The sequence below is a fragment of the Cibotium barometz genome, chromosome 52 (genome assembly GCF_041138505.1).
Source record: "Cibotium barometz isolate CiBa-2024 chromosome 52, ASM4113850v1, whole genome shotgun sequence".
NCBI classification, from domain to species: domain Eukaryota; kingdom Viridiplantae; phylum Streptophyta; class Polypodiopsida; order Cyatheales; family Cibotiaceae; genus Cibotium; species Cibotium barometz.
Window position 1 is genome coordinate 5244493 of NC_141097.1, and position 144179 is coordinate 5388671.

The 144179-nt window shown below is 43.5% G+C and overlaps 2 protein-coding genes across 5 annotated transcripts; both read right to left on the minus strand.

Annotated features, from left to right (window-relative positions):
* Window positions 1-5377: 5377 nt before the first annotated feature.
* LOC147608710 (alpha-(1,6)-fucosyltransferase) lies at window positions 5378-65265 on the minus strand. 4 transcript variants are annotated; one of them, XM_086788284.1, is made up of 9 exons: window positions 64876-65264; window positions 42203-42302; window positions 41890-42046; window positions 41507-41756; window positions 41229-41394; window positions 40885-40987; window positions 14871-14999; window positions 6840-7055; window positions 5378-6077 (listed from the first exon to the last, which is right to left on the minus strand). In XM_086788284.1, the coding sequence occupies exons 1-9, from the start codon at window positions 65069-65071 to the stop codon at window positions 5796-5798; spliced, it is 1599 nt and encodes a 532-aa protein (XP_086644410.1). In that variant the 5' UTR covers window positions 65072-65264; the 3' UTR covers window positions 5378-5795. The 4 variants fall into 4 exon arrangements, with proteins under 4 accessions (XP_086644410.1, XP_086644409.1, XP_086644411.1 ...); XM_086788283.1 differs by having other exon boundaries at window positions 41890-42302; XM_086788285.1 differs by having other exon boundaries at window positions 5935-6651; window positions 41890-42302; window positions 64876-65265.
* On the minus strand, window positions 15272-19300 carry LOC147608711 (uncharacterized). The gene is made up of 2 exons (XM_086788273.1): window positions 18460-19300; window positions 15272-15369 (listed from the first exon to the last, which is right to left on the minus strand). The coding sequence occupies exons 1-2, from the start codon at window positions 19298-19300 to the stop codon at window positions 15272-15274; spliced, it is 939 nt and encodes a 312-aa protein (XP_086644399.1).
* Window positions 65266-144179: the final 78914 nt, after the last annotated feature.

Here is a 144179-nt window from a genome sequence, read left to right on the forward strand (position 1 = left end):
AAAAACATTATTTGGTGTCTTTTCCTCTCCTACTAGTGATTACCCACACAACTGAGTTAGGGGAGACAACCTCTATGAAATGAATAGGTGGTTTGGATTTAGAAGGGATCTCTTGGATCATCATAACCCCAAATGTGGTAGCTTGGTTATTTGTGTCCCTTTACAAGAGACACCCAACCAAGTCCTTCAGGCTTAGCTTTGCTGACACTGTGATATAGGTACAATGATTTATTGGATCAAGTTAAAGAAAAAAATTTATTCGACTTTAGTCTTTAAACTTACTAAAATATTTAGCTTCTTTATGTTCCCCTCTTTGACAATATCTATAATGGATGTTCGAACACTCTTATGTTAGTTGTGGCCTTCCAGGCTCTACAAACTAAGCGAGTAGGTTGTACTTCAGGCTTTCTAGCACCTATAAGTTTTGGTTGTATTTTTAGGAAAATTGGCATCATGAGACTTTATATTTGCATTAAAATATTTATATAATTTATCATTATTCTTTTTATGTCATTTGAGTTATAATTTAAATATCCATAGCCCTCATGTGAAGATTCCAAAGTTTTTTTAAGAAGAACACTAAAGTCCAGGGTGATGGAGTGTTACATTAATGGTATCATTTGGCTAATGGTTAAATATGTTAGGATTATAAAGGTAATTGGGATGTTGATTCAATTTGCAAAGTTGCTGATAAATCATGTTGAGGTTTGTTAATGGACCCATCCAAGGAAGAGCTAAGGTATAAAAGCTTGATTTGGACATTGTAGTGGCATGAGGTAATGAAGGCATGGGATGAGTGGCTTGACTCATGTTGTAAGTGTAATTGTATGAGTTCTTGACTTGAGAGGCTTGGGTAATGGATTGACCTACGTCTGGTGGGAGAAACACTCTCACCATCACTTAAATACTAGGGTGCAACCCTTTTAGTAATGTTTCTAAATCTCGAGGAGGATATAAATTTACAATGGCCCCATAAAGGCATATCATATCTTTTAACCGCCATGTTAACAGTTTCATTAAGACATTTTAGGAAATTAGAAATGTTATAGATTAGATTTATTTTTGTGACTACGGGCTTGAATCAAGGCGTATTTGATCAAAGTCAGTGAAAATAGTTAGAGACCTAGAAGGTTTCCTATAATACCAATCATCATCACAACTTTATCCTTAAGAGTGGTGAAACAATATAATATCAAATGTGCATCCTCAACAATCTACAAGACGTGACATACCCTTTTTAATTCATTTATGTGTCCTCAACAAATTCCCATGAAATTATGGCAATGAAACGTTTAATTTAGGCACGTCTAGCTATATTTAGGGGAATTCCTATTGCCGTATTTAATTTGGTGGTCTAGCCATTTTAAGGGTATAACTATTTCCTATAAAGCTAATGGTGGGTTGCTTGTGGATTATAAATTAGAAAATTCATAATCACGTTTAATCTAGTAAGTTGGGGAGAGGGTGGGGATTGAGGAGTGGGCTTAAGGAATGTGCTGTCAGCCTAGAGTTTTTTTCCTCTCTTAGCTTCTCTCTCCACAACCTTAAATTACTGACCTATTGATGGCTATAATTCATCACCGTCTAAACAAAAGAGTGTTCCATTTTGAAGACCCTAGGTTCCTACTACATGACAACTAGGGTGGAGAACCAATGTCAAGCTATCCCACCGAGAATTCCAAATGCTATATAATTTTATGTCCCTGGATGATGGAGCTAAATCAAGGAAGTGAAAACTTTTCTAGCAAGAATGAATGATGTGTCTTATGCAATGACAAGTGCTATGTGATTACGATTGATTATTCAATTTTCCTCCAACATTATCTATAATATATAAAGGATCGTCATCTATAAGGGCACACACGTGTTGAAATAATAGATGGTGGTCCTTTATATCACACATATTGTTCCTTAGGCCATACTTTTTTTTTTCCTCCCCCCTCCCAACCCCCCTTTCTACCCTTTTTATTGCTTTGGTTTTCTTCTCCATCTAGCCCCGGAGTTGGGTGGAGGAGCTCACCGTATATCATGCAAAGAAAGTTTTCACAAAAAAAAAAGTATGGCCTATTTTCACACAAAAAAAGTAATACTTTTTTTTTGTGAAAACTTTCTTTGCATGATATACAGTGAAAAAATATATGGCCTCCTTGGGCCATATACTTTTTTTGTGTTTTGTAGAGCATGCAAAATATGGCGTATTTTGTAGAGCATGCAAAACATGGCCTTTCACCCAAAAAAAAAAAGCTTGAAATGGGCCGCACTAGCGTGGCTTGTTTTTGGGATTTTTTTCATGTGTTTGCTTGATTAATTGTTTGATTGAGGTGTTTTCTAGTCAAGATTGATTCTGCTTGATTAATTGTTTGATTGAGGTGTTTTCTAGTCAAGATTGATTCTTACATTGAAACAAAAAAAAGAAGAAGCCCATGGGCTTTTTTTTTCATGTATTTGCTTGATTAATGTGTTTTCTGGTCAAGATTGATTCTTACATTGAAAAAAAATACCTTTTGGGTATTTTCTTGATTAATGTGTTTTCTGGTCAAGATTGGTTCTTACATTGAAAAAAAATGCCTAGAAACAGGCCATGCCGACGTAGCCTATTTCTGTGTTTTCTGGTCAAGATTGATTCTTACATTGAAAAAAAAAGCCCCGAAACAGGCGCGTGGCCTATTTTCTAGGGATTTTTTCTCATGTGTTTGGGTTGCGTTGAGCTACCCATGATCTTAAGCTTTTGGCTTCAAAAATGGACTGAGGCTTTTTTGTTTTTGTCATGATTATGGTTTCTTAATACCTTGACTAATGGTCATGTGTTTGCACCATTAATCCTTCAAACACATGGAAAAAAATGCCTAGAAACAGGCTGCACGAGTCATTATATCATCTATTTCTGGGGTTTTTTTTCATGTGTTTGAAGGATTAATGGCCATGTTCTTGATTTATGAGATGAAGTTGTTTGTGGGAGAAGTTACTCTTGAATGAGCTTCTTGTCGGTGTTTGAGTTTTTCTTATTGGTGGTGAAGGATATGTCTCTTGGAAGATTTTGCTACATGGCCGCCGATGAGGGTGAGTACCCACTGGTTCGGGAGATTCTTGGGTAGCTTCTAGGGTCATTAGTGTGTACTCCTTGTTGTGTACTCCTTGTGGGAAGAGTTAGTTAGACAAAGAGGGGCCAACTCCCCGTACTCCTTTGGTGCGAACGGACTTGACCATGCCAGCAAAGAGCTTTTGGTGGATAATGAACATGAGTACCCTTGTCTTGGCCACTAAGCTTGTAACTTTGAGTGTGTCAAAGTTTAACCCTTTATTGTTCATGCCCATCGGTCATCATCATCACAAGATCCTTGATTGTTGTGGGGGAGCCCTTCTAGCTATTGAATTTTCTCAAGGAATGGTGATGGGAAGATGAAGAGCATTATGGACGAGGTGGTCCTCATCAAGACTAGCCTCTTTATATGCCACATGTCATGGCATCAAAATGTCACACAAGTTGTTATTGTGATAGGTGTCAATGAAGTGGTTGAGCACATCTAGACTCGAGAGTCATCATAGTGGTTGTGTTTCAAACCTATGTACCATGATTATGTTTTCTTTTAAATATGTAATATTGATGGTCATGTTTTTGCAAGATTTATTCAACACATGAAAAAAAAGACCCAGAAACAAGGATGAATGTGTTGATGAAAGGTCATGTTTGGTGGTGATGCATAGTTGAATGGTTATGTTTGGAAGGATTAATGGTCATGTATTTTTTTGATGCGCAAACAATCCACCACTGGTGACGGGGGAAAGTGTACCAAGAGAGAAAGGGTACAAGAGTTGAAAAGGAAGGGAAGTCTCTTGCAACAGTTAGCTTGGACCAAATTAGTCAAGTGGTGGAGACTAATTTTAAGGGTGTTCAGGATGTTGGAGAGGGGGTTGACAATCAGACAGTGGCTGACTCTTTGCCGGGTAGCTCACATATGGTTGTTGATGATATTATCGTAGGCAGCACTCAAGAAAAGGATGGTAGCACTTTACTAGGTACCTCTCTTAATACGGTGGATGAGTGGACGGGCAAAGAAGCTTTTTTACAAATTGTGCCTTATGTGATGAGATCAAAGGTGCCTCCATTGGAGGACAACAAAGATGAGAATAAGATTTACATTGACAAAGGTGAGGACATCATGCAAAAAAATAGATTGTTTAGTTGTTTTCCAGGTCCTATGATCCTTTTGTGTAGACTTATTCCCTATGCCCGTGTTAAGGGTTTAAGGAAAGATGTTTCTGGTCTAAATACCGCCCTCTCCAAATAGACTTCTCCTTTCAACTAGTCACATACAAAGGGTATGTAAGTTTGAGACCGCCATACAGTAGAAAACTTCCATGGCTGGTGGTGGCCTTGTCCATGCTTCTTACATCAATAGAGCTTGAGAATTATTGGTATAATAAAGCATAAGGTGGGCATCAAAGTGGATGACTACAACACATGGCTTCTCTGTAAGTGCATTGTCACCATATCAGTATCTCACCATGTACTACTGAACAGAAAGATGACACTGGGAGATTTACATCTATAAAAAGTAAAGCAAAGACACTCTCATCAAGGATGAGTCTATTCCAAGATGAACTTCTAATAGTTTTGATACATATTCAGATGCCATGTTGCCTAAAGATGCATAGTTCATATGCACTACGGTGTCTATAGTTGATATACATATACAGGATATGGATGTGACCAAAGGCCCTACGCCCTAGGTAAGCCTGCACAGAGATCAATTTCTTTTGCTCATGACACATGGTGCCATCAATTTGGGAACTCACGTGCACTTCAGATCTCCATAGTAAAATAAAAGTATCATTACAGAGGCTCCACATCAAAGCTGCGAGAGAGAAGGCGTACAAATGAGACAACTGATAGATGTAAATACTCAAGATTGGCGAGATTGAGGAGCACGATGTTCTTTGATGTCCGGCACAGTAGAATTTGAAAACAAAAGTGTGCTGCATTGTTCCTGCAGGAGCTACAGATAGATTCATCAGAGGCTAGAGAAGACGATCAAACCAGAACCAGGCATGTTCACACGCTAGTAGATAGTTAGAAAGAGGTGCCAAAGCGAGACATGGCTCAAGAGATCCCAACTACAGGCAAGCTCTCGGGACCTCCAGATAGCTTGTTGCCTCTAAGAAACTCTGGACCAAAACCCACAAACCAAGGATCTCCAGGACCACATCCACTCAGAGGAGATTTTGAAAGATGAGAATCGCATGCGTCTCTGTAACCCCTTAGCCTTGATAAAAAGCAATTTCACAGCCCTCCAAGGGGAAGCCAATGGAGAGGTCCATTGACGTCTAGCATCCACCATTTGGCATTTGAAACTTCATATGCTCAGTCCACATCAAATTGTCCAACACAAACCCTACTTCTTTTTACTTTGTAACAGTCAAAACTGAACTAAGTACTTTTTACATGCATTAGGGAAGCCCCCAAGACTGCCTCAAAAACAGCTTGCTCTCCTGTGGCAAAATTCTTCATACAAGTAACGAACTGTATGGATCTCTTCTTTTGCACAATATTAAGAATTCTATGGATATATATGTTCACAGTCAACTGCATTTCCACAAAAAGGTTGGGTACTCATGTAGCCTTTTTGTGTTTGTCATCAAGGACAAATGTCCATATCCAAGGAAGGATCTACGGACCTCACTTTAGTACCAAATTGAATTTTTATTTTCATTTTTTTAAATAACAAGAGCTACACCTGTAGTGGCATCAAATGTGGCTTTAAATGAACAAGATTGAAATTAATGGCATGTATTATCTACCAGAATCTGTATTTATTTACACTCAAGTAACCTGCCATTACTCTTCCACCTGTAGTTCGCATTCCATCTATCAAATAACACCATGTGGATCCAAGAGCACCAATATAAAAGTCTGCATCAGCAGATAACAGAAAGTTAACTAGTGGATAGTTGGTGCTGGTCGCTCTTCCAAGGCTGGCTTCATATGCTGGCATGCTCGTGTTTCCAGTCTGACGACTGACATTAGTGTAGTAAATGTCCCACCAGCTCGTGTACAATTTAGATTCCTCAATTACCTCCTGCAGTAAGCCAACACGTAATATCAACTCCAACATGTTATATCGCCTCTAAAGACAACAATACCATTGGAATCTGATTCTTAGAAGTTGTAGGAAAAAATTAAGCGATCAGGATAATTCCTCTATGGTTTAACAGCTATCAGGTATTGAAAGTTCCTTGCATGTGCGCACGTGAGCGCGCACATGCACGCATGGCACATGCACATACACAAGCACATGGCCCTCTTCATCAAAGTGATTCAGATTGCCTCTTAAAGATGAGGCTTCAATTTGCTTGAGCCAATTCACTGGTTTGGATGAAATCATCAACTTTGAAGCATGCCAGTGGAGGGTTATAACCCCTTTTCCTCTTGATTCTAAGAACTTGCATGTGCGCACGTGAGCGCGCACATGCACGCATGGCACATGCACATACACAAGCACATGGCCCTCTTCATCAAAGTGATTCAGATTGCCTCTTAAAGATGAGGCTTCAATTTGCTTGAGCCAATTCACTGGTTTGGATGAAATCATCAACTTTGAAGCATGCCAGTGGAGGGTTATAACCCCTTTTCCTCTTGATTCTAAGAACTTTCTGTCGAGTCGAAGAAAAATGTGTTGCTGAACTACCTGTTAAAAAAGCTCTGTAGACCCTGTACACTACAATTATATGAAGGCAATGAAGACCCCACTAGTAAAAATATAGGCACACTCCACATAAGCTTAATTGAATCAAAGAAAATGATTAGGACCTCAAGTCCCAGCAGATGGTCAAAGCTCAACCTGCATCTCTGTTGAAAGCCATATGCTTCGGGCATGAGGAAATCGATTGCGCAACTGCTGGGCAAGCTTCATGTAGTCCTGGAAACCAACCACCTTCATCTCTCGAGCCTTGTCTCCTTGCCTTACATGAATGCTAACCAAAGGTCGTGGAACCCACGGCTTATGAGTCTTCCACACAAATTGATCAATTTCTGTTTCATTCCTCACCCATGGCACCTGTAATTCCAGGATGAGAAGACAAGGTAGCATCCAAACATTGAACGAAAGGCAACACATGAGAAAAAAAAAATGAATCAGATAGCGAAATAATAACAAATCAAGCATCGGACATTGACACATGAGTAAACCATGTTAAATTTGCAGCAATGTGATGAGCTATGGTGGATCAAATGCACATGATTAGCAAGTAATTAAAAAGTGATTAAGACAAGATTAGTGCACAATTAATCTAATAATATAATGTAGGCGTGGATACTCAAAACTAGCAAATTCTCATTGGGCCAATGCCTCAATTTATAGCTTTTACATCCACAAGGTGCCAAACACCTAATCCCACTGATTTCTCCTTGATTTGTACCACCTCCCCTACATTTGGGGACACCTTTTCCTAGAATCTTTCCACACCCCTATATTCACTCGTGCCCTTGATTCTCTCATTCAGTAAATTCTTCACACCTTTTCATTGCTACCCACTCAATTACGGACTCCCTTTTACGGTCTCTAGCTAAGGGCTTGTTCCCGCACCCATTCACTTGCATATTTTAACAAACCATATTAATAAAAAATTAGATAAATTGTCATTTTACACTTTTTTGGCTACCCATGAGAGAAAGGGTAAGCTCTAACTTGTAAATCAGCTTCAAGGCAAAGCTCAATGGCAAATGCCAATATGTGCTCTGAATCGTGACTACTCCTTATGAGCAGAAAACTGAAGGAAGCCATGGAGGGCCTTGCAAAAGAAGCATCCAAATGTTGTTTCCTTCCTACACCTTTTAGAGGCCTGGTTAAAGTACACATCAATTTCCTGGCAGGGCTTGCTACATCAGCTCAAATCAAGTGCCCAATCATTGGCCATGAGTTTCAATGCTTGGCAACCCATTGGAAGAACGATATGCATTAACAAATGTTGTATGCTGGTTGATCAAGCTGTCAAGCCTACAAGGAGTTTTTGGGCCTATAAAAGTGCCAATTCCCAACACTTTGTAGATGCATTGGGTCAGAGAAGGCATCAAATGACAAAAGGGCAAGAGTGTGCTGTGTATTTGAAGGCATACCACACCATTTAAGATTATAAGTGTACTATGTCACCATTTGGCCGCCCAAGTGGTCTTCCCCTCTTTCGTGCCAAGGTACATGAGGCCAAGGAGCTTCATGTCGCTCGTATTGAGGCAAAGACTCGCGTCACCTATGGGAGGCTAGGCCTCGTGTCACCCGTAGTGTGGCAAGGACATGGAACCCACTGTCGAGGATCCCAGTTTAGGCTTCCCACTAAGCTAGTTCCATACTCATTGCATAATGCATGTGCATGCATCTTTGCTTGCTTGAGACTGATTTCCAATGACTTCTTTTCAATTGACTGCATGCTATGACGTGTCAATTTCACGAGCAAGGGATGCCCACCCGTGAACCATGAGAGTGCCCCATATTTTAACATGGGTTGTGGCATGTGAACAGGTGTTCACTTAAACCTGTGTTTTCTTGTAAAGTAACCTTTATTGTTCACACTTCATTGAAGCCAGGCACCGTCTGGCCAGTCCCTAGGGCCCAAGGGCCAACCTGCTGGCCAGCCCAAGCTATGGACACCTCCCATAGTTGTTTCTCATACCGGTACGAACCCATTCGTACCACACGGTTCGTACGGTACATTTTTTATATCCCCCACCTTAAGAAAAAAATTCCAAATGCTAAAAAGAATATAGAAATCCTACTTAACAAAGATCCTAAATGCCCGCAATACTTTGCAACTTTCGTGTCCACTCAGTATTCCATATAGGGTTGCTGAGAGACCTAAAAAATCTGGCAAGGTAGACTGGTAGTGTACACTTGATGGGTAGGATGAGAGAATCTTGTTACATCACTTGGAGATCCCTGGAATAGGTAAGCTAGGCAGTCAAATCCTCAAGTTATGTACGAGGGAGAAGATTTGGACATGGCCATTTGATCTAGAGAGGAGTGCCTAAACCTATCACCCTAGATGCATTGCTCGCATTTGTGCAAGGACGGTCCCTTAGTCATAAACGCTACACTGGGAGACCTTTGGTATTGCAATACCCATGCAGGTTCTTTTCTAGAGAAAATTGGAAAATCCAACTGGGAGAGACATCTCCATCTCATGCGACCCTCTTTAAAGAGGGGGGCATTTTATAAAGGTGGGGCACTGCCACGTGTCCAAGGGGTCTTCCACCCCCCTCTCCCACGATTGCTTTTCTCTCTCTCTCTCTCTCACATTTGAAGCTGGCACATCCTTTCTTTTCCCCCATCTGCAAGTCAACTATCTGTACCTGCAGTACTTGCTGGAAACCCTTCTGTACCTGCAATACTTGCTGGAAACCCTACTGTACTTGCAGTATCTGCTGGAAACCCTACTGTACAGCCATGTGTACCTGCTGTACTTGTTGGCAACCCTACTGTACCTGTAGAAACCCTATTGTACCTGCAGTACCTGCTGGAAACCTGACTGTACAGCCATCTGTACCTTCTGTACTTGCTGGAACCCTACTGTACCTGTATAAACCCTACTGTACCTGCAATATCTGCTGGAAACCCTACTGTACCTGCAGTACTTGCTGGAAACCCTACTGTACTTGCAGTATCTGCTGGAAACTCTACTGTACAGCCTTATGTACCTACTGTACTTGCTGGAAACCCTACTGTACAGCCTTCTGTACCTGCTGTACTTGCTGAAAACCCTATTGTACAGCCTGTACAGCCTACTGTACCGGCTGCTCTTGCTGAAAAACCCTTCTGTACCTGCTGTGATTACAGTAGTACTTGCTGCACCAGATGTACTTGCTATGAACCGGCTCTGCATGTACCTCGAACTAGTAACTGTTTGTGTACTTGTACCTCTTCGTGTGCATGTACCTGTTTGTGTACTTGCAGCAGGGAGGCTTGAGCCACGGTCTCTGCGAGGGTGTGAGCCAGGCTCTAGTACGAAAGCGCATGTTTGTGAGTGGTGTCGGAACGACAGTTTCGCGTTCACTCCCCAACAGGTGTATGAGACTAGAAGCCAGGCCAGTTTGACTCATTCGACAAGTCCGGCATCGACAAGCGACTCCGACACACTTCTGTTTGGCTAACTTGTCTTCATATTTGCATTGCATTGGCTGATCTACCTGACAAGCCCCTAGAACTTTGTCCAGATTAAAATACTTAAATAATATACTTCAGTATTGAGAGGGGGGTCAGCCTGTTTGCATTAGCCACCGTACTTTGCCAATGGAATTAGCAAGAGAAGAGCCACATCATGGGCTGAGAATTATGCATAATGTGGGGACAGCCAAAGCTGATCATGTATCACCCGCTACTCATGCCACCAAGTATGCCTATGGAGAGTAAAGTTTCATGCAGGGATCCTTTTGTGTATGCTAGGAGGCCACCTTTGTGCAGGTCACCACATGCCTTTGTGCCGCATGTTTCTCGCCATGGTCATGTGCATACACCTACTGCTGCCCCGTTGGATAAGGGAAAGAGGAAATAGATGAGGTGGGTCACCATGCTAAGAGGCTTAAAGAATTCAAGGAAAGTGATCAGTCTGTAAAGTTTAAAACTTATCATGGTGATTATGATGCAAGTAAGGCAATGGCTTTCATAGCCCAGTTTGATATTGCCTTCAGAGATGAGTTCTCCGAGAAATCGTAAGTTCGCCTTGCATGTTTCTGAAGGGCTCGGGCTGCCCATTCGTGGATCACTGAAAAGCTTTCAAGTAGCCCAGTTCAAACATGGGAGGACTTCAAAGAGAGATTCTACGCATAGTTCTTGCCTACCTATGCTTTAGAGAAGATCATGAGCAAGTGGGACAAGATAGAGCAGAAAGATAATGAGTATGTGCAGACATATGTGAACAAATTTTGGAAGATCTATTTGGAGGTCTCCATTTTTGTTCATTGTGAACCTGAGAAGAAGAGGAAGTTCAAATCTGGACTTCAACCAGTTAACAAATCTGGTCTTGATACGCATCACAATGCCACTTTACAGGACTACATAGCAGTTGCTCTTGCCACCAGGCAATTACAACATAAGTTGCAGCGTTCTAGCAAAGGAGACCATGCTTTCAAGGGAAAAGAGAGGGCTAGTCATAACATGCAAAAGCGTGGACGGCATGCAAAACCCTTTGTGAAAGATGTAAACAGTGGAGGGAAGGCTGAAAATATGCAACCCAAGGATGCCTCTCAGAAAAAGCACAAGTTTAGCCTAACTCCCGAGCAAAGGGAGCAATATGCTAAATAGGGGGATGCTTCTCATGTGGCAACCAAGATCACATGTTTCGTGAGTGTCCTAAACGCAAGCATAAGAACAATGAGAAGCAGCAAAAGGCAAACGTGCATGCCATAGTTGCTCTCGTACACCGTACGACACAATCATACCGTACGGTACGGCATGCACGATATCATAAGGACCTCCCTCCCCCCCTTTTTTTGTCCATTGCTGTTTTAACCCCTTTTTTTTAATTTAAAAATGACCGTATTTGGCCGTTTTTGACTATTATGGAGCGAGCTTTCTTTTGGTGTCATTTTAGGCTCAGCAGCCAAGCAGCCAATGATCTGTGGATGTTGACATTTGGTGTGGATACAAAGGATCTGTTCTCTCTATCCTTGTGATCACTGCTCCATATTTGGAGGGTTGAGGTGAGGCACCTTCCTTAGTTAGGGCAACAAGAAGCAAAGGCTTCTCAACTACCTCCCTCTCTCTCTCTCTCTCTTTGCAGACCATTGTGAGAGGAATCCCGAGCCCAATCCAAACATGGTGTATAGGTAGATGAAATGGACACTTCAGCATGGCCAGTACTGAGTACACCTCGGAAAATGCACATGTCAGCTTGTTGTCTTCAGAGAACATAATGCCACTATAAAAAGCAAAAGAAAATCTGCTTGGCTTTAAACTCAAAGTAGAACTGTGAACACATCACATCCAATAACCTCGAACAAATGAACATGGAACATATCCTGTCCATAGTCTCTGCTAACCAATAGTTCTGGAACTCATCCGAACCATGAAGGAAACTTGGTTGATCCTGGAACTCATTCGGACCATCAAGTGAACTTGCCTGTCTTTATACTTGGGGCTCTAATGTCGTAGTAGAGGAACTGTTGTGGGCAATGGATTCCAATGTAGATGTGTGTACCACAGAGAAAGATGTGATAGCCTCGAGAGATGTTGCACAACTCAAATGATATTCACTGTGATAATGAATCCAACCAAATGCATGCTTTTATAGGCACCAAGGCCTTATCTCTTGACCCTAAATAAGAGGGTGTTCACACTACTAAGGACACTTGACCTAGTGTGTCCTTACTGTGTTCACACCACTAAGGACACTTGACCAGACTCCAGACTAAGTCCAAAATACCTAACATTGTCCACTTCATTAGCAACTCTTAAACAATCTTGTTCCTCAATGCATAACTTAGGAAAATTCAAAATTCATCATTGTTCTTGTGGACCACACTGAGTTAGATCCTTTGATCACAGAAGTTCATCAACTTCAAAAAAATTTGTATGGGCAGTGATGTGTGTGAACACACTTAACAACTGGGGCACTTTTTCCCTCACTAGGCAGTTTTTGCCCCAGCATGTGAACACCCTCTTATTTCATATTATTGGGTGTACTTATCACATCGTTCTTGCACCATTCACTATCAAATGCAATCACTATTGTGTTGTGTGCTTCTCTCTCTCTCACCTTATTTGGGATGTATATGGATGAGGTTTCGCGGACTATGTAGAGCAGGAGGGTGACAGAGGAGCACAGCTAGCAGGGACATGGATTCCGCTGTTATTGTATGCTGATGATATTGTGCTGATCTCAGATCCTCCAGAGGGGATGCAACGTCATTTGGATGCATTGCACACGTTTGCACAGGACAGTGGATTGTCTATTAACCTTGGTAAAACCAAGGTGATGGTGTTTAACACCACAGTACAGTGGGTTAGGAGGTCAGCACGCACCTTTACATATGGTCAGGAGACAGTGAAGTATACAGATGCATATACTTACCTTGGTGTGGTTTTTAGTGACCCACTATTTTCCTTGAGGAGACCAGATTGACCAGAGCTTATGCAGCATTGGGGAGACTAGAGAGGATGTGTTCGCAGGTTCAGTTTCAGGAGCCTCGAACAAAGCTCTGGCTCTTTGACACTTTGGTCACTTCAGCCATGCTGTATGGAGTGGAGATATGGGGACCCTCAGTGGATCACCACAACCGAGCTGGTAGCACTGATGGATGGAGACGTATGGAGAGGCCCTTGGTTTCTATGATTTCATGTTGGACAGCTAAGTTGGCTTGGGATGCACTTGCAGCACTCTATCAAGTGTGCAATGAGGCACGTGTGGCCTATTTGAAGACGCAGCTGGACATGTTGCATTTGCATGAGGGAGACTCTATGGATGAGAACTTGATGTAAGTTAAAGACCTTCATGAGCAGCTAGCCAACATTTATGAGATCATAAAGGACAATTCTCTCATCATTTCCATAACCTGACTCGTATCATGGTTTCGCCACCACACTCAAGTTATTGATGAAGACGCATTCTCTTTTGATGAGTTGCTGTCCTTACTCCTGCAAGAGGAGCAATCTAGGGTGAACTGGTCTAGCATGAGGATTGGGGATCAGGCCTTTGCTATACCCAAGGCAAGGGCAAAGGCAAAGCCTCTGGTACTAATGGCTGTAGGTATGTAAACATGCCAAACGTGAAATCTACTCCAAGAAAGCAAGCTCATCTTTCTCTTCCCCATCGAAAAAGCAAGTCAATTAACCGATTGGGACTGCCCCTTAGACTCAAAGCCAAATATCACTAAAAGATCAATCATCCAATATGAAGGCCTCAAAGAGAATCAAAAAAGACTACATTGAGTTTCCATGAGACTAGGTCTAAATCGCAAAGTCAAGCCGGCTTTAAGACATTTACCACAAAGCATTTGTAGACTACTTCCTGCAATGTATTTCAAGATCGAAGCCTGCCACAACTTTGATCAACCCACCGTTCGACCTCAAGGGTTACAAGCTGTGCGGAGATTCAGAAGTAAGGAATTATCTACTCACACCAAAAAAAATGCTCCATAAAGATGGTAACAACAAACCTATGCCACAGTCAACACAAAAGGTACAGGTCATTGCAAAAAGAACACAATATCATCAATAGCATAGTTGATAGCATCAACTAAATGCAACATAAATGCCATGATCACATAAGGCTTTAAAACCCAAAAGCCAATGTTCAAGGCATTACATCCGTAAATAAATTCCATAATAATGTCCTTGGCTAGGTATACCCCATCAAAGGCTGTATAGAAGTTGTCTCACAATTACTTCTTTCCACAAAACTCAACCGGTTTAGTTTCTTTAAACCAATTATGCTCAAGGATCAAGCTACCATGAGATAACTCACCTCTGAAAACATCCAAAAATTTGCCCGCAAACAAGCTCACACTATCCCTCAACTCCTTTAAATCCTCACACATTAAGACTAGGAGTTTTGTGATAGCCCAGTCCATGTTTGAGTTCGCTGAAACCACATCATGCTTTACTTATGAATTGCTTGCTATTTTTTGTATTTTGTGAACAGCATAATTTTACTTTGGAATGCATTCCGCTTATGATGATTGTGACCGCTATAAAAGCCAGAAGCATGACTACTTTTTCGTTTTAGTAGTCATTATCCTTCATAAATCATAAAAGACAATTCTGAGCTTAACAAAAAAACCAGAGTTATCAAAGAAGAAGAGTCAGATCAAATCATATCACGCAAGTGTTGCAGAAAGAAAACACATATATATTTGACATTACAGTAAGCATTTACAGAATTCTAACCTCTGGCCAAGTGAAGGGCAGTGAATCCAGGACCATTTTAGCAGCCTTCACCCCAAATGCATTGTGGCGAGCCACATTGAGTAGCGTGCACGTGTACTCAGTGGGAAATCGCATGAAGTACCGGACTGCCTACACAAGCAATAATAATGGCACGTAAGGCATGTTTTTAAAAAAACGGCATGCTATCTAGATATTTTAAGTCTCATAAACCACCATCTATGTGAAAGCAGGGCATGTATCATTATTTTACTGTTGTTCCCTAATTTAAAGCTAATCCTTAGAGCAGATGTTTTCAAAGAACAGAAAGTTATGGCATAATGTATTATTGTACCAGGAATTCGTATAGATTAGAGAGTATCGTAAGGAAAATGACCACACAAAAAACAATCAGCTAAGTAGTTTCACATTTGTTGCACACCACGCACAATAGAGGATGTATCATGTACCACCCTCCCTGAGGCATCATACACTGGCCATAAAAGGAGGGGCGGTAGACATTCTGAAGAACGAAAAATCAGCAGCAATTTAAATCATGGAAATAAGTGCAAAAAATGGGGCTCAGAGAATGAGCATCATTAAATGCTAGAACAGGTTGCTTTCGAACCCCTTACACAATCTCAGGAACCATCTCCGTCAGGACTCAGAACTGGAGACCCTTTAAAAGGTGATAGGCTTCCTTTCTGGATCTCATCAATTATGGGATCCTCTCACTCAGAACTGCAACTCCCTAAAAGAACCCAAACCGCTTCCCTCAAAAGGATTGGACCACCATCTCATCAATTACGCAGTCTTGTCAGGTCGGCATCAAAAGCACCAGAATTATAGAAATCAATTTGCAATCCTTGGCAACCTCTTATTTAACAACGACACATGAAAGTGTGAGGTATCCTTTCCAGATCAAGTAACCAGAAATTTATTTTAAAAAAAAGACATCCCAACCTTAAACCTAAGAGGTTTCATAATCTAGTTGCACCTTTATGATAGATAAAACATAGGTTATGAACTTCATTCCCTCTGGACAGGTACAGGGTTCAGCCTGCAGCTCCACAAAAAGGTTTTGAGGCACTAGAAAGATTTACAAGAGACGAGACAAAGCTACAATTGTAGACATTATGTGGGAAAACTTGAGCATTCTCGCAGGTTCATAAATGACCTATATTACCTCTGTAACTGAATGAAAAGCTTTTCGTGTGATCTCTTTCCCTTTTCTTCTTTGCCATAAGGGCCCCTCAAATTCCTCCAACGAACCTTGATTGTTGGCACACCCTGCAATGCAGCTAACATTTTTTAAAATTCTGGCGTCTTCTACTGCCTCCCAAAAATCATGCAGGTCAAGGAGACTCGTATATTATATACGACTGGCCCTCACATGTCACCATCATCACTGTTAAAATATATATCCTTATGGATCACCATAAGATCGAAATGGTCCTCTATTTCCAGAGAGTGTCTCCTAGTGTAGCATCCATTCTTGCCGGATGTTTCATGAAACATGTTTCAAAAGCATTTTGTACCTTAAGAAGAAAAAAGGAAGAGAGGAAGGAAAAGTGGGGGGGGGAGGGGGGGGACGTTATGTATCTCAGTTATAGCGAGCAGCTTCTGTTGGAGGTGGCAATTCTCGTAGCTACTCTCGGGTTATCGCATGACTAGAAGTTGTGGTGGATTATCCCATATGCAAGAGCACGGGAAGTCGAAGAGCCATATATAGAGTGTGGTGGCACCTTGTCATAGATATCTCCTCCGGCCGGGTTTTTGGAGGGGAGCAACGGCTGGGAGATGGGAACCCAGCCACTGACGTTGCTCAGTGCCCTAGGGTGGTGTGTGTGTTGCTGCTGCGTGACTTTGACATGGTATCAGAGCTCGGCCTGGTGGTCCTCGGCGGTCTTAACCTCTATTTGATTGAGGTGCTCGAATTGAAGGAGGGTGTTGGAGGTGGCAATTCTCGTAGCTACTCTCAGGTTATCGCATGACTAGAGGTTGTGGTGGATTATCCCATATGCAAGAGCATGGGAAGTCAAAGAGCCATATATAGGGTGTGGTGGCACCTTGTCATAGATATCTCCTCCGGCCAAGTTTTTGGGGGGAGCAACGGTTGGGAGATGGGAGCCCAACCGCCGACGTTGCTGCGTGCTACTGCTACGTGACTCTGATAGCTTCTTCCGGCGGAGGTGGAATCCAGCACCATAATCCCCGAGAGGGCACAGTGGGTGATTATCACGCTTGGGGAGGACCACTTGGGCCTCCTGGCATCGCCTAGAGTTTGGACTAGCCTGGGGAGTCTGAGATTCTCCAGATTGACAAGAGGAGCGCAGGTCCCAACCTCTCCCGTTTGGATTGTTTCTATGTTGATGAGTGAGCCTGTGGACAAAATGGTTTGGGTATTTTGGCTGGCACTTCCTTTTCAAGCCATTCGCCAGTCATACTCTCTCTAGAGGACCCCCTTGGTGACAGGATAGTCAACAGAGCCTCCGCATACCCGAGAGCTTGATCTAAGACCTGGAGATCTGCAAGAGGATTGAGGAGCTATAGGAGAGCTTGGCATTTCGTGAGGGCACAACAACGGTGGCTCTGGATACTGAGCTCAACGAGATCAGCGCCAGGATCTCCGGAGTTTCTTGATGACACTTCTCTTCCGAGGAGATTGTAAAGGCTTTGCATACGCTTCTTATTCCCCTGTTTCTTCGTCACTGTAGGGAGCTCATGGAGGGTGTCTTCCAAGCAGCCTTCAATGAGATCATGATTTCCGGATCTATGCTATAGACGCTAGCGGAGGGCTCACAGTGGTTGCTTACTTTAGGTACGATGCGGTACGGTATGCATACGAGTACATACAGTACGCATTGAGATAAGTACTTTAAGTACGTTCACTTTTTTAAACTAATGTATATATAATAAAATATACAATTGAAATTCAAACATCTATGCTCTATAAATATAAAATGAGCAGCAAGCATACAACGGAGCAGATATTTCAGCTTCCGCATAACTTTAGTATGTGCTGCACTCCACAAAAATTTTTGATTTTTCCTCAAAAGTTGATAAAGAGGATCTGCTACATGTGCATAATGTGGGATCCATATAACATAAAAGACACATGCACCAAGAAATCTCCTCAGCTCTGTAACATTAATGCATATCTCTTTCATTCTTTGTATTGCATCTATCTTGGCTGGACAAGGTCGGCGTCCACTAGTACTACAAAGATGCCCCACTATTAGCACTTCACCAACCCCAAACACTGATTTCAGTCCAGATAAAGTAAGATTCACCTCTTCAAGCCTGGATAGAATCATATCACAATCCTTTATATGATTCGCCACAAACTTGCGGCACCCTTTCGAATCCAAATCCCCATCTTTGTCTTTCTCATCACAGCCCTTTATTGGTACATCATCCAGAAAAGGCATAGTTATTTGTGGTATGAAGTCTCGCAAGACTTTATTCATTTCATTCATCATATGCGCCACTGAGTTGGTGGCTCCCTGTGGTAAGGTACACATCCTTACCAATCCCAAAGGAGTTTTCATTGTGGTCAAGTCCCTGCTTTGTATATCCAGCTGAAACTGATCATATCCCGAATACAGATCACCCATAGAGTATATAGCTTTCCCTGCAAATGCTTCTGCAAACTCGTCCACAATCGGACCTGCTCCCACATTCCTGATTGTGACCTTGTTTACAGGTTGCATGTCTTGAATGAAGCCCAATGCTCCATTTTTCTTTGGCACGGTAAACCATCTGTTGGAGTATGGAGCACATGATGGCTCCAAAATTCCCATCCTGATCTTTTCTTTTAGTAATTCCATCAGCTTTGGCAAGAGAGCCTTTGGTACTGGAATCGGCCGCAGGTTCCAGGGCACATGTGGAACAGTGAAGATCACCATCGGCACTGTTACACTTGGATCAACACAGCCTATCTCATGCGGCTGAAAAGCAAAGGCTTTCCCATGTTTTACAAGCATCTCCTCAAAGCATTCCTTTTCAACTGGCAACAGAAAATCCTTTTCACCAATCTTCAGCTCTTTTAGGGTTTCTTGTGTAAACTTATGCCCAATTTTCTTCGGATCTCTGAGATTCGGTTGCATAGAGGCTTCATCTATCTTCTCCTTGCTTTCTGGTGGCAGGGACAAGGCAATTGGTTTCACCTTCTTTGCAACCGTTTTATACTTTGTATCAACTCGAGCATCTGTCCCACAATACATACCTTTGCATTCCACTTCTTCAAATTCCTTGATTACATCATACATACCCACAGACGATACTTTCACCATCTCATTCCCACCCTGCAAGCATGAACTTCCCATGGCACAAAGCTCACCCATAGTATCCACAAATGACACCTCATCAAGGACACCTGATATAAACTCATCCTTCTCCAAAAGACCACACTGGTCAAAACCTTTTTGTACATTCTGTACATATTGACGCATACCACGCTTCAAATCCTTGCTTTTTACAAAGACCAGTGACCCATAGCTAGAAAATCCCTGAAAATTTGCTGAAAAGTTATTTACATTGATTGAGTCCTGCGAGAACTCATTTTCCCTTGTACCATTGGAATCCCGCTTTACAATGGCACCTGGCCAAAATCTCTCATCTCCCTGTAGTTCATGAATTCTCTGTTTATCTTTGGGAGTGACTGTGCTCGAAGAGACTCACGGTTCCTTTCATGGTTAATACAAACTGTCAAGAACTGAACAGCTTTCTTGCCATCTTTACTCCTTATTCTTGCATATGCCGAGCCATCATCCAAAACCTTTGTTTCCATCCTCACAGCTGTAATGTAGGGTTGCCCAAGGATGAGGGGATACGATGACATCTCCTGAACAAAGAAGTTCTGATCATCTTTCACATCCCCTATAGTTACCCTTACATTTGGACAGGCTGCATAGAGCTCTCCAGATGAGTTATTAGCTGCTTTAATCATCCACCCATGATCTACATCCATTGGCCACTTACATTTGTTGTAGAGATTTTTAGCCATAAGATTTATTTCAGACCCATGATCAATTAGAGCAACATACGGCTCTTCCAAGTCACCTATCTTAACAAGGGTTTCTGTGGTTGCTCTTGCCCAATGGCTCCTGGAATAATGACTCTTTGTAAGAACTTTTTCATCATCCTCATCCACAAAGCGCACTTGTTGTGCCCCTTCAGCAGAGTGATTACATTCCACCACATTCTCTCTCTCTTCCTTTTGTTGTACCTGTACTCCATGAGTCTTAGAAGTGCTTGCCTCCCCTTGTGATGGAATAGATTCAATTATTGACTGCCTTTTCCTTCGTATAATATCAATTATCTCATCATGGAATTCTTTCTTTGCAATCCCCAAGACTTCCCCTAGTGTAAATTCCACCCTATTGTTTAGAATCCTCTCTTCAAGCACCTTTTTGAGGTCTGTTGCGGCTTCAATATCAGATTGAAGCTTGTAGAGTGGACTTTTCCCTTTACCCTTCTCCTTCTCATGCTTCATTTTTGCTGGCACTTCTTCCATTGATACTTCCTGTGGAGGTCTGCTATGCAGTGGAGGCATATGTGATGGTCCAGGATCCTTCTTTTCACTACCACGAGTGACCCTTTTTGATGGCCCTCCTTCCTCATTTTTCCTCTTACGCTTTTCCTCCACCTGTGCCTCATTATTCTGGCATTTTGCAATGTAGGCATGAACAGATAAAGAATCCACAGGCTCTTCCCAGCCAGTCTCAAGACGTATACAGTCACCTGCCTCATGCAAAGCCTGCTTAGACACCTTCTTTGACGCAATTAGTTCCATTGTTGATGGCCAAAAATCTTCATTCTCATAATATTCATCATTCTCAGATTCCTGCTTTGATTGACCAGCCTTTAACCCATAGGTTGCTGCCTCAACCATAGAGATGGCATGGCTAGCAGCCATATCCTCCACCAGCTTTTTCATCCCTCCTTTCCCAAAGTTTGTGCTTAATGGAAGACCAGTCTCTGTAAGGTGGATTTTCCCATCTTTGAAAAACACAAGTTGATTTCTGAGGGCTTCCTTATAGCTAGCACAGTCTTTCTTTGCATGTTCTGGGTCATCACACCATATACATCTGAATGTAAACCCTTCTTTGCTTTGAGGCCTTTGCATAGAAGCCTGCCCTAATGGTAGCCCTTTTTCTTCAATCCTGGACATCTTCAATTTTAGGTCTCGCATGCCCTTAATAAGCTCTTCCATCGGCCCTTCTACCTTTGGAATTGCAGCAGCTGGTTTTGGTAGATTCTCAGGGGTAACAGCAGTTATAGGAGTTGCCGAGCTCATCACCATTTTATCCCTCCTTCGCTGCCGCTTTGCTAGCATGGTGACCGCATCCTCGACATCATTCCAATCACTCTTTAGTCCCTGCTCTGTATCCTTATCCTCAAGGAGAATTTCCAGTTTTTCTTGGAGATCTTTCCCAGCTGCTTGTAAGAAGAGCTCTGTTTTTTCCCTGTCCAAGGTTGTGCGCTCAATCCTTGACAACTGGGCATAGCGCTTCTCAAACTCTCTTAGCAACTCTGTGGCAGAAATTCCCATTTTGGGTTTTGTGACCCATTCCAAGAAAGTTTGTTTGGTCACCCGCTCGGAATCCTCCATGAAATATTCATCCTTTAAAGCAAGCTTGAACTCCTCCCAATTTCTGCCACCATGTGCTGTCTGTAATCCTCTTATGCGCTCTCTTATTTCAGGAACACATACCAGCTCAAAGCTTCGAACCATATCCTCCTCAGTCACCCTGTTTAGCTCCATTTCCTTTGTGTAATTGCGCAGGTACTTTGTGATGTCCTTACCATCAAATTGATCCACCTTTTTCACAATTGACTGCAGTGCTTTGGTCGTGGAAATTTGTCCCCTCTCAGCAGCTTGCTGCTGTTGCATATACATAGTAAACATCTGAAACATTTGCATAACTCCGGGGTCAAAATGAACCCCCTGACCCTCAGGATTCTCAGCCATAGCTTCCCTGTGTATTTCACCACACTCTCACCCCAGCAGTTTCACGTCGGGTTCACCAAAAAGCTGTTGTGACGTGGGCGGTATCGCTGGGAAAGCGCGGGACTTCTGGCTGTGAGAGTAGCTTCCAAAATCCCAGGAAGGAAACAGAATAGATAGCTCCTCAAGAAGCATAAGACATCACCATTTTTGTTGACATATAAAAGTGCCAATTCACTTCAATTCTCGAAGGTTTGAAATTAGTATCATTCTTCCTTTCTCTTCCTTGGTTACAAGTTCATCATCACACATGCACTCCCAAAATCACACACACAATTACCATCATAATCATAACACACATACTAGCAGAGAACAACCGAGCTCCGGATCAAGAGGTAGAAATCAGCTCAACAACAAATGCACAGCCTATTGGAGCATACCCCAAAGAAACACCAACATACTAGATACTGGTAGCTCGAGGCTGGTCATGAGCACCATAGCACGATTGGGAAGGCCACGACTCCTGGATCTTAATGCTTCAATCACAATTAATATTTCGAGGATGCTTGAGCTCTTTGTACACTCTCTGCACTTGTAGAAGACCACCGCCTGCTACAATCGTGTTTGACTCCAGTGTCCTTTTTACAATACTGCGTGCGTCATGCAGTGAGCGTTCCATCTCATCCAGCAAATAGTCATTAGCACCACGAAGGATATTCCAAATAGACAGACAAAGCAGCCTCCACAGCACCACCGCCTCTCTGGTCCTCCCCCCCCGCAGTATTACCAGCCCCCTCCCCCCCCCCCGGCGACTTTCACGTGCCCAGCGGCCGCTTCCCTTCCCGCACCCCCCCCCCCCCCCCCGCGGCTCTTCAAAAACCAGGTCGCCCGCTTGTCTTTCACGCCTACTTGCTTCACCCCACAGCCCTCCAAGAACCAGGTCGCAACCTCTTTTTACCAGCCTTGCGCCTCTGGTTGTCAACCTCGCTTCTCACCAGCCCGGCCCTTCCTCGCCTCTGCACTCTGCCTTGTAGACGACCCCCCCCTTCTCACAAACCGCAGGATCTCTGCTGAATCCCCCCCGCGATGCCTAGCACAAGGCGGCCACTTTTTCTTCTTCGCCAGCTCCCTCGCCAACTTCTAGAGCTCTGCGCTGGTAGCAAAAAAGGCTTCCATGTGGCCATTCCCAAGTTGGCCACTTGTATTATTATTTTTAAAGCTCAATGATGGTCACACTAAGAGGGCTAGCTGCTCCTTTTACTTCGGGTTAACACGCGGCGCCCATAAGTGCCAGAGCTTCATAGCAGACTCCACACTCCATGCCAGACAGCTTCTCTCATTCGCTGCAACCAGCGCCAACTTTGCTTTAAACCCAATTTGGCATCCTTTATTCACGACCTCGCCATCTTTGGCAAAAGCATGTAATCATGACCACGACCATTATATACCATAAAAGTTTTCTGCCTCGAATAAGTGTTAATATCAACTCAATCATGATAGGCACGGCTTATGAGCATTTCACCATCTCAAAGACCAGTAAAAGCAGTCAAACCCACAAGCATCCAAACCTATGTACAAAGGCACAGGGACTTCTGCTAGCCCCCAAGGTTCACCATAAGCATAAAAACTCCACGATTCACACCACACTCATGTACTGAGGCTTCGAGACCTGGCTCAGCTTCAGCTCGTCTTATTGAACCTCATTTACAATATGAACATACGTACATGGGCATCATATAATGACTCAAGTCATGGCACTTAATCCCATGCATCTGAATTTGTATTTAATGGCCTCACATGCATGGTTTCACACCATAGACGTGCCATGGCACGACAACGTTCTTTGCAGGCTTCAGGAATTCTACTGTGATGGCTGAGTTCCCAGCCTTATATTGTAATGAAAGCTCTTATAATCAATTAAAGAAATACCGCAACGGGCGCCACTGCGATTTGGGGCCAATCGGTGTCCGTGTACTGTTTGCAGGAGCACTCTAGCTCCCCCTGTTTGTTTTCCTTTTCTAGGTCCTCAATGGTGTTGAAGTGTTTTATGTGCGAGTGTTTGTTTCACCGCCTGTCAAGGCCGGTTACAAGGTTCCGTTGCCGGGATACATCGTCGCCTTTCTCAAGGAGGCGAGCCCGTGGTTGTCACATCAAAAGCTTCAACATGAGGAAAGTGAAAAGGAAGTGCAGGACACAGTACAGGATTTTGTGTCTTTGCCTATATGAGGTGAAGAGTAAGAGCTGAAGATGAAGCTCAGGAGAAAAGACACCAAGGACAAGAAGTAGTCGGCCAGGAACAAGAAGCAGTTAAAGTGTTATGGTGCAGGAGATGCGTTGAAGGCTATGGCTTTCGACAGTTTGTCACCGGTGGTATCTTCATAGAGGCTTCATGGGTTCGGAAGACAGTTTCTTTCTATGTTTAGTAGTGGTGATCTACTATGCTTCATCGAGGACTTGTGCTTATCACTTGGGTGGAGTGCAAGCAGGTTTTGGGTGCCTGAGGATGTATCAGATGAGGCTCAGATGGAAGTGGAGGAACTTGACGAGGTTCTTATTCCTGAGCATATACTGGCACATAAGGAAAGAAAGGTACAGGGTAAGGTTCCCGTCGCTATCCTGTGAAGTTCAAGAGCTGTTCACTGATGGATACAAAGTGGATGGAGGAGGTTCACTGATGGATGCGAAGTGGATGGAGGAGGGTGACTTAGCAGATTCACCTCAGGAGTTGCAGCTTTATCTTGATGCCTATGAGTTAGAGTCGACTCTTGTTACGGCTCATTCAGGTTCAGCAGAGCATAGGTCTGGAGCATTGCCTGATGCTCAAGAGGGGGATAGCACCTCCGCTCCCTTGTTACAGACAGGCTCAGTTGTCATCTAGGAGTCGCTTGGTGACATCTTTGTATTCACCCGAAGGTACTGAGGCTGACAGTACATCTGCTTATGGGACTTCTATGATATTGTGTTCTAGACACATGTGATGATGGTTGAGTATGGTTCACAATCGCGCGCACCTTGAACTCTAACTGCAACTATGGATAATCTCTATGGAGGGCATAAGTCTGGCGAGCAGTCCTAGAGTTGGTTTGGTTCATGGAAATATGGATCGAATTCTGTTTGTGCATGTATGCATACACTTTTTGAGGTAGAGGTATTTTTGTATTCTGGTGCCATTGGATCCTGGTATCATTGAGAATACATTGGGAAATACTCTGCATTGTGTCGTGTGCTGCATGTATGTTGGTATGATACATCAAGTGCTTTATTATGTTCATGGATTCACCACTGGGTGTGACTCCTGCGGGATGGCCATGAAACATATGTGGGAAAGTGCTTAGTGGATGTAGTGTTTGGATGCATTGAGTGCTTGCATATGCTCATGTTGTACCATCAGTCGTGGGTCCTGCGGGATGCCCATGGACGTAAGGCTTGCGAGCAGCCCTTAGACTGTTACTTTGGAGTAGGTAGAGCATTTTGAGGAGCATATTGTTTGCGAATGCATATGTGTGTCATGCATATGTGTGCCATATGTAGAATGATGCATGGTTTTATTTTTGGCTAACACAGTTAACGTGTTTCCATTTGATTCTAGACTTTTGCTGTAGGTTCTAAAGGAGCAAGCAAGAGGTGTTTGTCACTTTGGCGTGACAGTGTGGCTTATTGTGCAGGATGATTGTTTTTATCACCCAGATGCATTGGAAGGCCATTGTTTTTGTCATATGGGGTGTCTTTGCTCATAAGATGTTTTACTGTGCCATTGAGTGCAATCGAGGACGCTTGCCATTTTTCAAGAGGGGGGTATGTTACGACCCTGTGTTTTCCTCTGGACAGTATGCAGGTGTGCACGGGGACATGGTGGACAGTGTGAATGGCATCAGGTTGGAGTCAAAAAGGGAGCCCATGTGTGGACAACCCCAAGTGTGAAGGGGGGCAAAGAGATTTTAACTTAAAAGGTTTTAAAAACCTTTAAAATCATTTTTAATGCCTTTTATGAAAGAAAACGTGGCCCATATGCTATTTTGGGGCCACGTGTGCTTTTTGGGAAAAAGAGGGGCTGGCAGGCAGAAAGGGGCGCCTATCTCTAGATGTGTGTGTGCTTTTTCGCTGAGGAGGGCTGTTCGGCAGTGTACACAGGAGTACATGTTGAGCTCTTTCTCTCTCCCAGGTGTCTGTGTAGGGCAGGGCAGGAGACAGAGGCATGCTGAACTGCAGGTACAAGTCGGCTGCGTGGAGGATGCACGTGGGCTGAACTGCAGGTACAAGTCGGCTGCGTGGAGGATGCACGTGGATGGACTGCAGAGTGTACATGCGCAGCTTAATACCTCCTTATGCATGCTTTTTGGAGAGTGAAGGCTGGCTGCTGTGCTGCGCTACAGGACAGAATACAGGCCTCTTTTCTCTCTCTCTCTCTCTTGACAAACAGGTGGCTGCAGGCAGCGCTGGTCAGAGCAGCGCATGGTTTTCTCCTGTGCACAGAGACGGATGCTGGATAGATGAGCACACGTGGGCTGGTTCTCTTTCTCAAGGACCGTAGGCTCTACAGGCTCTTGATGGTTGCAGAAGGGAAAGTGTTAGGTGGCTGCTGGACTGGCTGCAGGTGGACTGAATAGCCACTGCAGGTATGGGTGTCAGCACGTCATGTTCTCTCTCTTTCCCTTGGCAAACGAGCAGATGCAGGCGGTGCGGGACAGACAATGTGTGCTCTTCTCCTGAGTGGAAAGGGGCTGGCTTCTCTTGACATAAAGGTGGACAGGGGCTGGTTTTTCATGAACATAGACATCATGTCGATGGCGTTCAACTGATGGAACTTTCAGTTTCTCTTTGCTTTGCGTTCGGGACTGTTTTGAAACTGTTTATGGGCTGTTTTTGTTTGGCTGCAAATTCAGCTATGTGCTTGGGATTCTGGCTACAAGTACAGATCTTTTGGTTATGTTTCTTGGCATGGGAGAGATGCAAGCTCGCATGGTTGCGTGCTCATGGAGCAGATTGTTTTCTTCCTGCTAGAAAGGAACAGTGGGACCTACAGTTATGGGCATCTCTATGTTGCCAGATGTATCATGAGGGAACAGGTAACTAGATGTATGGAAACAGGACAGAAGTTTCAAAGGGAAACAGGCCTAAGGGTTTCATGTGGAAACAGGTCGTAGGTTTCTCGAGGAAGTATGTATTTGGGTTTCTCCAGGAGATAGGTCACATGCAGGCAGAAGATACAAGAATGGACACATGTTTGGTACAGCCCATAGTTGCCAGGCGTTTCAGAAACGGCAGGTATGAAACGGGTTTCATACGTTTTGAAACGTTTCATAAAAGGTAAGAAACAGGTACAAAAAGGTTTCATACAAAATAGAAAAAACATGTATATTTTTTTACTTGAAATATACAAAAGAAAAAACTATTGACATAACTTATAAGAGACCACATTGAATTCATTTCAATAAAAACAAAATACATGTAAGATATGATGATATCACAAATCACGTGGGTGATCACTGATGACTAAACAGAAAGCAAAAGGATCACCACGTGGGTGATGAGTCATGACTCAAAATCCAAGATCAAAATAAATAAAATGATACTGACAGCTGCTAGCTACTATCTGCATCCTCATGCTCATCCTCATCCTCATCTGCATCTTCTGCCTCTGCAGCCTCACTCTCAAGGTCACTGCCGGTAGCCGAGTCCTCAAATGCCTCATCCTCTAGAGGTGCAGGTGCACCACTAGTACTAGCCTCTCGAGAAGATCGTGTAGTGCGAGCCGGAGCCATGATCTCCTCACAGAGCATAGAATAGATGTCTCTCTCCTCCTGAGGAATGTCGGGAATCTCCTTGCACTTCATGATATCAATCTTATCTGGATTCACTTGGCGAGGCTCAATGGGATGACCCTTTTGTTCTAGCAATCGGAGATTGCAATGACAAAAGACAAGCCTCTCCAATTGTGCTGAGGAGAGTCTATTTCTCTTTTTCGTGTGAAAAAGAGTCCATGTACTCCAGTTTCTCTCACAAGGCCCTGAACTGCAATCCTGGGAGAGAACTCTCAATGCAATCCGTCTCTACATTGTACAAAAAAGAATGTTAAGTTAGAGTCAAAAAGAGAGTAGCATTTGAATGTAGATTTTGAAAGAGTAGGACTCAGGAGACAAAGATACAAGATTCAAGAATCAAGAAACCTTACCAAGTTGGGTGTCCCAATACCGTATTTCTCCCACCAAGACACTGGCTCCAACTGTGTCTCCCTGAGCAATGCAGTAGCTCGCCCAAACATATGGCTACCGTTGCGGTAAATGAGAAGCTCATCCTCGAGCTTTCTCGTAAGCTGTATATCACCTCCCACTCCCACCAACTTGGTAATGTACTCAACCCATCTTGACTCTAGCTCCTCATTGAGGTATTGCTCCTCATTCCTCCAAAGGGAATGCAAAATATGCATGATGTATGAAAGGAAACGTTTTTAAGGTTTTTAAAATATGCATGATGTATGAAACGCGTTTCATACAGGACGAAACGTTTCGAAACGTTTCGTACGTTTCGAACCTGTACGAAACGCGTTTCTATGCAACTGTGGTACAGCCTTGCTACTGATTGGGCAGGGGACAGGGAATCCATGACAGAGATGGATAGTACCCTTGGAAGGTAGAGAGGGTTTGTACAGGTGTGTCGACTGTATGGTATGCTGTGCTGTGATACTCTTTGGAGAGACAGTTTGGGAGTCTATGTTGTGATGCAGGAGCACTGGATGTGTCAGGGTGTGATGCTGTTCATAGTGTGAGAGGCTATGGATGGTTGTGGGGCAGCCTTCATCATGGGAGAAAGCTTCTGTATGCAGACTCAATGTGAGAGAGTCTTTCGATGTGAACATTGGCTGGACTTGTTTGTGGATGCCGAGTGGACAAGAAGCCAGATGTAGGTTCTTTGCAGGCTTCAGGGGTTCTACTGTGACGGCAGAGTTCCCAGCCTTATATTGTAATCAAAGCTCTTATAATCAATTAAAGAAATACCGCAAGGGGCGCCACTGCGATTTGGGGCCAATCGGTGTCCTGTGTACTGTTTGCAGGAGCACTCTAGCTCCCCCTGTTTGTTTTCCTTTTCTAGGTCCTCAATGGTGTTGAAGTGTTTTATGTGCGAGTGTTTGTTTCACCGCCCGTCAAGGCCGGTTTACACCCGCCAACATGTTTCCTCGAAACAAAATGCCACCACGAACAGCAAGAAACTTTGCTTGGTTACGAATTCCCACACAAATGTGCAGTGCACTCCAAGATTAGATGATGAGCTGCTAGACACACTGCGCCCATAATCCCCAACAGTGGACGGAAAACACATCATGTCCCGAAAGCCTCGAACAATGAACTCGGAACAGATCCAGTTCATAATCTCTGCTACACAAAAGATAACCATGTCCTGCCAGATGTCTAATGCTTGGAACTCCGAATCACGGTCTCCATGCACCAATAAGTGGAGCTGTAATCAGCCCCCTCTCTCGCCCACAAGCCTCCTTTGGCAAGAAACACATAGGGGGAATTGCATGTATACTAGAGAAGTATACCATCTGGGTCCTCCTGAGCCGTAAGCGCCTTGGGAGCCCTAGAAGTGGTACTAGAAGAATCTGTATCACTGTCGTGTGTCGTGTCTTTGCCCTTTCTCTGAGATGAAGACTTGCCCTTGGTCTTGTCGTTGTTCTTGGACAAACAATCCTTGGACAGATGTCCTCTCTTCCCACAAGAGAAGCAACGACTCCGACCTTCTTTTGAACTGTGGAAAGTGCCTGGTCAGAACTGTTGAGAGACACCTTCAACTTACCCTTAGAAACGAGGACGGACTCTTCCTCCAAGAGTAGGGAGCTAAGATCATCAAAATCCAACTCAGTGGATATGACCTGGCACCTCAAAGATCGAGAAATCACATCATGGTCCGGGGGAAGCTTGGTGAGGATAAGTGCAGCCAACTGAGCAAAGGACAAAGCAGTACCCATTGCCAGTAAACTAACTGGTCATGGATAACCTTGGCCTTCATGAGAAACGACTGCATGGAACTGCCTGCTGTTAACAAACCGTAGAGTTTCCCTTGCAAGGTAACTGCCCTCATCGACGAATCCTGAGCAAAGAGATCCTCCAATTTAGACGATACCATATAAGCACTGGTGCGAGTTTGCACGGCCAGTGAGACCTTCTCTGTGATGATTCGCACAAGCACTGAATGCAACTTCGAGTCCCAATTCTCCTAGTCTCGTAATTCTGCAACAAATTCATCCTCTTGATCCTGAGTCCACCTCCTAGAGTTCTGAGGCCGCTCAGGCTTCCTCTCAATGCCCTGAACAATATCCTACAAGCCCTTGTGGATGAACCAAATCCGCATTTGAAGCTTCCAATGGGCATAGTTGGGTCCTTTCAACTTGTCATCCTTGTTCGTACAGGGGGGGAGCCATATCCACAGCAACAAAGAAAACAAATCTCATCTCTCCAAGACTCCTCTCAAGTGCTTTCCAAGGAAGCGAGGCTCCAGAATCAATCAGCCCCCTCTCAAATAATCTGAGAGGAACAAAGGCTAGACAGCAGCAAAACAATCCTAGAAACCACCGCGAACCTCCTACCGAAAGGGTAGGGACTCGTGGAGGAAGAAGAAAATGTACAGCCACTTGTTTGGCAACACCACATGTAAGAAGCTCACCACAACTGATGCTGAAAACAGAAAACGCAGGCAATAACTCCTCAACCTGCCTCTGAAGAGCAAAACGCAGCCTGTAGGGCTGGCCGACAGCAGCAAGAGGGCTCGCTGGACCAGAAAATGCAGCCACTGTATATGCTGATCTGCAACCGGAGAAGCTATGGAAGCAAAATGCACAGCAGAATAGAAGACGACGAGCGAACAGCCTGAACCTAAGCAAATGATACCATGTTGGAGAATGCACAAGCGGAAGCATAAATTGAACAAGAGAGAGTAGAGAGAGCTTGTGGACAAGATCACCTTTTATATTAGCATGAAGGCTCTACAATGGCAATTGGCCAGCAAGAGATGTTGAGCTTGTGCAAAGGAATGGATAAGAAAGTGAGAAATGGGAGGCCTCCTTACATAGTGAGGATGTGCACCTGGCCGACTGCTCTAGAACAGACCGACCAGCTCACAACTCATGAAATAAGGAAAAAATACATTAGATGTCCAATAAATAGGCTCTGCCCAAATACACTAAGATGCATTGATTCGAACAAAGTATACACCCTGGAGCCTTTAGAGTGAAAGGACGACTCTGCTAAGCTGACAAGTAAGGGAAGTGGTCATGAGAGCTCGAGTGACTTGTCTATCAATGCCCTTGAGCTCTTTGTGAAGCTGTGTGTATATCTCCTCCTGTTCATCACGTACTTCCATCGCTCTCCTCGGCATGCTTCTGACTGTGACAATCAAGCTCCTCAACATCTACATACCATGTATTCACTAGTCAGTTATTAGTGACTAGTCACTTTAAACTTTTTTTAAGTACAGGTACGGAAAGCATGGTACCGGTACGGTACGTATTGAAAGTACCAAATGGATGAGTATGATTATGGAATGCTCTGCCTGCACTCCAGTTCTTGGCGGTCCCTAGTTCCCAAGACCGTGATGGATCTTAACCTCCAATTCTTAACAGAGGTAAGGACCCACAGCCCTAGTCCAGCCTTCGAGGACCGATTCGCGGCTAGCCTCTTCCGATCTTTTGGAGAGTGGCTCACCTTCAGATGGCTCCCACCAGAGGCTCAAGGGAGAAGCCTAGGCAGACATCAGCTCCTCCATCCCTCCTGAGTGGCTCGTACTGGTCCAAGATCTGCCTCCCCCTGAGTGGAAAGGGGTTTTTACCAAACATGATATCCCAGATGGAGGCACCCTCATGACTTTCTCTATAGGGCCATAGGGCAGATTGAGTCGATCCCCCCCCCCCTCAACAGAGGACCTCAGCAGCAGCACTTTAGAGTGATTGAGTTTCATAACCACAGATGACACGTAGACCCACCTCCAGCCAAAGTGGCCATAGAGAGATCTTGGAGATTTTGGTTATGGGAGGACCGACCAGTGATGCGTGTACAGTGAGATCCTTGTGAGAGGTAGTGGCACAATCCCTTCACCCTCAAGGATGCCCCCAACATCCCTTTCTTTGAGTACACAGTCTGTCTAAGCCACAGGATTGAGATGCCAGAGCATGATAGTACACCAGCGGCAATGCCACACTAGCAGACAAGGGCATCCCCACACACTTCCTCCACAATTTTTGGAAGTGGCTGTGGGACAACTTCCCGCCACGGAAGATTCACTTTCCTATGGCAAATAGCACAGAGGACCTTGGCAGTGGACACCTGGCTAGCAATTGGAGGTTGGGCGGCTCTCTGTTCTAGATGTGGACACCCATCTGGAGACACAACAACATTACATTGCCTTTGGGATTGTCCCAAGGCACACAGGTTTGGTTGTGGATCCTTCGCATTTTCACCATGGACCAAGCACCAACCTGCACCACCACCAAGAGGCAGTAGCCTGGTCTTGTGAGACAGCACCAGCCCTAGCATATGAGGAGAATCGAGATAGAACAAGTCCTCGCCCTTCTTCTCTCTCATCACAGTATCATGACAACCCTGTTATCAGCAGCCTAAGTTGGGAGGAGGCCCACAAGCCCTATCAGAGGTGGGAGATCATCAATAGTATAGCAGCATGGCACATTTGGCGTGCTCGTTGCACCGAGGCCATAGAGGACACTTACCAAGCCACCCATTGAGTCCATCAAGACCACATGGGCAGACATCATACACACCCTCCATGGCCAGTGGGAGAAGCTTCGAGGCAGCTCTAATCACATGCAGAAGTGCCAAGAGGCTTTTTTGAGGATTTGGAGCAGCGGTTTTCTCCTCATGGTCAAAGACAGCAAGGTCACTTCACATTACACGCCACACGTTTGCCTGTTCCCCCCTCCCCACCATTGTATGAGATAGCCTTCTTCGCGAGCGGAGGAAGAGCCCCACTCTATCCCCTATTGTTTTTCTTGTCTCCCATGATTGAGATCGGTCATGTACTTAGTCAATTCAGCTGCATTTTTGGTAACTAATGGAAGGATCTTGTTTTTTTTTTTTTTTTTGGGGGGGGGGGGGGGAGACTCTCAATCACACCACCTCACATAGTATCTCCATCTATGTGCAGCAGGTGCACAAAGATCATCTCAACCCCTAATAATAGGTGCATCAACCTTTGCACCATCAACTGGCTTCCATGTGACCCAATCAATGGGCAAGAGTTCTCAAACACTTCAAATCCAAGGGACACCATTGGAAAATCATGTTTTCTTAACTCAAAAAGAAACAGAGGATTAGAAACTACTAAGGTAACCGTTAGACAATCGTTGCAGTGCTTCTACTATCTTGGGTCGCACAAGGTGACAGACTGCCCGAATTGGAGTACTTCAATACTTGCAATTGTTGATACCTTACAACTCCTATGCAAATGATATGCAATCAATCACATGTTCATAGACTGCCCAAGGAGCATTGCTTTAATGCAAAAGCAACCTTGTAGTACTCAACACTTACATTGATCTTAGCTCTTTTCTACACGCTGCAGCTTTGACACAACTGGGAGAGATTCGCGAGCAGGAGCAACGGCTGAGACGCAGCCTTGCTTCGCTACAGCGCCTTCAGGAGCAGCAGCCTGCATGTGAGTGGGTGGCGTCCCAGCTGAGCCAGGCATGCCAGGAGGTTAGAGAGGTAGAGGAGCAGAGACATGAGTTTTACTATCGTCGTCAGGCCTCTCAGTGGACGCAGCTTGGTGATAGAGTGACTGGAGAGTTTTTTGAGATCACTGGACCCCGTCATGCGCGAGCAGGAGTCCGCCAGCTTGGTAGACCGGATGGATCGGTAGCTACTGAGCTCGGGGAGATCAGAGCCATTGCTACTGCATTTTATAGTGCCGGCTGCACCCATAGTGAACCATACAGTTCCATACTGCCATGTGTATCTCTGTCAATTGCCTGGTCTGTGTCCCATAGGCCCCAAACCGCTAATCCATGGGCCGGCCATCAATGATGACCCGACCATCTCGATAGAAGGCCTTCTTGCCTTCTCTCCTCGCGTGTAAGACTCGTGGCATGCAAGTTCTCCTATGCTCAAGCTGCATCCTCGTGAGATCATCATCCAAGAAAATAGGAGCTCCCTCTAAACCTCGTAGTATGACCCTCTTCCTCATGAAGGTGACCCTCTCCGTCTCTCCTGCAAACTGTAGGATGAGGGCTCGCTTGCGTGTTAAGTCTTTCCCGACTCTCCATGCTTTGGTGAAGGGGAGAGGGTGCTCTTCCTTGTAGCCGAGCTTCATGCATAGAAGCTGTCCATCTTTCTCGGGAGTGGAGTAGGGTGTCTCGGCTATACCTGTGACTCGAATGTTGAGGCGGCGGGCATGCCTCATCTTCTCCTCCTCAATGGTGGTGTGAATGATTTGGTGTTCTTCCCTTTGAGTCTCCTCCCTCACTTCTTTACGGATGTTCTTCTTCACCACCTCAACCCATCCTGACTGCTTGGCTTCGAGCTTTCCCTCCATGTCCTTTGTGATCTCCTTGGAGATCTCTTCTTTGATGGCCGTGAGAGTGTTGTCATTGATCTCCCCTTCTTCCTTCTCAGCATTCTTGATGGCTACCATTTCCACTTTCAATGCACTCACCTCCTCCTTGAGTGCCGTGTTCTCTTGTTCGAGGTTCGTGACCCGTGCTTCGAGAGCTATGATGTGCCGATGTAGTTTGTTTTCCACCTCATTGAGGTTGGAATCGGATGTCTTCTTGTTCTCCTTGATTAGTGCCTTCATTGCCATCTCGAGGGCCTCGAGTTTCTCTTGGAGACTCGGGGCCATGATCCATCCCTCCAGGTCACTCTGCAGTCCTTCCCACAGGCAGGGAGGAGAGAGAGAGAGAGAGAGAGAGAGAGAGAGTTATGTTGCTGCCTTGGGGGCCTGAGCAAGGGTGGGTGGGGAAAAGGGAGGCAAAATAGCGAACTGGCAGGCACAGGCGAACTGGGGGGCACAGGCGAACTGGCGGAAAGGGGTAAGCAGAGGCAAAATGGCGAACTGGGGCGAACTGGCGGAAAGGGGGGCACAGAGTGTCCACCTTGTCATCAAGTTTAGCAAGAGGGGATGTCACATGAATGCCCGTGCCATGGCATAAACCTCAACATGAACAGTATATTCCTTGTTTAGGACAGCAACAGTTGTTGTTTCTCGTACCGGTACGAATGGGTTCGTACCGTATGAGTCCCCCCCCCCAAAAAAAAAAAAAAGAAATCCCAAATGCTTTAAAAAAATATATAGAAACCCTGCTTAACGAAGATCCCAAATGCTCGCAATACTTCGCAACTTTCATGTCCACTCAGTATTTCATATGGGGTTGTTGAGAGACCTAAAAAATCTGACGAGGTAGACTGGTAGTGTACACTTGATTGGTAGGATGAGAGAATCTTGCTACATCACTTGGAGATCCCTGGTATAGGTAGGCTAGACAGTTAAGATTCTAAAGTTATGTACGAGGGAGAAGATTTGGACATGGCCATTTTGATCTAGAGAGGAGTCCCTAAACCTATCACCCTAGATGCACTGCTCGTATTTGTGCAAGGACGGTCCCTTAGTCATAAACGCTACACTGGGAGACCTTTGGTATTGCATTACCCATCCAGGTTCTTTTTTGGAGACAATCGGGAGATCCAACTGGGAGAGACACATATCCATGTTCTGGTTCCTCAAGCACTGTAGACTCCTGCCCTCCCAACCTTCCCTCACATTCAAGCTTGAAGCTCCATAGGTTGTAAGTGTAAAAAATAAAAACTGTATTTTATCGTGCGGTATCCGAAAATTTCATATCGTACCAAAAATTCCCGTACGGTATCGTATTTTCGTACCGTGACAGCTATGGACGGCAATTAAGGCATTAGTAAAGCTAGGACATGGTCTTTGAGCCAATCGGCAACATCAGGGGGGCATTGTCGGTAGCATGGACAACACGTGTGAACCCAATCAACATTTAATGCTGATTATCTTCACGTCGTGGTCAGAGGTAACAAGCCGACAGCTGCTTCACTTGGCCAACCAGCTCTACCTAGTCATATATAAGCATACGCCATCATTTGTATTCATGAATCACCTTTTTGAAGAAATTATAATTCAGTAGAAGCGTGTAGAAGGCCAGAGGTCACCCCTACGGAATAGACCAGACATTCATGTCACCTTTTTGTACTATAACACAAATAAAACTCCGACACCAACTCTCTCTCTCTTTCCCTCTCTCTCTCTCTCTCTCTCTCTCTCTCTCTCTCTCTCTCTCTCCTCTCCTCGGTCTTAATCATTTTCATTCAGCATCTTGTTCTTAATTAGGCTTAGGGTTGTGGATTAAGCAGTAAAGCTTCCATGCATGCAAAAACGGAAGTAGTCCCCTTCAAATTAAGTGCATCCGCTATTGATACAACTTATATGGGATGTACTCAATCATGCACCGAATACGTGGAAGATCTCGCTCCAGTGGGCTTGGCGATCACTGCACTATGCACTTGACATGGTTTGCAACCATTTAAATGCCTAATGATACGTACGAACGGTGAATTTTCACCCATTAAAATTTGTTTTCGATGTTTGAGGACTTGACTCATAGCTAAGAGTTCTATGCCATACATTGAGTAATTCCGCTCAGTATCATTCAACTTGCAACTCATGTAAGGATGTCCTTGTTACAAAATCGCGCCAACAGCATGGTTACTTGCATTGGTGGCTACCCCAAATATATCATCCCAGGAGCTAACTTCAAACAAGGCGCCTCAACGAGGGCCCTCTTGAGTTCTTGGAAGGCCTTCAGGACAGATTTGCACCTTCTACCTTTGGGTCTTGACACCTTTCACAAGTCCATAAGGGTTGTTGATGTGTCAACAAACTTGTTTATGTGGGATTGGTAAGCTACACATATCCCAAAGAAGGATCGCACATCAAATGTTGTGACCAACACCTCCCAATTGAGCACTTTAAAACCTTTGCGAGGTCCAAGCAAATGCCCTTAGCGCTAGTGATGTATCCCAAGTAATGCACCTCCAACAAAAAGAAGTCAACTTCTTTTCATTTATATAGAGCTCATTCTGCTCCAAGCGAGATGCATAACTCATTCAACATTCAAAAAAATGAAGACACAATGATCAATCAGATCTCGAAAAATGTGCATCATCATATGGTTGAACGTTAACGTGGCTAGAGTGTCGGTCAAACCAAAAGGCATGACCACAAACTCGTAGTGAGTCTTTTCTGTATGAAAAACCACCTTTTGAATCTCCTTAGAGGCAATCCATACCTAATGGTACCCACTCTTAAGATCTATCTTTAAAAATATTTTGGCCTCATTCAAACGCTCAAGAATATACTCAATGCACGACATAGGAAAGCAGCTATTGACAGTCTACTTGTTCAATGACTAATAGTTGACGACCCATCCTTCTTTAAGATGAAAAGGGTCGGAGTTGCAAATGGTGAAACACTTGGTCGGATAAACCTTGTCTATCGCAACTCATCTAACTCACGATCCAGTTCTTCCCCCCTTAGACTTGCTAAGGCGATAAGGGAACTTTCTCGAAGGCTTCAAGCCAGGGAGGTGCTCAATGTGATGATCCTCCAAACACGATGATGGTAACTGAGGTGGTGAGCTCTCAATCATGAGTAGCTTGTGGAACTTGGCATAGAGTGCCTTGTACCTTTCCGAAGCGCTAGCCTCCTCTGCTATAGCCTGGAACCCACACGGCACCCTTCCTAATCTCTCGCTTCGCCTAAATGTGGAAAATGAGAGGAAAGTTAGAAACATTTGTATCTCCTTTCAAAACGAAAGGATGGGAGACATTGCACATGATACAGAACTCATTAGTGGTCAAGTCTCATCTTGGTTGGAACCTATGGAACCATTTCATGTCTAAAATCACGTCTGCACCTACAAGACGGGCAACCATGAAGTCCCACACGAACTCAACTTGTTGTATGATGACCTTTGCACTCCGGACCACCTCGAACTTGGCTGGGTACTCATGCCTTCTCCAAACCTAGCTACCTGACAATCAATGGAAGTTAAGGGGAAATGGGCATGGTGAGCAGCATGCTCTGTAATGACATCCTCTGTGCTTCCACTATCGAACAAGACAATGACACGCAAACCCATAACACTTAAAAAGCTCTCTGGGTTCAAACTTCGATAACACCCCCTCCAGCTAGGTTTCCAACTCCTTGTAGATGATCATGCCAACAATGGAAGTGGGGTAGTCTGAATGCTGGGGTGGCCACCACCGAAGTTGTGCTAGCTGCAGGAGTGCCATGGGTCTTCCTAGGATGCTAGTTCTTGGAACGTCCACAAAGTGGCAAAGAAACATATAGTCTCTTTGCAATACTATGCAACCTCTGGTGGTGGAGAGAACTTCCCACTAATTACGCCCTGGCTGACTTTTTGATCTGGGCAAACTGAGCCCCTTTGGACTTGACACCACTGGTGTCAGATAATTGGGCTAAGGTTTGGAAAGACACTTTCCCTTGGTTCTTGTTACCCTCCTCGTGGATTTTGTTGTTCCAAAGTGGGTTGGGCTTGGTGTTTTAGTTTTGGGCTTGCTAGTGTTGCTTCTATGTATCAAACGAGGAACTGAGATTCACAATCTCGTTCTAATGATTGTATCTACGTTTTTTCAGACCCCCACCTCTTCTCCTCCATTGCTAACAAGCCTTAGATTCCAACTAACCTCAAAATAAACATTGTAACCTTGCTTGTGATTGCCAAAAAGAAGAAAGTGAGCAAAAAATATATAAGAAACAAATGTAATCACTCGCAAAGATCCCCCACTCCGTTTAGATACCCCTCTTATCACTCACTGCTTTATTTACTAACCAACCTTTCCCATTCTGAAGGAACAAAGAACATTGACACTTCAGTCAAAGTTGTAAGGAACAACAACATAGCTTCTCTATTCTTCCCTCTCAGTCACAAGGATGTGATCGATAACCGGATCAACATCCGACCGTGTGTGTGTGGGGGGGGGGGGGGGGAAGAGGGAATGTTATATACCTAGATGAATCCAAGAACATGCCCAAATTCACCTTTTAGGAACGTGCATGTTATATACTCATGGTAGTCAACCCACAAGACTATATAACAATCAACTCCATTATGCATAGTATGGACTAGATACTACGACATCCCCACTAACGTCATCAGTGCCCAATAGTGGATGTAGAACTTTGTATCCACACACACACACACATAAGAGCATATATTCACACAAAGCCCTTCGTACTGAGTTTCTGTCAAACCTCTGAAGATGCAGGGCAAACTAAGCCATAATGAAGCCTAGCACTAAGAGAAGCAGCAAATAGAAAGAATTAGTATAGCAAATAAGTAGTTGATAGGGTAAATGCACCGGTAAAGATAGAAAGAATAAGCACAATATCAACTGGCCGCAACTCGGACGAAAACTTCACAATGTGAAATCTGCATGTCCGCTAATACGGCTTAATTATATACCTAGATGAATCCAGGAACATGCCCAAATTCACCTTTTAGGAACGTGCATGTTGTATACTCATGGTAGTCAACCCACAAGACTATTTAACTATCAACTCCATTATGCATAGTATGGACTAGATACTATGACATCCAGGAACATGCCCAAATTCACCTTTTAGGAACGTGCATGTTGTATACTCATGGTAGTCAACCCACAAGACTATTTAACTATCAACTCCATTATGCATAGTATGGACTAGATACTATGACATCCCCACTAACGTCATCAGTGCCCAATAGTGGGTGTAGAACTCTGTATCAAGATATGCTCTCACACACGCACTCCACACACACACACACACACATAAGAGCATATATTCACACAAAGCCCTTCGTACTGAGTTTCTGTCAAACCTCCGGAGATGTAGGACAGACCCAGCCATAATGAAGCCTAGCACTAAGAGAAGTAGTAAATAGAAAGAATTAGTACAACAAATAAGTAGTTGATAGGGCAAATACACCGCTAAAGATAGAAAGAATAAGCACAATATCAATTGGCTCCGCAACTCAGACAAAAACTTCACAATGTAAAATCTACATGTCCGCTAATACGTCTTAATTATATACCTAGATGAATCCAGGAACATGTTAATCCATTTATGGGTTAACAACAACCACAACATCAACAACCAAAGACGCACACACCAAAAGAATGTACAATCAAGCCATGAAGCAATGGTGTCCATACCAACGTCCGTAATGGTCCGAGGGAATACTTATGGTGATCCTTGAGCAGTAAGCTAGGATGAACTCTCTAACAAAGTACTTCATGGATGTATTATGAGATTAAGCATTGTATAAGCAATAGGCCACTTATGAACCATGGGCACCCATCCGGTCACACTTTAAGTGTGTGTGAACAAATAAGGCCTTGTATATAAGGCAACTTTTCTCATAATCTCCCATTATTGGGCAATTGAGTCTTACTAATCATCTTTCATTGCATGCTAGTGAGCTTGTGTGAGAGAGTGTGTGAGATGAGAGGAGAGACAAGAACCCGTAGCCAACGCAACGGCGTGACAACGCTCAACAATATTTGGAGTAGAGGTAGAGCTCTACACCTATACAACATCCTCTATCCTTGCTTCTATAAGTAGTTGTTACCCCAGATAATCATAAAGGTGTGACAACGTCGACAATATTTGGAGTAGAGGTAGAGTGATTCCCTTATCTCTAAGCCTATACAACATCCTCTATCCTTGCTTCTATAAGTAGTTGTTACCCCAGATAATCATAAAACTAATGATAAGACTAAGGGTGTCATAGCATGTAGATCACCCCGCTATGCATGCTGAAACTGATGGTATGATGCTTCTCATGAAGTCAACTCTGCATGCTTTAATTTGGAAACAAACCTAAATTTTCCAGTATTCATACATCTCTTTATTTTTCATACACGCAAAGGCACACAAGCAGGCGCATGCACGATGAGGTGTCTTCTTTTATATATCAAGGAAAAAACCATTTACCTAAAGCATGGCAAACATTTTGATTACAAAAAGGAGAAATTAATTTTGACTAAAGTGTGAAACTACCTGTGCCCTCCACCAACGCCGATCTGATGCCTTATGATAGATGAGCAATTTCCCATTTATTTGAGTTGTTGGCTGCATGCGTTCCCAAGGTTTCCCCCACTGCCTACAGACAATAACCCAATGCTTGGCCATGCAATCAACCTCACCAAGCAATCGTAGCAATATTAAGGAGTAAATTCCAATTAATACGTCAATTTCACAAGAAGCAGGGAGAACCAGGGTGTTGATCACCCATTTACTTGAGGATAATAGGAGTTCAAAAAATGAGTCAAGATATCTCCGTTACAAGCTGCAAACTGATGACAAAGATACAAAGTCAGAAGTTGACAGAAAGATTGGATTACCTTGGCGTTTTTCCAGCCCAAATTTGCCTTGATGTATAATTGTTTTTACCAGTAATTAAACCCTGCTCCCATGCACTGGACTGAGAGGCTAGCAGAAGAGCATGATTTCTGCACTCCTTTGACGTTTCACTAAGGAAGTAACAAGACCAGTGTGCATGGTCACTGCCTACACAGCATTCATGTTCTAAGTTTTCTGAACCGCATTCACACACACACACACACACATATATATGCAAATAATGTTTCTATGAACATGGTTTGAATGCAAGGCGAAGTACCTAAACACTCTTTATGATCTGCACGGTTGAAGTAGTTGCTTACAAGAATTCTCTGCTCATTCAATGCAATTGCAAGCATGCCAGCCATGGAAGCAATCTGAGCCCCCATCCCGAACCCCAGATCAGTTTCCCAGTCTGCCAAAAGGAAGCGCAAACTTGAATCTTGGCAGTTTTTTGGGTGTTGATGCTGCCAAATGTCTGCCTGCACTCTCCTAGTGAATGGCAGGTTATCTTCATCAGCTCCTTCCACCTGGCTCAGAGAAACCATCAGCACAAGCTTATATATAAAAAGTACCTTTCACTGCAACTGCTAGCTTGATTAACAAGATTGGAGTCCCAAAAGAGGGCTTGTACAAGACTCCATTTCAAGCAAAAGACCTTACCCAAGGAGGATAAAAGGTTCGCGTTGTGTGGTTTTTGTTGAGAATCATGTCCCCTTCCATGAAAGCATCACCACGTATGTCCATCCGGAGCCCCAATCCCTGCCCTTTCCAGAGTGTCCAAAGTGGCCAGGTTTTGTTTTCATCCCAAACATCCAATCTGTTATTAATAATGGAATGCTCCTTACAATTTTCAAGGTGAGGCGCTCTAGGTACTTCTGATGGTAAAATACTAGAACTTTTCAACAGGGCATCATCAGAACTTCTCAAAGAAAGAGTGCTTGAAGCTTCCCACAAAGCAAGCAAAAGTGCTAACCGCTTGTGCTCAAAGTTGGGTTCAACATCCTTTCTTTGGTTAACATTGGCAAGGGGCCTATCACTGCCATTGAATTCGGACATTGGCTGTATGCTATTTCCTGCACACAATTTTATGAGGTTCATTCCATATTAGCCTCACAATATGGAAAATACAGTAAGTGAACTCTGACTTTGATGGTGGTAAAACATAATCTCGGTGGTTTCGTGTGAAGGTATGACCGCAGACACAACTTGAAGCTTTGCCATTAAATAAACACGAGGAGTAGTACGCCAAATGATGGAGTGAGTGGGAAGAGAAGGAAACGTTGAGAGAGATAAAGAAAGGAGTTGTATAAACATTTGCAGTGATCCAAAGAAGTACATAATGTATAGTACAACTGTGGTGGAAGATGCCTTATACCTCTGTATTATGGAGTGTCACATGTATCACCCATGTGAGTGCCACATGGACGTCGACATGCTTCCTACTTGCAGCCACCTTCTAGGTAAAATGCAGGGCAGAGTATGGCCTAATTTGGGCCATTTTGGCAACCCAATAGGTCCCCGGAGGTGCCCAAGACATGGACCAATAGTCGGGCACAATTTGAACACAAGAAAAGACCATTTAGATTACTTTCTGGGGTCATGAAATCCTTAGCCGGCCTGATTCTTGAGCATTCCGCTACAGAGGTTCCCAAGCGAAGAGGAAGGGCTAGAGAACCAAGACCAAGGGAAACAACAACCAAGGCACCACAGAAGCTATGAAGCACCAAGACTATGCAGCCCTCGCCTGCAATAGGCATAGTCGGCACCCTTCTTCATTTCTCATTTCGCCTGCACATGGGGGGAAATGAGAGGAAATTAAGGAATGCATGGTTCCTCTTTCAAGGATATTGACTTGGAAACCATAAAAAATCATCAAAACTGTCATAAAAGTGTTCATATTACACCTAAAACTTGTTCCAACCATTGGTACATATCCTGGGCACATATAGAGCTGTGAAAACTGCTCCAAACTGCCCGTATACTACCTTTAACTTTGCCCTTTGTTGGAATTATCTGAGCCTCAGTGGTGTGAAAGGTCTCTGGTGTGAACACATTAGGTATGAACCACCTCTATCTAAGGGTCAAAGATAAGGCCTAGGTGCCTATTAAAAGTATGTACTTGGGGTCCTTTATTCTCACAATGAGTACCCTTCAAGATGTGCAATCTCTCTCTCTCTTTTTTTTTTCGTGAAATGGTGTTTTATATTATATGTAAAAATGTACATCAGCCACATGGCTCACACAGAACCTATGGCCCCAAAAAAAACCCAAACAAAAGATCCTCTAAAGGATCATGACCATGCAAACCTGTACACTAATAAGAAAGCCTCCTAGCCAAATAAGCATCCCAGATAAAAGCATCAAAGATGAGCGAGCCGAGCTGCCGTAGACCATAATGCAATAACATCTGCATCCAGTAGCTGAGCTGAGAGAAGAGAAGAAAACTGCCAAAGCCGCAAACCGTGGATACGTAGAATGTGCCCATGTATTCCAGACGAGGAATCAAAGATGAACCCATTCCGTGTAGTCCAAATATGCCAAAGTCCTGTCCATCTAAGGAAATGGAATATCACAAGGTGACTGTCCGAAGTCATGACTTGAGGACAAATCCCAAATATCCACTGATGAGCCGAAACAGTAGACCTCTCTACTGCCTCCCAAACGTGAGAGACAAAAGACCAAATCTGACAGGCCACTGGACAACTCATGAACAGATGCATAACTGTTTCAGTGCATGTCGTGCAGAAGAAGCAAGAGACCAGTGTAATTTTACGACAGTTGAGCTGATCCCGTGTAGGTAATCCTCCCACCAACATCCTCCAAATGAAAACCTTAGCTTGGTAAGGGAGTTTAGACTGCCAACCACGCATAAGAGTTTTCTGCCACCATGATTTAGACTTGTGCAATCCCCACACCTTATTGGCCTTGGCTGAAACCCAATCTTTCTCTGATACGAGACCTGGTTAGCTGAAAGTGATATCAAGTCACCAGATTTACATAGTGCCCAATCAAGCCAAGGCTGATCTGCAGATGGCCGAGGCAATGGAGTAAAAGGCTCAACTGCATGCATGATGTCAACCCATAGTGGCTGAAATGTCCGAGGAACCCTAAAGTGCTGCCGAATACGACGAAACGAATATGGCCTGTCACGACCAGGTATCACAGCATCTCGGATTCTAACCAAGCCTAACCTGACCATGCGGTTGAGTCGTATGCATGAAGCATCTCTGTCTGGCCAAACAAAGACACGCGACTCCACAAATGTTTTGAACTGCAAAGAGTTCAAAAGTAGTCTTTCATGACCAAGATCCCACCGAGCCAATAGTAGAACTTCATGTCAAGAAAGGAGAATATGAGATAAAATGTGAGATGAGCAAATACAGACAGGATGAGCCGCATTCACAATGTCCCACCATGAAGCCTGCACACGTGTCCGTCCATGTGACAATCCCTCCAACTCAATCAAGTCACGAGCCATGAATACCCAAGGCTGCTCTTGCAAACACATATCCTGAAAAAGCGCCCACCTACGCGCCACCATATGCAAGCGGACATCCCGTAAAGCAGCCCCACCCATTCTTTTGGGCATCGTAATGTGATTCCAAGCTATCCATGTTTGACCCATAATATTTCCTTGCCTCTTTCACAGCATAAACCGAATGGGAGCAACCAAACGGAGAAGAGATTTGTGCGTCCAAGGTAGCAAAGGCAAAAAATAAGAAATCGTACTAAGCATAATAACCTGAGCTACCTTAACCCTCACGTACATAGGCCACCCTTGAGCTTTCCAATACACAAATTTATCCGAGATCCAAGCAGAAATCCAAGCAAGAAGCGCTTGGGGGTCCACATCCACACCCACCGGATACCCAAGATGACGAACAATGTCTCCTGTATGCACCACACGGCCTTGCCACCCTAATGCCTCAAGATCAAATTCCGTGCATACAATGAGAGCTGATCTTGTTGAATTTATTTTCAGCCCAGAAGCCAATGCAAAATTATTCCAAGCTTCCATTGCTCGATCTATATTGGCTTTTTCGGCCCTGAGAAACATAAAAGTGTCATCCGCAAGGGCTTGAGCAACCAATTGCTTGCCATGAGGGAGATGCAAACCAACCACTTCACCATGCGATGCCATAGCATCTAGGCGAGATAACATAGGATGAGTGGCAATGGCAAAGAAAAGAGGGCTAAGAGGACAGCCCTGCCGGAGAGAATGGGTGAGAGAAATACCATCCGAAAGTCGTCCATTGAGCATAATCCGCGTGATAGAGCCAGAGCCAAGTAAATGCACCAAATTAGCCATTTTGGGACCAAAGCCCATGGCTGTCATTAACTGAGAAAGGAAAGACCAGCTGACACGATCAAAAGCTTTTTCAAGATCCAACTGCACCATCACAATCTCTTACTTCTTTGCCTTGGCATAATCCACTCCAATTAGAACATTAAGAATATTATGCAAAATATTCCTGCCATGCACAAATCCATATTGATATGGATGAATAAGAGTAGGCAGCACCTTCTGCAAGCAATTAGCAAAAATCTTTGTAAAGATTTTATACATAATACCCATAAGTGAGATCGGGCGCCATTGAGCCAAAGAAATAGACGAAGAGACTTTGGGCAACAAACGAAGTATGCCCAACTTCCAATCGGCAGGCATATATCCCTCATCTCAACCCCTTTGACAAATAAGCGTCAAAGGCTCTGCAAGCTGATCAGCATATTTTCGAAAAAACTCATTTGTCAAACCATCCCAACCAGGGCTCTTTCCCATGGAAAGTTTGGAGAGAACAGCTTTCACTTCTCCTTGAGTAACAGGAGCATCAAGCTGAACCGCCACATCAGGGTCAACTTGATATCGTGCTTCAGCAAACAATGACTCCCTTGCAGCCAGGACAGCCGGCGAGACATCCTCTCGAGGGGCAAGCAAATCTTCATAAAACCTTATGCAATGCTGAATAACCTCAGAAGGTTGAGTAACAAGGTTGCCTTGGGCCCTAGATGTGCAGGAGCTTCGGAGTCAGTTTACCATTGTTGAAGGCACTCAAGGGTTAGGGTTAGGGTTTACACACGTTCAAGCAAGCAAGCGTGGAAACCAAGATGAGAGAACACGACTTCCAATATGCTTCAATGAATGAAAATCAAGTACAATAGCCACATGATAGTGACCCTAAAGGATAAGTGTTCACATGTCCGGCCATAAATGTGCCGGGTGGACCAAAACACTTATAAACTGCATATAAGTGAAACTGAACTAAACTGGGGGAAAAAACCTCCACTAACTGAAGTAAAAAGTGCCCCAGTAACCTACTGATGATCACTAGCACTCCTCTGGGTGCATACACAGCATAAAACCCGACAAACCCCCCTGGAGTGATATGTGATCACTGTACATCATCCACCAAAAGGAAACAAATTCAAAGCATTGCGGAATGCTTCAAATTTCGGACGGGGGAATGCCTTGGTGAAGATGTCTGCCACATTCTGATCTGTAGGACAGTAGATCAGACTGATATCTCCTGCCTGGAGTCTCTCCCGAACAAAATGATAGTGAATCTCAATGTGTTTCGTGCGAGCATGAAACATAGGATTCCTGGCCACAGCAATGGCACTCTGACTATCAGTATAGATAGGTGTAGGCTCCTCCACTGAAATATCCATATCAGTCATAAGACGACGCAGCCAAACACACTCAACAGTAGTAGTGTAGGCTGCTCTGTACTCTGCCTCACAAGACGAAGTGGCCACTGTGGTCTGTTTCTTGCTTAGCCAAGAAATGCATGAAGCGCCAAGGAAGAAACAATTTCCACTAGTGGAATGTCTGGTATCAAAGTCACCAGCCCAATCTGAATCACTGTAAGCATGTAACTGCATGTCACTCCCCTCAGGATAAAGCAACCCAAGAGACAAGGTACCCTACAAATAACGGAATACACGCTTCACAGCTTGCCAATGTGACAACCGTGGGCTGTGCATGAATCTGCTCAACTGAGAGACTGCATACTGAATGTCTGGCCTTGTATTACACAAGTAAATGAGGCACCCAACAGCCTGAGCATATGTAGTGGCATCAAAAGAAACACTGTCATCTTGTAGTGACAGTTTCATCCCAGGCTCCATAGGAGTACTAATAGGCTTGCAATCCTGAAATTTAAACTTCTCTAGAAGTTTAGCAACATAGCGTGATTGCAACAACCCAATGCCTCTGTTATCCTGCACAAACTGTATGCCCAAATAGTAATGTACAAGGCCCAAGTCAGACATGTCAAATGTCTGTTGCAGTATCTCTTTAAAAGCTGCAATTTTGTCATCATTTGATCCCATGAGCAAGAGATCATCCACATAAAGACTGATGACCAGCAGATCTGTCTCTTCTTTCTTCACATACAAAGTGGCCTCTGATGGACTGTTCACAAATCCCTGAGTGAGTAGAAAAGCATCTATTTTTGCATACCAAGCTCGTGGAGCTTGTTTCAAACCATACAAGGCCTTTTTCAGCCTGCAAACTTTCCCCTCATGACCATGTTCTGCAAATCCCATGGGCTGAAATACATAAACTTCCTCCTCGAGGTCCCCATGTAGGAATGCAGTCTTTATGTCCAACTGGTGAACAACCCAACCACGATGTGCAGCCAATGCAATGACACACCTAAGTGTCGACATACGGGATGTAGGAGCAAATGTCTCCTGATAATCAATGCCCTTCTTCTGTGCATAGCCCTTTGCAACTAGACGGGCTTTGTACCTGTCAATGGATCCATCTGCATGTCTTTTCAACTTATAGACCCATTTAGTACCAATGGCTTTCTTGCCTTTGGGCAGATCAACCAAATCCCATGTTTGATTCTTTTTAATTGAATCAATCTCATCCTGCATGGCTTTGTTCCAATGCACATTATCTCGTGCATCCACAAATGAATCAGGCTCATCATCATCCTGTAAACTGGCTGCCATAACCAGATTCAAATCCATGATGTGTGCATGCTCATTGGTCCTTGTCTCCCTACGAGTACGACCAGCAAGAGGACCCTCTAAATGGCTGTCCTGTAATGTCCTCAAATACCATCTAGGTATATGTCTGACCTGTGGTGCCTGCTGTCCCATATTTGGTTCAGCTTCTGGCTCATTTGGCTGCTGAATTTCTGCACCACCTACATCATTTGCTGGCTGTCCAGTACCCTCATGAGTTGGATCACCAACTGTGGAATGAAACTCCATGGGTAGTAGACCTTCAAACACATCATTTTCAGCCTGATTTGCCTCATAACCAGCCATGGATAATTCTGATTTTTCATCAAAAATCACATCCCGACTGATGAATATCTTCCTGGATAGTGGGTCATATAACCTGTAGCCCTTGCTCTCACGGCTATACCCAACAAAAATGCATTTTGTGGCTTTATCATCAAGCTTCCTCCTCAACTCTTTGGGTATGTGTGCATATGCAAGACACCCAAAGATACGAAAATGCGATACAGAAGGCTTGCGGCCATGCCAAGCCTCAAAAGGAGTAATAGAAACCAATGCCTTTGTGGGACATCGATTCAAAATATGACAAGCACACATTACTGCTTCCACCCAAAAGATATGTGGTAGTCTTTTTGCCTTTAGCATACATCTGGCCATCTCCATGAGTGACCGATTTTTCCTTTCTGCAACCCCATTCTGCTGTGGAGTGTAAGGAGTAGTATACTGATGTTTTATACCTCTACTCCCAAGAAAGGAATTCAGCACATGTGACATATATTCCCCCCCTCGGTCAGAACGGAGAGTCTTCACCTTGCATCCTGACTCTGTCTCAGCAAGTGCTACAAAGGCCAAAAATGCATCATATACCTGTGATTTCTGTGTCAAAGGATAGACCCAGCATATACGAGAGAAGTCATCAATAAATGTTGCAAAATAGAAGCAACCACCTAATGACTTCGTCTGCATGGGACCACAAAGATCACTATGTATAAGTTGCAACTTTGCAGTTGCTCTTAGAGCCTGATCACGTGGGAAGGAAAACCTGTGCATTTTTCCCAAAATACATCCTTCACAAATGTGATCTGGAGGCTTCTCCATGAGAGGTAGATCTGTAAACATATTATGTCGCTGCATAAGCATAAGACTACCAAAATTTACATGCCCCATGCGAGCATGCCATAACTCCGCATCAACCATAGCTGGAGTAAGAGTGAATGCATGATAAGCAGACTGATCCACTGGCTGAAATGCATCCAACTCATAAAGTCCATGACATAATGTACCAGTAAGCATCAAGGTCAAGGCATTTGCTTTGTCTCTGACCATGCATTTATCATCATCAAAGTAGACCTGCATTCCACAATGTGCTAAAGAAGAAATGGACAACAAATTCTTCTTTATCCCTGGTACATATAAGGCATCTGTAAGGCGGAGAATGGAGCCATCAATGGCTGTAAGCTGAATCTCCCCAATGCCACAAACTGGATATGAAGCATTGTTGGCACACTGAACAGTTTTGCCAACAGGGGCAGGGCCAACATGACTAAACAAATCCCTGCGAGATGTGATATGCTTTGAGGCACCACTATCAAAATACCAAGTACATGCATGCTCTGTCAAACTGAGTGCCTGTGAAGACCAAGAGGCATCATAGCTGCATGTATAAAAACAGTAATCCCTGTCCTCAACAAAAGAAGCAGTCTCTGGAGGAGCTTTAGAAGTATCATTAACTGACATCCCAGCTTCCTTTGCCTTCTCTTTGGCAATCCTCTTCCTACATTCCGTGATGTAGTGACCTGGCTTCTTACAGTAATGACATTTGCCTTTCTTCTTGGGCTGTCCATCACCTTTCTTGGTATCCTGTGAAGAACCACCATCACCTGAATTTTGATTTGCACTCTTTGGCTGAGTTTTTCCTTTCCCCTTTTGACCTGTAGTAAATGCTTGTTCAGCATTTGTGTTCATATTCATATTCTTCCTCATTTGCTCCTCTTGTAGTAAGAGAGCAACAAGTTCCTGATACTTGAGGGGTTCAACAGCATTCCTCATGCTGAGGTTCAAAGAGGTATGGAAAGCCAAGTAAGATCTTGGCAAAGAGTGCAAGATGGTGGACACAAGCTGTGTCTCAGGAATAATCTCATCCACATTGATGAGTTGCTCTCTCAAATCCTGCAGCTTGTTTAAGTGGCTAGACATATCATCTCCTTCATTCATTTTTTGATTTTCAAGCTCTCTTTTCAAAAATGAGATCCTAGCCTCATTACGAGCAGCATACATCTACTCCAAAGTCACCCATGCATTCTGTGAAGAGCCAGCTGAACGAATATGAGGTATAATGGACCACTGTACTGACAATGCAATGAGTGACAAAGCTTGTGCATCCCTGGCATCCCATGTCTTTTGAGCATTTGTTCTCTGAACAGGCAATGGCTGTCCTGGAGCCTGTACCTGTTGTCCTCGTCCACGAGCACCCCCTTGGGGAGGAGTCTCTGGAGCCAATGGACCTGGACGTGGTTCATCACCACTAACAAAATCCCAAAGACCTTTTGCCACAAGCACATTTTTCAGCATAAAACTCCACAAGGAGTAGTTCGTGCCATCCAATTTGTCTTCCTTAGACAAATATGTGAATACATCACTTTGCTGTTGATTTGCCATTATGCTTTACGCACAATGTTGTACCTGTTTACCAAAAAACCCAATAGCAAAAACCCTGATAACAACTGTACTCCACTGAATACAGTTCACCCAAATCTGCCTGCACTCTCAATCCTCTGAATGTGCAGCTCAATGCACCAATGACTGAGTAGAGCAGCAAATGGCGTACACAATGCCAAAATGCCCCAAAAATGCCCAAATTTGCTGCACCCAAACTGTGCAAAAAACCTGTATAGTTCTTTGCTAGAAAATCTGCCTGTTGTGCCTGTATATTTTTCACAGAGAAAATAAAAATGCCCAAAAACTGTATTTTAATGCTTACCACCGAATGACTGTGTAGGTTGTGTTATTTCTGCAGGTACTGTTGACTGTACTATGCTTGTACAGTCTACTGGTTCTGTACGGAAGCCAGGTACGAAAGCATACAGACGTATCTCTGCAGGTACAGTCGCCAGGTACGCAGCACTGAATGCTGCACTGAAGGTACAGTCGCCAGATACAGAAAGTGTGAGCAGGTACACGTCAGGATGGCTGCGCTTGACTGTACGGGCAGGTACAGTCACTGAAGGCAATGCAGGCGGCACACAGATGTACGGGCTGAAGGCCGACTGAAGGCGACCAGGCACGGGCAAGTGGCGCAGACTGGCTGGTACACGAGCGCAGAGGTTGTAGGCGGCGTGCTGTACCCGACTGAAGGCGACGTGCAGGAGTTGTAGGCGGCGTACTGTACCCGACTGAAGGCTACGTGCAGGAGTTGTAGGCGGCGTACTGTACCCGACTGAAGGCTACATGCAGTAGTTGTAGGCGGCGTACAGTACTGAATGTACGGGCAGCTAGCGCACACTTACAGCTGAAGACGGCGCTGGCTGGGTGTACGGGCTGGAGATGCTGAAGCCTGCGCCTGACTGGATGTACGTATGCTGTACGGGCAGCAGCAACAAGTGTACGGGCAGAGCAATGCAGAGCTTCAATGCTCTGATACCAATTGAAGGCACTCAAGGGTTAGGGTTAGGGTTTACACAGGTTCAAGCAAGCAAGCGTGGAAACCAAGATGAGAGAACACGACTTCCAATATGCTTCAATGAATGAAAATCAAGTACAATAGCCACATGATAGTGACCCTAAAGGATAAGTGTTCACATGTCCGGCCATAAATGTGCCGGGTGGACCAAAACACTTATAAACTGCATATAAGTGAAACTGAACTAAACTGGGGGAAAAAACCTCCACTAACTGAAGTAAAAAGTGCCCCAGTAACCTACTGATGATCACTAGCACTCCTCTGGGTGCATACACAACATAAAACCCAACAATTGTTTATGGGAATGCAGGGAAGCACAGAGGGTTTGGTCTATGTTTTTGATGCAAACCATAAAGGCGTATCATCCCAAACAATCTGTATCACTAGAAATCTTCCATGAACATCTTGAATCACAAGAGAAGGCTGAAATTACGAACAGCAAACATAACACCTGACTGCGAAGCAGGATGTCTGGGAGAAAACATGAAACCCCTTATATACATAGGCTTTGCCAGCCAACTTATGCTGCTTATGTTCAACTGCACACAAAACATCCCAACCATGACAAAAAGTTGTACGCCAAAGCCTGAACTGCTTTTGGCACGAAGAAATACCCTTTACATTCCATTGTACAATTTTCATAAGCCTTCCCAGAAAAGGAATCAACAAGGCTGTGTACTAGGCCCAGGACAATCTGCCAAATCACGAACCTTTTGAAGCATTGCATTTTTAGACATAGTATTTGTGATCTCAGACTGCCCTTGGAGTTCCCGAGCACGTGCCGAAGGGTAATGACCATCCCATGGCGAGATGACCTCACCCTTCGAACCAAACACAAGAGGCAATTGTTGTTGTGCTTCTTTTGTTAGGCGACTTCTAATAGGATAGCGTTCTACTCTATCCACCCCAAGAGCACCTGTACCCTGAGAAAGTTGGCCTCCCGGCCTCTCAATCCTGGTCTGTTGCTAGGCACCTGAACCCAAAGGGCGACGAGTATATGTATGTAAGGGCCCCTGATGAGTACGCAAAGGCCCCCGCCAAACAGCATCTGAGAAATCCCCCCGCGGGGCAACAAATCGTATCTTTTTACCACGTACTTCCACCCATGGCTGCTCAACTTCATTCTGAACATCCACATGTACATCCATGTGCTGGGCATCATGTAAAGGAGCATCATGCTCATCTTCCACGGGCAACTGCCCATCAACGATATCCTTGGTAGCAACAACTTGTTCTTTCTTAGGACATTCGGAGACAAAGTGGCCCATCTCACCACATTTGAAACAGTGGCCAGTAAATGTATCCCACCTCAATTCATACATTAAAGGTTGCAGCCCAGCCATATTGACACGCAAATGTGTCGGCCTAGGTCTCCCAGTATCCCACAACATGCATAGACGATTTCGGTTTCTAGATGTCATTCGAGGCACCACCAAGACATCACCAATATCTCGCATGAGACCTGGTAAAACACGCCAAAACATTGGTGGGAATTGTTTCACTTCAACCCAAACTGGGCAAGCCTGGCGCAACATATCTTGGTACTCTGCCATAGGCTTCCACGGAACCACATGAACCAACCGCCCATCCAAAAAGAGTGGCACCTGCTCCAAGACTGCCCTACCGGCTTCCGAAGTGCGAAAAAGTATTTCATAAAAGCCTCTCGGACCATCATAAATCTCCTCAAGTGCCTCAGGCGACACCAAGCGGCCCAACCATGCTCTAAGACGAGGCAACAACGGAATACGCCCAGTAAAGAAGAAGATAGCAGCACGATCATGAAAATCTGCTAGCTGTTGTAGCAACAAAGGAGTCTCCATGCATACATCAGCCACACCACCATTATCTACTGTAGCCATTTGCACGCTATTTGCCTTCACATATTCTTGCAGAAGCTCACCAGTGATTTGTAGCAAACGTCCAAACTCCGGAGAAGGTACCTGAGAACTTTCCTCTGCATTCTCTCCAACATTCACCGGAGTGTAGCTTGCATCAACATCAAGCCTTTGACGTTTTTGTTGCTCCGAGGCATCTGAAGCATAACCCACATCCTTCTCGATCATCTCCTCAATAAGATCCATGTTAAGGCTATTGGCAGCCATGCCACCAACAGCAGCAGCCGGGTCATCCAAATCCATGTACAAAAGCAAAGAAAACCCGTTCTCTCAAACCCTAATTCAGCACCTGAAACCCTAATTCAGCACCTGCAAACCCTAATTCAGCAGCTGCAAACCCTAAATCAGTAGCTGCAAACCCTAAATTAGCACCTGCGCAGCCAATTGAGGAACGCTTCCCAAACGTAATCGTAAAGAATCGCTCGCTGAAGCTTCGCTCCCGCCCCCCCCTGGTCGCGCTTGACTGCACGCCCTCCCCCCTCTCCCGCCATTGCGCCTGCTCACCCCCCCCTCCCCCCCCCCTGCACTCGCATCTGCCCCCCTCCCCCGCCTGGCTGTCCAGCGTGCCCCAGCGCTGCAACGCCCTGCTGCTCCTCCTCTCCTTCGCATTTTTCTTCAGCGCCCCGCCCCCCCCCCTTTTTTTCGCCGCCGTCGCCTTATCTTCCCCCCCGCCCCCTCTTGCGCGCTGTTTCTGCCTCCCCCCTTGGGGTTTTGTTCTCTTCGCCGCCTTACCTCCCCCCCCTTTTTTTCTGATTTTGCCGTCCCCTGGGCTTTTCCCTTTTTTCGTTTTTTGCCTTCAGCCCTCCCCCTCCGCCCTTGTGTGCAGCTCGGCTCTTGCAGGACTCTCCGCTTCGCTCCGCCTTCGACTTAGCTTCAGACTCTAATGGAGGCTCCTCCCGTCCCACCTAGTGGCAGACTTAGCACGCGACCCTAGATATGTATGCATACACGAGGTTGCTCTGTCTGAGCGAGAGGCAGTCGCCATGGGACACAGCCACTGGTGCCTGATCCGTGATTCTTGCAGCACACCGGGTGGGCAGATTCGTAGCCGCTCGGATGGGGACTATTCTCCATCCAAGCCGCTTGCGAAGGCCCGCCGTACGGCTGAGACAGCATCCACCTCAGCAGGTCATCCATGAGGATCATCTCATGGAATGTACAGGGCCTCGGCGGAGCACATTACATACGCTATCGTGGTTGCTTGAGGCAGGAGCTGCAGAGATGCCTGGTTGGTGTCAGTATTGATATTTTGATGATGCAGGAGCACCACTTGGGTGAGAGCAGGTTCCGGAGATATGGTTCGGTGATGCCTGGTAGATGGGACACCTTTTGGTCTGCAGGGTTCGGCCCTTTGGGTGGACAGGGAGGAGTATGCATGGTCATTGCAGATGTATGGCGGCAGGCCATTGTGGATCGAGGGATCATTGTGCCTGGTAGAGCACAGTATGTCATTCTGAGGATGCATGATGAGCTCTTGGGCGTGCTTAACGTCTATGCGCCCAACCATGCTAGTGCCAGAGCAGAGTTCTGGACCCAGGTTACGGATGCATTGCCAGAGGCCGCACATTGGTGTGTCGGGGGAGACTTCAACATGCTTGAGGACCCGGCCGATAGGGTGGGAGGCAGTCATGTTACAGTGCACGGCACGGAGCTTGCAGATTGGGAGCGATTTTGCATGTCACTGAGGATCACTGATGCATGGCAGCATGGGGCCTTCTCCCGCTCTCAGGACAATCTTAGTTTCTCTCGGTCGGATCGCCGGCAGGGAGGGACTAATCTATCACGGATTGATCGCTTTTATGTGGGCGACTGGTTAGTAGAGCGAGGGGGCTCCGTTGGCATTCTCGCTGGCACCTCATTTTCAGACCATGCACCAGTTATTTTGACACTTGAGGAGAGGACACGGGAGCCCAACCTGCAGTTGAGGATCCCAGAGAGGGTACTTACAGATCCTAGTCTCGCTGAGGACATTGAGAGGATCTGGCATGATAGCCAGTGCTCTGACCAGGATGCAGCAGGCCAGTGTGCCCAGGGACTCATCGAGCTTAGCTCTTTTCTGCACGCGGCAGCTTTGACACGACTGAGAGAGACTCGCGACGAGCGGGAGCATCGGCTGAGACGCAGCCTTGCTTCGCTCCAGCGCCTTCAGGAGCAGCAGCCTGCATGTGAGTGGGTGGCGTCCCAGCTGAGCCAGGCACGCCAGGAGGTTAGAGAGGCAGAGGAGCAGAGACATGAGTTTTACTATCGCCGCCAGGCCTCTCAGTGGACGCAGCTTGGTGATAGAGTGACTGGGGAGTTTTTCGAGATCACTGGACCCCGCCATGCTCGAGCAGGAGTCCGCCGTCAGCTTGGGAGGCCGGACGGATCGGTAGCTACTGAGCCCGGGGAGTTCAGAGCCATTGCCACTGGGTTCTATAGAGACCTGCTTTCAGCGGAGCCAGCCACTGAGGCTCGGGATGCTTGCAGACAGACTGTGTGGGCCCATGTGCAGAGGAGGGTCACAGATCGTATGCGTACAGTTCTGGGTGAGCCTCTTTCAGAGGTTGAGCTTGCTGAGGCCTTGAGGGTCCTGCCGCGCCATAGTTGCCCAGGGGAGGACGGATTGACGCTTGCCTTTTTTATGCGCTATTGGGACCTTTTGGGGCCAGGCCTCCGCAGGGGCTTTCGGTATGTTTTGGACACTGGGGTGATGCCGCAGAGCTTTTCAGAGGGCTTGATCTTTCTTATCCCCAAGGGGGAGGGAGTATCAGATGATATTCGGCATTGGAGACCTATTACGATCCTCAATACTATCTACAAGGTCTTAGCAAAGGCCTTGAGTTTGAGGATCCAGCCCTTCCTGGGGGAGTTGATTCATGCTACCCAGACAGGATTCGTCAAGGAGCGTAGTATCCTTGACAACATTTTCACCTTCTGGGAGGCGACGGCCCGAGCTAGATTTCTTGGAGAGGACTTGGTCGTGATGCTTCTCGATTTTGAGAAGGCATACGATAGAGTCAATTGGGGTTTCTTAGAGGGCACTATGCTTCGCCTGGGCTTTGAGCCAGGTTGGATTAGAGGGGTGGCGGCTCTGTATTCCACAGCTCGTAGCCACGTGTTGATTGCAGGAGGACGGGGGCCGAGTTTTGAGCTGAACAGATCAGTCCGACAGGGATGTCCTCTCGCCCCGTTTCTATTTCTCCTCTTTGCTGAGGCTATGAGCATGTATTTGACGGCAGAGGAGGTTGGTTTGAGAGGACTCCAGCTTCCAGTCCGGGGGGGAGGACCTGCTCGATGCTGAGTTTGCTGACGACACAGGCTTATTTTTGCATGGCCATGAGGCCAATCTTCTTCAAGCAGAGCAGTCGCTCCAGGTTTTTAGTGCAGCTTCGGGAGCATTGATCAATTGGCGCAAGACAGTGGCCTTTTGGATCAGTAGCGCTCCCACTCCGGCATGGAGCCCAGACCCCGGTTTTAGATGGATTCCTCCTGGCACAGCAGTGCGATATTTGGGATGCCAGATTGGACTAGATTTGTCACCTGAGCAGCAGATTGCCCCGCTTCTTCTGAGCATTCGGAAGAAGCTTTTGTATTGGAGTACAACTCGGCTATCCTTGGCTCTGGGAGGGTGGTGGTGGCAAATCAGGTGCTTTTAGCGACCATGTGGTACATTACGTCTTGCTGGATCTTCTCGAGTTCTTGCATCAGCCAGGTACAAAGGCTGATCAGGAACTTTCTTTGGTCCGGGCGGGACGGTCAGCCAGCTCGGGCAAAGGTTGCTTGGACAGTTATTACACTTCCGCTGGCCCAGGGAGGCTTGGGCATTGTAGATCCAGTCAATCAGAGTAGAGCCTTATTGGGGAAGCTTATTGTTCGGGGGCTGCTTCCAGGCGCTGAGCCTTGGAAAGAGCTTCTCTTACACGGCTGCAGGCTCGGGCTCCCCCAGCAGGGGGCACTTGGGCACCAGAGATTCGATGGATCTTCATAGAGATGAGGAGGACAGGCCTCAGTAGAGGATGGGAGGACTCCCCCTGCCTATTGTATGATTTAGCCCCTCAGTTCTTTGTACTGATGCTTGTACTTTTCAGCACCTAGGGAGAGTCTCCCAGGCTGCCTTGCTTTGTCCACTGCTCTGTTTTTCTTGCGAGCAGGAGAGGATCTTTTGTAGCCCTATGGGCGTCTTTATATAACTAATGAAAGGATCTTTTCTCGGGGAAAAAAAATTTTTTTTGAGGAACGCTTCCCACAGACCCTCTCTCTCTCTCTCTCTCTCTCTCTCTCTCTCTCTCTCTCTCTCTCTCACACACACACACACACACTCAGAAAGGGATGTACAGAGGAGAAACGAAAGGAAGAAGAAGACGGGAAATGCTGTAGATCATCGGGGTCGCAGGACAGAGGATGCAGGTGCACAATAGGTCGCACATCTAACGGACAAGTTGCAACTCGACAGGTCGTAGGTCGCAAGTCATAGGCGTGCAGGTCACACAGGTGCACACAGGCGCATAGGCGAAGGTCACACAGGTAGCAGCTCGTAGAGGCACACACAGGCGAAGGTCGCATAAAAACCCGAAAACTTTCTCTTCTCCAGCAAAAGTGAGGACTCTCCTCTAACCCAGAGAAGGTACCTGAGAACTTTCCTCTGCAATCTCTCTCTCTCTCTCTCTCTCTCTCTCTCTCTCTCTCTCTCACACACACACACACTCCACTATGATGATATTTCATCCTCCATAGCTCAATGTGTGATCCTGTGGGGTGGATGCCAACATCGTATCAAAGCTTGGATTGCCATCACCATCATCATAGCATGTTTTCTACACATGAAGCGTTGTGTTTTGATGCTATAACCATCATCAACATCGTCTGCGTTTTCATCTTGGTGGCTCTGCCCTCATCTTGTATCTCATAGTAGAGGCATCTACCATCCTCAGTGCAAGCTCTGACAACAATCAGGATCTCCAACTGTGTAAAGGCTCCCATCCACCGTGGGGCCGCTGGCTCAAAAGGCGTGAACCACTGCTCAGTGAGAGCCTCCTGAATGTCATCCCTCATAATTAGCCCCTCTCTGAAATGACTCAGCCTCTCCGCCTGGATCTCCTCCGGGAGACTGCAAAAGGCCTGCCAATCTCCAAAACTGCGTGCTGGGCCTGCCGCCAATGGTCCCCAGGCTAGACCAGGCTGAGAACCCAGCATATGACCCTACTCTATGTGTACCGCGGGGCACCAGATGAGCGGCTGTCTGGCCCGCTCCTCCTCACAAGTGGGAGGTCTCTGAGAAAGCCCCGGTCTCAGCAACTCCCAAGCTCGCAGGATACTCAAGGCAAATCTGTCCTCCCATCCTCTACTGAGGCCTGTCCTCCTCATCTTTGTGAAGATCCACCATATCTCTGGTGCCCAAGTGCCCCCTGCTAGGCCTGCCAATCTCCAAAACTGCGTGCTGGGCCTGCCGCCAATGGTCCCCAGGCTAGACCAGGCCGAGAACCCAGCATATGACCCTGCTCTGTGTGTACCGCGGGGCACCAGATGAGCGGCTGTCTGGCCCGCTCCTCCTCACAAGTGGGAGGTCTCTGAGAAAGCCCCGGTCTCAGCAACTCCCAAGCTCGCAGGATACTCAAGGCAAATCTGTCCTCCCATCCTCTACTGAGGCCTGTCCTCCTCATCTTTGTGAAGATCCACCATATCTCTGGTGCCCAGGCTCCAAGTGCCCCCTACTGGGGGAGCTCTAGCCTGCAACCGCTGAAAAAGAAGCTCCTTCCAGGGCTTAGCGCCTGGAAGCAGCCCCCGAACAATAAGCTTCCCCAACAAGGCTCTACTCTGATCAGCTGGATCTATAATGCCCAAGCCCCCCTTGGCTAGCGGAAGAGTAATAACTGCCCAAGCAACCTTAGCCCGGGCTGGCTGACCATCCCGCCCAGACCAAAGAAAGTTCCTGATCAGCCTCTGTACCTGGCTGATGCAAGAGCTCGAGAAAATCCAACAAGACGTGATATACCACATAGTCGCTAAAAGCACCTGATTTGTCACCACCACCCTCCCAGCAAAGAAAAGCCGAGCTGTACTCCAATATAAAAGCTTCTTCCGAATGCTCAGAAGAAGCGGGGCGATCTGCTGCTCAGGTGACAAATCAAGTCCAATCTGGCATCCCAGATACCGCACTGCTGTGCCAGGAGGAATCCATCTAAAACCCGGGTCTGGCTCCATGCCGGAGCGGGGACGCTACTGATCCAAAAAGCCAGTGTCTTGCGCCAATTGATCAATGCTCCCGAAGCCACACCAAAAACCTGTAGAGATTGCTCTGCCCTCTGTAGATTGGCCTCCTGGCCATGCAAAAACAATCCCGTGTCATCAGCAAACTCAGAATCAAGCACGTCCTTACCCCGGACTGGTAGCTGGAGTCCTCTCAAACCAACCTCCTCTGCTGTCAGATACATGCTCATAGCCTTTGCAAAGAAAAGAAAAAGGAACGGAGCGAGAGGGCATCCCTGACGGACTGATCTGGTCAGCTCAAAACTCGGCCCCCGTCCTCCTGCCATCAACACCTGGCTACGAGCTGTGGGATATAGAGCCGCCACCCCTCGAATCCAGTCTAGCTCAAAACCCAAGCGAAGCATAGTGCCCTCCAGCAAAACCCAGTCGACTCTATCGTATGTCTTCTCAAAATCAAGAAGCATAATGACCAAGTCCTCGTCGAGAAATCTAGCTCGGGCCGTCACCTCCCAAAAGGTGAAAATGTTGTCAAGGATACTGCGCTCCTTGACAAATCCTGTCTGGGTAGCATGAATCGAATCCCCAAGGAAGGGCTGGATCCTCAAACTCAAGGCCTTGGCTAGGACCTTGTAGACAGTATTGAGGATCGTAATAGGCCTCCACTGCCGAATATCATCTTACACTCCCTCCCCCTTTGGGATAAGAAAGATCAAGCCCTCTGAAAAACTCTGTGGCATCACCCCAGTGTCCAAAACATGCTGAAAACCCCTGCGGAGGCCTGGCCCCAAAAGGTCCCAATAGCGCATAAAAAAGGCAGGCGTCAATCCATCCTCCCCCAGGCAACTATGACGCGGGAGGGCCCTCAAAGCCTCACCAAGCTCATCCTCTGAAAGGGGCTCACCTAAAGCTGTGCGCATACGATTTGTGACCCTCCTCTGGACATGGGCCCACACAGTCTGTCTGCAAGCATCACGTGCCTCCGTGGTTGGCTCCGCTGAAAGCAGGTCTCTGTAGAACTCAGTGGCAATAGCTCTAATCTCCTCGGGCTCAGTGGCTAACGATCCGTCCTACCTCCTGAGTTGGCGTACTCCTGCTCGAGCATGGCGGGGTCCGGTGATCTCAAAAAACCCCCCAGTCACTCTATCACCAAGCTGAGTTTACTGAGAGGCCTGGCGATGATAGTAAAACTCGTGTCTTTGCTCCTCTGCCTCTCTAACCTCCGCCTCAGTTGGGACGCCACCCACTCACATGTAGGTTGCTGCTCCTGAAGGCGCTGGAGCGAAGCAAGGCTACGTCTCAAGCGACGCTCCCGCTCTCGTGTCTCTCCCAGCCGTGTCAAGGCTTTAGCGTGCAAAAACGAGCTGAGCTCGATGAGCCCCTGGGCACACTGGCCTGCTGCATCCAGGTCAGAGCTCTGGCTATCCTGCCATATCCTCTCAATGTCCTCAAAAAGACTCGGGTCTGTAAGTATCCGCTCTGGGATCCTCAACTGCAAGCTGGTCTCCCGTGTCCTCTCCTCAAGAGTCAAAATAACTGGCGCATGGTCTGAGAAAGAGGTGCCAGCGAGAATGCCAACGGAGCCACCATGCTCCCCGAACCTGTCGCCCACATAGAAGCGATCAATCCGTGATAGATTAGTCCCTCCCTGCCAGCGATCCGACCGAGAAAAACTAAGATTGTCCTGAGAACAGGAGAAAGCCTCATGCTGCCATGCATCAGTGATCCGCAGTGTCATACAAAATCGCTCCCAAGCTCCAAGCTCCGTGCCGTGCACTGTAACATGACTGCCTCCCACACCCTATCGGCCGGGTCCTCAAGCATGTTGAAGTCTCCCCCAACACACCAATGTGCGGCCTCGGGCAATGCATCTATAACAAGGGTCCAAAACTCTGCTCTGGCACTAGCATGATTGGGCGCATAGACATTGAGCACACCAATGTGCTCATCATGCATCCTCAGAATAACATACTGCGCTCTACCAGGCACAGTGACCCCGCGATCCACAATGGCCTGCCGCCATGCATCCGCAATGACCATACATACTCCTCCCTACCCACCCAAGGGGCCAAAACCTGCAGACCAAAAAGTATCCCATCTACCAGGCATCACCAAACCATATCTCCGAATCCTGCTCACTCAAATGGTGCTCCTGCATCATCAGAATATCAATACTGCCCCCAACCAGGCATCTCTGAAGCTCCTGCCTCAAGCAACCACGATAACGTACATAGTGTGCACCGCCAAGGCCCTGTACATTCCATGAGATGATCCTCATGGATGACCTGCTGAGGTGGAGGCTATCTCAGCCATACGACGGGCCTTCGCAAGCGGCTTGGATGGGGAGTAATCCCCATCCGAGCGATTACGAATCTGCCCACCCAGTGTGCTACAAGAGTCTCAGACCAAGCACCAGTGGCTATGTCCCATAGCGACTGCCTCCTGCTCGGAGAAAGAATCCTCATGTATGCATACATAGCCAGGGTCTCACGCTAGGTCTGCCACTATGCGAACCACGAAGTGTCGATTCCCGGAGGCATCCGCACTCCCGGTATCAAAGAAATGTACCAACTCCCAGAGTCGGCCTACCATGTCTGTAATCTCCAAGTCGCTCACATGGTAAGAAAACTCAACTGCCTGTGTCTGCAAAATACTAAGAGCAAGATCCAGAGTCCACTCCCGGTCGCGAGTGCCGCAAAGAGGGAAGGAGAAGGCCACCGCTGAATCAAGTGTCTCCTCCCCTCGGGCCGGAAATATCACCACATGAACTCTGATAGGTGCTGGCTCATGGGGGCCCTCCGCTCCAAATAGACGTGTAAAGTAGTTGACGAAAGCCTCCGAGCGCTGTCTAGTGTCGAGACTACTCAACCGACTGCGGATAGAGGATATCCGTGAAGCACGAATTAGCATGGTAGGTCTCCTCTGCGGTACACGAGCAAGGTCAGTGCGCTCGCCGGACTGCAGGTGAGCGCCAGGACACTGCCAATGCCTCCCGGGGAGCTGAGACGAGCGGAGGGGGAGGAGGGGGGGGAGAAGGGGGTGGGGAAGGAGACGCTGAAAATGCAGAAGCGGGAACGGGAGGAGGCGAGGGTGGGAGCGAGGCGAGAGGGGGGGACGGAGGAGGGGGTGGTGGAGGTGGAGGTGGAGGTGGAGGTGGAGGTGGAGGTGGAGGTGAAGGGGGGGACGCTGGCATCTCCTGATCCTCAGTCTGCGCTGGGGTCTCCTCCTGGAGGGGAACAAAGCTGTTCCTCACTGGAACCCAATGATGCTGAGGCCGTGTCTGCTGCTACGTCGGTCTCTAGGCATGCTCCTGTGGCTGTCTCCCTCTACGGCGCCCCTGTCCAGGCTGCCAATCAGAGGTCTCTGTGGCTGAGCGAGTGTCCCAGAGGCTGCCTGCCGAGCCGCATCTGTGGACGGGCCATCGGAGGTCTGCTGTTGCGGTGAAGGTCGGGGTCTCCTGCGAGGGCAGCAGGCCTTGGCCAGATGGCCAAACTGCCAGCATATATAAAACACTGGTTCGGGAGCCCCAAAAACTCCACTCTCTGATCGATCCACCCCCCCTATCCTAGGTAACTGAATGACCTTCGGAAGGGAGGAGATGTCAGGAACCAAAACTCTGATCGAAGGAAGGCCAGCTGCTCTAGCCACCACTGAAGCTGCTGTGGAGCCAGTCTCAAGCACCGAGCCCACCAATGATCCTATCCTGGAAAGGAGCGGAAGGTACTCGCAGCGAAGTCCAGGAAAGCAAACTGTGACATGGAATAGGCGCTCTCCCTGCTCGGCCGCCGCCGCTGCTAGGTCGAAACCATGCTGCCAATGTCTGAAGAAGGCCCGAGCGCCCCTGATGTCAAGGGGACTCGTGGCTAGGACCTGGGCCACGCTCTGGGCTGTCTCGAACTCAATCTAGTAGTGTCCGCGGCCCAGTAATAACTGAACGTCCAAGATCTTGCCCACATCTGCAAGAAGGCGGGCCTGGAGAAGATCCCGGATCTCTCCTCTGCTGGGGCGGGTGGCAACTATACGGCAGATGGTGGAATGTACCTGGAGGCGTTCCACCTCTGCGGCGAGGCTTACTTCCTCTTCTGGCGAAAGAGACCTGATGGGGGTATCCTCAGGGGCGGGCGAGGGGCTGCGGAAGAGTCCCTCTGAGGTGAGGCAGGAGGGGCCTCCATCAGAGGAAGCTGAGTCGAGGGCGAAGCGGAGACGGAGGGTCCGGGGGTCCTGCAAGAACCAAGCTGCACGAAAACGGGGGGAAGCGCGGAGCGGGGAGGGAAAGACCAAGAGCGAGGGGGGGAGGGGCGGATGACAGAGGAGAGAAAAAGAGGGGGGTGGGGGGGGAGGCGAGGGGAGGGGAGGCGAGGGGAAGCGGGGAGGGAGCGGGCAGCGGGCAGCAGGAAGGGCGCGATAGGGGGCGGGAAGGGCGCGAAAGGGGGGGGGGGGGAGAAGGGCGCGAAAGGGGGGCGGGGGTAGGCGGGCGCGGATGCTCAAGTTGCTCAACCATGGCTACTCATAATGAGGGCCGTACAAACTTGAGCTAGCCGATACCTGGACTTCGGGTTCTTGGCATTCCTGACGGTATTCGGCTAGGCCCATGTTTCCCACTCAGCACTTGATTCATCTTCAATATGACAACAAGGAGACAACATCGGAGTAAGACTAGCACACCCACACTCGAGTATCAACATTCACAGGTTTCTGGTCATGCATTTCTTCCTCAATATCGTCTGCTGCAACACAACATTGATGAAGCATTGGATTCCCTGTAGAATAACCTTTACTGGCAAAGGCGGTGGAAGACATCCTGCAAGCGGAAGGACCTTAACAAGACTCTATCCTTGCATGATCCTTCTGATCAACTGAAAACTTACAGAGATGGACAATGTAAGGAGGAGATGCATATGAGATGGATGTTACCTGTGCGGAGGTGTGTAGCTTGTTGCTGGAGGGGCTTGCAGTTGTCCACGCCATTCCAGATTCGATCAAATGGAGTGATGAGTGTGGGAGTGTTGGCAGAGAGGAAGAGGTAGGTGATGCACATGCCCAGCAAGGCCCCCACCACAGCTCCTTTCCACTGAGCGAAAACGATCTTTCCTGCCACAGCCTTCATCATTTTACTGCTACTGAGAAAGTTAGAGAAGCCATCTGGTTGGAAGCTTCATCCTCGCTTTCCATCATAATTGATGCCCTGCATTCCTCAGAAACGGGAGCACAACTAGGCACTTCGAACTCTCCCCTGAGCGAGTATATGGTTGAGCTGCTGTGAGAGGTGAAAGAGTCTACAGATCTTTGGTTTTTATTGGCACAGCCTAAGTGGTGTTTTTTAAGTTCATATCAGTCTCTCTCTCTCTCTATCTATATTTTTTTTAAATTATTTTTTTGCAATCTTGTATTGCTTTTGTTGCTTGCCAAGAGAATGAAATTTCACCCCACATTCCTCCATAGAGAAGTTTCTTATTTCTCATCTCATATTTTGTTACTAAATAGCAATCCTCTCTCTCTCTCTCTCTCTCTCTCTCTCTCTCTCTCTCTCTCTCTCTCTCTCTTTCTAATCTTGTATTGCTTTTGTATTCTCCCATAGAGACGACATTGTTTGGATTTTTTGTTGTGAAAGATAGAGGAGCCAAGTTAGTGACACCTAATGAAGAAAATGGATATTTTGCGGCATAGAAAGTTGGATTCACCACCAATTTCAACCTTGAGGAGATAGTATCGTAGTATTTTCTTACATAGTATCATAGCTCCAACTTAATAAAAGACTTATTGTCTAGCAGTACATTAAGAGAGATGGTTTCTTCTTCAAGACCTTGACTACCACCATTCGAAGCTAATGGAAAGCTCAATGACACCAGCTACCCTTCCTAGAAGTTCAAGCTTAAGGGTATTGTCTCCTCATATGAGATGGTTTCCTCTTCAAGACCTTGACTGCCACCATTCGAAGCTAATGGAAAGAAGAGTCAAGAAATCCAAACACCCCTCATGGAATCAAACATTGCAACTCTTTTCAAGCTCCTCACCTTATTCCTTTCTCCTTTATATGAGGCCTTTTCAAATGGCAAGGGGGAAGGAGGATCACATTAACATATCTATCTCAAGGAATGAAAAACTCAAAATAGCATAAAGAAGAGTGCAAGGGAAACGATGGAGTTGTTGCTCGCTAGAACCAAAGATCTTTGTGAATAAGTGGTTCCAATTGCCATGAATTTGGCTTCTCCAAACCTGGCTTATTGTTATCTGAAGATATTGCCAATCAAATACAAAAGCTTTGCCACATCTTTGAATCACAATATTATGCAAACTTTAAGGAATTCAACTCTCTACTTGGAGATGAGAAAATGTAGCTATAAAGTTGCAATGGTGACTATGCCTTCTCCATTAACACTAGTAAGAAAGAAGGATAACGATCCGACTAAAAAAATTTATAAGCAAAAGATAAGTAAATGTTTCTACTATTACAAAAGGCCACATAATGATAAAGAATGCTAGAAATGGCAATTTGAAAACTAAAGAAGAGCCAAGAAATTGAGTATTATCGCAAGCCTCCACCCTCTTCAAGCTGCTTACCTCTTTCCAAGCTCCTTTTACATAAGGCTTTTTATTTTGGGAGTGGGTTGGAGGGGGAGGGAGGGAGGGAGGGGGAGGAGGTAGGCTTACATTATATATGTGCAATATAGCAGATTAGTGTATGGAGGGAGGGAGGGAGGGAGGGGGAGGAGGCAGGCTTACATTATATATGTGCAATATAGCAGATTAGTGTATGGAGGTTTTTTTTTTTAGAGACCTACATGTCATATACATGCACAAGAGGGCATCAAACAAATAATTATATATATGTAATTAGCACATTAGTGTATGGAGGGGTTTTTTTTTATTGAGAGACCTACATGTTATATACATGCACAAGAGGGCATCAAACAAAGAATTATATAATTAAGGGGGGGGTTATTCAAAATCCAAACATGTATACTTACAAACTGTGTTAAAAAAGTAAATTTCGAAATACAAGGGTATTTTAGGTATATCGATATATATAGTGGCCCCTCCAAGGCATCTTTCTATACAATATACATAAAAAAGCTATATTTTTGCAACCATTCGCTCTTTAGGCCCTCAATGATCATAATTTAGGCAACTAGCATATATTTAAGGTGTGAGAATATTAACCAAAATTCTAAAGAATATTCCTTTTTCAAAATAACAGCAAATTTTTAAACTTTTGCCACACAAAAATCATTGCCAGGAATGTTAATTTGAGTTATCTATTGACGTTAAAGAAGTTTAAAAATGAAACAACAAATGTAGCAATGTAACGTGATGTATGGATCATCAACAATGGAGCCTCTAGGCACATTGTCAATTGTAAGAATTAAAAACAAGATTGCATGTACGCATTTTAGTGAGGTTCACTAGAAATTTTTCATATGAGTCACTTGATCAACCTATAACTTATGCTTTACTTAACATATTTCAATAAAATTTTAAACTAATCTACATGTTCCAAGCTATAATTTGAGAATAAAGTTTTATAAATTTCCCCGTGCTATTTCATCATTGAGCTTATGCAAATGAAAATTTCGTAGTGAAGAAGCGAGCTTGAAGGCCTCAAGGGACTCAAGTTTGAAGCATTGGTATTATGACAGTTGTGATCTATTGCTTATCCTTTAGGTGAATGTGTAGAGTTCCCTCTTGGAGGTGTGGTAGCCCATAACATTTTTGGCGATGCTACCGGGGAAACACCTTTGTTTCTTCCATCCTCTTGGAGTTTTAGCTTCCATTTCATAGGATTCATTATTGCCCTTGCATTCTAGTGGTGCATTGTGTGGAAAATGAGTGGTAGGAAGAAATCGTGAGAAATTAGTTGTGATGTTGTGTATATTTGTGTTGGAGTCGTTTTAGGATAGAGCTTGATTGTTGTTAATTTTGATATTTGCATCATTGAAGGCACCAACATGAATGAGCAGGTTGGTGTTTGGTTTTTCTTCTTTTTTAAAAATTCATAAAAATCACAAAAAATAAGGAACCATTAACTGTGCCAAGAACTTGTATTCCATTCCTTAGGAGTGGCACAATCGATTTGGTATCAATTAGATAAGTATTAGACACCCAAAATCACAACTTTTGACGTAGGAAGTTTCACATAAAACTATAGAAAAACGTTCACACCGTGAAACCTTTTCTGCAACTTCACGCTGCGAATCGCTCACGAAATCAATGCCGCAATTAACGTCGAAAATCATGGGATTGCCTTGCCAAAAATAGACAACCTTATCTTGACACCTCTGACACTGCAAAGTCTGCCAAAAATTTTGAGCACGTGAAAGTTCAGCAAAGCATTACGACGTAAAACCTTCTGAAGTTGTTCACGGTGTGAAACCCTTTCTTGTTCACGACGTGAAACCTTCTTTACATATTCACAGGTTGGCCAAATCCAACGATTAGTCAGACCAAGCCCACAAGGGTCAGTAAAGGAGGGAAGCCTATATCAAAAAGAGGGGATCTAACCCGAAAGGCAAAATTTTTTGAGCACGTGAAAGTGCAGAATAACGTTCATGTCGTGAACCATTCTCTGCAATTTCACGTCTTCTAAAACAGAGCGATAGAATCGGAAGCAAAATCAAATTGGGTTGACAAATAGCTTATCAAATCGTACATACATGCACTTAAGATCTGGAAAACTCATCGGAGATGATCTTATGCCTGACGATAGTGTATCGAATCACCAAGGATCTTCCTATCAAAGAAGTTTGGGATCAGGACATTCCGCAAGCACACACCTGAATGTTTTAAGAAACCTGGCCACGAAGAGTCCATGGAAGAAGGGCTAAGATACACTGGGTTTGGGAAAGAGGAGAAACCACCCTCCCCAACCAGGTCCAGTGGTATCATTGATATCGCCTGGTGATTTTTTGGTCTCCAAACCAGTCATGAACAAAGAAGCGTAATTTGCAGGCATGGGTCCATCAGCGAAGACTTGGTCCATGACAAGAAGTGCCCATCCAAACGTAGAATTCTAGGTTGTCGAATACCGGCACCCTCGAATAAGACAGGACATAGAAAGTGCGGCCACGACGGGTCAAATATTCTTCCCCCCACCACCGAGGAAGTAGAGTTAGATCTCAAAGGAAGTGATGTGGAATGACAATTACGAGAATTGAGCTTAAGGAAACAAGAGTTCGATACTCGAAGGACGAGAGCTGAGCCAAAGGAAACAGGAAGTTTTAACCCACTCCAGTCATGAGGGAAGGAACTAGAAATAGTTATGGGTAGAAGTGAGGGAGAAATTTCAAACTTGGAATGCATAAACGAGGAATCCAGAACGGAGGAAGGGTTTATAACCATAGAAGAGGAAGGTAACCTAGCAACCATGGTGGCGAGTGAAGTAGAGGACCTGCTGTACACCAAAAAGGATATTGAGAAGATGATCAATCACCCTATGTTCCTACAAGACATGGAACTCCTGGTTTTGCAAAGACGTACGGAGGCGACTAATGGGGAGTCACTCCAAGGTACAACGACTGGACCATCCCATGGACTAGAATTACCTAGAAGAGCCAATATAGGAAGGGGACGAGGTCTAGGAAGGGAGGGAGTAATTCCTCAAAGACCTAGGATGGATCCAACCATGGACCTTAATGCAGCCACAAGGACAAACCTACTAAATATGGCGGTAGAGACGGGGGATGGTTAGAGAACTAGGCACTGCTCTAGAATCCCGACCCTCCCAGATGAAACCACATATCATTTCCAAACTTGTCTAAATTTTCTCTGGGGACGGGGATCCTATCCAACATGTACAGATTTTTGAATCCACATGTGAAACCTGTGGGCTAGTCAGTGATGTGACAATGATACATGCCTTCTCATTGACCTTGGGGAAGGAAAAGCTCATCAGTGGTTCCGAACCCTTAAGCCTGAGGATAAGGTTAACTTCACAAGGCTAAAGAATGTTTTTGTGCCCAGTTTTATCCGAAGTGGTGACAGATGGAGCCCTGTGGCACAGTTACATAGTATCAAACAAAAGGAAGACGAGTCGATGAGAGACTATGTGTCTCGTCTTAAACACTTATATTCGAGGTGCAAACTTCAGGAAAGGTTAACTGATGATCAATTGTTGCCTTGCTTCCGGAGAGGGGTTAGAGACCACAAAATGCATGATTACCTAGTACTAGCCCGACCTGCTACTCTTGATGCATGTTGCAAACTAGCAATCGAATATGAAGATAATATGTTGGAATTGCCGCAAGTGGAAGATGTTAAACCATCTTCAGCAAAACTACGACTTCGCGTGTCTTGAGCCACCAAGAAATTGAAACTTGAAGCAAGCAAGTCGAAAACATGACGGTGGATGAGATTAGTAATGCCATATTAGAGAAATTGAAAGTCAAAGAGGGAAGAGAAACATCTAGGCATGGGCATAATCACCTTTACCCCCGCAAGGAATTGGTGTGGTGCTCTATGTACGTATTAAATCACACTACCACCGAGTGTCCACAGTTAAGAGCAAGGCCATTACTCTATTGTGCTCACTGTGTAAAATTAGGAAACCATGACACTTCAATGTGTAGATATCCAAGATTTCAAAATGTTGCATAGCTACCAGTACTTTTAAGCCCCATTGGCTTTACCAGCGCCACCTGTAGAGATCATTGCTACTGCTGGACAACCCAACTTCTTACTTACCTAGGGGGATGTTACGTACAAGACGCTTCACCTTTGCCCTCACCACCAGTTCTACCACCACAACCACCACAGGCTCTTCGATCAATCAAGTATTGATCGAAGAGCCATCAGAAGATGTTGACATGGTGCAGGAAGTAGAACTTAGCGGGGAGTACTACGAGGAAACGGCTAAGGTTACACACCAAAATATTACGTCCTATAGAATAACACGCCAGTACTTGTGTTTCAAACCACGGTACAATGGAAGGTCAAGGACATGAACTCGAATCTGAGAAGAGGACTGCTACAATGCTTTGGCTGCGGAGGGCCGCATCGAGTCGCTGAGTCCCCAAACAAGAATATGGGTCATACACACCAACCACCACAAGTGGTGGCTTCTCCCAAAAACCACATGCCAGTACTCACCTGTACTAAATGTGGAATTGAACATTTGATCAAGGATTGTCCATACCATGCAAGTGGCTCTACTTCTACTGCCAAAATCAGGCCACCATCCGGACCATTAGTGTACAGTCTGGGAATATCACACCACTCAATGTCCTAACAAGAGCTTAAGCTTAATTAGGAGACAAGGGAAGGAATCGAGCGGATGTGACTATTTCCAGAACTAGCCGCCACAGGAGAAGAGTGAAAAAAGTGGGTAAGGATGACACAAGGGTCACAAAGACGGATCCAAAGAGGATACAATCAACATCGGATCCACCCAATCAAAGGAAGAGGGGTGTCAAGGGATCAATCATAGAGGATTAGACCAGGAAGAGCAAAGAGAGCAACCAACAACTCCTAAGGGGGTCGGTGAATACCCCAATGCCGAACGAGGAAATAAGAAAGCTCAAAGATGCCAGGGCCTTAGTCGAAGAATGCCAACGACTTCATGAAGGAAAGCTGAGGGCCAATTGGGTAAGGAATACAGTTTATCCACGAAACGAGCCAACCTGGGATAGGGAATTGAATGTGCCAACCCCAATCCCGGAAGAAACAGAAGAGGATTCCCAAGCAAACACACTGTCAAGAATGTTTGAGGAAAAGGGGTTGGGGGAGTCCATCCATTCCTTTCCCGTGGAGGAATACGAGATACATACATGGGAAGAATCTTCTATCTCCAAAGAACCCAGAGACATAGGAAGTCTCGCGGCTGTGCTGTCCACACCTGTACAAATGCCATTGGGGAAATTGTTACACACAATTCACCAACCCTATGGACAGATGTGAAGGCAGACTAAAGCTAGCTGATACTATAGATGAGGCTCTGCCACCTCTGGCAGAAAGGACCTTGAGGCATACAAGGAAAACCCGAGTCGTTATTAAGATACTAGTTAATCAACTGGGATGCTACTACGAAAGAGACGACACAAATGCTACAATTCTGATTCATCATAATGGGTACCAGGCATTGGCTATCCTGGATGGTGGGGCAGGGGTTAGCATCATCACAAAACGTTGCTTGGAAAACTAGGGGAAACCCGAGCTAAAAAGAAGTAGATCTAATCATTAAAATGGCTGATAGAACATCTTCGAGGCCCATTGGGCTTCTGGAGAATGTTAAATTCAGACTCTTTACGTTTCACTATCATCATACATTCGTGGTCATGGACTTCTTGCACCAACCTGATTCATATGACATAATATTAGGGAGACCCTTCATGAGGGAATCCAAATTGGTGCATGATTGGGCCTTGGATCATGTGTATGTATGTAGGGATTCACAAATCTTAAAGATTGATCTAAGAACATGGAAAGCACACCCCATGGAGGGGCAGTTGTTTGGTAACGATTCAGTCACAAAACGGAACAGACCACCTCTATACAGGTATGCCAACCCTTGGCAGGGGGAGATCCCAACAAGCAAGAAGAAGAAATGAAAATGTATGCGTCACTTCCTCCTCTGGACTTCAGTGCATGTGTTGGCCACCATTGATGTGATACAGCCTAGGGAAACCCAGTATTTGGAATCTGGAACTGTCCCCACACTACCTCCATCTGCATGGTTAATTGGCAAACCATTGATGAGGAATCAGAAGAGGAGACATCAAGTACAGAAGGTACCATAGCACGAAGCCGTACCAGTGCTCAACGCCTCTCAGACGGTGGGCGAAAACAGAAACAGTATATAGGCCGACGGAATGCCCTATTATGGAGGAAACCCATGGATGCTCAGTGGGGCTGAGGTACCTTGAGGCCAGTAAGGTACACGATGCGTTCTCAAAGGATTGGGGCAAGGAGTTGAGTAAGATATCGTTGGAGGGAAGGCACAAAGAGAAATTCGTCCTTCAAGAGTCAGAAACACCCAAGCTTACAAAAGCGGGGCATCGAAAACACAATAAAGTCCTGACAGAGGCAGAATAGGAGGTTAGAAAGATCATGGATAAAGCCAAAAGTGAAAATGAGGACAAACCAGACTTTCTCTCAGTACCTGACCACTTCAAAACCTATACTGTTGGCAAATGGAAGGTGGTCCGACTGACAACTACAAGGGTGAAAGTGGATGGGCTATCCACATTATACGATGGCCGACAGAAGTCAAGGAAGTGGATATTGTGGGACCAGGGGAAGAAGCTCGACCCGTATACATTGCTAAAGACTTGACTTTGGCTGAAGAAGATGAGCTCATTGCTCTCCTTAAGGAATTTAAGGATTGTTTTGCCTAGAATTACAAAGAGATGAAGGACATACGATTCCAATCATGGAAGGGTCGAGACCAACCAGGTAGAAACCATACTAGATGAATCCTAAGTATGCACCAATTGTAAAGGAGGAAATTGACAAGCTCATTGCTACGGATTTCATCTATGAAATCGAACATACGGATTGGTTGTCACCAATCGTTGATAGTGTCAAAAAAGAATGGAAAGCTTAGGGTACGTGTTGATCTTAAAAAGGTTAATGCAGCCTAGTAGGAAAGACAATTATCCATTGCCTTATATAGAACATGTTTTGGAAGAGTGGCTGTTGGGAGAGAAGCTTATAGCTTCTTGGATGGATTCTCTGGTTACAATCAGGTGTCCATAACACTAGAGGACCAGCACAAGACAGTTTTCAATACAATGTGGGGGACATTTGCATACAAGGTTATGCCGTTCGGCCTCACAAACGCCCCAGCAACCTTTCAACGGTTGATGTGCACAGCCTTCAAGGACTACTTATTACAAAAGTGGTTGGGAGGTATTCATTGTTTGAGACGATCTGTGTGCACACTCTCAATGGGTAGACCATCTGGCCTGCTTGAGAAAAGTATTCGAGCAATGTCGATTATATCATATATCCTGAACCCCTTGAAGTGTCCGTTTTAGGTCAAGCATGGTGTGATATCGGGACACATTGTCTCAAAGAATGGTATATCCAATGGACGATAGCAAGGTCAAGCTGATATTGGAGCTGCCACCACCTACCAACTACAAGGGTGTGCAAATATTTATGGGCCATATGGGGTACTATCGCCGCTTCATATTTTTTTATGCAGAAATAGCCAGACACTTGTACAAGCTCCTCATTGTCTTTGAGTGGACCAAGGAGTGCAAGAAGCATATGATCGACTGAAGCATGCCAATTCTACAACCCCCCAATTAGGATCTCATATTTCACGTGCATATTGATGCATCAAATTTTGCTATTGGTTGCATACTAGCCCAACCTGGTGAGTTCAAATTGGACTATCCTGTCTGCTTTGCTAGTCGTCACAGCTGAATGATGTAGAGGTGAATTACACCACCATAGAGAGAGAAGGATTGGCCATGGTTTACGCCATCAAGAAATATCGACATTACCTCTTGGCCAACAAATTGTGTTGGAATTCGACTTTACAGTCACTGCCGGTAAGGAAGGGAACATAGTATGTGTTAGCCGACCACATGTCAAGAATTCCAAATGGGAAACCAGCAACTAGTGTTGATGATGATCTCCCTAGTGCTTGTTTATTCAAGTTGGACATGGTACCCGAATGGAGTGAAGAAATCTCAAAGTATCTAGCTTATGGTTTTCCGTAGGAAATACCTTTGAATAAAGATAAAATGCGGCGGCTTATCAAGCTTGCTGCACCTTATTAACTGATTGTGGGAGAACTATACAAGCTAGGAAAAGATAATGTGCTCAGAAGATGCATTAGAGAAGATGAGTTCGTCTCACCATATTGGAAGAAGCTCGTTTAGGGATAGCAAGCGGGCATTTTGTTGGAGAAATCATAGCTCGAAAGGTGCTTCAAGTAGGACTATGGTCGCCTATGTTATTCGGAGGCACCATAAAATTTGTCAAAAGATGTGAAGAATGTCAACACTTTGCTATTCCACAACAAAAGGACAAGATGCCGCTCACCCCTATTACTATGAGACAACTGTTCGAAAAATGGGGGATAGATTTTGTGGGACCAATTAGTCGAGCGGCACATCCATCCCAAGCCCAATATGTGATCGTGTCCACCGAATATTTCACAAAATGGGCAGAAGCTAGAGCCTTAAGGAGAGCTGATGCACGAACAACTGTAAAATTTTTATATGAGCCAATCATCTCGAGGTTCGGCTGCCCATTAGAATTGGTTAGTGATCGCGGCTCACATTTTATCAATGAGGTGATTGATCATTTATTTGTGGGATTCTTAGTGATCCATCGAAAATCATCACCCCAATGGTCAAGCATGATCAAGCTTGATTAGACTAGACTAATAGCATCACCCCAATGGTCAAGCTTGATTAGACTAGACTAATAGCATCACATGGACTCATGGTTGAAAAATTACGTAGGAAACATTGGTTCAACAAAAACCTTAAGCAAAAAGAACTTGAAATGGGGGACCTTGTCCTCATGTATGGTGTCAAAAGCACCAGGAAAAAGAAACTTAAATACCGAGGCCTGGGACCATTCTGAGTATCGAAAATCACACCTGAAGGGTCTATTCGAATTGAGATAATTGACGGCATCCAAATGGAGGGTTATGTCAATGGAAGTAAATTAAAAAAATACTTTGGACCACTGACCCAAGAGATTCTCTTGCAAGAACATCTCTTGAAACAACAGAAATAGCTTGCAAAAGAAAACATAGAGTAAGCACAAGAAGAGGCTAAGGCTAGAGAGGCCAAAGCCAAACAATTACTGCACAAAAGACTGATACATGTCAACATGGCTTCTGTGACCCTTTTGGACGAAGGGGAACTAAACGTTGAGCCAGCATGACTCAAGGTGGGACTTACTATAGCTAATGGCCATGCAACAAGCATTGCATTAATAGATACGAGGTCAAAGTCATAACTTGATCTCACATGAAACCTGGGTAGCATTAGATAAACCACACCTTGAACCCATTGATGCGCAAGTTCGTAGCATTCACTTGATAACCACAAAAGCCGAGGGATTTTTAAATGTTAACATTTTCATCAAAAATAATTCCTTGGTCAGGAAGGTGTTTATTATGCCTGCAGGTTCCATGGAAGAAGAGATGATTTTAGGACGATCCTAAATCTGTGCCAGTAAATGCAATATCTAATGGGAAGAAAGAACAACATTGCTAAGCACAGGCGAGAAAGTCCTATCCACACCCTTATGGAACTTGATAAACAGAGGGAAGCACATCATGACTGATGAACAAACAACGAGTGCAATGGCAACACCTTAGAGGACAGAACCAGCAACCGTTCCGTGAAGCTTACCAACACATTACCCTACATCTAAGGGTACACAAAAGTGGGTGCCCAAGAATCAACTTACAAATCAACCAAACAAGATGGACACCATGAATGATATAAAGGACCCAAGAAGAACTTGCAAACAATTTAAAAGTCAGACCTTGTTGACTCGAACCGATTGGCAGGACTCCAAGCACTCTAAGAAACCTCAAGGATTCGATAAGCAATGGGTTCAAAAGGATTTACTGCGAGCACAAGGATACTATCAAGGCAATACGGCAATATGGGTACCCAAACCCCACTCAGTGGCTAATACCACAAACAGATCAAATCATCAAAAAGAGGGTCGTAAGAGCATGCAACATCAACTCCTCACTCAAGCAAGAACCACACTAACCCTTGTGTGGAGGAAAAAGAAAACTCAGCCAAATGGGTTGGGAATTGCCAAAGCAACGAAAGTACCCACTTTGGCTGCAAGACTGAACAAGGAACCTAAAAATAAAAACAAAGAAGTTCAACAAGGAGATGTAGATAGAAAGCCTCCACAATCAGGCACAGTGATAACATTATTCAATTGGGTGGAAGGCACAATAAAAAACTCCCACATGGAACTAAAATGATTGCATCGACAAATGCCCAAAAGTGCCTAGGTGACCCCTGGTTCTCATGGCAATAAAATAAAAAGGTGTCCAATGATCGCACAAAGGGTACGAAGTAAGCAAGGGATCATTCACTCATCATGTGCATGATTGACTTCTTGACATTCGATCTTATGCATTCAACATGAAAGTGTAGAAATTTGTTCATGCCGTGAACCTTTTTCTGACTTTTCACGCCGTGAAGAAAATTTCAAGTTCCACGTGAAACTGCAGAAAAACGTTCACGCCATGAAACGGTAAATTTTCACGAGCCAATCACACAGCACCACGTGGCATTATTCATTAAGGTAGCCGCCTTGTTCGATGGCTACATTATAAAATCGATTTTCTTTCTTCTTTTCGTCATTTTGCATCGTGTGCGTTTGCGAATCGCTTCAACTTGCATCTCCCGAGCTTGTTTTCTCCTTACAAACTTCTCGACTATTCCCTTCGAGGTGGATCCTCTTCCTTTCTTTTCCTTTTCCTTTTTGCCTTGTTTGCAAATCGTGACATTTTGGGAATAACCAAGTTAAAAAGTTAACACACATGACTTTTGCCCTTTACGTATGTATGATTCAATAAAGATTAATCATTCAATATGCATCAAACAATCTAACTGAATGATTAAAAATACAACCTGTGTTTTCACGAAAAACTGGGTTTTTTCACGAAACCTATGTTTTCACGAAATCTGGTTTTTCACAAAACCTGTGTTTTCACGAAAACTGGTTTTTCACAAAACCTGTGTTTTCACATACTCACCCTTTCCTTGGCTAAACCCTTTCATGGGGCTAGACCCTTTCACGGACTAACCTTTTCACGGCCTGATCCTTTCACGGCCAGACCCTTTCACGGTCTCACCTTTTCACGGCCTGATCCTGGCCTGATCCTTTCATGGCCAGACCCTTTCACGGGCTCACCTTTCACGGACTAACCCTTTCATAGCCAAACCTTTTCACGGCCTCACCCTTTCACGGACTAACCCTTTCACGGCCTCACCCTTTCATGGCCTCACCTTTTCCTGGCCTCACCTTTTCCTGGCCTGCGCATTCACGTACTCACTCCTACCTTGCCATGAACTAACTATTAACACACCAGAGGATTGCTCCTACACTAAAGACATCTTCAATTAAACTAACCAATTCCCCATAATATATATATATATATATATATATATATAAGAAGAAAAAAGAAAAAAAAAGAAGGAGATATCAACCCCACCAGTCATTCGACTGATCCTATGTGCCTACACAGATGTCAGCCTCGGAGTCCAAAGCCCATGAGAACCCAGTTACAACTCAAGCCAGTAGTGCTACTGGATCCCTAGCTAGCCAAAGAAGACGGGGAACACAACGACCGAAGCTAAACTTCTTGGGTCCTTATGCCCAACCTTTCTATGGGACCATCATTATAGCAAGGAAGCTCATACAGCCTATGTAAAGGTAGCCCTCCAGTACCACAGCTCGAAATGTCTACAAATACTGGAAGAGGCTGAAGTTAAAGTAAAACTAGACAAAGTCGATCTTGGAAAGATGGCGCAGATACTCCCCCTCGTAGTATCAACACATAACTCTGCTCGAAGTAAAGACCTACGACAAGGGGACCAAAAGAGGACAGATTACCAAGGCAGATGGCCCTACAAAAGAACTCATCACAGAGGACCTAATTAGGGAGGCTCTACAACTTCCAGCCACAATCAATCAGGGTCCACCAACACATCATTGACAAGATAGCCCTCCAGTACCACAGCTCGGAATGTCTACAAATACTGGAAGAGGCTGAAGTTAAAGTAAAACTAGACAAAGTTGGTCTTGGAAAGATAGCCAGTACCACAGCTCGGAATGTCTACAAATACTGGAAGAGGCTGAAGTTAAAGTAAAACTAGACAAAGTTGGTCTTGGAAAGATGGCACAGATACTCCCCCCGCAGTATCGACACATAACTCTGCTCAGAGTACCTAAAGACCTACGACAAGGGGACCAAAAGAGGACGGATCACCAAGGCAGATGGCCCTACAGAAGAACTCCTCATCACAGAGGACCTAATTAGTGAGGCTCTGCAACTTCCAGCCACAATCAATCAGGGTCCACCAACACATCATTGACAAGATGCCTTTAGAGGCCATGCTCAAGAAGAATTCATACAATTTGAATGGTGCCGAGTACAAGAATATCCAAGATGAGGCTACATAGAAGGCTTGCAGGGCCATGTCTTTGATGATGCAAATAAAGCCAGTAGATAGATACAACAGAGTCGGTCTCAACAAAATTGCAAAAGTACATGAAGAGAAGAAGAAGATTGGGCATACTGTCTACATAAGGAGATGGAGAACTACTTGAAAGCCCACCCATACCTTCTCACACAGGTTCTCAATCACGTCGAAAGACCTATCAAGGAGCCTGAACCAGAGGAACATATGCAGTTGGCACTACTACTAGACTAGCCCAAGTTAACAGAGCTGAAGATGTGCACGAAGGGCAATCCATCTTGATGGAGACCAAGGATATAATAAAGCAAATGAAGAAAAATCGCAAGAAGAGAACATATAAGAAGATGAGGGGAGTGCTTACCGATGCTGCTGCTGCTGAGTCACAAAGACTAGAGGAAGAAGTGGCCACAGAAATCCGCACTTACGGTCCTGGGGGGAGGGGAAGAGTATAGAAAATTTCCCTGATTGGAGGCTCATATCTCCTAAACCATAAGGCTGATGAACGCATTCTAGTGCTCATCAGAAATCCTGCATCGAGCTCTTCAAAATTGGTCTTGAGCGTCCAATGGCAAAATCCATCTTTTTGGCCTTTGACTAGTAGCCTTAAAATTCAACCTAGAAATCGAGGCAAAAAATGGGCCTAAGCATTAAAAATGGCCCGAAAAGACAGTGTACCATATTCAGGCTACTTTTTGAGTGTCTAAATGACAAAATCACGAAAAAGTCAGAGAGACAAAGTTATAGTACTCCAAAAATACAAATCTCTTATACATTTTTCGAAATTCCTTTTGGGACACATTCAAAAACAGGCTACAAAATAGAAAAAAGCTTTCTGATTTTTTTTCCATCTTGAGACAATGATGGAAAATAGGTTTTGAGACCTCCTCTTTCATCTGGGATGCTAATAGTATGCACTTTTCCAAAAAAGTTTATCCTAAGGGCGTTTACATGCGCTTTTGAGATCTCGACTTTCATCTGGGACACCAGTGGCACGCACTTTTTTTCAGAAAAATATATCTGAGGTCATTCACGTGTAAATTAAAGCAAACGGATGCTCGTTTGACCTAGAGAAAGATGCATTAGGCCTCCTGAGGTTGGGCTATAAGACAACCTAAAAAGCCAAAAAAAAACACGTGCTTGCTCATTAAGGAGATTTTGACAACAATAGAGAGATTATATGGGCCAACACCCAAACTGAACACCCAATGACAACAATAGAGAGATTATATGGGCCAACACCCAATGGCTGAAATCTTCGAGCCATTGAGATCCATGCCTCAAATACACCTCCCAATACCATTTGCCATGCTGACAACAAGCGTGTCATCGGGATTTGCATCCCTAGTCACATCAATCCCTCTGGGATTTGGTCCCTTACCTACTGTAGTCCTAAACCTTTAGAAATGCTAGATACCAACCCTTTGCAACCCTTAAATGCTAGATACCAACCCTTTGCAACACTTAAATGCTAGATACCAACCCTTTGCAACACTTAAATACCCAAACCTTGGACATATTGACTAATCTAGGAAGGGGGGTTGCCCAAGGATTAAATGAGGTCCTAACCACATTAACACCCACACACAGCCTCAGTGACTCATCCAAGAATGTGGCGTACAAATTTTTAAAATTATGGGCAAGTATGATGGAACGACTAATCCTGTTCAATTCATGCAAATGTGTGGACAAAGATGTGAAGCATTTGGAAATCCAAATTGCCCCACCAAGGTACATGCATTGAACCTTTGCTTAGTGGGAAAGGCTAGTCGATGGTGCATCACATTGATGCCTGCGATTAAGACAAACTTTAGGACTTTGAAAACAGCCTTTATCTCCATGACTTTTGAAGGCAAGGTGATTGATGGAGTGTAGCAAGAGAACTCTATTTGATTGAGCGAAAACAAAACAAAACCATTAGAGATTTTATTCTTCGGATAAAGATCTTGGACTCACGATGTGAGCCATGGAAGAAACTAAACAATGGGCATAAAGAACAATAGCTTACACAACTTGATCATTGTATCCAATCCGGAAACATTCGATCAATGTTGTAAATAAGTAATATGTTTAGATGACAACATGATGGAGGATGATCATAATATGAGATGTTCCTCATATCACCCTAGTGAAGCAAAGGCTAAAGAAAATTTGATCTCGGAATTGTCATTCCTTGAATTCTACACAGCCTTGCTTCAAATCCTTGAACCAAACTATCAGAGAGAGGATGAGCTCCCTCAAAACCAAACATCCTTAATGCCTCTCAAAGTGATGAGTGAAATACCTTATGTTTATTGCCATAACTACGTGCATCCCAATCCCCAATGTGCGTACCCTAGGCCTATCTTTATGTACTACATACATTACAAAACCTTTGGTCATGACAAACCCCAATGTCCCTATTCACCTACAATTGCCTCAAAACCTCAATCTCCCATGTCCCAAACAAACACAGTTCAAAGGGTAGAAACTGCTCAGGAAGCAGTTAAGCAAACACTTCAATGCTTCTATTGTCATGGATCATACAAAGTGGTAGACTACACAGTTTGGAATACTTCTATGCCCATAATCACTGACACTTTGCAACCCATATGTGAACGATGTGACATCGATCACATATTCCAAGATTGCTCAAAACGAGTTACTTTAATGTAACCTGTCTTGCAAAATACAACTCTTAATATCTAGAGTGTGCAAAATGGGTAATTGTCCACGGTACCCTTGAATGTGCTTACACGCTTGCAAGCCAAGGCATGAGAAGGAGTTAAAATGAATGCAAAAGAACACACTTTGAAATGGGTAGAAGAGCATGTTTTAAAACAGAAACTAAAAGAGAATGCAAAACCTTCTAAACCCAAGAAAAACAAGGGCCAACAAATTGTAGAAACCAAGTTGAAATAAAGGATAGGGGAAAGGAGCCTGTGGAGGACCTAACCCCAAAAGAGCTAAAAGCTACACATGACGCAGATGCATCCACCTCAAAATCTATCCCTCAAATCACAAAATCCACATGTGCGACACATGATACAAAAGCCTAAAAGAAAGTTTGCTCTCATCACATGGGCAAACATAATGGAAACCTAATGATCCAAGGAAAGCTAGAAGATGAAACAAGTTCTAGTACGTCACTTAGTAAGGATGAAACAAGTTCTGACTCGTCAATTAGTGCACCTCCCAATACAATAAAGAAACTAGAACTCGCCTAACCACTCCAAATTGAAAATCATGATCACATGACATATGAGGAATGCAAAAAGCAAGCTCAAGAGAGAATGCTTATCATTATTGAGTGTCATACAGGATCCCTTGTTGTGATTGAACCTTATAATGTTCAAGTGATTGTGAACACTTATGGCCATGTCTATAAGTAAAAATCTCTCACAATACAAAAGACTCTACCATTGTGCAATAGAGTCTTGATCTTGCTAAATCCTCTTGCTAATCTCTCTATAATCCATAATAGTGTGTGTGTGTGAGTGAAGAGGAGGTAAGAGGAGGGACGAGTACACGTAGTGCAACGCCGCAATGTGACTCAAGTGAGAGGAGGGACAAATACATGTAGTGCAATGTGGCGGTGTGACAACGCTCATGGGAGGCGTGGTGGAATTGCTTCTTAGGAGTTGTGGAGCTTAGAGACCTCAAGGGTTACGAGCTCGACCATTAGAAAGATCCCCATGATAGTTGCGGTTCACCAGGTAATCATTTTGTTGGATGTGTTTCAAAGGGGGTCTAGGTGAGCCATAACATTAGTTCAACAAAGTGCCTGCCTCCTCTGGTGTGCCATGGGTGGTGGTTGATCTTTCCTAGTGGGCAAATAAGTGATCCAATGTTGATTCACCATATAGATTTTGGCTGTGTCGAAGGGTGTATCGAGGTGCTTACGAAAGTTGCCTTGGAAAGCCATTGTCTTCATTGGCTTCTTCCTAAGTAGTTGGTGGTGGTGCCTTATTGAGGTCCTAGCCCCTCATGGAATGATTTGAGGGTGGGCGGCTTGTGGATGTGGTTATTGAGATAGTTGAGTTGGGGGAAGAAGTTATGGGCTTTGGACATGAACTATGAATGAACTAGGGGCTCCTAATGGAGGATGGTGCAGATAGATTGATAACAACTATATACATTAAGTCTATAGAATTTCCTTATTTGACATTAAGCACATGTAAGGCTGTTTTATATGTTCCAGTGCCATCTTAAAAAAGATAAGTGCCCATTCACATGGGTAAGATGGAAAAATGCCTTATGATAGGTCAGGCAAAGGAAACCATGTTAACTTATGGAGTGGTTAACATACCCCCCTTCCTAATGGTGACCTTGTCCCTATGTCACACCAAAGTCATTGGTGAAGTTGCCGAGAAGTGGATGGTGTGGATGGTCTAAGATAAGCCATGAAGTTGGCAGATGAGGTTAAGCGGTTAGTTCAGGATTGATATCAGGGTTTGGGCAGCCGTGATGGTAATAGGTAGCTTTGTCGAGGTAGCATAGGAAGTGATAAGTGATGTAGAGGTGCTTTATGTTGGGCCTTCGATAGTTGTGGAAGTGGTGTGGATCTGTCAAGATGAGGTAGCTAAGAGAGGCTGTCTGCACCTTGAGTTGAGGGAATGAGTGCTAGGACCATCGTGGAATGATTAGCATGGGTAGATGGAGGCTCGGGACAACTTGGCATGATTAGACATTATGCCCATATGGGGCTGTGCTTGATGAATACATTGACGAGGGTGAGGTTTTGTTGGTGGTGAATTGAAGAAGGTGTGCCTGTGAGGTGCATAGTTCTCCAAACAAGGACTTCTCTAACTCAACCACTTTCTTTGCCTCTCTTTGCTACTTTCTTTAACTCTCTTTGCTGCTTTCTTTGACATTTACTTGATTGCCCTTTTCTTGGGGAGTCAAGATTATGAGAGTGTTTGAGGCATGGAAGCGAATTTGTGCATGGTGGTACCCACAATTGCAGGGGAGCTAGGCAGCTTCTCTGGCTTAATGGACTTGGTGTTGTCGAGCATGCAGGCTGGGGAGGCAGAGTGGATGGAATGGGTGGGATGGTCAATGATGAGAGGCATGGAGGAAGGGGATTGTAAGAAGGTCCACGTGGTGATGGGTCATACCATGGGCCAAGCTTGTGCCCACCATGGTCCACCCTATCCAGAGAAGGTCTATGTGGTGATGGGTCATATCATGGGCTAGGCTTGTGCCTGCCATGGTCCCCCCATCCAAAGATGGGATGGCTATTGGTGATGACGCTCAACATAGATTTGTGAAAAAAATAGTACCTATGTGTTTATTACATGCAAAGCAGCTCGCGGATATTGTAGGTGACATGCATGGGCATTGGGCAAAAAGGTGGGCCCGTGTAGAAGCTTCTTCCAGTGAAAACTCTAGTAAGAGTACATACTACATGGGAAAGTACTCTCCTATTATACCATATAATAGTCGATCCATTGAACCCGAGTACATGAGTGCTATAACTATGCCATAACTCTAGTACACCAAAGTGGCTGTCACAAAGCTTCTAAACCACTAGCGGCATATCACTCATAATCTCACCAGCCACACCAGTGGCGTAAGTGTAGAAGTTATCACCTAGCGGGTCATTAATGTCAAAAACACTAGTTGAGCTCGATATCTCAACATTATTGGCGTTGCTAACCTAACAACTCGATTTTTCTCTTCCATGACCACATTTATCATAAGCACATCACTCAAGATCTAGATTGCCTCTTTGTCTACCACTCTTTTTTCCTCCTCTATCTTCCGAATCTAGTTTCTTGAGATGCTCTTCTAGGATAAGTCTATGGTGATATGGGTTCAGCCATACCCATTGACTAGCTTTGGCAGTCTTTCGCCATCCAGACTTGCTAATTCAAACGACCCTATACCCAGCTTCTTGAATATTTTGTATGGTCCTACTCATCTTATTTTAAGATTTCTTGGGATCTCATTTAAAGAGTTCTTAGGTGTGATCTCGTCTCATTTTAAGCATTTTTAATTTGGTCCCATCTTGGAATTTAACACCATCACCTTATCTCCTTCCTCAAAGATTTTTAACTTTAAGTTCATATCTACGTGAAGCTTCTTTCTCTTTTGAAGCACTTCAATTGTTCATGCATTGAAAATCCTCCTTTCATCAAGCTAGGAGATGCTCTCTCCTATGCTTCTCATATTCTTTTAGAGGCCCAGTGTCACCCAAGACTGGCCATACAGCTAGGTGGTCTTTCTAGGGGAAGGCGAGTAGGTTTCATTGTTGTTTCTATCTAAGCCGCATCATGAAGGTTGATTGTATGTATGGCCTCTTTGGTTCCTTCCCTATTTTCAATTACGAGCCTCTCGTTTCTCCTCCTTTTTCTTGTAAATTTGATAAAGCATGTCTTGGGTGAGGGGTCCATAGTAGCATTCATCTTGCTACCATAGAAGTATCCTTCCATTTCAGCCCCATCCAGGGTCTTTATTTTTATTCCACCTTAAGGAGTAATTTTGGTGGCTTGATAGGGGCCTTGGCCTCTATACTGGAGTTTTTGTTTAGTGTCGTTGACATTGTACATAAGTAGCATGTCTCCTACCTTTATGCACTTATCCTTGAGTTGGTCGTCAAACCACTACTTTTGCACCATAGTTTTTTAAACATTAATTCATATATAGATCACAATATTTGATTGCTTAGTTTCTCTACGGCAACTAAACTCTCTATGAGAGATTTCCCTAGAGGTTATGCCTTGCTATAATTTGAAGGCTTGGAACTGTTCTAGAGGCAGAGGCAGAGGCTTCAAAACTAGCTCTTTTTATGGATCTAAACCTATATCTTGCAAGTTTTATGTGACCCCCATTTGTATAATGAAAGAACACATTCTTCTCAAAATGAAAGAACACATTCTCCTCAAAATGAGATGGATCATGGCCACTAATTATGTGGTTAGCTGGTGGCAAAGAAGAACATCGACACACTCGATCCCTCCCATGAAATGCTTACCATACCCTTGGTGAATGAGGATATCTCAAACCCTTCACCATCCCAATCCTCGTCATCTAACTACACACCATCATCTCAGATAACTCCTCACACTCCTCTCACCTCAACACTTCAACCACCCCCCTCCAACCATAGTGGAGATGCAAAACCTTGTCAAGCTAGAGATGAAGATCACTCCCCAACAAACATCAACCTAGGACAAGGTAGGTTTTATGCTAAAGTAAAGACCTAGCATAACCACAATTCAGTCCGAAACCCACCTATAAGGATAAATCTACCAAGTGGGACCCACAAGCAAAAGGATGGTAGTCTCAACATCACCCTTATTGGATCCCAGTCAAGTTGCTAGAAGCTAAAGTCTTCCAGAGGGAAACCCCTTTGTTTGGGTTCCAAAAACCTCATCATTTCCACCACACTTTGATGAATCCCAAAAAAGATACTAGAAGCTCAAGGTTGCTACAAAGGGAACCACTACATTTGGGTTCTAAAGTCAAAGAAAATCGTGGCTTAGGTCTCTACAAACACACTGTCAAACATCAAATCTAAGTTGGTGTTGAGAACCAAAGTAGAAGGGGAGTTGTGGTTATACCCTTGACTCACGTGCGACCACCACACCAACGAAGTGATCGGAAGAACCCGTGGATGTTTCACCAAGTCCATGTTTGGTGGGTCACACGCTACATGGAAAGAATCAAAGAAAGCAAAAAAGTAAGAGTCAAAGAAAGCAATGTGTTGGAGTTTTCAAACAGAATGGGCACACCTTTATCCCATGTCCATGAATGTAACACCTATAATATAAACACAAGCTTTGGATTTAGTAGACACATCTAGTAGGAATAGGCACCAAAAACCTCAAGCACCTACATTAAGCCTCATCACCAATAGCATCAGCCATCTGGGTATATTTTTGGATAGGGAGACCATGCAAACTTGGCCAAGGGTAGGAACCTTTCGTGGCCTCTTCTTCAAACACACCAATTCTTTCTCCAAATGGCCCATATCCCCAATCGTCTCAATAATGCTAAATCACCCAAGCAAGAGAGGCCACCAAGCTCCATTGAAGCTATGGACAAAGTTTGCTACCATGCAACAACATATCATGATCTTGACTCCCCACCAAGAAAAGGGATATCGAGTAAATGTCAAGGAAAGTAATAAAAAGAGTGGAAGAAAGTAATTTATTTAGAGAAATCCTTGAGTTGGGAGGAGTACACACACGGTCCACCTTGAGTTGGGAGGAGTACACACACGGTCCACCTTTTGCCCATTGCCCATGCACGACACATGTTCCACCTTCCACCCATCGCCCATAAATCCTTGAGTTGGGAGGAGTACACACACGGTCCACCTTTTGCCCATTGCCCATGCACGACACATGTTCCACCTTCCACCCATCGCCCATAAATGACACTTGCATATTTCACTATGGGTGTCCTTTTTTTCACATCTTCCACCTCACGACATGCATAGCCATATGCACCTCCAACTAACCCTATCAATGCCAACCCTCTAGCTACATCTCTAAATGGGGGGGACCATGGGATAACCCATCGCTTGGCGAACCATTAACGTACCACCTTCAACAAGAGCTTCAATATATGCAACCTCTGCTTTGCCTCTAATTAAACACAACCACACCTCACCTTGGCTGATTCATTAGCCATATGAAGAAGCCAATCTCTTAGCATCACACTATGACATCTAGGAAATCTCTTGTCACGTCGAGAAGGTATGGGCAACCATCTATGTTGAGATATTGAGCTCAACTAATAGTGTTGCGGACCCGCCTAGGTGATAGATTCCACACTTATGCCACTAGTATGGTTAGTGAGATTATGAGTGATATATTGCCAATGGTTTACAGGTATGTGACAACCACTAGAGTTATGGCACTAGCTTATTTAGCCAGGTTCACACAATAGATGACCTTTTTATGTTACAATATGAGAGTACTTTTCGTTTTATAATATGTACTCTTATTCCTTAATGTTATGGCTATAGAGAAGAGAAGAGAATATAATAAAATTCAACCATCCGTCTCTCTTGTGTGCATGTCTACTCTTATGTGTGTGTGTGTGTTTGCTTATAAAAGGAGCTTAAGCTCATCCTCTCCCCCACATTCTTCTCTCATTTGGTATCGTGTTGGTTTGTGAAAAGAGCTCAAGGGGTAAGCAAAGGAAGTAGTACACACATAAGGGTAACTTCATCTCTTTTCCTTTGATTTGGAAGCAAATATCTACAGGTAGCTACTGCTAGGCAAAAGTAGCAAGTAGGCACAATAGTAAGGTGCACTATCACATCTTGAGGTGCTCTTTGTGGTGAAGCATAGAGAAATTATATTGTGCGAGTGATGCTTATAAGATCTCGATGAACTCAAAATTTGGATTTGCGGCCATTTTGGGCCCCGTTTTGGCTTATAAGTTTTCCCCATACACACTGTAAAAGTGTCAATTTCGATTATGTATGCCCATTTTTTGGTTCGCTGTAAAGTGGCAGGAAAAATTTGGTTACATGATAATTTATGCAGAGAATCTGAAATTTGCAAGTTATTAGTGGATATATGTTTGTGTTACTATATAACTTGTTATACAATTATAATATAATAGGTTTGCAGCAGTATTGTTGTGTTACTATATAACTTGTTATACAATTATAATATAATAGGTTTGCAGTATTACTGTGTTAGAGATTGCAAGTATACTTGTTAGTCTGTTCCACATTTAGATATCAGTTGACATACCAAAACAATATGTATTCTTTTATGATTATCATATAATCTTTTCTAATTATTAGCATATAGCACAGAGTGCAAGCTCATAATGTAATGATTGATCAACAGTAGACTAAGAGAGATTTTTTATAGTAATACACAAATATAGAGATGTGTTATACGGTCACTATTTATCTTTTAAATGTTAAGTATGTATTGATATATGTTTATGTTATCACTTAATTGTAATGTATTAACACGTTAAACTGTATGTGTTGGTTATTCGACAACACTTTTAGTGATCCTGTTACATTCGATTCTCCTGTGATTCTTTTGGATTTACTTTAAAATGTTGTTCCATTATCATGGACTTATTATTGGTTGAGGGATTGCCTCTAGCCAAGCATGCAATCGTCAAAGGTCTTTTCGACACCGAAAACATTGAATTAATTCACGATAATGTGGTCCTTGCTATTGATACCCCTCTAGTTTAGATTTGGGTTTTATCTATCGATGCCTATGCTTTATCATATATGCATTCTAGTTTCGTTAACTTATCCGCTATTCAATTAGCTAGTCATAGGGGTATTGTCAACTATATACTATCTATTTTTCTAATGGGTCAGGTTATTATTCATGTCGGTATCATTCCTCGTCCCATGTGGTTTGAGGATTTCCATTCAATGTTATTACTATAAGGCTCCGAGGGCAGTAGAAGTCGAAATGCCCGGTTTGGCAATGCCATCAAGTGGAGCTACAACAAAATCAGGCAAAGGGGGGTCTCCCTCAAAGGCCTTGGCAATAATTAATATAGTCCAGATTAAGCTGTTATTACTGAAAGTTCACCAATAGGCTATATTGGTGGTCACATGATCTCAAGGGCCCATAATGGAAAAAGGGAGTCAGGAAGTGCTAAGGACAAAGGAGAAGCCCGTGGATTGGGTGGAATAGTGGCATGTCCACCGGGATCAGGTTGATAAGTTAGTGCAAGAAGTATAGGGGCAGTTCGGAACGATATGTAGACCATACATAGCATATATAGTCCATTGAGAGCACATACAAACTAGATAGATCACATGTAGAGAACCATGCAAAGCATACAAATCACATATAGTCCTTACACACACTATGTATGGGAGAACACGCCGACCATAAAAACTATATAGAGTACATACATATCATATAAAGTATATACGATCCATATACAACACATGGACTATACAAAGTACATGTAGACCATACATAGCACATAAAACCATATACAACACATGGACTATACAAAGTACATATAGACCATACATAGCACACAAAACCATACACAACATATAAAAATGATACGGAGCACATACAATCCATGCTTATCACATGTCCATAGAGAGCATGGAGAAGAAGATGAAAAAAATGTAGAAGGAAGGTGGACCAAAAAAACAGAGAAAACCAAAATTAAATGTCCTAACCAAAATTGATTTTTTCGAGATTTGGAGATGCCTTTGTCCATAGTCTTTATGTTTCTTTGATTGACAGAAAAGGTGTTATAAGTAGGAGGTTCCTTGAGAGCAAGCTTGATCTGGGCCATGTTTTGGTGAACTTGAGTGCTATGATAGATTCCTCTTTAGAGCATCTTGTGATTCCTTTGAGTGAACACAAAGACATTGACGGGAGTATCCACCAATACATTTTGGATCTAGCATCTCCTATGTTGTTTCCTCGGTACCATTTGCAAGATAAGGACACTCCCAACATTTCAAAGAAAGTTTCTGAGCATATAACAGTAGGGAATCTTACATTAGAAGACGATTTAAAGTATCAAACACCAGTGGAAAATGGTGAAGCATACACTCCTAGAATCAATATTGACTTTGGCCTAGATGATGATTACATTGAGATGGATGAAGAGGTGCCTTTAAGACCTCATGAATGCCCTCCTATAAATTATTATCCTCCTTCAAGCTTCATTCCTATTGCTAGAAAGATGAGCCCATCGACAGTCATTAGAAAGCTCATTGGGCTGATTCAAAGGGTAGAAGAAGTCAATGAGCTACCAAGAAAGTACAATGGTGACTGTATCTATCAGTTTCCACTAACTTTTGGGATGCTTGCCAATAAGTCAGACATGGAGCATGGGTATGATGGACACATATGGACAAGGCCATTTTTGTCTCATCACAACATTGATGTGATTGTTAGAGTTACATATAGTGCAGGTATATTTGAATGTCACAATCAGTTACATCCTCATTTCATGAACAGTCGAACCAAAAACAAGGCTTTCTTCAAAGGTCTCATTAAAAAAAATGTGATGTGGGGCTCATTGGCCATTGCTAGAGTTGACACGTTTTTTGTCAAAAAGTTATCGTTTGCATAGGAACCTACTCAAGTTTGCATATTATATATTTTCGCAGGACAATACACATACAAGGCTAATAATACATGTTGAAACACATCTACACGATGTTCAAGTTGGCACATTAAGAAAATGTATTCAAAAAGTAAAGAACCTTGTTGAGGATGGTGTTAAAGCAAAGAGAGGAGCACATCTACGCAAAATTGAGATGTTAATTGCCAAAAATGTAATTGACGACATTGTTATGAAGGGTGGTCAAAAGAAGGAGGAACTCTTTAGAAATAAAGAGTTATCAAACTTTCTTGATGAGCTATGCCCCTTAAGTGCAAACAAAAAGTTTTGGAAAAGTTCTTATCTTCTATTTCTTTATGGACCCATATCAAAGAACCCTTGATTAATTGCATGGTTGGATTTATAGTTTAGAGAGGAGGTCAATAAAGCAAGGCAGTTTTCATTGCTGTAGGATCCAGGCTTGATGCTATTTTTGGAGTTAAAGAAGAATTATATGCATGATTTTTTTCATTGTAGTTGCTTTCCTGGGCAAGGATTTTTGAGGATGATAGATGCTTTGGTTTTCAAAATGTCTCGGTATCTGGTATTGACTTGGTGCCACAAATGAATCAAGATGGAAGTGCCGATCTTAACACGCGCCAAAGATGTTTCGAGTTTTCAAAAGTGGAACCAAGTTGAGGGAATAACCAGGAGAATGTGTATCTATCTATTCCAAGCATTCAAGCTTCATTAGTTCTAGGGGTGGTGGAAAGAATTTTTTAGTGCTCCACGTCTAACACAGGAATGTGGAAAACATTCTTTTATTGTGTTAGGTGCATTCTTTTATTGTGTTAGGTGCTGACAAAAAAACGGTTTTAAATATTTTAAGACAAGGTGATGGTTTTTTTTTAATATTTCATGAAGATAAGAGTTTCTCCACGTTTTAGGTGGGTTTGTACACAGAGGTCCCACCACCGGTGAATATCATTCGTAGATTTCATGTCACTCAATCTATGTGTCTATTATTATATTATTATTGAAACAGCCCTCTTTTGAGTCCAGAATTTTCCTAATGCTATCAAACACATCTGACAGGTTATGCTTCAACTTTTGAATCTCTTGCCACAGAGCATCTGGGGATTCCCCCTATTTATAATGCTGCACCAAGGCCACTTTGACGTCTTCATAAGCATGAGCCTGATTTACCTGAGCTCTCCATGTCGGCAACCACCTTTAGGCATCTCCCTTTAATAACATTGACAACAATCTTAACTTATTCTCATCTCTATCGTTCCCAAAGGTAAATGCTGCTAACTCCATCCCCGCCATAAAAATTCATCTAGATCCTCTCTAGCATGTCCATGGAACACCGGATATGTCATCATGGCTGTCATCTGCTCTATTGACAACTCTCAGACCTACAAACAGATTGAAAGGGTGCTCCAAAGCCCTCCTCAGTGGGGGCACCAAAACAATGATGTATTGGGGACACCTGCCTCTATAGCCTGTCTGAAGCACACCATCGTGAGGAGGGAACTACCACCTAGAACCACAACCCAACACAAACACCAAAAGAAGGCACAAGTACACTTAGTTGACGTCCCCTGGTCTCTAGCTGACACAGGAGAACATATGAGCACTGCACCTTCGAAACTTCTCAAATTGTATAGCTACTTCTTTCAGATGTCCTCCCAGGTCAACTAATATCTCTAATTGCCCTGATCTTCCCTTATAACCCTTCAACCAACCTCAGCTGACTAACTGACCACAAATACTCTTAGCTGCCACACAGACAGATCACATGTTGACTATAAACCTACTTCCAAACGTTGACGCTCACCTCCTTCCAAAATGTGTCCTCCAGGATCCTCTATTTTCCTCTAGCATTAGATAACCTTATATCCATGTCCCTAAGACTTTCTTGTACTCCTTGTTGACACACAAAAACCTCCCTTCTGACACCCTTTCGATTAAATTGGCTAAGACAGACCCAGCTATCTGAAACAATCTTGACTGACCCAATTGTCTAAACTGAAGTAAAATTCTTCACTCATGGGTCCTTTGACCTTCCTCAACTCTCAAGTTGCTCCAATCTTCAAGATATATCACACTAAAGACTCACTGTCATCATTGACTCCGACAGACTATATTCTGAGTGTTCTGTGATTACCTAGACCCAGCCGACCCAACTGGAACAGAAATTCTTTACTCTGTGTCCACTGACCCTCAATCTCTCAAAAACACTCAAACCCACCAGGACTTAACTCCCTACACTCACAGCTGACAATTGCTCACAATCCTCTAACTCAGGAATACCTTCTCCTTTAATTCTGCATGATTGCTGACTAAAGTTGGATTTGCATGAGATACATCATCATCTTCTCATCAATCAAACTATGAATGTCTTGCAAGCATTCCTCAGGAAAAGCATCACTATTCTTCACAACATGTAGGTTCTAAACATTCCCCAAATATTCTGCATCATACACGCGATAACTTTGATCCAATTCATCAAATCCATCTAGGTAAATACCCATATATCCCACATTCAAGGGTTCATCAACATTAGCACAGCAGCATCCCAAACATCATCAGAGATCTGCCCATTCAGACCACACCTCCAAGAACCTTGAGTACCAAAATTCCATCAAAAGCATCTTCAAAAACAAGGTGATTACCAAAAGCATCATTCAGCTTATCTCGATCACCTTCAGCATCTTCAACATCCACGGAATCTCTTGTCGTCTCTAGTACACACTGAGATGTTTGCTTCATAATACCATTTTCCTCCAAACCCCTTCTTGAAAACATATGACTAGCATCCTTCAAAACTGTTGATAGTTTTTTGTGTCGAAAGAAAATTCCCAATAGATATGTCCACCCCACCCCAAGAAAATGAAATAAATAATTCATATATGGTTAGAAACCTTAGGAAAAGATGACTGTTGTGTGGCCACTTTCTTCCAAAATGTGTTTTCGGTTCTTTGTGAAGTTGTGAATACAAGGTTTTGTTAAGATAATTTTGTGGAAGTCCCTTGGTTTTGTGGTGCTTTTCTCTTTTCTATTCTATCCCCAAATGTCAGGGGTGTTGAGATTGGCTCAGTTATATACATACACAAGGTAGTTTGATTGTGTTGGATTGATGAAATCTTATGCTTTAGATTAAGCTGTGTTGTTTTGATGGAGTTTGATGAGTAGAAACATCTGTGAGTGAAGAGCTGACTTGTGTTAAGTCAGCTCTATGTCAGTTAGCTTGTGTTTGAGTCAGCAGGTTTTGACAGGTGTGTGTCAGGATTAGTTAGTTGAGGCTGTTGAAGTATTGTTCCGGTCCTATTTAACACTTATGAGGTCTAGGCTGATAATCAAAACCAGTCAGAGGGCTGTCTAAAAGGATTGGGTAGCGGAGGACTGTTTACAGTCATCAGAAGGAAATCAGCCACCAGGATTAGTTGAGGCCCAATAGAGGTCAATCGTGGGAGTTCAGGAGTGGTTTTGGTCTCTTTATATTGAAGAGGAAAGTTTTGAGTGAGGTATGAGGAATGGAATGAATGCTTGTTGGAAGTTGATAGGAGGGAAGGGATTGAAAGGATGATGGACAATAAGTTTCTATGGATGATGGACAATAAGTTTCTATGGATGATGTAGCTATTTGGTAGGGACAAGACTAAGGGGGTATTGGCAGATTGTTTGCAAATTTTTGATCCAGGTGGGCGGATCAATTCAGTTAGAAGACTATGGAGGATGGTGATGTGCCTGTTTGATCTAGGTGGAGAATCAATTAGTAGGAGCTTAAGTTAGGTGCAGTGCTTGAAATAAATTGTTGCCAGAACATCTGGTTGAGCATAAATGCTCTAACCAGGGGGGTTCTACAAATTATGATAGGTTTTTTTGTGTCCAAGAGATGAGCCCCATGGATGTGCCTACCTCAAACCGCCGAAAAAAGAAATAGCCCGTAGATGTATGGTTTGAAACCTTAGGAAAAGGGGGCTTTTGCATGGCTACTTGCTAAAATGAATTAGTCGTTTGTCACCCCAACCATAAGAAGAAATAACACTTGTTTGCAGTAGAGGAGGGGAGATTGCGAAGACAAGGGCAAGAGTTGCAGGAAGCGGTGGAGAGAAGATTGGAATTGGAGAGCTTGGTGTGGTAGAAATGAGAGATTCGAAAGAGAGTTGGGAAGAGAGTTGTGAAGAAACAAAGAGACGCTTGGGTGAAGGAGTTCGGTGGAAGTTTGTTTTGATTTTTTGTTTGAGAAGAAGATGACGCGGTTTTTGTTTGAGTAGACTTGAGTCTGCCCAGAGAAAAGGTTACAAAGGACATAGGATCTTGTAGGATGGTTGGTTCCCTAGGATTTCTGAATAGAAACTCTATTGGAACTTGGACCAGCCTAAGGCTTTTTTCAATGATGCTCTACAATGTTTGATGGTAGAAGCGTGCATGTTGAAGCTACAACTCTTTTGTTGTTATTGGTATTTATGGAGCGAAAAATACAGATTTGAAAGAGGTTTTGTTGGGATAATCTTGTGTGGAGGTCCCTTGGATTTATGGTGTTCTCTTTTTTTTGTAAGTTAATTCCCACGTCTCATGGATGTTGTATGAATTCTGTCAGTAGTCAGAAGTCAGATGGGTTTGTGGTCTGAATGATGGTCCAGGGTTAGTTGTGTGTCAGTTGTTGTCAGTTAAGTGTCTATAAGGGTTGATCCTTATGTGATTTGAGTTTTTTTAGAGGCTAAGAGTGTTAGCTGACATAGAGGAGAGGAAGCCTGAGTCGGCGACCAAGTCGGTTTAGTCAGAATAGAAAGATTTGAGTCAGATGTGTGTCAGCATGAAATTTTGAGTGTGATATCCCCCCTAAGAGATTAGTGTTGCGTGAGGATCTTGGAGTGTCAGAGGACACATGGGAGAAAGATTTTGATTTAGTGGAGGTAGCTAGAGCAGCCGATTCTGTGTCAAACTGCTGAGGCAATTTTCAAATAGGTTCAGTCAGACAAGTGTCAACAGAAGGTCAGCAGAGGGTCAGCACAGTATCTTGTAAGCTTCTGGAGTTAAGAGTTTTACATTAGCTGATGTTGGAGGAACTCTAAGGAAGCCTAGAGGACTCATTTCTAAGTGGAGTCATTAGCCATGATTCGGAATACAGTCAACATCTGATATGTTTATGTCAGCTGAGAGTATTTTTGGTCAGTTGGTAGTTAGGTGAGGTCGACTGAAGGGTTATAAGGGAAGATCAGGGTCATTGGAGGTCAGAGCTGACTTGAGAGGACGTTTGGAAGAGTCAGCTATACTGTTTGAGGAGTTTGAAGAGTTTTTTGGTATCCATTTATGCCAGCTAAAGCTTAGGGACATCAGTTGAGTGTACTGGTGCCTTCATTTGGTGTTTGTGTTGGGTTGTGGTGCTAGGTGGTAGTTCCCTCCTCACAGTGGTGTGTTTCAGGATGGGCTATAGAGGTAGGTCTCCCCGACACATCAATGCCAACTTAGTTATTGTCCACTGGGTAGCCACACACTCCTCTCTCACACACCTAATTACACAAGAATAAGATAGAGCAGAGAAGTTAGAGCAAGACTGCATTGTGTTCTAGAATGAGATAAATTGACTTTATACAAGGTCATAAGTGTTCACACACACTTTTGGTTGACCGGGTGTCCAAGGCTCATAAGTGGGCTGTTGCTCTTGAAGCAGAAATCACCATAAGAATTCCATCACAAACCATTACGAGTGCCCTTCCAAGTTGTAGATTTGGACACCATTTCTTCATAGCAACTTAATCATGTATCCTTTTAGTGTGTCCATGTTTTCTCTTTGACGTAGAATATTAGTGGCAACATCTATTAATCCTAGAAGGAGTTAACATTGTTGCTCTTATAGCTTGATTTTACATCCTTTTAGTGTGTCAGTCTTTGCTCTTTGATCTAGATTACGATGTGAACTGACTTCTGCGGTTTCACAGCATGAACTGTCAGTGAGACGGATCTAATTCACGAACCAAGGATCATCAGGTAAATTTAGGAAAGTGCCTCTATTATGCAAATTAAAGCCAACCAACTCAGATCAAGACAACGTGGACCTAAAATTCGAAGTGACTTTTGAGCACGTGAAAGTGTAGAAAATAGTTCACAACATGAACCATTTACGGATTCACGATGTGAACCATTCCTTGCTATCTCACAGCGTGAACTGCTATCTATAGTCTCACGGCCTAAAAATTTAGATCGACAGAACCCTATGAAAATTCATTTGAGGTAGTGATTTAACCTATCAAATCATATTCTCATGCACTTGAGGTTTGGTAAACTCATTGGAGATAACCTTACTGATGATAGTGCATCAAACCACCCAGGATCTTCCTATCAAAAGAGTGTTGGTTCAGGGCCACTTTGCGAGTACTCAATTGAGTGTTTTGGATCAAAGAAATATAACCACCATTGATACAAGTAGTGAAGAGTCCATGGAAGAAGGGCTACAATTCTCTGGGATTGGAGAGGAAGAAAAACCATCTTCCCCTACGAGACCTAGTGGAATCTTTGACATAGCTAGGGGATTTTTTGGTCTCCAAACCAGCAACAATGATGAAGCATAATTTACGGGTACGAGCTCGTCAACCAGTGCCCAAACAAGCTCCAAGACCAGAAGTACCAACCTAACCTTCGAGTTCTAGGCTGTCTAACACTATGAGGATCAGTGGAATTCCCAGAGTGAGTAGAGACAAGGAAAGTGCGCGGTCAAGTCTTCTTCCCAACCTTAGACGAAGTAGAATTAGACTTGAAGAGGGCTGAAGTAGGGTGACAACTGCAAGTATTGAGCTTAAGGAAACAAGAGCTTGATACTTGAAGAGAACAAAGGATGAACAAAAGGAAATGGAAAATGTAAATCCATTTCAATCACGTGGTAAGGAACAAGAAATGTTTAGGAATGCCACTGATGGTATGGAACTGGGTATGACTGAGGGAGAAATCCCAAATATAGAACCCATTAATTAAGAGCCAAGACTAGAGGAAGGATTTAATGCCCAAGATGAAGGGAACAATTTACCCAGGGAAACTGTTGAAGTTGAGAACCGCCTGTACACAAAGGAAGACATAGAGAAAATGATCAATCACCCCATGTTCTTGCAGGACATGGAGCTCTTAATTCAATAACGACGACGGGCGGAGGTTGCTAATAATGAGCCAGGCCATGATGAGTTGGCAGGACCAACCCATAGACCCGAAATGTCTAGAAGAGGCAATGCAAGAAGAGGACGAGGTCTAGGTAGGGGGAGTAGCTCCTCGAAGACCAATGGCAGATCCGAATGTAGATATTAACGCAACCACAAGGGCAGATTTGCTTAATATGGCCGTGGAGATGGGCCAAGGAATGGTTATGGAATTAGGCACTACTCTAGAATCCAGACCATCCCAAATGAAGCCACCCATCATTTCCAACGTTATACAAAAGTTATCAGGGGATGGGGACCCGATCATCCCCCCAACATGTTGAGATCTTTGAATCCACATGCGAAACTTGTGGGCCAGTGAGTGATGTGACCATGATTCATGCATTTTCACTGACCTTAGATGGAAAGGGTCATCAATGGATTCAAACCCTAAAGCCAGAAGACAAGATCAACTTCACTTGGCTCAAGAATATGTTCGTGCCAAGCTTTGCCCAAAGTGGTGACAAATGGAGTCCTGTGGCCGTCTAGTTGTGGCATAGTTGCATAATATCAAACGAAAAGAAAATGATTCTATGTGAGACTATGTATCCTAGCTCAAGCACTTGAATTCAAATGAGTCTATGTGAGACTATGTAAGCTACGGGAGAGGCTAACTTGCCCTGCTTCCAGAGAGGAGTTTGAGATCATAAAATTCATGATTATCTAGTATTAGCCCAATTGGCTACTCTGGATGCATGCTGTAAGTTGGCAATCCAATATGAAGATAGTATGCTTGAATTGCCACAACTTGAAGATGTCAAGGCAGCTTCTGCAGAGCAGCAACATCTCGAGTCTCGAGTCACCAAGACACATGAACCCAGAGCAAACAAATTAGAAACATGACTATGGACAAACTCAGTAATGTAATACTGGACAAAATTAAAGTCAAGGATGGAAGAGAAATATCAGGGCATGGGCATGCTCATCTCTACCCCCTCAGAGAGATATGATATGGTGTTCTATATGTAGAATGAATCACACCACTACCAAATGCCCTCAATTTAAGAGTAAGGCCGCTACTATATTGTGCTCATTGTGTGAAATTAGGGAGCCATGACATTTCCATGTGTAGGTATCCGAAAATCAACCAAGTGTTGATTGAGGAGCCATCAGATGATGAGGGTGAGATGGTGCTTGAGGTAGAAATCAATAGTGAGTACTATGAGGAGGCCACAGAGATTGTGCCAGAAATTTTTGTCTTACAAAATAACACCAGTACCAGTGTTCCAATCCATGGTATAGTGGAAAGGTAAAGATAAACTCAAATATTAGAAGGGGACCACTATAATGTTTTGGTTGTGGTGGACCTCATCGAATAGCAGACTGTCTTAACAAGAATGTGGTTCATGCACATCAAACTCAGCCAATGGCAGCACTGCCTAATGACATGCCAGTACTTACTTGTACTAAGTGTGGGGTTGATAATTTGATCAAAGACTTCCCATATTGCGCTAGTGGTTTTGCCTCGACTTCTAAAAATACCTTCCTAAGAAACTGCAAGAATACCCCAACCTAAGAGAGGAGATCTTGAGATTGAGTGAAGCACATGACTTGATATAGCGAACCTAATAGAAATAAGAGGGACCCATGGGATAAATCATGATGTTTCCACAGAAGATTCCTACACCAAAACCTCTAGATCCAATCCTAGAAGTATATCATGCAGGTAGTGTCTCGAGCCACAAATCAGAAAAGACCAACTATCACTTTAGGACAAAAAATGAAAAATAGGGAAGCACTAAAAGAACTTAGAACTAAGGAAGAAACCTATAATAAGCCTTTAGATCTTGAAAACACAAGAAACCTAAGAGTGCTACATGACCATATCCTGAAATTTCTTCAAGGAACAAGAGATCCATAAGAGGTAGCACTTGAAGAATCCATGCTAGGAAAAAACACATGGAAATGAGTCAGAGTGGTGTGGATGTCATGATCGTAGGCCATGTCTTTGTACATGGGTTTAGAGGAGGAGTCAATGATTATAGCTAACATACCTTCAATAAAGCCAGAACTTAAATAAGAAATGGGGGCCTTGAGATTAATCCTCTTAATTGAATACTTCAAAAAGTAAATCGGAAGCCTAGAATGAACTTCATTGATGGATAAAAAATCAACTCAAGTTATTAGGAGAGGTGAGTGAGACTGACCAGGGAAATGAGGAAACCCCACTAAAAGTATATAAATATGTGCATGTCAGCATAGTGGGTAAACACTTTGAAGGTGATGGCATGAATGTGCATGTCAGCATAGTGGGTAAATACTTCGAAGGGTGATGGCATAAATGCCATCGTACCAAATTAGAGGGTGTGATCACAATTGCAATCCTAGATTATGGGGGAGAAAGAGTGGTATAGCCACTAAAGACAAGGGAGAAAGCCCCTAAAACCTTCAAAAATTATTCTCAAATTATCCTAGATTATGGGGGAGAAAGAGTGAGATAGCCACTAAAGATGAGGGAGCAAGCCCCTAAAACCTTCAAAAATTAGTCTCAAATTACCCGATGACAATTTAGGAACACTATTAACCCATTCTTAGGGGGGTTAACAAGATCTACCAATATTATCTTACATCAAGGAGTCAAGGTAGATACACCAAAAGGTTATACATTCAAGATATAAAGCAATGGTGTCCAAATCTATAATTTGGATGGCGCCCCGTAATGGTGTGACGGAGTATTTATGGTAATTCCTGCTTCAAGAGCATGTGGTAGCATGTAGGATGAAGTACCAAACAAGTGATGTACTTCATGGATATATTATGAGAGTAGTCATAATATGAGTGCCTCTTATGAGCCTAGAGTGCCCAGCCAACCACAGTTTAAGTGAGTGTGAACACTTATGGCCATGTATATAAGTGAATATCTCTCATAATACTTCCTTGTCCACAAAATGCGTGGACAACCAATCTTGCAATAGTTCTGTAGTCACCAACCGGCCAAACTCATCTGGCAAAGAAGGCACATCTTGTGTTGGTGGGTCTTCATGAACTAGCCTTTTCCTAGAGCTTTGGGGGCACTTTGGTGCTTTTGGATCCTTCTAGTTGAGAGACATCCACCACATCATGTTGTGTATGAGCCTTCTTAGAACGCATTTTAGGAGCCATCTTCTACCCTCATGTAAAGTCTAAACTAAAGGCACAACACTTGTTAGGTTCTTAAAAGAAAAAACACCATGATGGTCAAAAAAATAAATACAAAGGAAGGGAGAGAGAGAGAGAGAGAGAGAGAGAGAGAGAGAGAGAGAGAGAGAGAGAGAGAGAGAGAGAGAGAGAGAGAGAGAGAGCTTGGCAAGGGGGAGGGTTTGGAAAGGAGGCTACAATGGAATGTAGTTTGTAGTGGGTTTGCTCTATATTTATAAAGAATAATAAAGATTAATAAATAATAATAAATAATGATTAAAATCCCTAATTTAAAAGTAATAAGGATTAATAAAAATTAATTATGATTAAAAACCCTAATCATCTAACTCACTTGCGGGCTTCTCATGCTCATGGCTCGCATGGTGGCATCATTAGGAGGACTCCACTTCCACGATTGCTTTTGTGGACTCTCTCTCTCTCTCTCTCTCTCTCTCTCTCTCTCTCTTGTGCGTGCATGCGTGCGTGCGTGAGAGAGAGAATTGCTTTTTGATAAATAGTTAATAAATAGTTAAATTGCATGGCTTTTTTTAATTGGTAATTAAACTGCATACTTATGTTGCTTGATCCTTATACCATCTCCTACGAGGGGCTTGCTCCTATCCAAGTGTGTACAGCACGCTAACTCGCCAAGTGGCTGGAGCAAAAGCCTAAGGGCTGGCGATGGTGCACAAGCTCTTCAAGGAAGCTAGCCTCAAATACTTCATGAAAGCCAAGATCCAATGGTGGATGCACTACCTCATGAGAACTAATATCCCCTCGTGAGCTTTGAGGGGGACTTCATCGGTGCTGATATCGTAGTGTTGGCTGCATGAGAAAGCATGCTGACATGGTAGAAGCTGACATTATTATTATTATGCATGCTAACATTACTATTATTATGACATGGCAGTTTATGGGCCACGTCAGCATATGCATAATAATAGAGCATCTAGTCCAGGTGGAGGGGAGATGGCCGAAGTTCAACCAAGATCCAATCGCAAAGGCCCTGTGGGCTGTAAGCTAAAGGAAGAGTTCATGCTGCCTGCCTTGAACACACCATGTGGCTAGAGGGCAAGGTGACCAAGGGATTCAAAACTATGGTCTATCTAAGTTTGTCCTTGTTTGAGTTTGGCTGCTTCTACAAGAAATCCAACTATAAAGAATGCGAAGCCCAGAGGGCAGCCGCTACAAACATGTACTCAAAGTCGATGCCAATAACTCTAGCATGCATCTGTCTAAAGATCTCCAACGGCCCATGGCCCACCAAGAACCGGTGTGCATCTCCAAAGGTGAAAGACTAGTACGTTGTGTAATGACCAACCAAGCTATCTTGGCCCTCGTGTAGGCCTCCCATCTCCTCTCAACCAAATGACCAACCAAGCTATCTTGGCCCTCGTGTAGGCCTCCCATCTCCTCTCAACCAAATGAAGTTTTGGATGAGACACCTAACTTGGCTTACGCAAGATCTAGAAAAGGCCTAGCATGAAGTAATATACCACATGGTAACCTACCAAAACCAATGATAAGCAAGTTGTACTCCAATACAAAGCTTCCTCCTCATGCTCACCTTGCTTTTGCCACATCAGATTGCCGATGCTCGGCAATCTGACGTGGCAGAAGCAAGATGAATATTTTCTCACATCAATTGCACTCACAGCCCTCTCCACGTCATTTGTCGTCCCAGCTTGTAGTGCCACATCAGATTGTCGACCGTTGGCAATCTTACGTGGCATATACATACTACACAAAAGGCATATACTCATTATCGATGCTACCTCCTAAACTCATAAACACCAGTGCTTCCTCATAAGCTTCTTCCAAGAAGAGTACCAAACCTCAGCTCCCTCAGAGTAGGTAACTCCACCACAAAAATCATTGTCCAAATTTTTGTAAGTCATTAAACGATGGGTGAAAAAATAGATGCTTGTAGCTCAAGGCTACTACAAGGGTGGAAATCTAATTTGGCTACCTTGATAACCATGCTACATACTCAAACACTTAACACAAATCTCAAAAGTCTAGTAAGGAGAATATCTAACAACCACTTCAATGTAGACCCACAAGATCCCTCTACCAACTCAAACATTGTTGTAGATGGCTAGCCATGTTGTGAGACTAGTCCTTGGTAGCAAATTTTTTTCATTTTATTTCATCTACTACCAGATTTTGTAACACAACTTCATAACTTTTATCTCCTATAGATTTATGGCCTTCTGAAGACATTTAATAGAAATCTCTCTCTGTCTCTCTCTCTCTCTCATGATAGACCAAGCGTAGAGGATCATTTGATTTGCTCAGATTCACCTCCTTTCTGTGTGTGTTCCTCTATAGAGGACCAAAATTGGCATAGACATAGGTCAATGCAAGTGACTACTCTATGCTCTCACGATATGATCTCTCTCTCTCTCTCTCTCATGAGATGTGGTAGCAAGATCAGGTGTTAGAGAGAGGGGGAAAGAGAGACAGAGAGAGAAATATATATTATCCTTACAATTCTTTATACGAGTCTTTATTCGTTTATTTTTTAGGGTACAGCAAGCCCATAGGATCATTTGACCCACACCTTTTTTGACCCTTGCTTGCTATGTCCACCATTGATGATGGTTAAGAGATGGTAAGGGGTACGAGCGTTAGCTAGGGTCCGTAGTATGAGGAATATTCCTTAGAATATTTTCTCGGATACTAGGTCCATCATGCCATCCAGAGTCTGTCTAGATTGCCATCTAAGCTCTACAAGATAATCTCTTAGCCATATATTCACAGCTTATAGGGAAAGTAATTAGATAAATTAAATACCCGTCTACCTCAATAAGGTAATGAGCTAGATAATGAACTGAAACCCAAGCAATACGACACATACGGGTTGAGGTGGTGGGAGCTTGGGCGGCCTTTCCTTTGAGTAAACATCATTGTTTAGGCTTACCCTTGATTTTGGCTTGATTCTTTAAGGAGATGTGTAGCCCTCAAGGAAGAGGCTTGGCCACCAAGAGAAGAGGGTAATCTTCAAGAGAAGAAGAGGTTTAGTGAAGTACCAAAGCTTCACAATAGAGAGGCAAGGAAGAGGGATGAACGAATTTCACTAAAATGAAAATTAAACTAGCATAGAAATACAATAAGATGAAAAAACAAAGGAATGGGGTTCTATTTATAGGAGAGGGAGTTTCGTGAGATGGGATAAACCCGTGAAGGTTAGTTCTGTGAGTTGGAATTTCTTGAGTTGGAATTCTGTGAGTTTGTAGATTTTTGGCTCTAGCTGTGAACTTGCAGGTTCTTGCCTTTAGCTATGAACTTGCAGGTTTTTGGCCATGACTTATTTAGATTTAATTTTTGCTAAATTTGATAAATGCATGATTTTATCGAACCGCAAAGCGGGGTTTGTGCAAGGATGATAATCCAAGGGTAATCAATGATTACAATTTTTATAATTTGAACACATGACATTGTTCAACAATCAAGGACATTGTTTGACAAAGGCATTCAGATATTACAATCCCTCTCTATTGTCCCACTCTATCTCTCTCTCACTCCCTAATTTACACTCTCCCTCTCCCCCTCTCTCCAACATCTCTCTATACACCACCTCTCTCTCCCCCTCACTTATTCTTCCACACCCTTAGAACAAAATGTTAGTACAACATCCTTGCAACAAAAAAGTGGACAAATGGACAAATAAATTAGTGAAGAAAGTGTAGCATTATATTCCATCCATTAATCATGCATAATGTTTAAAGTGTTGCAATCCCTTCCATCCATATTAATAAAAAGTCATGTCATTACATACAAAAAAGGCCTTCATGCCCTAAGTGGACAAGGACATTAGCCATTGAAGTTTTGGAATCCCTTTGCATTCATATTGTTCACAAGCCAAGTTCAAAAAACCAAAAAAAGGTCAGCCTAATACAAATGTTTGTACTTGCTTACACTCTAGGCCAACTCCGGGTATGTCTTGTGTCTATCTAGAGCCTGAGCGACATCTCTTTCAATCAACATGGTTGATGAATAAACATATTCTCATTTTGGCTGAGGCCAAGAACCCTCAGGTACACAAAATATAGATACTTACATGCAAGATATGGCTTCCTCTTTTCAATCCTTTCCATGAAATCTAGACAAGTGCATGTTGGATGGCCTTTGATATGTATATCATAAACACCAACTTCTATGCCTTCCCCAAAAGTTTCTACAATGAAAACCTCATGTTGTTTAGACTCAATCACCATTTCTTCTATTACCCTTGCTTTCATTTCGAAGCTCTTTTAATTCTTGTTGGCTGCTTGCTCTGAGATGTTAGTCATGTATCTCATGCGTCGCCCCTCTCGAGATGTAACATTTGTTGCTGTTGTTTCCTCCTTTTCGAATCTCCTGGATCACTCCTTGTATTGTAGAGGAGGATATCTTTTCTTCCACTTTCTTCATTTGCAAATTGAAACCTGCAAAAGAAGCAATGCATCAACCTCATCTTTTGAGAGTTTGGTACCCCCTCTGCCACAAGCCAAACTGAAGGGACTTTGTGTGGAGGAAAAAAGCATTGGACTCTATGATCCAAGTGCAAGTCTTTTCCTTGATTTGACCATGTGACTTACGGGTTTGGTCATATCAGTTTGGTTAGTTAAGGCTCTTGACTACGTTAGAATAAAAATATCCTGGAGGAATCGGCCATGTCTGTTGGGCGAGGGAAGTTTTTCCGGGTTCGTTTTGGAAGAACCGAGGGATTAGTCTCTTATTCGGATATCCGTGGGCGAGGCCCCAAGTGAGAGGTTCTGCCCTATGCAAGAAGTGCTACTTCCGCTACTACTAGCACCCCTAGAACTCGTTGTGCGGAGGGGGCAGGGATCTTTCAGCTCTGGTATCAGAGCAAACTGGCTAAAGTGGAACAACCGACGAGAAGCCAAAAATGTCAAAAATTTATGAAGTACCAGTAAAAGATTGTATAATTGTGTGATGAAATTCATACAAATTGATATTCAGAATGAAGATTCATAAATTAGAAATTGGGTCTTTAGATGGAAGTACCGCAATTGTATGGAATCCCTGACTTGCTTGAGTGGCCTAGATATGATGGTATTTACCTTATAGCTCCAAGGACCGTGACTACCCGTATATACCGTGGGTATATCTGCAGCTCTTTACTGACAATATATATGAGTAAATCTAAGACCTTGAAGTTATAAGAAAAAATGCTATATCCAAAGGATAAATTCGAATGCTAGTTGATATGATTTTAGAGTTCTGGTTGAGAATTGATGAGTTGATTTGGATTCTGATTGAAAGATGATGATTCTTGAATTCTGGTTGAAGGAAGACAAGTTGAACAAAGCCACAATGAGGATGAATGGGACGAATCCCAGTGATGATGTTAGTAACTGGAATGACGATTATGACTTCAACAAATCACTATGAGATTAGTAGATTGTGCTGACAGATTGCTGCTATTAACCTTTGACCCAGTGGATCTAATTAAGGGATGACAAATTGAGAACCCACATAACTGAAATTCTTTGGAGGAATGTTCAGATGAAATTTTCGGTCTGATGGACCATTATTGCGTTAAGGGTATGAATGATATGTTCTGAATGAATTGTTCTCTGATAATGAGTTCTGTATGTTCTTCTTCTAGAAGGGATCTTTATCCGAGGATTCTACATGGGTTGACCAGACTATAAGGAACCCCAGAATCAGTTGGATCTTAAGGTGAAAGAGTTTATCCTCATGCTCCTGCTGCGAGATGAGGACATCTCGCGTTTTTTAAGTGGGGTAGGATGTAAGATTCCTCCCTCCAGCTTTTGGGTGCAAGAACCTCCCCTTCTGTTCTTGAAATTATTCCCCTCTCTGAAATAGGAGAAAGATCTTGTTTTATCCTCTTTTGACCTAGAGAGAGAAAATGTCTAGAGAGAGATAATCTAAAATTGAGATATCTTTGGATATAAAAATCCTCCTAGTGTCTAAAATGGATTCCCTTGAAACAAAAGTTCAAAATGAACTTTCCAATGTGTATTAGGAATTAATTGAAAATGGTATAAGGGACCTTAGCCTAAGGGTCTATATTTTTCAGAAATTTTTGGATTATGGTCCAATTAAGGTTCCAATGGGCCAATTGGATTAATCCAAGTGTTGGGATGAGATAAATCCAAAGAATAAAAGAAAATACCCAAAAATGAGTAAATGCTCACATAAGATGAAGAGTTGACTGAGTAGGTTTATTAGTTAAAAATTATGAGATATTACTAAAAAATGAGATATTTTAGAATAATGATGCATTTTTGACACCTTGGTAGGGGGACTCTTGAGGTAGGCACCTTTTTCACGTGTGGAAGGATTTTTAATTCAAAAAAATTGTGATATTTTTATCTCTCCTCTCTCCTGGATAAAACCAAATAAAAAAGGGAGCCAAACTGGTCCAAATCTTATCCAAATTGAGTCAAACTGAACCTGGAAAATTCTAGAACCCAATTGGACTTGGTTAGTGGCCTCTCTCACCTATAAATAGACCCTAAGTCTTTTGTAAAAAAATATTGGAGCTATACCATGCTAGTATTATATTAAAATAATCATATTTTTTATTATCCCTTAAATTTTTCTCTCTCTTGGGAGCTTGGAGCTCTCTCTCTCTACAACAACTCTTGGAGTTGCTCTTCTCCTCTTGGTGGACCAATTGATTGGTCGGGGGCTTCACTGCTAATAGAGAATTAAGCCAAACTTGGAGGTAAATTTATTTTTTATGGTTTTTTCCAATTTATATCAATGACTTTCTTCTTCTCAACCCCTCTCAAGCTTGAGAAGCTTTCTAAATAATTGTTTTAATTCAAATCAAGCATTCCCTTAAAGTCTTAATGCTTAATTAAGAGAAAGTTAATCTTTATGCTTATTTGTAATGCTTTCTTTAAGTAAAGCTCTCTCTGTAAAAGAACAGCCATCTTTATGGCTAAATCCTTTGAAAAAGGATGCTTCTCAATGATAGTCTCTTAATTCAAAGTTAAACTCTAGGCTTGATAAGCTAGAGATTAAGAAAATAGTATTTTTATGATTTTGTGTTAACAAAATAATGGTTATTTCTTTTAGATTATTTATAAGTAGTTAAAAACTACTTTGATTGATTCTAAATGAGAAATATATTATCCTATCAATTTGGGAAAAGAGAAATAATGGAATTAGCTTAAGCTAATGGGATAATCATAATTAAGTTTATGATTATGATTAAAATTATGATTTAAATTCATAATTTGATTTTAAGCATAAAAGAGGAACTAATATCATATTTCCATTACAAGTTTTTATTCTTTAGAAAATTTTGAGAATTATCAGTAATAGCAGAGTGAAGCTATGGTAAAATTTTTAAAAAATAATACATATCTTATTTTTATGCATAATGCTAAAAGAGGACTTCCTACCATATTCTAGGATTGGACATCCTATGCAAAAAGAATGATTTTCATCATATTCATGAGAAATTATTATTATTTAATTATGCTTAATTATTTGATTAAGAGAAAAGAGCAATTTTTGATAAATTTATTTTTATCCAAAAAGAGGAATTCCCATGACATTTGAGAATCAAGTATTTAAATGGTAAAAGAGGAATTTTTGGTAAATTTATTTTATGCAAAAAGAGGAATTCCCATGATAATAAAAGAGAAATTTTTGGCATGATTCAAATTATGAGTATTTATCTGAATGAGATGTGATGTGGATAGATGTGGACGTGATGTAATGTGGATGGAATGAATGAGATGTGATGTGGATAGATGTGGACGTGATGTAATGTGGATGGAATGAATGAGATGTGATGTGGATAGATGTGGACGTGATGTAATGTGGATGGAATGAATGTGATGTGATATGGATGCAATGAATATGATGGATGTGAATGGCGAATCCCATTTATAGTCACAGAGGTGTCGGCCTTGGGGGTACCAACGAACCAAAATAAACGGATCATCTTCAACTTTTCAATCCAACGAATCCGCTTTAGGTCGGTGGTAAGGTTCCCAATTCGATCTACTCGGATGATAAAGAAATATCTCGGCCCACGACTCCAAAAATCTCTACCCCATCCTCTTTCAATACGAGAGAAATGAGGGAGGGACATCTTCTCTAGTATCTACACCATGGTGTCACGGAACTCGAAATTTGAGGAGTGACTAGCAGTCTCGAAGATGCATTGGAAAACTAGAAACTTTGAGTAGGCATCTTCCTCTTCCTACAATCATTCAAACATCAATTCAACTTGTTTGTTTTAGTAGGATGTTTTTATTAATTAGCATTATGTTAGGTAAAACATTCATTACAAAAGAGTCCTTAAATGGCAATTCCTAGGAGCTAAGATCGGCTCTAATACCAATTATAAGGTTTTCCCCTTCTAAAATAGGAGCAACACTTAAGATAGTCCACTAAGTCTTAACTTGGAGAAAATTTCCTATTTATCAACACCTTGACCATGTAGAGATTCAAGGATATGATTCAGACCTAGTCCTATCCCGCAGGGGAAACATGATCTTCTAAAAGTCAAATCACCCATAGGGTAATTTATCATAAATTGGGCAACTACTAGACTTGATTTCTAGAGGCAACGCTTTTTTCCTCATCCACGCAAGGCACAGCCCGCTGACCTAGTCTTCTAGAATAGAGTTGCCCAAGGACCTAATTATCTAGCGTAGGGCTTTCACTTAATTTGTTGGAAAGCTACCTGACTAATTGGGTCCACCCATCCGTAGGATGGTGCCATCGGGGCATTCCATCCTCCCACTTTCCACGCATCAATTTGTTTTCTAATTAATCCTACCACACTGTTTGACATAAATAAACATGTTCCTTAATTAAGGCCCTTTTCACAAGGTTTGTTAAAACAGTCTTTTTACACAATACAATCATGCCAAAGACAAGATATATATATAAAAAGTTTATACATGAATCAATTCCATACAAGCCAAATCGGCTCTCTTATTCTTTTCCTTTATTCTGCCGATGATCTAGAATTCGGCCTTCCACAGCCTCTACATGCTGCCTCTACATGCTGGGCAAAACCCTACGGGACCATACACCTCATCTCGTCGGCCGCCGCCGTCGCGCTGTGGCGAGGACTCAAGCCGGCCTGTCGCCCTCTCACGTTCCATCGCTCGATCCTCCCGCCCCTCAGAGGGATGTCTGTACACTAGGGTTGGCTTATTTACCGCACTAGCTTGGGCCCTCAGAACTAGGCAGCATCATAACCTCTCGCCTCAATCGGCAAACCTTATTCTCCCAATGGTATGAGGGATACCTTGGGCCATTCCCGGGCTTTACTACGACGCCGCCTGGCTACACAAGCACGGAACAGAGTTAGCGTTGAAGCCAAGAAAAATTTACACTCTTTAAAGATAACAATTTCAATGCAATTTATTGAATACAGCATCACACAATTCGTAACTTCATACAATTTTATGTCATTATTTTAAAAGAAAAAGATACACATTTATTAGTACTAATATATAAAAAAACTCTTCTTTAAAATATAACCAAGCTAACCTGGCCACCATTTCCTTGAGGAGCTTGAAAAGGGAGGATTGGGAGCTGCATCGGGAGCATCTTCCCTAATCTCGTTGTTGCGCGCTCCTCTCGAGGTAATATTCTGACGTTTTTGGGATGGGGCCATGTTGGATGTCGACTTGTAGGGCTCGCTGCCATGGTCGAAATGCTTCAGTCGGATCTCAATTCTGAGATCGTTTGCTCATCGTATGAGCAAAAGACTATAGCGCATGAACCCTTTCTTAAGGCAAAAACCTCTTATTAAAATCTACGCAAAGGGGGGGGGGATTGTGAGATGTCCTTAAGACAAAAAATGTTTTGCTAAAGGGGAGAAGGGTTGAGGGCTACTCTAAGTCTCTACACACCGCCCGGGGGGGGGGGGGGGGGGAAAGAGTTAAGGACACTGTCTCCTAGCAAGAGGGGGGTGGAGGAAAATTGCCTTATCTGAAAAGAGGCAAATGATGGGGTGTGAGAGGGGTGGTTGTACTACAGCAAGTACATTGCACAAGGATAGACGGCGGTACGAACGGCGGTACAACAGGGCATACGTTTCACAGAAATGCGTGTTGCCTGTGGAGCACCCCAGGGGTTTATATAACTATGGGATATGGGTACGGGCGCTGCACAAAGCAATAACGAAAGGACGGTGTACCATCAAAGGCTATGGATCAGTGGCCTGCATGGGTCTAGGGGAAAGGTACGGTGTCGGTTATCAGGGAAAGGAGTGGTATGCATGTACCTTATTTGGTCTGGGGTAGCATGGGTGTCCACGTAGCTGTACGTGTGGACCACACAGTGGGCGGTCGTCCTTTGGTTCTTGTGTGGCCATCGTACGAGCACCCTGGTAAGTGTGTACGGTTCAAATTTTGGGGCAGGGTCCTCGCCTCGATTTGCGTGCTGGACCGCCCCGGGGGGCGAAACTTTTTTTTGTCCGGGAGATTCTCCTGGTCGCTGGGGTTCAAACCATTCATCAATCGGACGCCTGATCGTGCATTTATTAAGGTTTAAAGGTCGTCGCTTTTTAACTAAAATGACTGAAATTTACATATAAGCTTGATCCGGTGTCCGTTTTGGATGCTATAAAATCCTATACTAGGTAAAATCACGCGCAGATTCCAAATTTGGGCTCTGAATTTGAAGATTCTAAGTAGAAATGACTCAAATAATAAAATCATTGATTTTTATACCATAAAAACTCATAAATTTATCTATTACATGGATATTTCTTTATTAGTGAAGATGGGTATGTAACACTCTAGGCTCCTTCGCAGGTTACCTAGAGCTTCACTCATAGACCGTTTCCTTGGTCCCTCATCCACCGTACCGGAAGCTCACCATTTAAATCGAACCAAGGCTAGTCAAGACCTCGGCCGACCTTGCTTCGTGAGACGTCCTTTGTTTACTCTCCGTCTCAGCTCTGTTGCAACGTTATCACTTAGGTCTCCACAACCTCATTCACAAGATGGTCAAAATGTGAGGAGAAGGTTCAAAGGTTGAGAAGGATGCTGAAGTCTGGATTGAGGCGATGGACGATTATTTCTCTGCCGCCAGTACTGGAGTAGCAAATCAGTCTATGCTTGCATGGTTTCACCTTATCGAAGATGCTAAACTCTGGTGGAAACAGTGGTGCCGTGATAAGGAAGTCACCGAGCATTCTCAAACGTGGGAAGACATCAAGCAGGCAGTGAAGGAAAGATATCTTTCCCCATCCCATGAATCCATAAAGATGAATGAGTTTTTTAGTCTTAGGCAGTGCAGCTTAACTCTTGAGGACTACTATTCCAAATTTATCACTCTTCTGAAGTATACCCCAGCTATGACTACTTCCCAGCAAGTGGCTTGTTTTTGCCAAGGGTTAAATGAACCCTTAGACTCCCGCCTTGAAGCAATGAGGCCAAGCACATTATAGGATGCTCTCATACGAGAAAAGCCCCTTGTGAAAGAAATGAAAACTGACAAATCTAAGCATTAAAAGAGATCTTACCCTGAGGCAAATCCTAAAGATCAACCCTACAAGAAACCCCAACAGAATTTCCCCTACTACAATAGAGGGCGACAAGGCAACTCTTTTGTCCCCCGCTCGTATGTTGCTTCTTCCAAAGAAGGTCCTCTGTGTTTTGAGTGCAATGAGCTGGGACACTTTAGAGCCAACTGGCCCAAGATGGCAACACTTTAGAGCCAACTGTCCCCAAGGTAGCAGAGGAAATCAAGGTCGTGGAACCCCTATCCACCAAGGTGCAAGAGGCGGTGGGCGTGGCTGAGGCCGTGGAGGAGCAGTTGCTAGGACCACCTGTATTATAAGTGAAGAACCGACCTTGGAAATGGCTGAAGAAGAGCGTGCCACCGTCCATGCGGCAGTAGAACACCAAGGTCCGAATAAACAATTTGGTGTAATCCAAACCCCAACCACTCATCACGGTAAGCCATTTCGGCTTTTGATTGATTGTGGCAGTACCCATTCATTTCTTTCTCCTAGGTGTTTGCAAAAATTAAACTTGAGTCAAAAAACAGCTAGAAGAATGACTGTAGAGTTAGCCAGTGGGAAAGAAGTATCTCGCCACTCTATAGGAAACCTTGATTTTGAGCTGGGTAATGAGCAAACTCATGGCCACTTTAGAGTCTTGCCATTAGGAATTTATGATGGAATCCTTGGGATGGATTGGTTAATTGCAAACAAAGCTAGCATTCATTGTTAACCAGGGGAGTATCACTTTTAAAAATGAGCATGGCCAAGTAATATCTGTTCAGGGGATAACAGGAAAACCTAAATCTAGGGGAGTATCACTTTTGAAAATGAGCATGGCCAAGTAATATCTGTTCAGGGGATAACATGAAAACCCAAATCTAGGGTAGTCAAGGTAAAACATCTTCTCAAGGAACACGCAAGGGTCAGCAAGTTTTCTTAGTCAAGCTCAACAAAGCCATTGAATCTAGTATGGAGACAGAACCCTCTTGTGGCTCCAAGAATTCTCTGACATCTTCCCTGACGAGCTTACAGGGCTACCGCCTCCTCGAGAAGTTGATCATGAAATTGAGGTGATCCCTGGAGCTCAACCCATCTCAAAAACGCCCTATAAAATGTCCCTTCCTGAAGCCATTGAACTTAAAGAGCAACTTTCCCAGCTCAATGAGCAAGGATTCGTATGCCCCAATAGCTCTCCTTGGGGGGCACCTGTTCTTTTCCAAAAAAAGAAGGACGGAACTCTCCGTCTCTACATAGATTATCGAGGGCTAAATCAAGTCACTGTCAAGAATAAGTATCCTATCCCTCTCGCATCGACGAACTTCTTGACAGGCTTCATGGGGCCAAAGTCTTCTCAAAAATAGATTTGAGGTCTGGTTACTATCAGATCAAAGTCAAGGAAGCAGATATGCCCAAGACAGCCTTTAATACCCGTTATGGCCACTATGAGTTTACTGTAATGTCATTCGGGTTAACCAATGCTCCTGCAACCTTCAACTGCCTAATGCAAGATATATTCCGTCCTTACTTGGATAAATTTGTGCTTGTTTTCTTTGATGACATCTTAATCTACTCCAAATCAATGGAAGAGCATGAGGAGCATGTGCGTAGAGTTCTACAATTGTTGCACAAACACAAACTCTATGCCAAGAAGAGCAAATGTACCTTCTTTACTCATCATATTGAGTATCTTGGATTCATCGTCTCCAAAGATGGCATTTCAATAGACCCCGCCAAGGTCAAGGATATTCTGGAGTGGCCACCCCCTAAATCAGTTCGTGAAATTCGTGGGTTTTTGGGAATCATGGGATGGTATAGGATTTTTATCAAAGATTATGCCTTGGTAGCTGCACCTTTGACAGATCTTCTTAAGAAGGATTGCAAAATAGTGTGGCTACCAATCCATCAAAACAGTTTTGATCAGCTCAAGGTCATTATTACTTTTGTCCCAGTCCTGAAACTTCTTGATTTCGCCAAGGAATTTGAAGTGGTTACTGATGCTAGTAGTCTGCACTTGGTGGTGAAGAAGAAGACCAGTCGCTTATACTTCCCGCAAGCTGAAGCAAATTATGCCATCCATGATTTGGAGCTCTTAGCAGTTGTTCATTGCCTCAAATTATGGAGACATTATCTCTTGGGGGGTAAATTCTAGCTTGTAACTGACCACAAAAGTCTAAAGTGGATCTTCACCCAGCCTAACCTCATGCGGCAAAGGAGATGGATTGAAATTCTACAAGAATATGACTTCGACATCAAATTCCGCCCTGGGAAAGATAATGTGGTAGCAGATGCACTTAGCCGTAAATCTTTCTTGAGTGCGTTAAATAATCCCATACTGGTCAAGGTGGAAGAAGTCTCATCTCATGATCCAGATTATCAGAGGATGATGAAGTTAGTAGAAGAAGGGAGAAATTCAGAGAAAGAGAAGAATCTAATCAAGGGATACTCCACTCATGAAGGAAGCCTCTACTTCAATCACATGCTATGTATCCCTAAGGATCCTGCTTTAAAGAAACTAATCCTCCATGAAGCTCATGATAGTCCTGCTCTGCTGCTGCTGCAGGACACCCAGGCTATGCAAAAACATTAAATGCCATAAGAAGGAGCTTTCATTGGGCAGGCTTGAAAAATGATGTCCTTCGGTACTTGAAGCAATGTCTCTCATGCCAAAGGATCAAAGATGAAAGGGTCAAGATGCCTGGAAAGCTTCAACCCTTGGATATTCCCCAAATGAAGTGGGAGTGCATTAGTATGGATTTTGTCACAAGTCTCCCCACTGTTCAAGGAGGATATGACTCCATTATGGTAGTAGTGGACTTACTTACCAAAGTAGCTCACCTTATACCAGCGAAGAAGACCTTCAAAGCTTCTAATGTTGCTCGAATATTCATCAAGGAAGTCCTCAAACTTCATGGTCTCCCAAAAAGGATAGTAAGTGATCAGGATTCTGACTTCACTTCAAAGTTCTGGCAGTCCTTATTTCAAGCCCTGGGAACTCAACTTTGCTTTAGCACAGCTTATCATCTAGAGACCGATGGCTAGACTGAGAGAGTCAATCAAGTAATTGAAGACATTCTTAGAGCATATTGTGGACGGGAACCAAGAAGGTGGATTCAATACCTTCCTCTGGTAGAATTTGCCTACAATGCATCTTATCATCAGAGCATAAGAATGTCACCATTCTCAAAGCACTCTATGGGCAAGAATGCTTGTCTCCTCTAAATTTCTCTGATCCGACCATAAGAGTTGAGGCATCCAGGAAAATGCTCGAAGAGATGGAGGAACAAACCAAGGCAATCCAAAAGGATATTAAAGCTGCCCAAGATCGACAAGAGCATTATGCTGACACCAAGAGGTCTGAAAGGATCTTCAAGGAAGGAGACATAATTCTTCTACAAGTGCGACCCAAACGAAGTTCTCTATCACTTGGGAAATATAAGAAACTCAGCCCTAGGTATTGTGGTCCCTATACAGTTATCAAGTGTCTAGGTAAAAGTGCCTATACAGTTATCAAGTGTCTAGGTAAAAGTGCCTATAAACTCCAACTCCCAGCCCATATTAAAGTCCACAATGTATTTCATGTAAGTTTGTTAATGTACCCAGTCTCGATCATATTCTTGATGAGATGAACAAGTTGTAATCCCTACTCAAGGAGTCCTTGAATTACAGCCCAATAGCATCATAGATTCTAGGAAAAGGCAACTCCGAAATAGAACTCTTGTAGAACATCTAGTACAGTGGAAAGATTACCCTGAAGAGGATGCAACTTGGGAAGATGAAGCTACACTCTTAAAGGATTATCCCCAATGCATAACGAGATGAGGACATCTTGATTTCTTTAAGGGGGGAAGGATGTAACATACCCATCTTAATAAAGAAATGTCCATGTAATAGATAAATTTATGAGTTTTAATGGTATAAAAATCAATGATTTTATTTTTTGAGTCATTTCTACTTAGAATCTTTAAATTTTGAGCCCAAATTTGGAATCTGCGCGCGATTTTACCCTAATATAGGATTTTATAGCATCCAAAATGGACACTGGATCAAGCTTATACGTAAATTTCAGTCATTTTAGTTAAAAAGCGACGACCTTTAAACCTTAATAAATGCACAATCGGGTGTTCGATTGACGAACGGTCTGAACCCCAGTGACCAGGAGAACCTCCTGGATAAAAAAAAATTTACGTCCCGCGGGGCAGTCCGGCACGTAAATCGAGGTAAGCGCTCCAAATTTGGGGACCCCGTCTTAAAATTTGGACCGTACACACTTACCAGGGTGCCCGTATGATGGCCGCACAAGAACCAAAGGACGGCCGCCCACTGTGTGGTCCACACGTACAGCTACGTGGACACCCATGCTGCCCCAGACCAGATAAGGTACATGCGTACCACTCCTTTCCCTGATAACCGACACCGTACCTTTTCCCTAGACCCATGCAGGCCACTGATCCATAGCCTTTGATGGTACACCGTCCTTTTGTCCTTGCTTTGCGCAACGCCTGTACCCATACCCCACAGCTGTACCCATACCCCACAGCTATATAAACCCCTGGGGTGCTCCACAGGCAACACGCATTTTTGCGCAGCGTATGCCCTATTGTACCGCCGTCTGTCCTTGTGCAGTGTACTTGCTATAGTACAGCCACCCCTCTCACACCCCCTCATTTGCCTCTTTTTAGATAAGGCAATTTTCCTCCACCCCCCTCTTGCTCTAGGAGGCAGTGTCCTTAACTCTTCTCCCCCCCTGTGTGTAGAGACTTACAGTAGCCCTCAGCCCTTCTCCCCTTTCGCAAAACATTTTTTGTCTTAAGGACATCTCACAATCCCCCCCCATTTGCGTAGACTTTAATAAGAGGTTTTTGCCTTAAGAAAGGATTCATGCGCTATAGTCTTTTGCTCATACGGTGAGCAAGCGATCTCAGAATTGAGATCCGACTGAAGCGTTTCGACCGCGGCAGCGAGCCCTACAAGTCGACGTCCAAGATGGCCCCATCCTGGAAACGTCAGAATATTGCCTCGAGAGGAGCGCACAATAACGAGATTAGGGAAGATGCTCCCGCTCCAACCCTCCCTTTTCAAGCTCCTCAAGGAAATGGTGGCCAGGTTAGCTTGGTTATATTTTAAAGAAGAGTTTTTTTATATTAGTGCTAATAAATGTGTATCTTTTTCTTTTAAAATAATGACATGAAATTGTATGAAGTTACGAATTGTGTGATGTTGTATTCAATAAATTGCATTGAAATTGTTATCTTTAAAGAGTGCAAGTTTTTCCTGGCTTCAACGCTAACTCCGTTCCGTGCTTGTGTAGCCGGGCGACATCGTTAGCAAAGCCCGGGAATGGCCCAAGGTATCCCTCATACCATTGGGAGAATAAGGTTCACTGATTGAGGCGAGAGGTTATGATGCTGCCTAGTCCTGAGGGCCCAGGCTAGTGCAGTAAATAAGCCCACCCTAGTGTGCAGACATCCCTCTGAGGGGCGGGCGGATCGAGCGATGGAGCCTGAGAGGGCGACAGGCCAGCTTGAGTCCTCGCCCCACGATAAGGTGTATGGTCCCGTAGGATTTTGCCTAGCATGTAGAGACTGGAAGGACGAATTCTAGATCATCGGCAGAATAAAGGAAAAGAATAAGAGAGCCGGTTTGGCTTGTATAGAATTGATTCATGTATAAGCTTTTTATATATATATCTTGTCTTTGGCATGATTGTATTGTGTAAAAAGGCTGTTTTAACAAACCTTGTGAAAAGGGCCTTAATTAAGGAACATGTTTATTTATGTCAAACGGTGTGGTAGGATTAATTAGAAAACAAATTGATGCGTGAGTAGGGTGGAAAGTGGGAGGATGGAATGCGCCGATGGCACCATCCTACAGACGGGTGGACTCGATTAGTCGGGTAGCTTTCCAACAAGCGCCGGCTAGGGGACTTGGGAACTCTTTTTCCTGGTTAACTAAATTTCTAAATGGATCCTATCACTACAGTGGTTGGGTGGTTGGCTAACCCATGGGATTGGATGGGGTTAGGCTGGACTGATGGATCCCTAAAATGAGACTCAATTCTGTTAAGTTACGATAGTTGAAGTAAATCCCGGATAACCCTTGTTCTATGGAAAAGAATCAACGGCTATGCCTCTTGATGAGGAAAAAAGCGTTGGACTCTATGATCCAAGTGCAAGTCTTTTCCTTGATCTAACCATGTGACTTATGGGTTCGATCGGATCAGTTTGGTTAGTTAAGGCTCTTGACTACATTAGAATAAAAATATCCTGGAGGAATCGCCTATGTCTGCTGGGTGAGGGAAGTTTTTTCAGGGACTAAGGGATTAGTCTCTTGTCCGGATATCCGTGGTGGGCAAGGCCCCGAGTGAGAGGTTCTGCCCTGTGCAAGAAGTGCTACTTCCGTTGCTAGCATCCCCAGAATTCGTTGCGCGGAGGGGACAGGGATCTTTCACTTACGTCTTGTTGACTCTCGATCACCAATTAAAGGAGTTGGTGCCTTGTACATAGGAGTACCTGCAGTGCTACTTTTCATGGTCTGTATGACCTATGCTAGACTAGGAGTGGTAGAATTTTCCCTTTTAACAAGCTTCTCAAGACTAGACATTGCTCCAAAGTGTTTGGCAAGGTTGTAAGAATTCTGTTTTGTACTTTGCAAGAGGGCATTGGCCATGTCTATAACACAAGCATCATATAATGCTATTCTTTACTTGGAACCCTCCTTGACTAGCCAACTTCCATGCTTGGATTCTTATAAGTTTGAGCATGGTGTGCATGCTTGATCCACTACTCTTCTCTACCTGCACAAATAAGCCAATGACAATAATTTCTCTACAGGTTATGTTTCCAAAAACCCAAACTTAACAAGAGATGGGGGTGGTAGTCATACAGAAATCATTATATTTTCCCAATGGGCAATACGAGTTTCCCACCAACTAAACCATACGTCCATAGCAGGTATGTCTCGATCACTCACATTGCCACTTTGCCACCATTTTCAGATGACATGAGCTTGTGCTTGTGCTACTATTTTTGTCGTTGTCGTTCGCCATTGCTCACACATGTTCTTGTGTACACCTTGGACTACTTTCACGACATACTTTGTGGTATGAAGGTTGAGGCTTTATGCCGAGTGGAACAAGCATGAACAGTCTCGACCCTTCATCTCTAGCCCTTATGGCATTCCAATTTGCTTGGGCCTCATCTGCCACATGAACCCAAAAAAATCGGCCTCCTCAAATCCATGTGTCACCATGACATTATTTAAGCATTATCAAAATAAGACTTGGGAGGTCTTGTCTTCCTCTTTCATTTAACATGTAGCTACTGTAAGAAGCTCCTACAAGCTACCACACAAAAACAACAAAAAATGTGATGACATGATGTACATTTTAATGCTATTATAGTGTTTTCATAAATGAATTCCTTGCTACCTTGGATCATACACATCGCATGCCATTGTCACTCAATATAAAATGCAATGTGTGTGGTCAAATTGTATCCAAGCTGTCCTTAGATCACCATTGCTAGAATGCCTCATTCTATTTACAAGATCAACACCTGATGTAGGTCCCTTTGTTGACATCTTGAAGATAAAACATCGATCAGATTCACTCCTCCCTTGGCTTGGAAATCTACTTCCATGAAAGAAATAATGGGTGCAATCCCTCTTCAATTGTAATAAATCATCATAGCCAAAAGACCCAATTGGAGGACCCTTACATGCTTGCAATATTGACCTGCGAAACCTGCAATATACAAGTGGTTAAATAAGCTCAAACCACCTCTTCAAGTAATTCTCAATGCATACTTACTTATTATTTTCAACTAGAGGTCCAAGCTCCTCCAACACATCACTGAACTCCTTTTCTCCAAGCTTCTCTACATGGCCCCCTTCCCTTACCAATGATGTCAGAACCAATTCTTTGGCTACACACATTTGCACCCTTCTTGGACCGGTATTCCTATAAACACCAACCACTTTTTCCACCATTTCTCTTGTATTGTCTAATAATTTCTTCAATGTTCCTGCCTGCACAGTGTGTGAATGATTGCCCACATGTATCATTAACCGAGTGAGGGTCTCATCACTAGGCATGACATAATACACATAACAACCACATGATCCCTTGCATGTAGCTGGCTTCTTGTAATAGTGGCAAATGATCTTTCCATTATGTATGGCTGGGGGGCCCACTATGCAAGTCCTCTTCATGCATCCTTTGAAACAACTATCATTGCTAATGCTAGTGTTTAAATACCAGGGACAAGTTGTATTTGGGCATTATGTCGATACAATGGCTAATCCTGCACACTCATTTGAAGTGGTTGGCTTTGTCCAAATATGACCATCTAACTTGCGGTCCATCCCTGCCATTGTTGAACCAGATCCCTTTATGTTTGGATACTCGAATATCACATCTCCATCATAAAACCTTGGAAGCTCTTCAACTTGTACAACTCATTGAATTCACCACACAAGCTTTGTCAAAGTGTTGTCCTTCTTCTTTTATAAGCAAGAAATCCATGGTACTCTTACTATTGTGATGAGAAAGTGATCCCGTCTGAGGAACCTCTGTTTGTAAGGGAACTACATAAACAAACTATGAGGGACCTTTAAGATCCACAAACACCCGACTATACATGGGTGTATGACATTCTGAAGTGAATGTCACCTCATACAAGAGGGAAAGTGACCCCTCAAGGATATAGAGATCATTACCCTCCATATCTTGATGTGGAATAAGGCTCACATGCTTTTCCTCATCTTCTCTATGAATGATGGCATCTAAGGACTTGAACTCCTTGGGATAAGATTTTTTAATCAAAAAGTCTTTGCTAACAATACCTTTTCCATTGCACAATGGAACACACATGTCAGCATCAGTAAGCTAGGGGAATAGTAGCTTGGCCTCCATGAAGAGAGAGAGAGAGAGAGAGAGAGAGAGAGAGAGAGAGAGAGAGAGAGAGAGAGAGCATGGGAGGGCAAGGGGGAGAGAGAGAGAGAGAGAGGGAGAGAGAGAGAGAGAGAGAGAGAGAGAGAGAGAGAGGATGGGAGGGCAAGGGAGAGATAATCCAAGAAACTTAAATATTTAAATTAAAAAATTTAGGGTTAGTTTTAGGTTTAGGGTTATGATTAGCGACTAAAATGTGCTTAAATATATAATTAATAAATTAATTATTAGGTGGCACAAAAAATAATTGCATCGTTATGTATTTATACAACCTACACTTCTTATCTCATGGCACATCACTTCAATAATCCAGTATGAATGTAGACACCCATATGTCTTTGTGAGGAAACACATCCAAATTAGGAAGGCCTTGTTGAACAACAATGGGAAAATTAGAGTATTGGTCATCTCTTAGAGTTCTTCCAGTAGTTGCCATTAGGTGAAACACTCTAGACCTTTACCTTTGTCTTGAGACATAGCTCCTTCTCCTCAAGTGTTTAGCTAGATTGGTCCATTCAAATCTGTGTGGATCAATGCCTACACTATCTCTAACATGATCCATTTATTTCTTTCTATTTATAGATGACTATACAAAGTAAACCAGCCACTTATGTTATCATTAGAACATACTCCAAGGTTGGATATTGTCTAACCTTGAATGCATTTATGAAGGACTAGTCTCATGACATGGCTAGCCATCTACAACACGAAAGGGGGGGAGGGTAAGGATAAAATGATTCTATGTATTTAATGTATCTCATGAGTATAAGAAATTAAGAGGCATACACTAGTAAGTAAGAAGACAAAATTGATCAAGTTAAATGATCCTCTACACCACTTAGTGTATCCCAAGTAATAGCGACATAAATGATCAATGCCCGCCTCTCAGCATATATCTCACTTTGATGTATAATGCATATTTGTTAGGCTCCCCATTATGAGGAGTAGCCATGGTCATATGTCTTTAGTGGGAACCCTGGCTTACATGCCCCCCATCAAGAAGATACCATCCATGGCCAGGGAAGGTAGAGAATTATCCTAAGATTAACCATGGAAGCAATGTAGAACTCCCTAATATTGCCAAGAGTCAACCATGCTTGGGTCAAGCATAATGCAACAGAGGTAGAGCAAATAGCCATGTCTAGCTTGATAGAGATAACCAAGCCCCATTGGATAGATGTCAAACTTATGTATCTTGTCACATTGGTAAGGCCATCTATACGTACTTTTCTTTTTACAAAATAAATTCATTTACTCAAGTGGACACATGAGAGTTTTTAAAGCTATAAAGAGCAAGATGTTGATAGCTATACAAAATTTTATAGATCTCATCTACAGAGTTAGAAAAGCTGATAACATTGGGAGGACAATGCTTGGGTGGAGGTCTCTTGTTCACATGGATTATATATTCAAGACTTGAATCACTCTAGTACTGCCAAGACCAATGGAAGAGACCTGTAGAGGGCAGACTTCTACTTAGACCCCATACAACATAAAGGAAACATAGTCTATAACTCACCAACATGTAGAAAAGCCTCAAGCACAAGAGGATGTACAAACCACTACTGAGAAATCTATAGAAAACTAAAGGCCACATATGAAGAAGTTTAAATTAAGAGGCATTGACTTGGTAATGACCTCCAAGTCAGACACAAACATGGAAAGAACACCTTCTCTACAACCTATTTCAACCCCACAAGGAAGGGCAAGGGTAAATAAATTGATGGTGGTTAGTCTATCAGCACCAACTAGACCATTACCATAGGACAAGGACTGAAGGGGAACACAGTGCAAGGGCCAAGTAATGCCAAAAGAATGCCTTTAGTACCATAATTGATGAACCATGATTGTCCCTAAATGCAGGTTTCCAAGTGGATGGCAAGATATGTGAGTGCTAGCAGGGCTACCTCAAAGAAACAAAGCCTAACTACTACCCCACTAGACAATCGGACATCCAAGTTAGATATATAGAGTTGATCCAACATTTTGCTACATCTCTCATAGTAGTTACACACAATTCAAGCACAAAAATCTATAGAGAATGCTCAACAAATCCCCATCTTTGCATGAACAGATCAAATGAAGGGAAGCACAGATATTTTACACTTTAAGGTCCAAGGATGCATTGATGGAAACCATTCAGGAAATTTAAAGAACTCACTTGTAGGCCTAGTTGTAACATGCATCAAAGCTAGATAGGCTCACAAATCTGCCTCATGGTGGCTAATCAATCTATCCTTACCAAGAAATACAAGGCTAGTTGCACTTTGCAGAAAGAAAAGGAGTGCCCTTGCAGCACTTAGGAGAAGAAGGTATATATTGTAGTGTGTTGTATACAAATCATACAAAGTCTTGTCTTCCTGTTTCTGATTGAAATACCCTCTTAGGAGAAGAAGGTATATACTGTAGTGTGCTGTATACAAGGTATACAGCATTTTCAGTGTCCGCGGCACGTTTTGGGCACCGTCGCCGCAAGGTTTCTGCACACGTTCTGGAGAGGCATCATTTTGGATTGGTTCTACTGCTCGATTTTGGGTGTTTGGGCTGCGCAACACCAAATATTTGGTGTGCAGCAGCATCTACAGTGTCTTTAACAACATCGCCATCATACTTTTGCCAGTAACACTCTATTCTCTACTCCGTGTTAATTTGCATACACTTTGCAGGTGATTCAGTCAATTGGCAACCGTCGGGGGTTGCATTCAGTGAATACTGACTTGCACTGTGTTGAAAGATTTTGCATTTGGTAAACAGTCATGGCTGGCAGCAGTAGTGATGTATTCAACATGTTGTCTGTTGAGGAAAAACTTGATGGGACTAACTATCCATTGTGGTCCCCTATATGATAGGGCATGTACTGGTTGCTAAAGGTCTTTGGAATGTGGACAGTGGTAGTGAAACTCATCCTATTTCACAACTACGAGTGCAACTAGGTGTTACAGGTACATCTGAAGTAAAATTTGATACAGATGTGGCTCCTCCACATGCACCACCAGTACCTCCCACTACTGCTCAAATGAGATGGGATGAAAGAGATGCACAGGCACATGCATTGCTTGCACTTTCTATGAAGCAAAGAATTATTCCTCATATTCGGTCATGTAAGACTTCAAAACATGCATGGGATGATGCACTTGCTGCATTATACCAGGTGCGCAATGAAGCACGTGTTGCATATCTGCGCAAATAGTTGGATTCTGAGCACATGAATGAGGGAGACTCAATGGATAGCTTCTTGACCAAGAACAAAGATTTTAAGGAGCAGCTTGCTAGTGTGGATGAGATATATCTTGATAGTACATTGGTTGCCCACAGTTCTCAATGCATTGCCAGATTCTTATTAGAGTTTTTCCTCTACCCTTAGACTCATGATGAAGGGAAATCCAAATGCCCTTACATTTGATGAGCTAGTTTCAGTACTCTTGCAAGAAGAGCAGTCTAGGCAAAACAGATCTGTTATGCGAGTTGGTGACCAAGCTTTTGTTGCCAGTCAGAAAGGCAAAGGTAAAGCTTCTTCACATAGTGGCTATAAGCCAAAATCAGAATCCTCAGGTAAGGATGCAGAGAAAGAAGGTGATAAGCCTAAAAAGAAAAAACACCCGCCTTATAGAGTGACATTGAGATTTAATATCTTTCACATCACCAACGACAAATGTTATAGAATGTAAATTATCATCCATAGCATTAGGAAAATTCTGGACTCAAAAGAGGGCTGTTTCAATAATAATATAATAATAGACACATAGATTGAGTGACATGAAATCTACCAACGATATTCACCGGTGGTGGGACCTCTGTACAAACCCACCTAAAATGTGGAGAAACTCTTATCTTCATGAAATATTAAAAAAACCATCACCTAGTCTTAAAATATTTTAAATCGTTTTTTTGTCAGCACCTAACCACACAATAAAAGAATGTTTTCCACATTCCTGTGTTAGACGTGGAGCACTAAAAAATTCTTTCCACCACCCCTAGAACTAATGATTTTGAATGCTTGGAATAGATAGATACCCAATGTCTTGGTTATTCCCTCAACTTGGTTCCACTTTTGAAACTCAAAACATCTCTGGCGCCCAAAAGGACACACCGTCCCTCATTTCTTCTTCCCTCCTTGATCCACAAAAGTGGTTAGCTCAGTCATCCACTTTCTGCTACTTCTTCTTTCTCATACGTTTGTTAATCTCTCATGGCAACTATTGGAAACCAAGGCACTACATAAATGAGTGCAAGAAAAATCTAGAGAAGGAGAAAAAGAAAGAATCGGGCATGGTTGTGGTGTTGATACATCTGCACCAAGTGCAGAGAAGAAGGAATCTGCAAGTTCTGCTCAAGATGATTGGGCATGGACTGTACATTGCAATTATGACCCTTTTGTTCATGATGTATGCATATTAGTGGGGTAGAATCGGATGCTTGTTGGTACTTTGATAGTGGTGTTAGTAAGCACATTACTTCACAAAAAAAAATTGTTCTCATCTCTGGAATTTGTCCCAAATGCAGGAACCATCACATGTGCAAACGGTTCCTCATATCCTGTCAAAGGAGTTAGTAGAGTTGTGCTCACTATTGCAAATGGGAGTGCATTCACTCTTTCTAAAGTTTTATATATGCCAGGCATTAAGAAAAACTTGCTGTCAGTTTCAGCCTTAGCCTTGTCAGGCTTGCTGGTGGTGAAATTTGTGGATGACAGATGTATAGTTCAGGATAGAAATGATGGTTATTCTATCATTGCCTCAGGTACCTTGTTTCATGGCCTATACATGATGGATGTATTTGAGAAGTTATAGCATGATGCTTGCTCAGTCTCTACGACTCGTGCTGAGTGATGCAGAATTATGGCATGCACGATTTGGCCATCTAAATTATGGCAGTTTGTTACGCCTTCAAAGGCATAATATGGTGTTTGAGTTGCCAACTCTTGAGATCCCTACTAGACATGTATGTGAGGGATGTATTCTTGGTAAAATGCATTGGGCATCATTTGTAAAGGATGGATCTATGAGAGCTGTTAAGAAATTACAGCTTATACATAGTGATGTATGTGGTCCTATAGGACACCATCTATTGGGGGATATCTCTACTTCGTCACTTTTATTGATGATTACTCTAGATATAGCTGGGTGTATCCATTAAAGCAAAAGTCAGAGGTTTTTATGTGCTTTAGGCACTTTGTATCCATGGCTGAAAATGCATGTAAATGTAAAGTTGGCACCCTTCGTTCAGATCGAGGAGGGGGGAGTATATGTCCAAGGAATTTCATGCATATATGGCTGAAAAAGGCATAAGGCACCAATGTACAGTGCCATACACACCTCAACAAAATGGTGTGGCTAAGAGGAAGAACAGGTCTCTCATGGAGATGGCACAATGTATGGTGAAAGCCCAAGCTTTACCTCATTGTTTTTTGTTAGAGGCAACTATGTGGGCAAACTATGTGTTGCCCTACCAAGGCTTTGCAATCTAAAACTCCTTGTGGAATATACACATCAGTTAGACATTAAGACTACATTCTTGAGTGGTGATTTACATGAGGAGGTGTATGTATCAAAGCCTCCTAGTTTTGCTGTGAAGGAAAAGAGTCTAAAGTATGCAGATTGAAAAAGGCTCTTTATGGCCTTAAGCAGGCTCCTAGAGCATGGTATGAGAAGATTTATGCATACTTGCTTGCAAATGATTTTTGCAACAGTCCAACAGAGAGTACTCTCTATGTGAAAAGGAGTAAGGACACATTTTTGGTCATCGTTCTATACGTTGATGACATGCTGCTCACAGGACTCGATATAGATCAGATTTCAGCCTTTAAGGCTGATTTGCAGTCATCATTTGAGATGTCGGATTTGGGACCCTTGCATTACTATTTGGGGATTTAGTTTATACAACGCAATGATGGCATTATTATGCTACAGTCTAAATATATACATAAGCTATTGAAGAGGTTTAATCTTGAAGACTGTAAACCTGTGGCTACACCTATGGAGACAGGTTCTCGACTTAGTCTTCAAGATACTGGAGACTCTTTTGATGCTAGTTTGTATCAGCAGGATATTAGATCCCTTCTTTATGTGTGCAACACAAGGCCAGATATATAGTATGTGGTCTCAAAGTTGAGCAGATTTATGCATAGCCCAAGTACAAAGCATTGGCAGGCTGTTAAGCGGGTTTTTCACTATTTACAGGACACTCAATATTTTTGATTATTTTATCCAAAGGGGGGTGGGTCACAGCTGCATGCTTTCACTAATTAAGATTGGGCTGGATGTTATGACACACAAGTGTCCACTAGTGAGTTTTGCTTTCACCTTGGTGATTCATGTATATCATGGCTCAGCATAAGAAGAAGCAGCCTACAGTGGCCACTTCTAGTTGTGAAGCTAGGTACAGGGCAACTTTTACAGTTACAGTTGAGTGTGTGTGGCTCAGACGTCTTCTTATGGTGGCTGATTTGGGTGTTGGACAGTCGTCTAGCACTACGATTTTCACTGACAGAGCCAGAGCACATTAGCAGTTGTGAGGAACCCAGTGTTTTATGCTTGCACTAAGCACATTGAGGTGCATTACCACTATGCCAGGGAAAGAATCTCTGCAGCAAAGATCAACTTGGTCTATGTGCCTACACATGACAACATGGCAGATTTATTCACAAAGGCTCTTCCTTGTGAAAAGTTTGAAGCTTTTCATAAAGCTTTGGGCTTACTGACTTTTCAGGATTGATCGGTCATACCCTGTAAATGTTCACATCATCACTCCAAGGGGGGTTTGTAGCATTATGTGGTAATGATGTGAGTGAACATACTTAGGACCGCCGAGGTACTTTTTCCCTCATGCGTATGTACACCCTCTTATCTACTCATTTTGGGGTGTGCACTTATCTTTTGTATCTAGCGCACATTTGTTTATTCTAGTCTAGTGAGTTTGTGTGCTCTCAAACTTCTCTATTTAGCGCACATTTGTTTATTCTAGTCTAGTGAGTTTGTGTGCTCTCAAACTTCTCTATTTTGTGTGTGTGCATTGTTGCAACCCTAACCCTAATTCCAACAAAAAATCAGCCAATGCTTGTTTTTTTACTATAATGCAAGTGGTTTATCCAACATTCGACATGATGGATGGGAATGAAGCCTTGGATTTCATAGATGAACTAGACAAGCAAGACTACTTTGACAAGTACCATAAGTCGAGAGCACAAGCCCCGAGGAATCTAGCAAGGATGCAAAAGTGCAAGAAAAGATAGAGAAGAAGGGGACAGAGAACTGCTCTTTGACACTCTCACAGAAATATAACAAAAAGATGTCAAAGCATTCCAAAGAGCTAAAACAAAACATGGAGACAAGCCCCAAGAGATAGATTTCCGGGATCGTAATTCAGATGCTTTTGTGGAGCCACCATAGTTGGAGGAAGGCCAAAAGCTACAAGAAGGATGAGAGGTCTGGCTAGAAACTAGATCAGAGAACCACACCATAGTAGGCATGCAGCCCCTGCCTAGCACTTGTAATCCCTCCAACTTGTTTTTTGAAGCAAAAGAGAGATTTCTCGAAGATATTCCCAAGGACCTTTCACACCTACCTTCTGTTTATGATTATGTTTAAACCATTTTATATGATGGTAAAGAATCTCCCCCACAAAGAGCATATCCATAGTAGCCATAGACTCTAGGTCTTGCTGTGCTGCGCAATTGTACCTAGAGAAACCCTTCAAGCAGTGGTGGTTTGCAGAGCACCCCAGTGGAAGAGCAAGGTGGATACAGGAGGCCAGCGGATGATAAAACCTTGTGTAGAGATGAAGAACCAACCCAAGTGGCAGCTCCCACTTCCTCCAAAATCTATACTCTTGGGCAGCCTACTATGCCAATACTATCTACCTACCATTACGCATGCATATGAGGTGCAAAGGGTATGAGGCAAAGAAGAAGATGAATCCTCTACTTCTTCACTTTTCAAAATTTGAGGGTTAATTGTAAAATTCATAACTTCATATCAAGAAGCCCCAAACGTTGTAATCGAAGCATCCACATCAAATTCTTAGATACCATCTAAATCTATTCAAGGAGAAGGGTCCCATGCAATGGCACAAATACGATGAATTGCATATGCAGGGCCTCGTCTTTGACATCAACATCAAGCCAACACTTCGATAATTATATGATTTGTTCATGCACATCCAATTTCTTGAAGCTTTCCGAATGCAAGCCTTTGAAGAGATGCTCTCATTTGAGTTCATCCTCTCAAGTTACAACTTTGTGTTTACCCGTAACTTTATGTTCACCTGTAACAATGGGAAGCCACTCCAAATCTTAAAGGTAGTGCAATACTCCCATATGATAAGGTCATCCTACAAGATAAGCTAAAGATCCTATCATCAAGAAAACCCAGTATTCACAGCTTTCGAGGACAAAAGCAAGTCAAGGCAAGGATTCCATACGTCTAAAATCCATGCATGTATCCTAGGAATATTTTACATTATAGCTGGCCATGGGCCCAATGATGTAACAAAAGCTAGCCACCATAAGCCTTCTATTAATGGGTAGAGATAGGTAACATGCACCCACTTCTGTTTGAGCGATCAGGCAAAGCCCACTTGTATATATATAGCTTTTGATAATGTGAATGTGATTAGAATGTATTGAGTGTGTATGCTTGCTACCTTACGTGAGAGTGTGATCAAGAGTGAAGAGAAGAGTAGTTCAAGCCTTCTAGTTTAACCATTTCCTTTTGGAAGGGGATTCTTTAGGAGATTGAGAGTAGAGGAAGGGCTCAAAAAAGAGGGATTGACACACCTCTTAGGCTCTTTTTCCTCTCCAATTAAAACTTCCACAATCCAAGATAAGTGGTCTAACCACTAGCACTATGGTTCCTTGCTAGAGAGCAAGAAGGTTCTTGACATCACACACATACATAGAGACTACACCACCGCCAGGAGGTTTTTTATAGAATGAACATTGAACAGTATAATGGCCATCTATGGGTCCAAGTCTATGACATTCAAAATATTCCCCTTTGCAAGCCTCAAGGGTTATAGCAGAATCTAGTTGAGGTCTTTTTCCTTGTGGTCTCGACTTTGGTTTCCAAAATTATGCATAAATATTTTCAAGAACCTCCCCATTCTACCATGCCCCAAAATATAAATCCCATGTGCTAATTCCATAGAACAAAACCATATGATTTTTGCACATAACTACAACACATTTATGCACATTACACATGAACGAAAATTATCTTGCATGATCAAAAATTTCAATTTATGTAAGTATTGTGTTGACACATAGGATGCATCCATAGTGGTGACACTTGGCAAAATTCTGTAACACTTCTCTTTCACAAGACTCAATGATGTCCATGCCTATCAATGCAAGAATGTACAATTTTTGAACTTTCTAAGGCCTACACACAATTTTATCCATTGGATGAATACGGGAGAATTGCATGACGTTGAAAATTCATTTTCATTTATAGCTCAATGAGGATGACCTATCTACCATTAATACGGATTTGAAACCACTCACAAAATGATATGGTTAGTGCGTTCAAAATATTGGGAAGCCATCCTTTCTCGCCCACCTCCATTCTCTTTCTTGGTTTTGTAAACATACAACATGCCTATGCACCTTTTTTCCAAAGATCCAATTTTTGTTATGGCCATGCTTAGACATAAGAAGGCTAGTGTTTAGAGATCAATCGAACATAGTTTATGTAGCAATGTGAACTGCTGGTCATTGGGCAATATAGATGGAATTGTGGCTCATTTGTTAGAGAGCTGGTGTGTGGAACTCTACATTGGGAGAGGAGCCTCCCAAGAGACCCAGCTTATGGTTAGCTGACTGATTAACCATACCAATGATCCAAGAGGACTAAGGGGTGCATGGTATGGGACACACATTCTCTCTCTCTCTCTCTCTCTCTCTCTCTAACACCAGACTAAACCAGGGCATTATTCCTCTCTTTCCAGACTGCGAGCGCTCCCTCTATATTCCTTCCAGGGCTGCGCCATAGAGGAGGGGGGAACAGCTGGTCACAACCTTCTTATTTTCCCCATAGGGCAGTTTGCTACACAAGGCTGCATACAGGGCTGCATATAGAGTGCACCTCTCTTTCTCTCCACACAAGGCTGCATACGAAGTGCTACAACAGGCCAACATCTTCATCTGCTCTTTCACACACACAGGGTCTGCATACAAGGAAGGACAGTCGGTCGTCATCATCTTATCTCACACACAAGTGGGTGGTGAACCATTCATAAACTTAAGTGCGGGACCTGCTGAAGGCTCTTCCTCAAACTCTTCTCTTGATACAACACCTATAAGTGCCTTGAAGGAGTATCAAATGGAAGGTATGTGTTTAGAAAGTGATGTTGCACAAATGTTTCAACTTGAGATTGCAGACTACATGAGCAAGTCTCTCTAGGTGCATCCAGCCTAGTGTGAGACTGGGAGGGTTTGTGAAACCCACACGGCTGGTTGTGTGAGATTGGGCCCCTCTTGCGAGGTCCACACTAGACCGGTGTGAAGCTGGAAACACCCCTTGCCTTGGGCTTGGGCAGAGGACTCGTTTTTTTTGGCTTTCATTCTTTGTACTTCGAAATCCGGTGCAAGAGCGCCCTCTACATGTATTTGTAAATATTTCCCCATAATAAAGTCATTCTCGAAGGGGGGGGACCCATTGCCTTGTCAAGTTTTCCGAATCCTTAATAAAGTGTTGGGTGAGTATGGTTGAAATTGGTAAGGCTGTCAGTATTTAGTGACATTAATGTGGAGTCTCATATTCTAGGGAATTTGAACTTTATCACCCACCTTGGTTTCAGCTTGAGTTGGTTTTTGGCCTTTAAAAAATGCCAACTACATCAACCACAATGTTCACTCCCATTGCAGTCCATATTGTCATCTTTGAACTGCAAGAAACAATCTTAGTCACTTTATGGCCGACCACCCAGTAAAACCCACTCACACTGTCTTTTCTTAACCCATCATAAATTCGTGGGTGTATGTGTGAAGGCCCTACAGTTGCCTTGAAAGGAAGCTACAGTCACTTGCCAGTGCCCAGAAATTCTGATTGATGAGTCGCAATGATTGGCTACTTCTGTCAAATGAAATACAGCCAGTTGCTCTCTGGTTTCTACCATCTCTCTGCAGCTGCACGCACTTGTTCTGAGCTTTCTATCATCTCTGTCAAAAAAAGAAAAGGAATGCTGGCATTACCTGAGCTTCAAAATACAAACAACCCAGACCTTTTCACCCACAAACCCAAAATACAACAAGATGATTGCAAAAGACAAGTGGATCCAAGTATAACATCATTTATGCAAGATGCCTATCCATACAGAATGTTATTAAGATTAAAGAGCAAATCATTCTTCAACAAACTTGTGAAGCACTACATTTGCAAACTACAGGGATCACTGAACATCTGCTTAAGATGCTCGCCCTGCCCAAGCCAAAAATGGCCCAGAAGCTGCAAAATCAGTGGACATATTGGACACATTGAATTCAGACTAAGACATGTATGTTGGCACATCACCCTCTCGATGAGGGATAAGGGTTAAAGACTCTTGGAACATTCTAAAGCTTGGTTACAGCTGGAAAACCACCTGGCTTAGCATTTCCAGCCCACCCATATGTGAACTACCAAGTGTAGTGGGAAAGAAAGGAAAGTGGGGAGAACTTAGTTAGCACAAAAGTGAAAATCGTTGAGTAAACTCCATGTAGTGAACATCAATTATCCATACACATACAACCATCATTTTGAAAGCCCTCACTTTACCATGATATGAATGCACCACTACAGACACTAATAACAGTCACACTGATGTGCATATGACATCAGACTCTACACCATGTAATAAATACATAAACCCCTTCAAATGAAGTGGCAATGCTTATGAAACTAAGGATTATGCACAACAAGAATAAGATGATGCAAAAAAAGTGTATAAAAACAACTTAGCACAAGTTTTTTGCCAAAACTAGCCAGCATTTCACAGAACGTCCCAGTGCATCTCCTTCCTGGTCATACCCAAAAATCAACCTATAACCGATAACATCCGCAAGATACGACACATTCCTACCAGAACTTAGAACTCCAGCTCCATACATAAGCTGCTTTGCCAGGTACTCAAAAGTTTGTCACGTGACACAATCAATAGTAATAACAGAACTGCTGCTAAGAGCCCAACATTATTACCATCTGGAATGCAAAACTGGATTCATGAGTCAGATCACTAAGCTTCCCCTACTATCCCAAAGGACTGAGAATATGCAGTCCATATTGCTTTGTCACCAAAAAAAAGCTATATTGAAAGAGTAAAAACTGCTCATTACAATGAGCAGAAAATTTGCATCCAATTTCTTTTAAAAAACGAGCACAATGACATATGATCAATGAAATGCCCCTCTTAATGATGCCATGTCACTCTAGCACAGCCGTCGCTCCAACGGCTTTGAGTTTCTCGATCATTTGCTCAGCCTCTTCTTTACCTACACCCTTCTTCAGTATCGCCGGCAGCTTTTCTACCATCTCCTTAGCTTCCTTTAGGCCAAGAGCAGTAAAAGTCCGAACCTCCTTGATCACCTTGATCTTTGCAGCTGCATCGTACTTCTCAAGCTTGACATCAAAGTTCGTCTTTTCTGGTTTCTTCTCCTCTTCAGCAGCTGGAGAGGCACCCCCTGCCTGGGCAACACCCATGCCGACACCCATGCCTCCTCCATAATAAGGCATTGCTGAGTCAGGGAGCCCTAGCTTTTTCTTCAGAAGGTAAGACAGATCCGAGGCCTCCAGTAGGGTGAGATTCGCAATCTCATCAACGATTTGTAGAATCTTCTGAGACGGAGTGCTTCTGGACTCCGTGGGATCGAAGCTGGATGGGTTGTAATCTGCAGGTTTAGTGGGGTCGATGTCATCAGGTATATCCAGGGGGACCTCTTTGAGCTTGGATGCAGCACCTTTCCGGGATGAGGTAGTGTGGACATGCCTGAGCAAGGCACCTGAAGGCAATGCAGGAGGAGTATGGGGCATACACGCCATAGCATCACGGCATTCCAATGGCAATGGAGGGTACGATGAAACCCTATATGCACGGGTTAGTAACAGGCGCCCCTTGCCTAGGAAATGACTCATAGCGGGCGGTGGGTTTATTTCTTTGGCAAATCAGGACCTTCTCAATCTCAACACTCATGTGCACCGCCCAAGAGAAGAAATATCTCCCCTTTAGGTCACGAACTAGCCCTAAACAAGAAAATCCCTGCTGCGACAGAGTGGCGACATAAAAGCTTCATTTCGCCCTACGTCACAGGAAACAAAGAGCTAAGCTACAGGTCGTGTAAAAGCTACCTGAAAGGCGGTACAAGGCTCGATGGGCTCACGGCAGCGGCATTGCGATTCCATCCCTTCTGTAGCAGAGAAGTATAACCCAAACGTCGATCAGAGCCGTTGCAAGGAGAACGTCGAAGATCATAAACCCTAAACCGCTGTCTTGAGATTGTAGTTCTTCACAATTTTATGATATGCTACTCTCTATGTATGATAAACTTTCATTAATGCTTTTAGTATTTTCTCTCCCTTCTTACATTCCCCTTGCCCCCTCGTCACATCTCCCCTCCTCATTCCTCTACCCCTTCTTTGTGCAAACCAACATTGGCCCTCCACCCAGATCTCACCCCCTCATTCTCTCAATCTTCAATAACATCAAATCGTGCATGCGAGTGTGCGCGCGCACACACACACACACACACACACACAAAAGCAAGCCCTACCTTCTATGGCACCTCCCTACCTAAGAAGGATCCTTGACTTTAAGATGGCACTAGGAGGGAAAACTATCAAAGAAGTGTTGATCCAGCATGTATTCATGCAAAAAGAGATCAATGTGGGACCATTGTTCCAAGACACAGACCACATTGTAAGTGCTTGTGTTTTGTATTTTAATGTTGCAAATAAGGTGATTGATATTCATTTTTCTGCCTTGCACAGATTTGTACCCATCCAATCTTCAGAAGTGGGAGCCTGCACAATGCTTGACGGGATTCTTGAATGTCGTACATGGTGAGGTGGGGGAACTTCAATATGAAGGTCGTGCACCAAGTGATCTCGCAAGAAGTAGAACATATTTCTATGACTCATGTTATACCTTGCCCACTCAATCGAGTCGACATGGAAAGTTGAAACGTATTCCGTTGCCTGCACTTGATAGTCCTAAGTGGCCATTGCTTGATATAGAAGTGATAGAGTCATACAGGACCAAAATGTTTAATGATATTAAATGTGCTATGAAGCCTAGCATTGGTGCAAGAAATGCCCACTTAAGTTTGTTTGTTCCAATTGCATGCTTTGTTGATTTATTTTCTGATTGTAAACAATTGAGAAAAACTAGAACAACTTTTGTGTGCAAAGATATAGATGAAGCCTGGCTTGATCATTTGTTTTGACAAAGGTTGGAGAGTGAAATCATCAAAGGGAGATGATTTGATCGAATGTCGATTAAACACCTCCGACATTGCATTTCGGTGAGTGTTATAACATTCAAATGTATTTTTGTGAAACAGTTATAACGCTTATTTGATTATACTCGAAAAATTATGATATTTTGGAATCAGATACTATATTGCCAGCAGGCAACATCTGTGCATGTCATTTAGTTATAGAAGGTGGCGATGGATCAACAACAACTGGGAAAGCATGGACCAAGATACAAGAGATGGCAGTCACTCTTGCTTGATAGATATAGTTATGATTCGACAGGGTCACCCATCATTGACATTGGAAGTAGAAGAGAATTGGACTCTCGAATATGTTAGGAAGGAATTAGAAGTAGCTATTCAGAATCCTCCAGATCAATTTTGCTTCAAGCTCGATGGTGGTCGGAAGCTAAGTAAAAGAAGAGAGCATCAGATCATTTGTAAAGATGTTGCAGCCCCACATGAATTGGAGGCACTAGAAGATATATGATGTGACCATGTATACGGTGACAATGTATTTTTCATATGCAATAAACTTATCTATTCAGAACATTGCTTTTGTAGTAATGCTTTATTGTTTAAAACAATGTATTGAAGGTAAAAATTCTCCAATTGAATTTTTATGTACACAAAAACGGCTTAAAGTAAGAAAACAAGCACTGAAGGAACACAGTAGCAAATTTGATCCTCTGATTTTCAAATTAAAAGTGCATTTATAATTGATGTTCTCTCTCCAATAACACTAAATATGTGCAAAAAAATATAAATGTACATGTGTAGCTGCATATTTTGGAAGAAGGAAAAAACTATTTATTACTGGAACCCATAGGACTCGGCTTCAGGATGGAGCCATGGCTCTTCTCCCAAGTACGGAGCCCATGTAAGAGGCTGAGGGGGACCTATCCCCCCTCATGGATTGGACGGGATGAAGTCCATTGGGTCGTCTGGAGGCATAACTTCTGTGACCTCGATCAATTTCGTAATCGTTTTCTCCCTAAACGTTTGGACGTCTAGGTCCACGTAGCGAGACATGGATGGAACCTGCCATCACAATTCATCAAGGCATAAATAAGATCAACATGACAATATACAAGAAGATAAACAAGAGTACGCATGCGTATGGGAGCTGAAAAATGCTTACATCCCTCTGAAGGGAGCTGAAAAATGCTCCGTATAGCAGCAACAATGCATTAAGTGCAACCCTCCATCCACAGCTATAACCATCTTCTTGTTTAGGCACACTAACCCTTCGAATGGTCGATCGATCCAGGGTGTCTATGTCTATGCTCAGGCTCTCATAAGCTGCCATTAGTTTGACACCACTGCAAACAAAGACCAATCATTATCCTAATCAATCCGGACTTCTAACTCAAACAATAATATATATCATAATGATTTTAACTTACAGCAAAATATTGCCATGGACACCAGATGTCGAATTTGCAAGGTAAAGAACATTCTTGCACATCGACTAGTACAAGACTCCAATGGGAACTGCATCACATCCAAATAGATAACATTGTCTTGTACATCGACTAGTACAAGACTCCAATGGGAACTGCATCACATCCAAATAGATTTCTATTAGTTTCAAGCCAAAGGAAGCACTATATAACTCGTGTATGGTGATTCGTATAAACATCATGCAAGAGAGATAGAGAGACAAACTCACTTTTCATGATATGCCAAAAAAATACTCGAGCATCGTCTAGCTAGACCTCCCGAAACCAATTCAGCACATCGAGGTACGGAACTGACTCTACTAGCAACAATGTTGAGACTAGCGAATCAATTTGGAACACTCGATGTTGTACATCCTCGGGCAATTGCGAAATAACAAAACTTCACAAGAAAACATATCAAGAGTTAGGCATAAACTTTAAGAGCCAAGAATGAAAAATTGTGGGAGGATAGAGAAAAGAGTATACCTTAAAACACATCTGAGCACTTTGTCGTTGACTTCAGTTTTAGGATCAAACAAAATGTTTATCTCCTCATTCAGCATGAATCGAGAAATAACATCTTTGCCCTCTAATATTAAAGAGTACATAGAACTCCGGCAACAAAAATTGAAGCGCCTCCCGATTCTGCGCGAACATTTTCTCTTTTTGTTTTTGCAATGCAAGCATTGCCACTTGATGTTCCCTTTGAGCGCTTGTCAAAAAATTTGCCCGAGTCTGATGTTCATGATCTGGACCTCCCTCGGTCACCTCTTCAATTCTCATTTTTTGAACAGGACGGACATCCAAAATTTGCACCATTCGTGCATCAGTAAATGTAACTGGTCTAAGTAATTTATCATATCTAAAACGAAGGGCTACTAGGCTGAAAAAATCTTTGTTCATCACTGTGACCCTGTGTGCATGGGCAGCAAGAACGTAACTATCCAAAAAAAATTCAATCATCCAATCTTTTGAGACCTCCTGCAAGCAAAATAGGGCCGATGCCTTCTACCTAAACAAAATTCCATTTTGTTCACAAATTCTCCTGGCAAGCCTCTGGAAAGGTAATCTTGGAATAGCAGCAGTCGGGTGCTTCATAAATTTTGTGATTTCTCGCAGCGCTGACGAATGCTCTGTGAAACGCCTTAGTCTAGGCTGCATTTTGGATAATCGAGAAGGACTGCTTGATTTCCTCGATCTTGAGGCATTCAGAGTGCCCATCTTCTTCCCACTAGATGAGGGACCTGCATTGTCAATGGGTCTAGCTGTATGCCTTACACGAGCCATCTGAAAATGCAAGCAAGAGCAGAAAACTTAGCTATTCAGTAGTACACGATTAATAATTCACAATAAAGCGAGAGAGGGTGGCCAAAAAAGCAATATGCCTTTCCTCGCGTTATGGTGAATCCATTCACCATAACGCGAGATGAAGGCCCACCGAAGCACAATAATCCTCCTCGCATTATGGTGAATTAATTGACACCAATAAGAGGTGGATTATCGTGCATCCTTTGAGCTTTGGTCTTGCGTTATAGTGAATTGATTCACCATAACGCGAGACTTAGAGCCAGTCAAAGCAAAACAATCCTCCTCGCGTTATAGTGAATCGATTTACTACAACGGGAGGAGGATTATCGCGAATCTCTTACCATTCCATCTTGCATTTTGGTGATTCGATTCACCATAACACATAGAGCCGTATTGAGATTCTAATGGCTCGTCGTCTGCTTTAAGGTGAATCAAATCACTATGGCAGAGGGCAAACAGTCGAAGAGAAAACAATGGCAGAGGGCAAACAGTCGAAGGAAAAACAAAACAATCAAGGAATATAAAAGAAACTCACAAAACAATCAAGTAATACACGTCCATCACATTTTATGCGTGGGAATGGATGGAGACTGTCGTGTAGGAGGTGAATAAATTGACACCAATAAGAGGTGGATTATCTTGAATCCTTTGCCCTTTGATCTTGTGTTATAGTGAATTGATTCACCATAACGCAAGACTAAGGGCCAATCAAAGCAAAACAATCCTCCTCGCGTTATAGTGAATCGATTTACTACAACGGGAGGAGGATTATCGTGAATCTCTTACCATTCCATCTTGCATTTTGGTGATTCGATTCACCATAACACATGGAGCCGTATTGAGATTCTAATGGCCCGTCTCGTGTGCTTTAAGGTGAATCGAATCACCATGGCAGAAGGCAAATAGTCGAAGAAAAAACAATGGCAGAGGGCAAACAGTCGAAGAAAAAACAAAACAATCAAGCAATATACAAGAAACTTACAAAACAATCAAGTAATATACAAAAACTCACATTTCATGTGTGGGAATGGATGGAGACTGTCGTGTAGGAGGTGGAATATTGGTTCAGTACTGTGGGGGTAGTCGGAAGTCATCTGGAGGCAAGCAGGAGGACGGACAAAGCAAAATCGATAAGAGGACGAAAAGGTGGCGTGATTAACGGCTTTGATTAGTCTTTAGAGCGAACACACGTGCTGGCGGGCTGCCAGGGCGACTAGGCGGCGCTGACATGTCACATAGTATTAAAAAGGATTTTTAATTGCCTCTCTTGCTTTGATTAGTCTTTATAGCATGTACACGTATTAGGTACATGGCAGACTGCCACGTGGCATTCATGGAATGGCGGGTGAAAACGCAACGCTGACGTGTCGCATAGCATTAAAAACGGTTTTTAATTGCTTCTCTAGGATACCCATCTCATTTATTGCCTCTCTTGGAGTTCGTATTCTCATTTATCTCCCCACCAACGGCCTTCATCTCCATCAATGACTATCTCCTCCAACCCTCCTTCATCAATCATCCTCCTTCATCCTCCTGTATCAAACGACAAAGACAAACCTCCAACCTCCTTCATCTCCATCAAAGATAACGACAACCTCCTTCATCTCCATCTCCTGCAACGTTTGTATACAATTCGTTTTCCTGGTATTTTTATCTCTTTTGTGCTTCCTTCTTCTTTTGTTATTTCGTTCTTTTGGTTTCATTCTTGCAGAACTCCTTGCTTTGTCTTTTCATCGCGTTAAGGTGAATTGAAAACCTATGACTCCTCGCATTATGATGAATTGACTGCGAGGAAGACTATTTTAATTAGTTTGACACCTCCTCTCTCAGTATGGGTACTTGAGAAGTATCTTTATTTGTAATTCACCATAACGTGAGAGGCGACGCCAAAGGATGAAAAAGTCATCATGTTGCGGTGAATCAATTCACCATAACGCGAGTGAAGGTCCCATAGGAAGCACAATATTCCTCCTCGCATTATGGTGAATCGATTCACCATAACGCCAGAAGAGGTCCTTGACGAAGCTGCAATTTTATTTGCGTTAGGGAAAATAGATTCACTACAACGCGAGGAGGAATACCTGGATTCCTCTGGCGCCTCCTCTCGCGTTATGTTGAATCCATTCACCACACAGAGATTTGGTGTTTAAGACCGACTGTCTCTTGATTCATTGCTTGAACTAATATTTTCCATGTCTTATCTACACCCTTGAATTCAGCCATGGCGCAAGTTCAAGTCGAGTTTGATGTGGACGAAGAGATTAAAGAAACACCTGCAACTCTGTTGTAGGACTTCCTCTACAAATGTCGACGTCATGATTTGCACCCTTCAATTTCGTTGATGTTCAATTACAATTTTTCTCTGGAGAACGATACATTTTCTAGCCATCCCGGATACTTTGAAGAGGCAAAGCAAGAGTTTGATGAGCTCACAAATGAAGAACCAGTGATGATTGATGGGAAAAATCACATTCATTTTAATCTCAAGGTGTCGCCGGAGAAGAAGCAGAGGTTAAACAGGGATTGGCACAAGGTACCATGTGATAAGAAGAGAGCTTTACCATGCCCTTTTCACAAAAGAAAATGCCGCTTGATGGAATACTCTTATGCCTTCTTATGCTTCTTGCACATGAACGTGCAATTAACAGATGAAGAATGTACAGAGCCGCATGCAACAAATGAAAGTGAAGACACGGTTTCTCGTCAGGCTAGTCCCACCGTTGAGGATGCTGCTGAAGAGGAGGACACTCCTCATGTGATTGAGGAGTTCAATGTTGAAGAAGCGAGGAAGCTCAGTTCGGCGGTTGATATTGAGGCAGTGAGAGAACAAAACACTGATGTAGGTCAGCTTGTGATTGAATCAGATGACTTCTCCCCCATTCCAACGCCATTACTCCCCTCCTACTAAGTAGGAGATTCAGAGTATATATTGCTGACAGACATACAACATGTATTTAACTTAAGAGAGGACCATTGCATAGCTTTCATAGCCCAAAGTCTGGAGATCAATGACAATTTTGTAGATGATGATGGGATAGATAAGTACTTACTAGTGGATAGCCATGTGAAAGACACCGAGTTCCTATCTGCTGCAGCAACACTAAAGATTATCTATGTTGATGCCCTTAAATATGAAGGAAAAGATGCCACAAAGGAAGAGCTACAAGAAGCAAGGGAAAGACTGAATATTACCAACATGGGAGGGTTTAGGGATGTGCCAAGTAAGACAGCGGAAACCGTTCCTAGTTCGAGCACTAATTTATGGCAAGACGCCTTGCTTGAAGCAGATTAGAACCAAGAGGTTAGTTTTTTTTTTGTGTTTTCGTACTTTTGTTGCGGATTTGGCTTTATCAACTTTGTCCTGAAATGTTTGGTGATGTTGTTTCTGGCTAATGCTCCTTTATTTTTTCAGTTGGAAATATATGAAGACACATTCCTCAAACGTGCTTCAGGCAAGCGTATGGCGGGATTGGGCCACGATTCGACACTAGGAACATATATACATCGCCTAAAATTTTCTCAAATTGTGATATTTCACGCTAGCTTCTCCAAGGACAATGCAAGTTTTCCTCTAATGGTTGAGCGATAAAGACTCTATCCAGGTATTTAGGTGGCTATCACTTAAGGCTGAATGCAAACAAGGCAATACTTCTGGAGCGACAAGCAGCTGTTCGAATTTTTGGGGAGGGACCTGGAGTATATTCGTTGAGATGTAAATATTATTTAACATATGCTGCGTACGGCTTGGCATGTGGAATCACAGATCCTAATGTGTTGAATGATTGTGGGAAGAAGCATCTTCTTAGAACAGCAAGGCCAAAGATCCCTGTTGTGCCATTGATAGAGGATGAAGAAGATGTTGTAGAAACTTCATCAAAAAGGGCTCGGCTGGGAGAAGTCTCTGCTCCAGATTAACAGATTTAGATTGTTCCAGTTGTTGCTAAGAAGTTTCTTCATATTTCTCAATACTCTTCTTGCTTACCACATTAAAAACTATGAAATGTATATATATTGAAAACATTTATATGGGACATAGATGAAAGCTCTTGTTCTTTAAAAATCTTTTATAGTTACATCATTGTTTTATAATATGTATTTCAATGATCAATTTTCTTCCACACTCTGCCCTGTCTTTGTCGTTGTCTTAGCCATTCAGCATGATTCTGCCTTCCCTGTGAGGAGACATATATTGATCGTCTCCGTTCAGCATGCATCTTTCTTATTGCACATGACACAGCTGATTCAGACTGTTTGATCTTCACACAAGCCCTCACTTGAATCCGCCTATACCACCCCACTGACATAGTTGCTTCATGGGATTACTTTTCTTCACTCCTCCTCCATGTTGAGTGGCCCTTTGATAGGCACAACGTGCTTGCCAATGAGATCTTTCCATGCCTTGGGTAGACCAAATCCCAAGGCTTCCAAACTCTTCTGCAAAAAAGGTTCCATGTGCATGCAAAATGTGCTACAAATGCTCAACAACAACAAGACATTTAGTATCGTACAATATATTTTGAGTGAACAACAATAAAAACTCAAAGCTGTAGGTATTCAAGTAATAACCATATATTGTGTCAAGTTTGTCGCACCCCATGCCTTTTCATAGCTAGTGTAGAACTCTGTCACAACTGCCTCAAATTTCTCAACATCCCCATCTTCAAACCTTGCTTTTTGCAACAAGGCGCTAGGCGATCAAGTGCCAACCATGCTTTGGCCTTTGCCACCCTTGCTTGTCCTGAAGAGCCTCGATCAGGTACAGCTGCATGAAGCTTCCTCCACACCTCAAAATCTGTACCCAGATGACCTCTTTGGGTATGATTAGATAAGAACTTTCTGGCTTTTGCACCTCCAAAACATGGTTTGCTCTAGGAACATTTCCGGTCTTCCCTGATCTTCTCAAGTCCTTCTCAATCTTCACTTGACCACAATGTAAACCTGCATCTAAAAGCACTTGCTCTATTTTTTTAATAGTTCTTTCACTCTCTAATGCTGGTTTCATATTCCATGAAAATTTGATGTACATGTACATGTAGACTAGTTTCTCAATTATTCTAACCAGCGCATGCAAAACACAAATATGAACTCTGATCAAAGGGATAGGAAGAATTGGATCCCAATTAGGATCCACTCCTGGAGCATCATGATTTGGGGCTTCACGCCTATTA

Coding starts and splice junctions, on each gene's coding strand:
- LOC147608711 (XM_086788273.1), bottom strand. CDS start 19,300: ATGCGTCAATATGTACAGAATGTACAAAAAGGTTTTGACCAGTGTGGT. Junction 15,370..18,459: donor GAAAGCTATATACTCTATGG/GTGATCTGTATT, acceptor TTCGTTCTTCAG/AATGTCTACCGCCCCTCCTT.
- LOC147608710 (XM_086788283.1), bottom strand. CDS start 65,071: ATGATGAAGGCTGTGGCAGGAAAGATCGTTTTCGCTCAGTGGAAAGGA. Junction 42,303..64,875: donor AGCTACACACCTCCGCACAG/GTAACATCCATC, acceptor AATTGTGTGCAG/GAAATAGCATACAGCCAATG. Junction 41,757..41,889: donor GAACCTTTTATCCTCCTTGG/GTAAGGTCTTTT, acceptor TCTCTGAGCCAG/GTGGAAGGAGCTGATGAAGA.